The sequence below is a fragment of the Gopherus flavomarginatus genome, chromosome 4 (genome assembly GCF_025201925.1).
Source record: "Gopherus flavomarginatus isolate rGopFla2 chromosome 4, rGopFla2.mat.asm, whole genome shotgun sequence".
NCBI classification, from domain to species: domain Eukaryota; kingdom Metazoa; phylum Chordata; order Testudines; family Testudinidae; genus Gopherus; species Gopherus flavomarginatus.
The window spans coordinates 189,140,649-189,284,827 of NC_066620.1; the positions used below are offsets into that span (position 1 = coordinate 189,140,649).

A 144,179-nucleotide genomic window follows, 5' to 3' on the forward strand; every position below is an offset into this window, starting at 1 on the left:
AGCAGAAGTTCTCGAAACTTATTTTCAATTTAGCTAAAAGGTTATAATGGACATGATGCCAAGATAGGTGTCTTACACCACATGGAAGAAGCAGGAGGAGACATGTCTTACAGCAGAGAGACTCCAAAGGGAGTTCGTTGATGCACGAATGTGCCAACCCATCTTAATTGCTAAGTTTTATTTCTCACCATTTCTTTGTTTATTTGTTTTTAGGTTCCACTGATGAGGGATCCTGGCTGGATCCGAAACGTCTGGACTCGTAACCTGAATGTGAGTGTGATTTCAGTTCTTACCGCTATTTATTTTAATTGTAGTACCTACAAGTAGGGCTGACTCTGTAAGACGCAAAGGGCTACATTCAGCCCCTGCCCCAGGTTCCATTATCCCTACTCCCCATATCCCAACATACCTGTCTGCATGAAATACCAACATCTCCCTGCCCATTGGTGAGGCTGTGAAGAAACGGGTGACCCCCTAATGTGGTTGTCACTACCAGAGAAGGGGACAATGGCAGCAGCAGGGAAACTGCTTTGAAGAACTTGCCCTGAGAGAGGAGAATAGAATCAACATTGAACAGGGATGACGTGGGGAGAGTTCCACTTCCCAGGCGTGGTTAGGGCCGCCATTGCATTGCCATTAAAAGGAGCGATGCATTAAAAGAGGAAGATCAAGGCAACAACAGAAGAATTCTGTCAGTGTCTTTAGAATATTTCTTAAGAAAAATAAAATGCTGCTGGGAAATACTCACTGTGGTGGAGGGGAAGGAAGCTTAGAGGGAGGATGGTTTGAAATCTGATATGGGAAGTCCATGACACAGATCAACTAGGGAACAACACTCTCTCAGTTGTTGTGGCTGACTCATCTTTGTCTCATGATGCACCTTCTGTGCAGGCCAGATGGCTTGTACAGCCCAGCAGCCTTTTTGTTTAGACAGGAAAGATTGGGGTCAGGATTTCAATGGGGTGATGCCAATTTACAGCAGTTGACAATTTAGCTCTACAAGTTTAATCTGGGATTAACAATGGAATGAAGATGCTGTGGACAGGTGGATGACTGGAATAGACAGAGCTAAAAGTGGACCACAGCTGGAATGGGTTAGATTTGGACCTTCATCTCAGTGGATGAGCTAGGTAAACAATGCTATGACCTGGAAATCCAAAACTCCTGCGGAACAACAGTCAGGGAAAGAGCTCAGATGATACTGTAGCTTCTGGAAATCAGTTTACTTGTAACTAAAGAAAGTTTGAATCAATGCTCCAGATCTAACCTCTTCACCCTAAAAGTGAAGTTTCTGGAAAAATTTGGATCTGCATCCTGATGAGATTCTGAACTTTCCAACACAATCTCACCAGCACTTGTGATATGCACTCATATTTGTTTGTTCTAGAAGTGTGGAAAATGTATTCCTGCTATTATGTACACTGAAACACTGTACTCTAAGTGTAGTTATGGTTTGCTGTCAAACTGGGAGAGAATATCTAATGAGGTCCCACAGGGGTCAGTCCTAGGTCTAGTACTAGTCAATATTTTCATTATTGACTTGGATAATGGAGTGCGGAGAATAAATTTAATAAATGGAGATATACCTATCTCATAGAACTGGAAGGAACCCTGAAAGGTCATTGAGTCCAGCCCCCTGCCTTCACTAGCAGGACCAAGTACTGATTTTGCCCCAGATCTCTGGGTGGCCTCCTCAAGGATTAAACTCACAACCCTGGGTTTAGCAGGCCAATGCTCAAACCACTGAACTATCTCTCCCCCTAATTTGCCGATGACATGAAACTGGGAGGGGTTGCAAGCACTTTGCAGGACAGGATTAGAATTAAAAATGACCCTGATAAATTGGAGAATTGGTCTAAATTCAACAAGATGAAATTCAATGAAGAAAAATGCGAAGTTCTTTGCTTAGGAAGGAAAAATCGAATGCAAGTACAAAATGGGGAATAACTGGCTAGGTTGTAGAACCGCAGAAAAGGATCTGGGGGTTATAGTGGATCACAAATTGAAGATGAGTCAACAAGATGATGCTGTTGCAAAAAAGGCTAATATCATTCTGGAGTGTATTAACAGAGTGTTGTAGGTAAGACACAGGAGGGAATTGTCCGGCTCTACTAGTGTGGCCTCACCTGGACTACCATGTTCAGTTCTGGGCACCACACTTACAATCTGGACAAATTGGAGTGAGTCCAGAGGAGAGCAACAAAAATGATGCAAGGTTAAAAAAAAACTAAGCATGTTTAGTCTTGAGAAAAGAAGACTGTGGGCAGACATACCTGATAACAGTCTTCAAATATGCAAAGGGCTGTTATAAAAAGGACAGTGATTAATTGTTCTCCATGTCCGTTGTAGGTAAAACAGGAAGTAATGGGCTTAATCTGCAGCAAGGGAGATTTGGTTAGATGTTTGGAAAAACTTCCTAACTATAAATGTAGTTAAGCTCTGGAGTAGACTTCCAAGGGAGACAGACTGGAATCCTCATTGGAGGTTTTAAAGAACAGGCTGGACAAACATCTGTCAGGAATGGTCAAAGTTTACTTGGTCCTGCCTCAGCACAGGGGGCTTGACTTGATGACTTCTCGAGGTCCGTTCCAGCCCATTTCTATGATTCTGTAGTATTGGAATACATTTTGAATGTATGGTTTGTCTGGGTTAGATTTTGATTTCCTCTTCCTTTGGTATCATTGCTGTTCTGTATAGGTAGTAGATCCCCACCTTTTGCCTGTGTACTACTGGAATGCTCCATATAGAAAAATGGAGCATAAGGGGAGAAGTGGTCTTTTAAGAATAGCTGCCTTCTAAATGCTGTATTAAAATGAAATCATAGGAGGTTAGGAAACCCCACTCTGCTCTAGGAAACAAAGGATCTCAAAAGGTTTGACACAAAAATCACTTTGTACGCTAAAGTGTACCTGCTTCTGGAATGAGACCTGTCATCTGCTTAAGCACACCACAACCCTACCCAATGTCTTGGAACAGGAAGGGAAGAACACAATATACAATTGGATCCACAAGGGGAGTTAAGGTAAACAGAATTAAATTAGTCAAATTGTCATTTGGCCCAGGTCCCTGTGCGGACATTTGATTACATGATTCCATCTACACAGGAGAATATTTCAGTGAAAACTTAGGGAAGGAGCTGGGCTGTCATGTATGGTTGTAGGGGACTGGCATCTGCTATCGCCATGCTGTGTACCTTGGAAGCTTTGTTTTGTTATGTCTGTATTGCAGAATGTGCGTGTGATGGGGGGAAACCTGGGTGACCAAAAGTGTAGCTCAGAGGTGGTCATGTATGCTTACATGACTCTGAGCTACCTGTGGGTAGGGTTTTGTTTGTTTGTTCTATTAAATGTATTTTCTTTCTATGTTTTCTGAGAAGGCCTTTGTGGTGTTCTGCTCCACAGCTAGATACTTCTGCATCTGTTTCTTGTTTTTATTGTTTTCTCTGTGGTGTTAAATAGAGAAACACATGCATTTTTTAAGTAACCTGTACAAAATATTCAAAACAATGGGCCAGATCCTAAGCTGATGTAAATCAGCAGAACTCCACTGATGTCAATGGAACTGTGCTGATTTGAATGAACTAAGAATCTGGCTCAAACATTTTTAGATTGTTAGCTTTTCAGGATAGAGACTCTTAATTATATGTGATGTACAGTGCTGATCCCACTGGCAGTGCTAAGCAAGTAATATTAAAACAAGCTTATCTTGCACCTATCTCTAAAATCAAGGTGCTTAAGAGAAAAGAGTTGTTCCTGGCTGGTAGATTTACCTGTGAACCAAGGGAAGAGCAGGAGGAATGGAAACAAGTCTCTGATAAGCTTCAATTAGTTCATAGTGTAAATGAATCACATAAAATGTACTTGTGAGGATTAAACAGAAGGTTTTGTGGTATACAGAGAGCAGAAGTCTTCCCTGGCATAGTTCCACTGAAGTAAATGATTCCAGTGTACTTTCTGAGAAAAATGCTTGCACATCAGAATAAACACCCTCAAACTCATTGGCATCAGTGGTTGATTTTTTTTTCTGTTATTTCCTGCATGCAATCACTTCCTCACTAAGAATGTTGACATACATATTCTTTATTTTTGTGTCTACATGCAAGTGCTTGCAATTACTTTTTAATTATGCACTGAAATAAATAGATCCACAGCTAATTATGCCTGATCCTTGTGGGGAAGGTACAAAGAGCTTTTTCCTCATTGCACAGCATTTTTCCTTATTGTACAGCAAGCAGAATTGCAGTTCTTGGACGCTAGCAACTGCTCTGTCCCAAAATTCCTAGGGGTTCCTGGAGACTGAAATGGGGACAGCCCTCTGTAGTTCTCTCCCTGGAACAGAGTGACTGCACATTGCCCCTTTACTATGGACTATCTTCTCCAGAAGATGTTGGGTGATGAGAGAGTTTAAAGACCAATGAGCTGCCATCTATAGGTCTTCTAAATTAATACATTGTGGGATTGAAAGCCTGAGTCCTCTCCCACTCTCTTCTCCCATCATAACCAGGAGACTAGGTCTCTGAGCTGGGAACTCTTTTCTTTCTTCCTGTCTCCCTCAGGATGTGTCCCTAGCTCTGAAGGCCTCTCTTCTTCTCCTCTCACCTGAGGAGATGGTCCTCTAAAAGGTTTCTCTTCTCCCATGCTGACCTTGGAGACTCTAGATAGGGCTCTAAGAAATTGGGGAGCCTAACAGGTAGCTGGCTGGGTGGGAAATTATATGTTGTGAGACAGAAAAAAGATCAAGAGGCCCTGTTGGCAAGAAATGATATGTCCCTAAAAGTTTCTAGATGAAGGAGCAGTTTTGCTGTTTATGCCAATGAACTAGAGGGGAGAGGAGCTTGCTGAGGAGAGGAGGAGGATCTGTTGTGGAGCAGGATGGAGATAAAGGGGATTTTGTGTGGATGCAGGGCTTCAGGGCCTAGTGGGGTAACTGTCTGTCTAAAGCTTATCCATACCAAAGCAACTGAGCTTCTCCAGTCACTCTGCCTGTGTACATGTTTAGAATGCTGCTGCTGATTTACTGCTAGCTGTTGTTGAGTTGTTTGCACAGGGTCGGCGCTTCCATTTAGGTGACCTAGGAGGTTGCCTAGGGCACCAGGATTTGGGGGGACGGCACTTTGCCGCTCTTGGCGGCAATTCGGCGGCGAGGGGTCCTTCCGTGCTCTGGGTCTTCGGCAATTCTGGAGTGGGTCCTTCACTCACTCCGGGACCCACCGCTGAAGTGCCCCGAAGACCAGGAGCGCGGAAGGACCCCCCCGCCGTAGAATTGCTGCTGCCGACCGGGAGTGCGGAAGGACCCCCTGTCTAGCTTAGGGCACCAAAAACCCTGGCCCCGCTCCTGTGTTTGCAATATTGATCTTAGGGTTCTGGGAGCAGTTATGTCTTTGTCTGTGGTGAGTGTGGTTGGCTGTTTGTTCTCACAGGCATAGTCAGAGGGTGAATGATGGGGCTTACGTGTTTTTAATCTTATTTTTAATCATGTTTCTAAGAGTTGGGCAAGTATTATAATGAGGAGGTATTGTATCAATATTATCACAAATAGAACTGGTTGGGAATTTTCCATCAATTATTTTTGATGGAAAATGCAGTTTCTGCAAAATTGAAATTTTCCATGCAAAAAATTGTATGTTGCAGATTTTTTGTATTTCACCTGGGAAAACTGATATAGGATATTTTGTTTTGGGTCAGTTTGACCTAAATTGAAATATTTCAGTTTGGTGAACTGACCCAAACATTTCATTTAGAATCCATTCAACATTAAAATGCATTTCTCTATGGTGGCACATTGCCTCATAGGAGTTGTTTGAATATATGATGGCCCTTTCTTTCCTGTGGGCCAGGCTCCCTGGCCAGATTACATTTCCCATGGTGCAACACAGTCTCCCTAACTGACCAAGAGGCATAGTGCATCAAATATTTCCATGTTAAAATTTTTATGAAAGTTTTGTTCTGTGAAAAAAACTTTGTCCCAATTCAAATGCTGAAATACTGGAATTTCCAGTGTGGTGAAAATTCAGATTTTTTTTTGCTCAAGTCTAGTCACACATGAGCAAGAAAAACTAGAAAAGGGTAAAATTATCTATTCCTACAAGCCGTGGGTCTAGCATCAACAGCTGGATTTCCACAGTCAAAACATGACAATGGGGTTTTGGCAAGAACAAAGCCATGTTTGGCTTGCCCCACCTATGCTTTTTAGACTAGATAGAGTTGATAGACAGTGTCCCAGTATTACATTCTATCCAACCACCTTTTCTCCAGCTGCTGAACTGCATGGATAAATTCAGGGAACTTTGTGCTGCAGATATAACCTGAAGTCACCAGTGACTATTAGAAACTAAGCAAGTCTCCAAGCTAAACCAGGAGATGGAACATGTGGGGACGAGAATATATTAGAAAAAGGTCTTTAGTTGTGTTTTTATTTTAGTTGATTCCTCAGAATTGGTGAAGTGCTGTTGACTCCACCTATTGTTCTATGTCTGAGATTTGGATGACCTAATTCTGTGTCTGAACCATGTGTAGACTTGTTTCTAGGAGTTCAGCATAATTCTGATAATTATCTTAGCTGTTAGAAAAGCTTAGATTATTAAATGACCTAAGGAACAGTAAGATGAAGTAGGCTTTGATCTCAGGCAGGACCAAAAAGAGAAGACCAGATATTTAGGCCTAGGATCCTTTTTCATGCTAATACTTTGTCACACAATGGATAAATAGCCTGTAGAACAGGGGTTCTCAAAGCTGGTCCGCCACTTGTTCAGGAAAAGCCCCTGGCAGGCCGGGCCAGTTTACCAACCTGCCACGTCTGCAGGTTTGGCCAATTGCGGCTCCCACTGGCCGCGGTTCACTGCTCCAGGCCAATTGCTGCTGTGGGAAGCGCTGGCAAGCACGTCCCTTGGCCTGTACCGCTTCCCGCATCCCCCATTGGCCTGGAACGGCCAGTGGGAGCTGTGATCGGCCAAACCTGTGGACATGGCCAGTAAACAAACCAGCCTGGCCCACCAGCGGCTTTCCCTGAACGAGTGGAATCTTGATTTTTATGGACGCAAGTCTTACGAACGACCAGTTATATGAACAACTTTTCCCAATTGGGGGAGGGGGGAAGATCACAAAATGAAAGTGATATTGATAAAGAAGTCAACATACCTATACATTCTGAAACCTTCAATGCATTGGAAATCGCTTGGCAAAGATTTGAAGGACAAAGAAAGCAATGATGTTCACCATCCGGCAACTTATGCACCAGACCTGCTGTCCTTTTGAGATGTTCAGCATTACGAAATTTTTGATTTTTATGAACTCCTCAAACCCCAATTAGTTTGTAATATAGGGGTTCTACGGTATCCCTAATGCATGGTTTCTTGCAACAGCACCTGAAACATCTGGTTCTGACACTGTCAATGACAAGATATTGGACTAGATCAACTCCTAATCTATACCCAGCTGCAGAAGCCAGTTATGACAGCTCTGTACCACCTCCTTATCCCTGGGTTTAGGGGATGAGTATGGGAACGATGCCAGACTATAGGAGGGAGTGGGCAGATTTGGGCTAGGAGAGGCTGTGGCCAGAGCAGATCTGCAACCTGGATATTCTGTGCTTCTGCAAACCCCCATTGAAGCAAGAGTCAGAATTTCCCTAGTCTACACCAATGAGTGCATTGACCCCCACATCCACTGAAGAGGGAAGCTTCAAGCTACCTAATCTTTTCCCCTGTGCTGGGGCAGGAAATGAAGCAGACTTTTCTTTGGAGTTAAAATCTCTCATGTTTAGTCTCATGCCCTGAGAGATGTGCATGGATATTTACTTATTTATTTTCGATTGAGCAAAATTTCCTCAGATGTTTTTGAGTGAGGGAAATGTGAAACCACGCACAAATGACAGAGGGCCAGACTGCCACCCACTCTCACAATAAAGGTCATAAAAGAGGGCTGAGAATGAGGAAAACTGCATGAAAGTCACATCTCAGAATTCTTCCGTGGACAAGGGTTTGTCTTCCCTTCTCCATCAGGTCTCTTCACAAACCGTAGGAATCTTCAAGAGGCTCAATAATCCTGCTGCCCTTTCCTAGCCCCTTAGATGGCAGGATAATAAAAGCACCTGTGTCAAGCTAATTAGATGTCTGTTGTAGAAGAAAAGAGCCTGCTTTGCCCAGACATGGGCAAGCAATGGACAGAGCCAAGTCACTGTCTTAGGGTACGTCTACCCTACGGGATTATTCCGATTTTACATAAACCGGTTTTATAAAACAGATTGTATAAAGTTGAGTGCACGCTGCCACACTAAGCACATTAATTCGGCAGTGTGCGTCCATGGTCCGAGGCTAGCGTCGATTTCCGGACCCACTCACTGTGGGTAGCTATTCCGTAGCTATCCTATAGTTCCCACGGTCTCCCCCGCCCCTTGGAATTCTGGGTTGAGAGCCCAGTGGCTGATGGGGCAAAAATCATTGTCGCGGGTGGTTCTGGGTAAATGTCATCAGTCTTTCCTTCGGGAAAACAACGGCAGACAATCGTTTTGCGCCCTTTTTCCCTGGTTTGCCCTGGCAGACGCCATAGCACGGCAACCATGGAGCCCGTTCAGCTTTTTTTTTTTTTTACAATCACCGTATGTGTACTGGATGCTGCTGACAGAGGCGTTACTCCAGCGCTACACAGCAGCATTCATTTTCTTTTGCATGATAGCAGAGACGGTTATCAGTCGTTCTGTACTGTCTGCTGCTGGTGTAAATTGGCAATGAGATGACGGTTATCTGTCCTTCTGTGCTGTCTGCTGCTATCATGGGTGCCCCTGGCTGAGATTGGCCGGGGGCGCAAAGGCAAAACTGGGAATGACTCCTCGAGTCAATCCTTCATGGTTTCTAAAAATAGAGTCAGTCCTGCCTAGAATATGGGGGAAGTGTATTAGAGAACCAGTGTATCAGAGAGCACAGCTGCTCCGTGTCAGATCCCGCAGAAATGATGAGCTACATGCCATTCACGGGGGTGCCCCTGCAACAACCCTACCAGTTGCTTCCCTCCTCCCCCAACCTTCCTGGGCTACCGTGGCAGTGTCCCCCCCTTTTGTGTCATGAAGTTATAAAGAATGCAGGAATAAGAAACAATGACTTGTTAGTGAGATAAAATGAGGGGGAGGCAGCCTCCTGGTGCTATGACAGTCCAGGCAGGACATTAAGCGGTGCGGGGGAGAGGAGCCCAGCATGCTGCTGCTATGATAGTCCAGGCAGGACAGAATCTTTTCTTTACACAGGAAAGGGAGGGGTCTGATGGAGCTCAGCCCCCCGTTGCTATGATGAGGACGGTTACCAGCCGTTCTGTACCATCTACTGGGAATGACTGAGAATCATTCCTATTTTCACCCAGGCGCCCCCGGCCAGCCTCACCTGAAGCCAGCCAGGAGCACTCACGGGTTGATAATAAGGATGGTTACCAGTCCTACTGCACCGCCTGCCACCGGGCAGGGGAGAGGAGTGGATACTGCTCTTCACTGCTGCAGCATCGCGTCTACCGGCAGCATTCAGTAGATGTAGGGTGACATTGAAAGAAGTCAAGAAACGATTTCTTTCCCTTTTCTTTCACGTGTGTGTGGGGGGGTAAATTGATGATCTCTTCCCTGAACCACGCCGGACAATGTGTTTGAACCTACAGGCTTTGGGAGCTCAGCCAAGAATGCAAATACTTTTCGGAGACTGCTGGGGACTGTGGGATAGCTGGAGTCCTCAGTACCCCCTCCCTCCCTCCCTCCATGAGCATCCATTTGAGTTTCTGGCTTCCCTTTACGCTTGTCACACAGCACTGTGTAGCCTGTAGATTTTTTTTTCAAACGCTTTGGCATTTTGTCTTCTATAACGGAGCTTTGATAGAACAGATTTGTTTCCCCATACAGCGATCAGATCCAGTATCTCCCGTACGGTCCATGCTGGAGCTCTTTTTGGATTTGGGACTGCATTGCCACCCGTGCTGATCAGAGCTCCACGCTGGGCAAACAGGAAATGAAAATCAAAATTTCACAGGGCTTTTCCTGTTTACCTGGCCACTGCATCTGAGTTCATTGCTATCCAGAGCGGTCACAGTGGTGCACTGTGGGATACCGCCCGGAGGCCAATACCGTCGATTTGCTGCCACACTAACCCTAATCCGATATGGTAATACCGATTTTAGCGCTACTCCTCTCGCCGGGGAGTACAGAAATCGGTTTAAAGAGCCCTGTATATCGATATAAAGGGCCTCATAGTGTGGACGGTACAGCGTTAAATCGGTTTAACGCTGCTAAAATCGGTTTAAATGCGTAGTGTAGACGAAGCCTTAGATACCACTACACTTAGCATGCATGTCTGTATACTTGACTGCATTAAGAAGCTAAGGAATGCTAGTGTTAGAGCGAAAGGCACACAAGACTGGGAGTCTTAGATTGTAAAACTCAGGGAAGTCATTTGAAAGTCCCAATGGAGTTTTACCATTGACTTCAGTAGGAGCACTGCTAAATCCTTAACAATACACAGCCAATTACAATAGAAGAAAAGATTGAATATATAAAGCCCTACATATTATCTTAAATTGGCTACTGCTGTTAAACTCTTGCCTACTACTAAAAAGTGTTGAAAAGGGGTATTGTTTTACATAATGATGATTTAAAACAGTGAACAAACCATGCACAGGTGCCAGAAACTATTTGTCAGTCAGCTAAACAAAATATTAGAAGCTACTGGGTAGGTTAATTCAGTGTCAGCAGCAGAACTGCCCAGTGAAATTGAGGGCATGAGAGAGATAAAAGAAGCAATGTTCTCAGGGGAGTCCGTTCTCAAATATTACTTGCCCTCCAGGATTAAACCCATTATTCAAGAGTCGGGAGGAGACATGGGAAGAGTAAAGCAAATACTATGCTCCTCGGAGTATAGTGGCTCTTTGTCTAACCTTGAAGGCCCCCAAAGAAAGGTTTGTACCATTTCCTTGTAGCTGGTTTAATGAACAGTATTAATTTTGTTTTATTTTTGATTTGCTATGCTGTGCTTTCAAAATGTACTATACTCGGGCATATGCTTCACTTCTCATGTGTGGGGTTAACACCTGTGAGAGAATCTTCCTTTATTTTGTCTGGCCAGGACAGCATTTGTGGAAGATGCCACATTGTTTCCTAAAAGAGGACTGAGATGACATTGCTAGATATGTACCCAATGGATCTGATCTTGCATTCCTGAAAACCTCCGTAGCTGTCAATAGGTATTTTGTCTGAGCAGACATGCCACTGGACTTATGAGCTCAGGAATATTTGGGCTATGGTTGAAGAGAACAATGCAGAGCAATGCAATACATTGACTTTTATCAAGACTCAGAAAGCGTTTGTAAGCGTTCAGCTTCCACTTGTGTAACTTGGGCATTATTACTTACAGTGCTGAGACCCAGTTCATCCATGGTGCAGCTCCACTGATGCAAGTGGAATTACAACAGTGTTGATTTATAGCCTTTCATTTCTAATTTAAACATTCCCTTTGGTAATTTGTGGACCAAAGAAGTAAAAATTTAACTGTTTTCCTGTTCCAGCAATCAACTATGCTGGAGCACAGTGCTTTTAAAGAAATGTCTTGGGGTGAAACCTCTTTCAGGATGCTAGGGATAAATGATTCAATGAGGTTTGCACGACAGTCTAAGCTGAGTGGCAGAGCTGGGGACATGGGTGAAGAGATTCAGAATCTTTCCTCTGAGAACCTGTAGATTCAAGTCATGTAACTTTCTGAGCAGGTAACTTCTCAAGTGGCCCATTAGCTTCCTTGTATGTAATTTTTGTGGAACAATTTTGCAAGGGCAAGGAAAGGAGGGAAAATCCTTCATCATACAGTGCAAAATCAAATTTGGTTATCCTAAATTCTAATGCCAGAAGGGACCACAGTGATTGTCTAGCCTGACCTCCTGTGTAACACAAGCCACAGAATTTCCCTGAAATAATTCCTTTTTGAACTACAGCATATCTTTTAGAAATACATCTAGTCTTAATTAAAAAATTACTAATGATATAGAATCCACCACAACTCTGGCTAAACTATTCCAATGATTAATTACCTGCACTGTTAAAATTGATACCTTATTTCCAATCTGAATTTGTTTAGCTTCAACTTGCTGTCACTGGATCTTGTTACACTTTTATCTGCTAGATTGGAAAACCCATTATCAAATATTTTTCTATATAGGTAATTTTAAACTGTGATCAACTCATCCCTTAACATTCTCTGTTAAGTCACATAGATCAAACTCCTTGAGTCTATCACTATAAAGCATGTTTTCTAATTCTTTACCACTCTTTGACTCTTCTCCCAAGCATCTTCAATTTTTCAACATTTCTTGAATTGTGGACATCAGAACTGGACATAATATGCCAGTGGCACTAGTGCCAAATACAAATACTCTTTACTCGAGATTCCCCACTTTATGCATCCATGGTTTGCATTAGTCCTTTTGGTCACAGCATCACACTGGGAGTTCATGTTCAGCTGATTATCCATCATGACTCCCAAATCTTTTTCAGAGTCACTGCTTCCCAGGATAGTGTTCCCAATCCTCTATATATGGGCTACAATCTCTGTTCCTAGATGTAGGACTATACATTTGACTGTGCTAAAACACATATTGTTCTGAAATGTGAGCCACAAGGGAGTGAAATGAGATAAGTTTAGTATCATTGTAGTGGAGCATTCTGTTGTGTACTGTGGCAAGGCACCTTCTCAGTCTCCCGAGCCTCTGCTGCTTTTAGCCCTGGTGAGACAGGCTTGGGTAATGCGGTCCCCCTTGGGACACAGGGGAAGTCTGCTCCCCGTATCTCCACCAGTCCTGTTTAGCGTATTCTTACTCCCTTGTGGGAGAGAGTACTGCCTCCCCTCTCTCTCCACTCTTCCCCCCCCCCCTTCCTTCTTCCCAGGGAAGGGTTTAAAAAGGTCTCAGGCAGCCCCAAGTTGGAATCAGCTGATCCTAATTAACCTCAGGTAGCTCGCCCTCAGCTGATTCTAATTTGCTACCTTGGTAACCCTTTCACAGCTGAACGTGATTGACCTGTGGTTGCCTCTCAGTTGATAAGGAGGAGGGCCTTTTACCCCTCTGGGACTGATTCCTACCCCTCCCTTGCAGCTGTCTGTCTTGAGTTTATCACAGTACACATTATCTAGCTCTAGTCCTGTGGCTAACTCAAATTTTAACAGCTCCTGGGAGAGTAACTACAATTTTTAATTTGATCAACTGTTCTTCTCTTCCCTTTTTATCTTGACTCTTCTTCTCCCCACCTATCACCCTGACTTACAATATTTCTGATGATGATATGGTCCCCCTGAGGGTGATGTCACAATCACACCTCTCAACAGTGAGCTCTTCATAGGACATAGGGACAATATGGGGGACCAGAGAAGCGAGGATGACAGAAGAGCCTGGTCTAATGCATCTCCGATGAAGCAGGCTATGAGACTGTAATGCACAATGTAAGATTTGTTTCTATATGGAAAACAATGTCAGAAAGCTAAAATTCATGGAGTGCCTGGATCTCAAAGACAAACCAGATCTGAGTGTTGGTTTAGGCTGGTATCAGCTGCTTTAGTATTTGACAATTTAGACACAACACAGAAGACTAGATAGTTCCCTAGGGAATAAGGTAAAAAGATAATACTGTATTAAGATAAGGTAGGGCTAATTTTTTTTATTTATTTTTTCTTTAAGCAAGCTGTTTACTATTCAGGGCTCCAGCCAGCTGAAATTGGAATGAATGGTAATAGGACTGGGTCTACAAAGCAATAGTTTTGTAAGGATAGGGGACTAAAATTGATAACAAGGCACTAAAGAAAGGATGGAAAAACATTTTAGAAGCCTGCAAAATTAAATAGCTTATACTGAAACATGTTTCTACAGAGTCTTTGAATAAATAAGACATTTGAGAAGCAAATTAAATGACAAGATGCACATACTGCAGCGACAGGTGCTGCTGTGAACTAAGTCAAATGAGGGACAGAATCTGATATTAGATAATTGCTCTTGAACCTGTCTGAGTTAGACGAACTGTTCTCTCTTTCCCCCCAGCCCCAATTGACGGAGCATTTGTCTAGAAAATCTGCAGTCCATGGCCCCAATTCTTCTCGCATGCTTAGATCAATGTAAAACTAGAACAACCATATACATTGACATCAGCTTATCTACTTTGGATTTATATTCTGGTCTATGTGATAGAGGAGGTTAGTCCCAGATTCTAGTTCCATCTTTGGCTATGAATTCATTTTAAATTCACTGAAGGCCACGCGTCCCTGTGTAGTGAATGGAAATAATGCATGTACAGTATGCATATTAAAAGTAATGTGGAAATACATGCATAGCTAGAGACTCTTGTACTGAAATACAAGCTCTGGCTTGGGGGGGAGGAATGCTGGGAATTATTGATTTATAAATTAGAGTCTTTTAATTTGAGTTGGGATTTTGCTCTCCTTCCAGGAAAGTCTAGTGACCCAGGTTTGGATCCAAACTTTTGACATCTCCCTGTAAATGAATATGGTTATTGCCATGTAGGAATCTGTGACTGAGTGTTCCTAACCTTGCTTGTGCCCATAAAAATTGTAACAGCTTTACTGTCGGAACAAGAGATGGGCCAACATCAGTATCTTTAAAGTGAACCCTCTTTTAATGTTGTGGCGAGGGGAATTCAGATTAAAATCCTGGGACACAAACCAATGTCACTACCACTCTTATTCTCTTCAACCATAACTCTTGGGAAACAGCAGTATTACAGTTCCAACTATGTGCTGATTTACTGTCGAGCAATGGGTTGTCTGTGGTCCAAGGGCCAGATTCGTATACTCTCACTCAAACAGGTAGCAAATCTTATGCAATCTTACTGAAACAAGTGGGACTACTTGTACAATAAGGTATTATGCAACACGAGTAAGGGCATCAGAATCTGACCCTATGTTACTGGAGAATTTGTCTCATGGGGGTAGCCTGAAAAGTCCAGAACAACTAGGACAAGGGACTGTCAAAAAGAACAGAAAACTGTAGGATGAAGAACCAGGATGCTGTTGTGCTGTTAATGTAAATTTAGAGCTGCTTTGCAAGCACTTGGCTGTATCTACAGTATTATATTTGCATCAAGACTTTATTTTCTCTAAAGAGTAGGAAGTGCAAATATTACAGAGCACATCATCATGATGGTATAATGGTTGGCCCATGTTTAAAAAAGTGAAGTCACAGTCAGGTTATCCCAGGCCAAGCAGCATATAGCTAGACATGTTAAATATTTGAGCACATAACTCCATAATTCCCAAAGCTAGAATTCCGGAAATTAAAGAGAAATAGAGCAACAAGGAAGAGAGAGAGCACAGAGAGTAAGGAAGACATGGAGGATAAGAGGTCATACAGAGACAATGAAGAGAGTAAACAATGGTGTGTAGCAAAAAGGAGCAGTGAATTGAAATCATGGAAGGGCAGAAGTTTTGCTGCACTCCATCCCCGTGGAAGCTACAGGATTGGAAGACTAGCAGCAATCACAGACCCCGAGGCATAGAGGAGCTGCACGATGTCCATCCACTCAAAGGACAGGCCAATAATGGATTAGATCAAGGGTCTCACACTCCTGGCCCGTGAGCCATTTGCGGCCCGTGAGCCTCCCAACGTGGCACGTGGCACTCCAGCAGTTTTGGGGCTGGGTCTCTTCCCTTGGCCCCACCTGCCACTCCAGGTGCTCCCCCCTCAGGGATCCCGGCAGCACAGTGGAGCTGAGCGGCATCTGCCTGCTCGCTCCAGTGGCTGCTGGCCCCTCCCTGCGGCCCAGGAGCACGGCAGGGCTGTGCCTCCATGTGCTGCCCCCGCCCTGGGTGCCCCCTCGGCCCCTAATCCCCTCGCAGAGCCTGCATGCCCTCCCAACACACCACCTCTTGCCCCCAAACTCCCTCTCAGAGCCTGCACCCCCTCCCCACAGCCCCCAGTCCCCAAACTCCTTCCCAGAGCCTGCACCCTAGTCCCCTACACAAGACCTCCTCCCTCACCCAAACTCTGTCCCAGAGCCTTAGGCAAGTGGGGGATGGAGTTTTTTTTGGGGGGGGGGGGCAGGTTCTGGGAGGTGTGAGTGACATTGACCTGCTGGGAGGATTTGAGTACTGGCACTGGCCCTAAGGTAAATTGAGTTTGAGACTCCCGGATTAGATTCTAGATGCTGATACAGCAGAGTGCAGACCAAAATCTAATCACATCTATGGCAGTGCTGGAATTATGTACTGGTATATCTCAAGGCTTGGGATGACTACTGTCTATTGGTAAAGCATTGGATAAGAGTGGGAAACAAAACCAAAAGGACTAAGAGTTAACTTTAGAGAGCAGTAGGATACTGTTAGGGCTTTTCCCTTGAATGTTACATTGAATGAATAAGCTCATAGACTCATAGACTCTAGGACTGGAAGGGACCTCGAGAGGTCATCGAGTCTAGTCCCCTGCCCTCATGGCAGGACCAAATACTGTGTAGACCATCCCTGATAGACATTTATCTAACCTACTCTTAAATATCTCCAGAGATGGAGATTCCACAACTTCCCTAGGCAATCTATTCCAGTGTTTAACTACCCTGACAGTTAGGAACTTTTTCCTAATGTCCAACCTAAATCTCCCTTGCTGCAGTTTAAGCCCATTGCTTCTTGTTCTATCATTGGAGGCTAAGGTGAACAAGTTTTCTCCCTCCTCCTGATGACACCCTTTTAGATACCTGAAAACTGCTATCATGTCCCCTCTCAGTCTTCTCTTTTCCAAACTAAACAAACCCAATTCCTTCAGCCTTCCTTCATAGGTCATGTTCTCAAGACCTTTAATCATTCTTGTTGCTCTTCTCTGGACCCTCTCCAATTTCTCCACATCTTTCTTGAAATGAGGTGCCCAGAACTGGACACAATACTCCAGTTGAGGCCTAATCAGCGCAGAGTAAAGCGGAAGAATGACTTCTCGTGTCTTGTTTACAACACACCTGTTAACGCATCCCAGAATCATGTTTGCTTTTTTTGCAACAGTATCACACTGTTGACTCATATTAAGCTTGTGGTCCACTATGACCCCTAGTTCTCTTTCTGCCATACTCCTTCCTAGACAGTCTCTTCCCATTCTGTATGTGTGAAACTGATTGTTCCTTCCTAAGTGGAGCACTTTGCATTTATCTTTATTGAACTTCATCCTGTTTATCTCAGACCATTTCTCCAACTTGTCCAGATCATTTTGAATTTTGACCCTGTCCTCCAAAGCAGTTGCAATCCCTCCCAGTTTGGTATCGTCCGCAAACTTAATAAGCGTACTTTCTATGCCAACATCTAAATCGTTGATGAAGATATTGAACAGAACCGGTCCCAAAACAGAACCCTGTGGAACCCCACTTGTTATACCTTTCCAGCAGGATTGGGAGCCATTAACAACTACTCTCTGAGTACGGTTATCCAGCCAGTTATGCACCCACCTTATAGTAGCCCCATCTAAATTGTACTTTCCTAGCTTATCTATAAGAATATCATGAGAGACTGTATCAAATGACTTACTAAAGTCTAAGTATATCACATCCACCGCTTCTCCCTTATCCACAAGGCTCGTTATCCTATCAAAGAACGCTATGAGATTAGTTTGACAAGATTTGTTCTTTACAAATCCATGCTGGCTATTCCCTATCACCTTACCACCTTCCAAGTGTTTGCAGATGATTTCTTTGATTACCTGCTCCATTATCTTCCCTGGCACAGAAGTTAAACTAACTGGTCTGTAGTTTCCTGGGTTGTTTTTATTTCCCTTTTTATAGATGGGCACTATATTTGCCCCCTTCCAGTCTTCTGGAATCTCCCCCGTCTCCCATGATTTCCCAAAGATAATAGCTAGAGGCTCAGATACCTCTTCCATTAACTCCTTGAGTATTCTAGGATGCATTTCATCAGGCCCTGGTGACTTGCAGGCATCTAACATTTCTAAGTGATTTTTTACTTGCTCTTTCCTTATTTTCTCTTCTAAACCTACCCTCTTCCCGTAAGCATTCACTATACTAGACGTTCCTTCAGACTTCTCAGTGAAGACCGAAACAAAGAAGTCATTAAGCATCTCTGCCATTTCCAAGTCTCCCGTTACTGTTTCCCCCTCCTCATTGAGCAGTGGGCCTACCCTGTCCTTAGTCTTCCTCTTGCTTCTAATGTATTGATAAAAAGTCTTCTTGTTTCCCTTTATTCCCATAGCTAGTTTGAGTTCATTTTGTGCCTTTGCTTTTCTAATCTTGCCTCTGCATTCCTGTGTTATTTGCCTATATTCATCCTTCGTGATCTGACCTAGTTTCCATTTTTTATATGACGCCTTTTTATTTTGTAGGTCACGCAAGATCTCAAGGGTAAGCCAAGGTGGTCTTTTGCCACATTTTCTATCTTTCCTAACCATCGGAATAACTTGCTTTTGGGCCCTTAATAGCGTCCCTTTGAAAAACTGCCAACTTTCCTCAGTTGTTTTTCCTCTCACTCTTAATTCCCATGGGACCTTGCCTATCAGCTCTCTGAGCTTACCAAAATCCGCCTTCCTGAAATCCATTGTCTCTATTCTGCTGTACTCCCTTCTACCCTTCCTTAGAATTGCAAATTCTATGATTTCATGATCACTTTCACCCAAGCTTCCTTCTACTTTCAAATTCTCAACAAGTTCCTCCCTATTTGTTAAAATCAAGTCTAGAACAGCTTCCCCCCTAGTAGCTTTTTCAACTTTCTGCAATAAAAAGTTGTCTGCAATGCAGTCCAGGAACTTATTGGATCGTCTGTGCCCCGCAGTGTTATTTTCCCAACATATATCTGGATAGTTGAAGTCCCCCATCACCACCAAATCTTGGGCTTTGGATGATTTTGTTAGTTGTTTGAAAAAAGCCTCATCCACCTCTTCCGCCTGATTAGGTGGCCTGTAGTAGACTCCCAGCACGACATCACCTGTGTTTTTTACCCCTTTTAGTCTAACCCAGAGACTCTCCACCCTTCCGTCTCCTATGTCCATCTCCACCTCAGTCCAGCTTGTTAGCTGTTCCTTTGTGTGAACTGTGATTCATTTTGTTTTTTAACAAAGATATAACCAATGACATAGTTTTAATTTGGGAAGTGCAGGAGCAGGAAATAAACAAGAGTTTGAGGGGAGTCTGGAAGGCTGCACAGCGTCCAGTGACATCCAGCAATTTAACCTTTGGTAGTGAGCTGTATGAGCACTAGCATCATAACTCCCTCAGGGTTAACAAAGGGGGGGAAGGGATTAGTGGAAAGAGAAAGACATGCTGCCAGAGATGATGAGTCTGATGGAAGGATTAGAATTTGAAACCTTTTTTTGGAGGAGGGCCTAGGGAAGAGAGCAGGCAGGTATGTTCCCAAAATAACTGAAAAACTAAGAAAAAACTGAAACAATATTGAGTAGTTATTTGAAGGTGAATTTTGCACATGCCTGTATTTTGTGCTGGCAGAGGGAGCTGCACATCTTACATAGTAGCTTTGAAATCTGGCCCTAGAATACCAAAGGTATTGTGGCCCTCTTCATCCTCAAACCTAAAGTTGTCTCTCCTTTACAAAATGTCCATCCATGTATCATGTGCTATAATGCCTCTAACCCTTCTATTCAGTTTAATGTCTTCTCCAACACTGTTTTTCTCCTTCTTTTCTTTTTCTTCTCTGCTATCTTTTGCTATGTACCATTGTTTACTCTGGTCATTGTCTCTGTATGGACGGTTATAGTCTATCTTCTCCTTACTCTCTGGACACTCTCTCTTCCTCATTGCTCCATTTCCCCTTTAATTTCTCCTTTGCATACTATCACAGCCAGCTTACCATAACAGACCTTAAGTATCTGGGATTCTCCCTAAAACCTCCTTTAAATGTGTTTACCATGGTTAGCAACCCCCTACTTTGAATGTATAAGTAATTCAGTGTACAGTGCTCTTACACTTTCTCTCTGTTATATATTACAATAGTGGGTTAATGAGAGTGAATCACTATTAGGCTAAAACCTTCTACTTTATAATCTCTTACAAATAAAGATGATAAATCTGGTCTGGGTGGGGTGGAACTGAAAGGAGTGTTGCCTAGTGGATGGAACACTGGACTGTTACTCAAGACTGGGTTCTCTTCTAAGTTCTGCCAGTAGCCTGCTAAATGACTTTGGGCAAGTCACTTCACCTCTCTGAACCTCAGTTTTCTCTGTCTATAAAATGAGCATAAAAATACTGACATCCTTTGTAAAGTGCTTTGGAATCTATTGTTGAAAAGCCCTATATAAGAACTAGATATTATATTATTATTATTTATTACTATTCCCAGCTCTGAAAACTATGGCCTAAGCAAAAAGAACAACAGATCTTATATGGGGGGAAATGATGAAAAATAACCTGATTTGATACTTGGACTGTTTTTGTATATACTCCCACAACTGCTCAATGTGAATACTAATGATTACCTTCAAGGATGACTAGCTCAGCTGGTCTGTACTCTTGGAACCTATTCCCTCCTGGTGGTGTCACAGGAAGATTTATGCACATTAAGATTCCATACTTTTCCACCTAGAACATCAATGATGTAGTCCACTGGTGGTCTAAGGTCTTTGTGGTGACCCACATAGAGTTGGCAGGTCAGGAGGTGGTACTGATTCTCTTCCTCATTACCAGCTGATAAACTGCATTACAAAAAGCCTACAATACATTAATCTTTCCCCTGATATTACTTCTCCATGTAAGCAACTGTTGTCATTGCCACATAGCTGTTATTTGATCATGAATGGGAAAGAAAGTCTCTTGGATGATCATAAATAGGAGATCCATGAGGTCATCTACACTTTGTAGAAGTTTGAGATCCTCATTCCTAGAGGCCTTCGAAGACTTCTGAGTTCTTCCTGTTCAAAATTCTTTCCCGCTTCAGTCCCATTAGGGTAAGCTTGTAAATAACACCCTGAAGTGATCTTGCTTTCTCTCCAAGGATCTTTGAGCACTTTGTAAACACTAATGAATTAAGCCTCACCAGGCTTCTCTGCAGCAACTATTAGTAATATCCCCATTCAGGAGCGGCTCTAGGGATTTTGCTGCCCCAAGCACAGCAGGCAGGCTGCCTCCGGCGGTCTGCCTGGGGAGGGTGCACTGGTTCGCCAGCTTCGGGAGGTCCACCGAAGCCAGCGGACCCTCCGCTGGCAAACCATGGAAGGCGGCCTGCCTGCCGCCCTCGCGGCGCTGGCAGAGCGCCCCCTATGGCTTGCCGCCCCAAGCACGCGCTTGGCGTGCTGGGGTCTGGAGCCGCCACTGTCCCCATTCCACAGATGGGAAAATGGAGACACAGAGAAGTGTAAGTGCCTTGTTGAAAGTCACAGAGAAGTCTGTGGCAGTTGCAGGAATAGAATACAGGTTGCTGACGCTCTCTCCTGTGCTTTACCCACAAGCTTCTTCCCCTCAAAAGATCTCTTTGGAAGTTACATTCCTGCAGTCCCTAGTGATGCAAACAGTCTGTATTTGGTACACAGAGAAGAATGCTGCAAATTCTATCCTGTATTCCTCTGCTGACTGCTATTTCCTAGTTCCTTTCCCTCTCTGTCTCCATCTCCCTTTTCCTTTCCTCTGCTCTTATATATGCAATCTCCTTAGTGACCCTTCACTCCCTCTCTGCCCAATCCTGCCTGTTTGGCTCCCCCTGTTCCCTAGCAGCTTGTGTTTCTGCTGTGCCTCCCTCTGAGCAGTGGCCCACTCCTTCCACCTTCGTATCACAGAGCTATGGAGATGCACTTAGCAGAGGTGATAAGGAGCACACCGGTGGGTTGTGAGCAGCTCTCGCGCTGAAGGGAGGTGGAGACTCAGTGGCAAAAAGTGCCATAATAGCTAGGATAGAAGCACGTGTCTAGCTGAGATCATCCTGGGAAACGGGGAAAGGACCTGGCCATGGTTTTATTAGTGAGTGCTACTCGGGTGAGAGATCAGTGTATCACAGAGCATGAATCGCCAAAGGACACCCCCTCCCCCACACACTACCTCACTGAAGCAGTCGGAAATTGTGCAAAATACTTTTACTCTTTTACTCTAAATCACGCCACTTGCGGCAATTTCGGGTTTGAGCTCTGCCCCCAATGGTTATATACCCCGCCCCCCCGACGTTCTCATATCCGCTCGGGAACAGACCGTTTACATGACACATCCCCGCCACACAAAAAACTCCCGCAAACAACACTCCAGGCCAACCCCCTACTCCAGGCGCTGGCGAGTTCAGGCTGATTTCTCACCTCCCACCCAGCTGTGTTGGGCTGAGCCCAGGCAGCCTCCTGATTGGCCGGCGGGATCACCTCAGCTCTCCGCCTCCTGGCGCTGAGTCACAATACAAGAGGCGGAGGCAAGTCTGGGAGGTGAGGGCCCCGCCAGGGGGACTCCAGACGGCGGCCTCGGCGAGCCATGGGTGTGTGAGACAAGCGCGAGTGACGTGCCAGGTGACGGTGCTTCCCCCCAAAAGGAAGCTCCGTGGTAGTTCTTGGTGGAGGAAGCACCCAGCATCCCGCTCCATGCACAGAAGTGCCTGATTCGCAGGAGAGCGAGGTGTGACTCCAGATCGTGCCTCTTTCGGGAACAGAAGTTGATCCAGAGATGTTCTCTCCCACTCTCTCTCTTGTGATTCCCCGGGCTAGTCCTGTGGGTGTAAAACTAGCAGGATTGGGCCCTTAATCCTGTCACTTTGGCAGGGACGCCATATGATGAGCAACTGCAGTTGCAAAAGGCGAACGCCTCTCCTTTCAGAAACCCCTGTAAAGTGCCCCCAGGTTTCTGATACAGAGCTTGATCCACGCCCCGTTTAAGTAATGTCCTGGTCTGTTTGCTTGCTGGCTGTTTTCCCCCCAGGACTGTTAGTTGAGGGTGAATTGTAATTTGGGCTTTTTCTCTCCTGAGCTCTTTTATGTCTGGCCAATGTATAACATTAGGTCCCGCATTTGCTCCCCCCGCCCAGTGTTGGCATAGAATATAGCTTTTATTATAGAATACTTGGCCAAAGACATCCCTGATATTATCCCACGGATGGGATTTCAGAGTAATGCCTGTAGACACATCTGTTAAATTTCTAATGAACCCTATTGACTCCATCCATTCAATTTTGTAGTACTTTTCCAGCAGAGGAGGCAGCTTTGAAATGCACCCCACACACCAAGATCTGTCTGCGCTGAATTATGAGATTTACAAAAAATGAGTGAACATTAAAACCTCAAGGAGGCAGAGTTTCCTTACCTAGTGCCTGATCCAAAACCCATTAAGTCAATGAGAAGAGTCACTGACATCGGGGAGCTTTGAATCAGCCCTCAAATGCTTAATCCGCTGTGATGCTGCGTCCCTGCTATGAGAGGCTGGGCTGCTTTAATTCCTGCTGCTGTCAGTGGGTGTTTGGGAGACCAGGTGAGTGAGGGAATCTTTTGTTGGAGCAACTTCTGTCAGTCAGAGAGACAAGCTTTTGAGCCACACGCACTCGGTCTCTTGTCTCTTTAATAGCCTGGGACCCACAGGACTACATCTGCACTGCATACAGCAGTGGGTGTTGGGGACATTCAGAACCTCAGGGGACTGACACTTGATAGATCTGCTGCAGTGTAGGCTGCAGGCTGCTGTTCTGAGGCGCTCCCGATTCCCCTTTCGTCCCCCCACCTTCCCATGTCTGTATTCCGTGGGTCCCTCCTCTAGGGCGGGCACCAGACAGCTGGTGAGGTCAATTGACATCTCTGCAGCAAGCTGTTTGCACACAAAGGCCAGTCCCAGGACAAGGCAGTAAGTACCTGAGCTTCCTCTTAGAGAGGTAAGGTGAGGTGGATAATATCAGTTATTGGACTAACTTCTGTTGGTGAAAGAGACAAGCTTTGGTGCTTACACAGTGCTTCTGCTTGATATTCTTCCCTACCTCGTTCTTTGCCCTAGAGGAGAATGAGGTGTGTGTGTGTGTGTGTGTGTGTGTGTGGTGGTGTATGTGTGATGCGTTTTTGCCTTCCTGTGGTCCTGGGAACTGTTCATGCTTTCTGTTTTGGGGGGAAGAGGCAGAGAATTGATGATAAAAGGAGGAATTGGGGAGTTTATAAAATAAAAGGAGGATTTGGAGGGGGGCCAATGTGAAAGAAAGAGCTGGGTTTTTAACTGCTTTGGGGTATATGACAGGTACCCATTGCGATCCTGAGCTTCAAGCGGGCATCACCTTGCAGGCTTTTCATTCTCCTCTGGCATCGGTGCCATGACCTTGGGGGGGCCCCTTCTCTCACCTGCTTGGATTCAGATCCATGCTTTGGAAGGTCTGAACTGCTTGGAGCACCAGCTTTTTCTCTTAATTCCGAGTCTGGTTTTAGTAACAATTTAAGTGAAAATAATTTTGGTGAATAAATGATATAGCTTACTTTCCTCCAGCTAAATTCTATTTTCAGGTTCATCTAGGTATTTAATTTTAAATTGGCTTGCTGGAACCATCAGTGCTAGGCTTTAGAAAGTGCCCCACCAGATCCCCAAAAGGCTGGGATGAGAAATTGTCTTTCCCTGCCTGTCTCAGTAAAAAATGAGAGGAAAGGAGAGAGCTGGGTTTCTCTCTTTAGTTGTTTATTCTCAGCAAAGTGTACCCTACGCCCCTATAGGTAGCTGTGAACTGAGCAGGAAGCTAGGAGTTAGGAGATGTGGAGTCTGTTCCCAACTCTGCTGCTGACTAACTGTGTGACCTTGGGCAAGTCACTTCACCCTTCTGTGCTTCACTTTTCCCATATGTATTTGCCTGCCTTTGAGATCTTCTGAAGAAACATACTACATTAATATCACTAGACTACACCCCAGCTTTATCTGAGAGGGGAACAGGAAAGAGGGATAACCAGGCCAGGCAGAGATTTAAGGTTACAGTGAAAGCTGGGTAGAGAGTAATGGAATTTTATGTGTAAAACTGAACTTTAATTTTTGTTTTGTATTTTTTTTCTCTCTGTAACAACTAGCAGTTGTTTTGAGTGATAAACCCTCTTGTCTTTTAAGAAGAGGGATTTTAAACTTTCATTATGTACTTTAATATAAGGTTTTATACGAACATCATTATATTCATCCTCATCTTTAGACTGTGCTTCAGTGAGAAGAATTTGTGTTGAAGAAATGCTACATTTTGTGCAAATTATATTATAAGACAAGAGTATGCTTCACTACTATGTAGTAACCTGTCTAATAATACTTAGATAACCAAGATGATGATTTCACCACTGGTGTGTGATACATCTTAACTACTATGCTATGAAGTCGATTTTGTCTTTCCTATGTAAACTCATTGGCCTACCAACAAACCCCTTAACCTCCAGTTTGTTCGTTTTTTTGTTGTTGTGTGTTTGCTTGTTTTCACTACCATGGCAGAAAATATATATCAGCAACTTTTAAGTAGCTGTAGATAAGGATTTGTCATTGTCAGCATTTCAATTATAAAGTCAGATGGAAATTTCTGCTTGCTATAAAACTGGCATAAATTCCTGGAGTGAATTTAAAAATCAAGTAAAAAAAACTATTTGACAATCTCAAGGGTAAAGCTGTGAAAAATAAGAGCAATGGAACACTAATGGATTTCTGATGCTCCTAGTTCTCTAACAGCTTTGTTTTAAACTAAAATCTTCATGTTATTAGCCCAGGATGTGGACTACATGCCAGTATCTGCTTTCTTGACTCATGTGAGTACCCCATTCACTTCAGTGTGACATTGGGTTGTCAGGAAGATGAACAGGATTTGATCCTAGGCTCTTTTTCATACATCATATGTTTGTGCCATGTAGGTATGTGTGTGTATATGCACGCACACAAAATGATCAGAACAGCTCAAAATATAATAAGGGTTTGATCTGAAACTCTTGAAATCAAGAAAATATACAATCAAAGGCTAAGAGACAAATCTCGCTTTGTATTATTATAAACCATACAACTTAATTGAAAGAAAGGGACACTAGGTCACAGAGAGGTCCCATCTCAGAGTTGAATGCCACTATTCTTGAATCACCGGCAGGGCCAGCGCTCCCATTTAGTAGGGCGCCAGGATTTGGAGGGGTGGCATTTTGCTGCTCTTGGCGGCAATTCGGCGGCGGGGGGTTCTTCTGCACTCCGAGTCTTCGGCGGCAATTCTGCAGTGGGTCCTTCACTCACTCCAGGACCCGCCGCTGAAGTGCCCCGAAGACTGGGAGCGCGGAAGGACCCCCCCGCCGCAGAATTGCCACCGCTGACCGGGAGCGTGGCAGGACCTCCACCTCGGGTGCTAAAAACCCTAGCGCTGCTCCTGATCACTGGACCACATTCTGCCTTGCCTTACCTACCTAAAACTCCTTGACTTCAGTGAAATAGTCTGCTGCAGCACCAGAATATAGCCAGCTGTGTTTTCTCCAGTTATTTTAAACGTTTCTAAATCTCATGTGCCAATTTGTACTTCGGTGTCTATTGGTTGCATTTATTTTGACCCTATTGGTAAAGTATGTGAGCACAGAATCTTTACTGTATTTCTCCTCACAATAGCTCTGTGAGAAAGGGAAATATCCACACTGATCCTCATTTTACAGATAGTCTCTCTGTGCCTCAGTTTCCTAAGTGCCTAAGGCCACTGTGGTAAAGAAGGCTGTTGAACCTGGGTTGCTCTACTCCCAGGTTAACGTGCTAACCACTGACCATCCTTCCTGCCTTTGCACATGAGGATTCATCACTAGCAAACTACCGCTCTCCAATCTGATTGAGCTTGTTTTTTTGGGCTGAAGTACTTTTATAAACATCTAAACACAGTACTGCATTTTTTATATAACATCAACATTTTCAAACTGAAAGACTTCCTGTGCTTTTGGAATGACAGATGTTGAAATTCTTGGCAACTCCATACAAGCTAAAGGGCATTTTTACAGTGTCCTATTGCAGCGGTTCTCAAATTTCATTGCATCGTGACCCCTTTCTGACAACAAAAATTAATACATGACCCCAGGAGGAGGGACCGGAGACCGAGTTCACTGAGGCGGCAAGGCCAAAGCTGAAGCCCAAGGGCTTCTCCCCAGGGCAATGGGGCTTGTGCTTGGGCTTCAGACTTGCTGGGGCCCTTGGCCAACACCAGCTTTGGCAACCGCATTAAAATGGGGCTGCAGTCCACTTTTGGGTTGACCCACAGTTTATGTAAGATAAAGAAATACAAGTATTTGAACAAAAGCATTCTTGTTTGGTATATGCTTGTGTAACACCAACAGACCCTGGTTGTTGGCAGGCAGGCTTGAACCTGGGAAACTTAGTGTATGAGCCTCTACTGCATGAGCTAAAGGCCAGCTGGCTGTTAACAAAGGCTGTAGAGCAGACTCATTAATCTCTTCGTCTCTCGCAAAATGGTCTCAGTGCCACTAGATGGGACAGAACACCACACTCAGAAGGTGTGTGGGTTATGCTTGCATTTCAAACATGGAAATGCAGAAGTGAACAGGGACCTTTATTTACTAGGATTGAACTGCAGAATATTTCTGATATTTTAAAAATAATGGTAGGGCCTAATACATTAAGAGCAGGCAGGTTACTCGGCATCTAGTAGACAGACACAACAGAAGCACGTGGGTGTGGTATGGGCATGTTTCAGCAGCTAGGAAGCTGGTGGGCCTGATTTTTCTTCTAGGCTGCTGCCACTGGTCCATGCTGGGGAGACCTTTGGTACTGGCTTTGGCTAATAGGTATGTGATTAAAATATGATATAATTAAGCCATATTTTTAATATCACAGCCTTTTCTTGTTGCTTTTCTTGCTTAATCTTATTTACAGAATAGTCTAAAGCAAACTTCTTTTATCTGTCATGCTGGCAATGAGATATAAATTTTTAAATGCCAGGCATACCATACTTGGAGCTTATCAGGTCATATCATCATGGCCTACATAAGGCTATTTCTGAATAGGTGAGTGAGTGATCTATGACTTCAAACAGGTGGAGTTTCCTCCTTATTCTTTACTTGGGTGGGTGGTGGCAGGATTTTTTCTCTTCTTCTTTGTGGTGATACCAGGAAGTTTACTCCAGTCCTGCCCCCAAATGAGCATATCACTTATCATCTATGGAGGCCAAAGCTGTTTGCCTGGGGGAACCTGTGTATCTGCATTGATATTCAACTTACCCCAACTTTCCACAGTTTTTTTTGCCACTGGTTCCTCTGTCGTTTGCTGCCCTCCTCACCCTGGTATAGGCCTCTAAGAGTTTTTCACATCACAGAGGGTGAAAGCAGGTCAGTTAATACTGTCACTGTCAACATAATTGATCTGATGAAGACCCAGTTTATTGGGGGTGGGTATGTGGGAACAATGCTGTGGAGAGCAGATCTGTATCTTGCTGTGCACTGTGGACCCTGACTCCTGTGGAGCCACCACAGAGACCCTGTGTCAGAGAAAGGGGGAATGAGGGTGTGAAGGTGACCCAGCACATTGGACAGCCCTTATCCAGATCCACACTACCTTTCTATCCCCTCCACCACTATAGGCAGAGGGAACAATATGCCTCCTGATGATAAGGAGTTTAAAAATTAACACACTTGGGAGGAGCTTCAAATACATGTGACCATCCACTTCATTGTCGAGCTCTCATCCCTCTCTTTCCTTATGAAAGAACTTTGTGGCATTTCTAAGATTGTATGCTTAACAGTTATGGTCCTATCACCGTAATATGAACATTTTCACAATCTTCAGTGCACTGTATTTATTCTCATAAAACCCCCATGAAAGAGGAAGTGCTATCACCCAGATGGGAAACTGAGGCACAGAGAGACTAAATGACTTGACAACGGTCATGTAGAAAGCCTGTGGCAGAGCAGGGTCTTAAATCTATAACTCCCAAGTCTTAGGCTGGTGTCCTAACTATTGGACCATCCTTTCTTTCTTCAGGAAAGGTTGGATCTAGGCTTCTGGTTTGGTTTTATCTTAGAGCTAAACTAAGCTCTGAGGTCCCAGCTCAGAGCTGAATCTGCTCTACAGCTCAGCAGTACGTGTTCACCACTGGGTACTTGGGTTGGACCCATCTCTGGTGCTCAGCAAATATAAAGGACAAGATTTTCAAAATGACTTGTGATTTTGGGTGCCTTCCTTTTTGGATCCCCTACTTGATGCTTGAAAGACAGCCTGATAGTTAGAAAGTGTTGGCTTTTTCAAAGTGCCATGAGTTGAGCACCCAAAAATAGGTTTTAGGTTTTGTGTTTCAGTGACAAAGAGTGGTACATCCAATTTTTGAAAATGACAGCAATGACTTTTCATGAGATACTTCAATCTAATAAATCAGTTGTCGTTGTGGTTTGTGTTCAGACATGTAGCATTAATCTTAATTTTGCAAATAGCCATTCAAAGAATTTTCATCTGAAGTATATTCTTCCCTTCAGCATGCTTTTAGCATAAGGCTTTCCAAAATGTACAATCTTATAAGGCTTTTTTCTTGGCAAAGAATAAGCCTTAGAAGAATGCCATAAAGTACTGTAAAAGGAGTAGTGTTTAATAATGCAAACAGCATTGAACTCTTAGACCCCAGGAAAAAAAAATCAATAATAGTAGGATACTGGCAATTAGAACTCATTTTACAAGTTTTAAAATGATACATTGTGGGCAAAACTCTCCATCCAGTTACACTAGTATGAATAACGACTAACTCGTGGAGTCTCGAGGGACCAAAATGTGGTTTTAGGATGTAACAGTTACTCTTCCTGGTTTTACATCCTTGCAACTGAGACCAGTGGGCAGATCCTTAGCTGGAATTGTCACAGCTCCAGTGACTTTAATGGAACTAAGATGATTTAAATCAGCTGAGGATCTGTCCTCAGGTTTTGGCCACTTCCAGCATTGCACTGGTTTAGTGAAAAGTTCCTGCTTATTAAAGGGATAGTATACATTGTTATTAACTGTTATTTGTTGTTTGTATTGTTATAGTGTCTAGGGACCCCATTCATGGGTGAGGGTTCCACTGTTTTAGGTGCTGTACAGATATACCAAAAAGACATCTCTATAGATGTGTTTTTTTTATTGAGCTTTTGGTTTGCCTTGCATTTTACCGTGCTGCAGATCATCTTCTAGCAGCCTGCCAGACACCTCTAAGTGCAACATATTTCTGACCCAAGAACTTGTTAACGGCAGCTGGAAGTGCAGAGGGGTTACAGGAATCTCCTGATTCTGCTTTGTATGTTCTGGTGCATCAATATCATTGTGAAATATATGTACAACTACTATCTAAGGAGTTATGTGTATATATATACTGAATGTTATTGAAGTCTGTTTCAAGGTATTAGTCACCAGAAAACAGGTTTTCTGTCAGACAAGAGATGTTTAGCCATCTATCTGTTTACGTGTAAATTGACTGTTGTCTCATTCACAATCAGTCCCTTATCATCAGTCTGAACTGAATGCAAATGAAGAATTGTAAAAAGGAATCTCGGAAATAAACCAACAGGAAGAGGAACACAGCAGGGGAAGAGAACCTTATCTGGAGGTGCATATAAAAGGTTTGCTTGAGTATATTTGGGGGTACAAGGGAGATGCCTGGGCATCCCTTAACTAGGAAGTAAATGGACAGCAGACTTGCTTTGTGAAAAAGTGGTCTCAATTAGAGTTAGCTGAAAACAATGAAAAGACCTTTGAGTGACATAAGCTTCTTTAGAGAGGAGGTTAACCTGTTAGCGAAGTTGAGTCTCTAGAAAGAATATTATGATTTTATTTTTATATGTAACCCTTTGTTCCCAATATTCTTATTCACCATCACTTGAATCTCTGTTTTTCGATAATAAGCTTATCCTTGTGTTCACTATAAATATAGCTAAGTGCTGTGGTGTTAAGCAGATTACTGGTTCTGAGTTGACTTTTACAAGCAGGACTGGTAATTCTATGAGTGTTCCGTAGGTAAGGGGCTGTACACTACAGGGAATGCCCAAAGGTCTTGGTGTGTGCCTATCACTACCTGTACAGAGAGAGTGAGCTCTGTGGAGGCCTGGAAGGTAGTGCTTGTGCTGCTAGAGGTTATTGGTTTCAGGGAGCTGATCCACAGCCAGCATAGACAAAACTACTTTGCGCTAAGTGCAGGTGGTGGTAAGAGCCTCGGAACCCTGGGTACCCCTGGGGAGTGGCACAATGTTACCAAAGTTGTTATTGCATGGGATTTTCAGAAAGCACCAATTGACTTAAGAGTGCAAGTCCTATTGAAAGATAATGGGACTTATATTCCTAAGTGATTTATGTGCTTTTGAAAATCTCATCCATTATTTGATAGCACCCAAAGGTGTGCTGGGCCCCCTTACAAAAAGAACAGAAGTCCTGCTCAAAAGACTTTACAATCTAAATTTTGATGTGACCTAATGAGTGAGGGTGAAGAACAGTAAGGTAGGGAATTGAGATGACAGGAAGGGTAAAGGACCATGATTATAAGGTAACTCAGTTAAAAGTATGTGGACGTTATTGTGGTGCGTTTTAAAGGTTTTGATTTTGTAGGTATATTTATATATAAAATGGAGAATAAAGATGTAAGACAGTGAACTTAGTTATTGTGGGCACGTGGGAGAGTGAACTTTTAGAAGAGATTTAAATGAGGAGGTGGTGGTGGCTTACGTAGATCAGCCTGGTGTACATTAGTAAAATATTTAATATGACAGCTAACCATTTGTTTTTGACCTATTCATCTACCAGAAAAAGTGTCTTCATTGGGAGCCCAGTTTTGCAATGCAAAATGCTGAATGTGTCTTACAGTCAAAGTGAGATGAGGATGCTCAGCAGCTCTCAGAATTAGGCTCACGTGTCTTCAGGCTGAAAATGATATCAGGTAGTGGGCAAAGTTGGCTAAGTGCTTTTATTTTCATTGTAGCTACATGTTGTTGTCCCAAGGTATGGATCTGCCTGTATGTTCCAGTTCAGTACAAAGAACAAAACAATACCAACTGGGAAGTTCTAACAGGAGCAGTGCAGATAGTTGGCGTAATTTCTCTTTGATTTTTTTAATGAGCTAGGAGCGGAATGGCTTTACATTTTCCCAGTAGCAACAATATTTTCATATAGTATGGCCTCTGTTACCATACAAAGATTATGTCTTTCTACATTGTGTTCTCGTGGAGGTCAGAGGGCCACTATTTCATGTAGGGAACACTAAAGGTTATATCCCCTGAGCTGAAGTTGTTTATTCTTGGAACTGCTGCCTGGATAATGAGTAAAAGACTTCTTGGAGCAACTGGAGTAAAACACGTTGCCAGGCCCATGTGCAGCCTCCTTGGGAATTGAGGAATGTTTCCTGGAATGCTGACACTTTCTGGAACTGACCCTGGACCCAGAATATAACCTCTCAGACCTCTGTAGGTGCTGAACAATTTAAGTTTTGGTTGCGTTGCTCTTTAAAAATTAAACGTGGTTGGGAATCTCAGTCAGAATTCTGAATTACTTCATGCTGTAAATAGCCTTGTGCCCCTTTCATGCCCTGAAATTACAACCACTAAAGCATTTTTCAGAAGTTTGAAGCAATCCCAAAAGTTTTCATCAGCTCTGTCTGGTGGCCAGCAGTTTAAAAAGTACTTGATCCAGTTTGCCGGGACTTCATTTTGGAAATGAATGAGGATGTATGAAAATACACAAAGATGGAATAGGATTTCTTTATGGTCAGGCAATGTTGGACATTGAACAAATGAACAAAGCACTAGAGGCAAGGGCATTATTGAGGGGCTAAAGTCATCTGAGCTGGAGCAGAGTGGTGCAAAGTGCACCTTGACTTTCTGCACTCTCAGAGGGCTTCATTCTAGGGCGACTAGACAGCAAGTGTGAAAAATTGGGATGGGGGTTAGGGGGTAATAGGAGCCTATATAAGAAAAAGACCAAAAAATCAGGACTGGATCTATAAAATCAGGACATCTGGTCACTCTACTTCATTCTGAGGACAGGCAATATTGCTGTGCTTTCTGCTGGGTGAGGGTAACTTTAAAATCCTCTCATGGCTGCTTAGGAGCCCCACTGGAGTAAGTTGCTGTCAAGATCTTATTCCCACTTTGAACTTTAGCGTCCAGAAAGTGGGGACCTGCATGTACCCTTCTAAGATTAATTCCTAGCTTAGATCTGATAGCGCTGCCACCAACCAGAAATTCCAGTGTCTGGTACACTCCCTGTCTCCCCAAAATCTTTCCTGGGGGACCCAAGACCCAAACCCTTTGGGTCTTAAAACAAAGGGAAATAAACTATTTCCCCTCTTTTCCCCCCTCCCAGACTTTCCCTGAGAGATACACGGATCCAAGGAGTTTGGATCCTAAAACAAAGGAATTAACCTTCCCCCTCCCTTCTCTCCCCCGACCACTCCCTGGTGAGTTCAGACCTGATCCCCTTGAGTTTTACACAAGGAAAAAATCAATCAGGTTCTTAAAAAAAGAAAGCTTTTAATTAGAAAAAAAGCTAAAAAAAACTCTGTAAAACCAAGATGGAAAATGTTTACAGGGTCTTCAGCTTTACATAGACTGGAGGGAGTCCCTCCCCCCTAGCTTAAGATACAAGTTACAGCAAACAGAGGTAAAATATCCTTCCAGCAAATAAAGAAAACAAAGACTAATCCACCTTCTACCTAGTACTTACTATTTTTGAACATGAGAGACTGTTTCAGAAAGATTGGAGAAATCTGGTTGCACGTCTGGCCCCTTTTAACTCCAAGAGGGAACAAAGAACAACCCAAAAAGCACAAACAAAGACTTCCCTCCACCAAGATTTGAAAGTATCTTGTCCCCCAATTGGTCCTTTGGTCAGGTTTCAGCCAGGTTCACTGAGCTTGTTAACCCTTTACAGGTAAGAGACATTAACCCTTAACTATCTGTTTATGACAGTTGCTGAGGGGATGCACTGAATCAGCACATTTCCCGTCCTCTTCCCTGGCTGGCATCATTGGGACTATGCTGGCCTCCCAAGTTCCCTCTCACATGAGGAGAGTTTCTGGCTTCTTTGCAACCACTCACCTACTAGACATTCTGTTGTTGCAGGACTCTGCCAGGTCCTATGACAGTATCAGGCATAGACTGGGGTGAATCAGGGACATGATGGGCTGGGCCCAAGTGGAATCATATTTAAATTTGTTTGAGCTGAAAATAAAATCTGTTTCTTACTAGATCTTAGTTTAAAAGAAAAAAAGACCAAGTAGAAACCATGGTAATATTTCCAAAGCAGCAGTCTGTGCCCAGAGCGCTAGCTGCACTAGGATACTGCTGCTGCCTCTTAAATGTGCATTCACCCAGATGCATGTGTAATCAAAGAGCCCATAGAGGGAAAGTGGTTGGCTCCCTTTCTTGATAGTTGAAGGTTTTGCTCCTATGTGCCAGTTAGTGAATAACTAATTTTAACAAGAAATAATCAGGAACATTTTCTAAATACAATGTTACCTGAATTTAGTAGAATAAATAACAAACAGGAGACATTTCATATTCATAAAGATTAATGAGCTCCCTGCATATGACTGTATACCTCTTTCAGCTATCTCAAAGCTCCAGTGATCATTCCAGCATCCATTGGCACACCATGTGGGTTTGTGCTCCTCTCTGAAAACGTTCACACCATGGATCCATTACTTAATTACAAACATCCATATATCATTAATTATACTACTGTATTAATTACACTAATGTAATGCTCAAGTTCCCAAAACTTCCCATTATAAGAGCCTGTTTTGAGTTGCTTATAACTTTGCCAGACTTTAACCATTTGAGAGAAGCTTTTCTGTGCTGGAAATCAGCCTCAGGCTGAAATTTCATGGAAAATTTCAGATGAGTCACTTCAGCCATTTCCAAGAATGAAGTTAGTGAAAAATACACTGTTTTGGCCATGTTAAAAAATGCTGACAACTTCTCCTTTGAAAAGCTGTAGTACCTCCATTCTTTGGAATAGGGACTTGAAATTTGGCAGGGTGGTGTCCTTTTTGTTAGGGATTTGCCTTTTGCTGTCCCTATGAAAGCCACCCAAATTCGATCAAGTTATAATCCTTTGAAAAATCTCAACATGCTGCGTGAGGAGCTTTCTGATGACCTGAAAATCAAAAAGGAATCCTACAAAAAGTGGAGACACGGCCAGATTGCTAAGAATGAGTATTAAAAAATAGCACAAGTAGGAAGGGACACAATTAGAAAGGCAAAGGCACAAAATATGTCTCACCTAGCAAAAGGGACAATAAAAAGAGGTTCTATAAATATTAGATGTGAGAGGAAGGAAAGTGCAGGTCTATTATTTAATGGAGAAGGAGAGCAAGTAACAGATGATGCAGAGGAGGCTGAGATGTTAAATGCCTTTTTTGCTTCAATCTTCACTAGAAAGGTCAATTGTGACCAAATGCTTAAGACAATTAATATTAACAACAAGGGGGAAGATTCTTGGGCCAGAATAGGGAAAAACAGGTTAAATAATGTTTAGATAAGTTAGATGTATTTAAGTCAGGAGGGCCAGATGAAATTCACTCTACAGTACTCAAGGAACTTGCTGAAGCAATCCCTGAATCGTTAGCGATTATCTTCAAGAATGGTTGGAGAGCAAGTGAGGTCCCAGAGGACTAGGGAAGAGCATGAACAGTACTATCTTCAAAGAAGAGGAGGACCCAGAAATTGTAGACCAGTCCACCTAAATTCGATACCTGGAACATAAGGCTTTTGAAACAGTCCCACATGATGCTCTCATAAGCAAACTAGGGAAATACTGTTTAGATGAAAATACCTTAAAGTGAGTGCATAACAGGCTGGGGCCCCCTTTCATTATGATATGTAATTCAGATTTCAAAGTCAAGTCTGATCATCTAGTCTGACCTCCTGTATAATGCAGGGCAAAGAATGTCCCCTAAAATAATTGCTAGAGCAGATCTTTTAGAAAAACTTCCTGTCAAAAAAATACATGATCACTCACTAATTGGAAGAGTCTTATAAAGTTTCTCTCTTTCCTTTTGTACTGGAGTGGGAGATTTGCAATTGATTTAAATGGTGGTGGGAGAATTGGACCAGTGGAGGGGCAACCCACTTGCCCAGTCCAACTACACAGGCCAGGCATACTCAATATTGAAAACAAAAGAAAGCAATGTAGTGGAGGAGGGATATGAAACAAAAAAGCTTGTCAATTTAGATACAGTTGGAGCAATATTTGGGAGTTGCAGCATCTGAAAGTCTGACTGTGGTTTAGAATACAGCTGCTCTCTGGAGTTTTGGAAGTACACCTCTACCTCGATATAATGCTATCCTTGGGAGTCAAAAAATCTTACTGTGTTATAGGTGAAACCACGTTATATCGAACTTGCTTTGATCCACCAGAGTGCGCAGCCCCGCCCCCGAGCACTGCTTTGCTGCGTTATATCCGAATTCGTGTTATATCGAGTTACGTTATATTGAGGTAGAGGGGTAGTTGTCACTCTTTGAGTTATGAGCTGCACTTTATTTTGCCTTCTAGTGTCTGTTCAAAAGTACAGCCACTGTAAATAAATTAGATTGGGTATTCCCATTGTGTGTGAAATCATTTCTTTTCTAACATGAAAATAATCCATTGCTGGAATCTAAATGTTTCTGGATTGTTCAGAAGTCTTGACAGTATCAGATTTTTTTGACTACATGTATCTTCTGTATGCTTCTTTTCAGGCACAAACCATGAATTACGTTGGGCAGTTAGCAGGCCAAGTATTTTTTACTGTGAAGGAGCTCTACAAGGGATTAAATCCTGCCACGCTATCTGGATGTATTGATATAATTGTTGTACGTCAGCCAGATGGAAGTCTTCAGTGTTCCCCTTTCCATGTGCGCTTTGGGAAAATGGGGGTTTTGCGTTCTAGAGAGAAAGTGGTAAGAAAAAAAAAGTCTTATTACTTCTCTTTTTTTCTCAGTGTGTGAACTCGTTGCATGTAGATACTGAATATGTTAACAATGTAGCAGTCAAAGCTTTCATTAGAGGGTCTTTATAAAGAGCCTAAATTTTATTTTCAAGGTTCAGTTAAAATGGTTGATAATGCTATCATTTTAATGCACAATGTGTAGACAGTTGATAATAACTACAAACCAAACTACAGGTAGGCAAATGTATTGATTGAAGATACAGTTTCCATGTCTACAGTTAGACTTTTACTTGGAATTTCACAAGCTATAACTATGGCTCATGTTATTTAACCTGATAATTTATAGGATTGTGTTGGCATATTGACAAATATTTTAATTAAAGTACACCTCAAGATTCCTCATTATAGCTAAACTTAAACGTTTTGCTGTGGTTTCTGTTAAATCTATACATGCTCATGATGAAATACTTCCCATAATTGTTGCAAAATTCCTTTTCAATACGGCAAAAGGTTGCCAGTACAGACCTAGGTTAACATTAAATTCTCGTGGTTCTGCACTAGGACATTGTTGTTCATCATGTTTGCTAATGACCTGGAAAAAAGGTGTGAACGGTGAGGTGGTAAAATTTGCAGATGGCAAAATTATTTAGGTTATTCAAAGCTAGAGCAGGCTCTGAGGGACTTCAGAGGAACCTAACAAAGCTAGGAGAACTGGCAGCCTCATGTCAAATGAAAGCCACTGGTGACAAATGCATGATAATTTGTACTACTTACAGTTAATTTAGAACCTAAAGTGTGCGTAATCGCTCAGGAAACAGATCTGAGTATCATTGTGGGTAGCTGAGTGAAAACTGTTGCTCACTATTTCTAAGTCAAAAAGGAAAAGTGTGTATAAAGAATGGGTAGAAAATAATACTGGATAATGTCAATATATACACATCAGTTGGATGCCCTGGCCTGAAATACTGTGTTCAGTTGTGGTCACCCTAATCTCAAAAATGATTTAACAAATAGAATGGGTGATTGAAATGATTAGAGGCATAGAGATACTTCCGGCATGGAGGAGAGATTGAAAAGATTGGGGCTATGACAATGATTAAACAATAACAATGAATGGTGTGGAGATGGCAAATCAGGTTTTCCTAGGTCTCCTTTATCATAGTGCCAAGACAGGGCATTTAATGAACTTGAAAGGCAATACATTTACAACTGATAAAAGGAAATACAGACAAATTGTACATTGAGTGAAAATGTGATACTTTTTGATCAAAAAGTATCACTGAAGTCAAGAGCTTAGTAGGATTGAAAATAGATTAGAAATTTATGTGGCTAATGCAACTTTGTAGCAAAGCAAAGACTCACCGGTGCCGCCTGCTGGTCATCCTGGGAATTAGCTGTTGTCCATCCCAGAGCACCCTCTGCAGGCCGGTGTCTCACCTGCCTTAGGGCTCCTGTGTCCCTCCCAGTCCCTGGTACCTTTTACTTCAGGGTTCTGCCCTAGCAGTACCCCCATGCTCTGGGTCTCCCCTCCCAGGGGAACCCCCAAGCCTCTACACCCACCTTGCCTCAGTGACTACTGTGAGTCACCATCTAGCCCCCTCTCACTGGGGCAAACTGCAGTCTGTAAACACCACTCATCATTGGCAAGGGGTAGGACCTGCTGCCTTTGCCTATTCCTGGGCTGCCCGTGTGCAACCCCCAGTACCTGTTTTGGCCTTTCCCCAGGCTGCGAGCCTGCCTATTTGGCAGGCTGGAGCTTCCCCTTGCCTTTCCCCTGTACCTTGAGCTTCCAGGCAGCCAGGTCCTTCTCCCTCCAAAGCTGGAAAGAAACTGACTCAGTCCCTGGCTCACAGCCCTTTGATAGGGCCAGCTGTGCCCTAATTGGGGCATGGCCCCAGCTGTGGCTGCTTCCCCAATCAGCCCAGCCTTTCACAGGAGCAGGGTAATTGCCCTGCTACATCCCCCCCCCCCAAATCGGCTCCTTCATGGGGCCATGAGCACGGGCGTGTACTTGGCGTGGTTTACCCCTGTCCCGGACACCTGCCCCTTCTGCGGCGTGAGGGAGACCCTGGCGCACGTTTACTTAGAGTGCGCCAGGTTGCAGCCACTACACCGGCTCCTCATTACCATCCTATTACGTTTCTGGTTGCACTTTTCCCCTCACCTCCTTCTGTACGCACTCTCTATCCGTGGCCCCACGAAGTCCTGGGACCTCTTGGTCAACCTCCTCCTCGCCCTGGCAAAAAAGGCCATCCACGCGAACAGGGAGGGGAGGTTGGCCGATGGAGACTCCGGTGACTGTGGGGCTTGTTTCCGATCCATGGTCCGATCACGCATCCGGGCGGAGTTCCTCTGGGTGGCGTCCACTGGCTCCCTTGACGCCTTCGAGGAGCAGTGGGCGCTGTCCGGGGTTCTCTACTCGGTGTCCCCGTCAGGTTCCCTCCTTCTGACCCTTTGACCTCACTCCTGTCCCTGTTCTTTTATTAGTTGTCCCCCGAAATCAGTGGGTTCTGTGGCCCTGTGGTTTCTCCCCTTAGGCTGGGGGAGGATCCTTTAGCAGTGGGCGGGCTTCCGCCTGCCCACTTCCCAGAAACCCAATAGATACATCTATTGTTTGATTTGACTGCACCCCTGTCCCTATTCTTTTATTAGTTGTCCCCCGAAATCAGTGGGGTTCTGAGGTCCTGCGGATCCTCCCCTTAGGCCGGGGGAGGATCCTTTAGCAGTGGGCGGGCTTCTGCCTGCCCACTTCCCAGAAACCCAATAGATACATCTATTGTTTGATTTGACCGCACTCCTGTTCCTATTCTTTTATTAGTTGTCCCCCGAAATCAGTGGGGTTCTGAGGTCCTGCGGATCCTCCCCTTTGGCTGTGGGGGGATCCTTTAGCAGTGGGCGGGCTTCCGCCCGCCCAGTTCCCAGAAACCCAATAGGTACATCCCCCCCGCCCCCCAAATCGGCTCCTTCATGGGGCCATGAGCACGGTCGTGTACTTGGCGTGGTTTACCCCTGTCCTGGACACCTGCCCTTTCTGCGGTGTGAGGGAGACCCTGGCGCACGTTTACTTAGAGTGCGCCAGGTTCCAGCCCCTACACCGGCTCCTCATTACCATCCTATTACGTTTCTGGTTGCACTTTTCCCCTCACCTCCTTCTGTACGCACTCCCTATCCATGGCCCCACGAAGTCCCGGGACCTCCTGGTCAACCTCCTCCTCGCCCTGGCAAAAAAGGCCATCCATGCGACCAGGGAGGGGAGGTTGGCCGATGGAGACTCCGGTGACTGTGGGGCTTGTTTCCGATCCATGGTCCGATCACGCATCCGGGTGGAGTTCCTCTAGGTGGCGTCCACTGGCTCCCTTGACGCCTTCGAGGAGCAGTGGGCGCTGTCCGGGGTTCTCTGCTCGGTGTCCCCGTCAGGTTCCCTCCTTCTGACCCTTTAACCTCACTCCTGTCCCTGTTCTTTTATTAGTTGTCCCCCGAACTCAGTGGGTTCTGTGGCCCTGTGGCCCTGTGGTTCCTCCCCTTAGGCTGGGGGAGGATCCTTTAGCACTTCCCGGACACCCAATAGATACATCTCCCCCCCACTCGGCTCCTTCATGGGGCCATGAGCACGGGCGTGTATTTGGCGCGGTTTACCCCTGTCCCAGACACCTGCCCCTTTTGCGGCGTGAGGGAGACCCTGGCGCATGTCTACTTAGAGTGCGCCAGGTTGCAGGCCCTATACCGGCTCCTCACTAATCTTCTGTTGCGTTTCTGCCTGCACTTTTCCCCTCACCTCCTTCTCTACTCACTCCCTGTCCGTGGCCCCACAAAGTCACGGGATGTCCTGGTCAACCTCCTCCTCGCCCTGGCTAAAATGGCCATCTACACGACCAGGGAGAGGAGGTTGGCTGATGGAGACTCCGGTGACTGTGGGGCTTGTTTCTGATCTATGGTCCGTTCACGTATCCGGGTGGAGTTCCTTTGAGCGGCGTCCACTGGCTCCCTTGACGCCTTCGAGGAGCAGTGGGCACTGTCCGGGGTTCTCTGCTCGGTGTCCCCGTCAGGTTCCCTTCTTATGACCCTTTGACTGCACTCCTGTCCCTGTTCTTTTATTAGTTGTCCCCCCGAAATCAGTGGGGTTCTGAGGTCCTGTGGGTCCTCCCCTTAGGCTGGGAGGGGATCCTTTAGCATTGGGCGGGCTTCGCCTGCCCACTTCCCAGACACCCAATAAGTACAAACATCTACAGTTACATTAGATAAAACAAAGAATTTTTTTATGTGGGATAAAAACTTTCATGATTCAGGGTGCAAGCCAACATTAATTAACCAAAATAACGAGGAGTCCTTATGGCACCATGAGGACTCCTTGTTGTTTTTGCTGATACGGACTAACACGGCTACCACTCTGAAACTTGTCGATTAGCAGAGATTAGCAAGATACTGCCCCAATAGGCAGCTTTCTCCATAATTATCTACTATAGGTTTCTTTTACCTTCTTCTGAAGCATCTGACCAATGTCAGGGACAGGATAGAGCAATAGAAGGAATTGATATGGCAGTTCCTCTGTTCCTAAGATTGCTTTATTTTTATTGTTTGTTTTTTTCTTCCCCAAGGTTGACATAGAAATTAATGGTGAACCTGTAGATTTGCACATGAAACTAGGGGACAATGGAGAGGCATTTTTTGTACAGGAAATGGACAATGATCAGGTAATGTCTAAAGATAATTTTCATTTGTCAACATTCTGATGCATACATTGTGGCTGCGATTTTGAATTTAGGGCTTTTGTTTAAAAGTATACCTCGATCTAGAATATGTTTTACTGTGTCATTCTGACAGTTGCTGTGCATTTTTTCTCACAGAGGAGTTTGGTACTGGATTAAATTAGCATTTCAGGTTTGACAGTTTGGCAAAGCCCATTGTCAAAGTAATAAGTAAGGCCCGTGTGTGTGTGTGTGTGTGCGCGCGCATGCATGCGCACACAGGCACAAAAATATGAACACTTTAGCACATTCCAAATATCTGCAAGTACATTGCCTAATGCACACTTGTAATCAGTGATTTACACTGCCTAGGCCTATGCTTGCACAAATCTCTGATTTGTGTGTGTGTGTGCATTGAGCATTGTGCTTATGCAAAAGTGTGTGTGTCCTTTTAAACACTTGGTCTTAAAGTGTTCATGTTACTCATTAAAGATATGATTCTGCACCCATTACTCACACCAAAACCTACTTAAACTAGGACTCCTGTTGTGAGAATCTGTGATTAACTGCTATGCACTTTAAATGAGTGCCACACTGATGTTGATGACACTTCCCACAAGGTAGAGAAGGGTAAACCTTTTAGGGGTATTTGCTTTAGGAGTATGTGACAATTGTTTTGATTCTCCAGCATGAGACAACTTTTTAAACCCTGATGCACCAGTTTAGTCCCATTAACTTCAGTTATGAGTCGCATCCATGAACAATCTTTCTCCCCATGTCTTTACATCTAAATATGTTAGATGGTAGCAATCGTTTCCGGATAAACAAGATTGCTAGGAAACTTTCCACGTGTATTTTAGATGGGATATGTATATTAGTTAGTGTATATAATCACATAAACAGAATCTTTGGGAAAGTTCTGGTCTCCATGAAATCTTGACATTGTGTAGTACAAGTCATGCCTGTCACTGATGCAGAGGTTACCAGCTCCCTACTGTTTCCTGAGTCTGACCGCACTCCTGTCCATGTTCTTTTATTAGTTGTCCCCCAAAATTGGGTTTTGAGCTCCTGTAGATCCTCCCCTTAGACTGAGAGGGGGATTCTTTAGCAGTGGGCGGGCTTCTGCCTGCCCACTTCCTGGAACCCAGTTGGTACTGTTTCCTGAGAGTGGTGTGATTTGCACGTAGATCATGGGGGCATGACCAGGGCATAAGTTATGAATCTTCACTTAAGAAATAGTGGTTCCATCACTTAATCAGCATTGAATTCTGCCCTGGGATGTGCACAGTGCCTGCAAAGCTCCCATTCAACTGGAGCCTAAGCAATCATCTAATATATGTTCGAGTTGCCTTGTGTGAAAAGCGAAAGGAACAATTGTGTTACAAGGCAGAGCCCTAACTGAATGTGGAAGTGAATGTGCCTCCCAGGGTGCAGCATATGCTCCACTGTGTACCTGGGTAGTTCCATGAGCCTTTTGTTGGGTGAGGTGTGGCTCTGCCTCCTCCCTTCCTGTCCTCCTTTGGCCCCACAGGAAAACCGCAGCTTGTTGGGGCACACGGCAGAAGCAGTCTCTGTGTTCAGGGAGTGTAGGGACAGTGTGTGGAAGCTTCTCAGGCCTCTCCTTGCATCCATGCTGGGGCCTGGCACAGTCTAGCCCAGTGTCTCCATTCTGATGTGTTAACAATTGAGATGATCCTGAGCCACAAGCTTTAGGTGTGGATCCAGAGCAGAGTCTGTGGAGGTTTGGATCTAGGATTCTGGTTCAAGCCCATTAGAGAGACAGAGTGTTGAGCTATTAAGATGGATCAGACTTACCCCAAAATTCTATGTTTGGTTCTTCTGGTTCTGGCCTATATCTAGCATCAACTGGCTAGAGACACGGGCCAGTATTAGCTATATGGAAGAAGCCCGTAGTGCAAGTACCTCTAGGAGCTGCCACCCTGAAACCGTTCCCCCATGGCTTGGAGCCTAGGGAGCACACATGGGGAAGGGGCACTCTGGGCCCGAGTTGTTTTGATAGTCAGTTGGGTTAATGGGCAGAGACCATTCTGCTCAGATGCTAGACCTATATTTTTGACTGTGGGAGGGAATAATATAGCCCCCGGTTTTGGTTTTTATCTTCAGGAGGTAATTCCTTACCACCTTGTTACCTCCCCCATTCTATCAGAGGGAGCTGCTCTGATGGAATCACAGCTGAAGAGGAACTTAATGGACAGGGTGAGGAACCTGGACTCCACTGGATCCTCACAGGTATCAATCCCCGGTCTTGCTTCCCAGTCTGCTATAGAAAGCTCCTCGATTTCTGTCTCTGTGAAGAAAAGAAGGAAGAGGAGGAGGAAATCTACCCATAAACTTGACAGTTTAAAAAGAGAAGAGAATGGAGACACATCAGAAGATGAAGAAATGTTTTCTATACAGATTAGTTCAGAGGAAGAGAATGAGCCTGTGGACAATATGAGGTATCATCATTTATAATGTAGATCTAATGCCAGATTGAAAGGATTAAATGTTTCTTGCATGTATTGCACAGAGAGGGGACTCAGGTGTTTTTTCTGGATGTGTGTGTAAAAATGCCCTTCTGAATTAATAACCAAACCCTGAAAACTAGTTATGAAATCCGAGAGACTTCTGGTCTGAAACCAACATGGAGAAAACCCCCTTTTTAGTTTGGCTGTTACTCCCTGGTAATGTATAGGTACAGGAATCTAATAGACACCCATGATTAGAGCCTTAGCTAGTGTAAATTAGCATTCCTGCATTGATTTCAGTGGACCTACCCTGATACACACCAGCAGAGAATTTGTGTTAATACAGTGGATAAAACATTCTGATGATTAATCCAGAATATCCAGATCCAGTAATTGCTTGAGCTATAATTGTGCAAACCCCATACATCCTGAAGTTACAAGCATGGAGAGCCAACTGCTCTGTGGGTCCTCTCTTGGTCCCCTTTGTTCAGGTCTGCAGTTGCCTCTCCCTTGTTTTCCTCTCCCTATGTTTCAGAGCAACAATAGCTCATGGGTGCATTTCTGCTTTGAAATCTGGCAGAATAGGAGGGAAGCTTGTGACTTACAGTGATTACTGCTTCGGATTTATCACCTCCTACTATATGTACTCCCCACCCGCCATACATCTACTCTGAATCAGAAAACTCCATCTCCCCAATCTGTGTACAAAAGCGATGTTGAGGATTCAGAAGGTGAGAGTAGCATGTAGCAGAGTCAGTGCTTCTCCCTTCCGTTGCCCCTATCGACTTCTTCAGATTTCAGCTTCCCTCCAGCAGCACACATGGCTGAGGAGCATCTGGCCCTGAGAATGAGTTTTAATCTAGGAAATTGACAGCAAAGTGACCAGGAGAATGATATCTGTGGAACTATAGAGTGTGAGTCAGACTATGGCTTTCTCTCACAATTTGATTTATACCAACATCTGGGTGTCTTCTTACTACAACAGGGATCGGCAACCTTTGGCACGTGGCCTGCCAGGGTAAGCACCCTGGCGGGCTGGGCTGGTTTGTTTACCTGCTGTGTCTGCAGGTTCGGCCGATCATGGCTCTCACTGGCTGCGGTTCGCTGCTCCAGGCCAATGGGGGAGGGGGGAAGTGTCGGCCAGCACATCCCTCAGCTCGCGCTGCTTTCCCCAGCTCCCATTGGCCTGGAGCAGCGAACCGCGGCCAGTGGGAGCCACGATCGGCAAAACCTGCAGATGCGGAAGGTAAACAAACTGGCCTGGCCCTCCAGTGTGCTTACCCTGGCAGGCCGCTTGTCAAAAGTTGCCGATCCCTGTACTAGAACATGTCTGCATTATTTTGTCTATTAACTAAGATATGAGGAAATTTAATATTCAAGCATTATTTTAACTTCCTTTTTTTTTATTGCTCAGGATATCTGTTATGGATGAGTTTAGTGAAGAAGTGTCTGAAATAAATGCTTCTGGAATCAGTAAGCTTTCGCAGTCTGCGCCATACACCCATTCAGATGGAGAGTGGTCACCCCTTCAGAGGTACAGTATATAGAATTATAATATATAGGTTTCTTTAAACAATCTCTCCTTCCTCACTTAGTCCTACTTGGTGCCTTCTCAAGTCTTGCTGAGTCAAGCATTGTCACTATCAACTACTAGATGAATACCTTCTACAGTTCAATATGTAGTATTGTTGTAACCATGTCAGTCCCAGGATATTAGAGAGACAAGGTGAGTCAGATAATATCTTTTATTGAACCAACTTCTGTTAGTGAGAGAGACAAGTTTTTGAGCAACACACAGCTCTTTTCAGGTCTAGGAAAGTTACTCCCAATGTTACATTTGCATTTAGCTATGACGCTGGGAGAACCTTTCCCACACCTGAAGAAGAGCTCTGTGGGCCTTGAAAGCTTGTCTCTGTCACCAATAGAAGTTGGTCCAATAAAATATATTGCCTCACCCACCTTGTCTCTACATATGAATTCTGACAGTATGTAACAGCTTTAGTGCAACTCAGCTCTTACTTCAAATGTGGACTATGCTGTGTTTGAATCCTAGAATATTTGTTGCCTTAATCTGGTCACATGCCCAGTGCTGATCTTTGAAGTTTGGGAATCATGCTGCCCTAAACCAAAAATTCATTTGTCCAGAAACAATGATCTAATCCTGCAGCAATTACTCACATGTGTAGTAACACTGATGGAACTTGAATCCATGCTACACAGAAAGACTTTAATGAATTTAGTCATGAGTCTATTTTTTTGTACATGTTTTTTTTTTTTTTACCTTCCAAGAACTTGCAAGATTGCACCCTAAATATGCAGGGTTGTGAGTTCAATCCTTGAGGGGGCCACTTAGGGATCTGGGGCAAAAATCAGTACTTGGTCCTGCTAGTGAAGGCAGGGGGCTGGACTCGATGACCTTTCAAGGTCCCTTCCAGTTCTAAGAGAAAGGTATATCTTCAATTATTATAATATGTAAAAAACCAAGATTCTTAATGATTGAAGAAAATAAGCTTCCTTTGTCTATTTCAAAAAACTATTTCTTTAGTTACAAAGGTGACTATAACATGGAATGTTTATTATAGATAATAAACACATATACATACAGCATACTATATGCATTTCTTGTTTAATACTCTTTGTGTACACGCAGTGTGGGTGTGCATACATTAGAATCAAAGTGTGTCAATTTGGATTGTATTTCTTCCTCCTGAGGAACAGCCTCAAAGCTGTTCAGTTGACATCAGACAGGTCCTCTTTCTGCATGTCACAGTGAGGTTCCAATGAAGTCTATTTCTTGGTGACATGGTGGCTGGTTTGAATTGTATGCTACCTATGTGCTTCTTGATTACAGTGCTCAGATTTTGAAAACTTGAGATGTACAGGCCTGTTTTCAAATGGCCTTTGAGTGCCTGAAGAGCTTGTGTTAGTTAGCACCTATTCTGAATAATGACACCTAGTATTTCTCTCTTTCAATGTATCGTGCTATCCAGTAAGCCTATAGATTGCACAGGGCCATCCTCTCATCTCACTGTTTCAGCAGATGGAGGCCTATCTAGTTCTTGTCCTCATCAATCCTCTCACTTCCCTGCTACAGACAGGTAGAGGAATTATTCTCTCTCTCTCTTGGGATGTGGGATTAATCCTTTAATGCATTAACAGTATGCAAATTTTGCCTAACTTACAAAGCTGCTTATTACTAACCTAGACACTTGGGAGGAAAATGCAAGATAGCAGAATTTCCTTTACTTACCTCCAACCTGGGCTTTGAATGTAGATAAGTTGCACAGAGAAGCCCTGCATTGCACTATGATGGGTAATATAACATCAGTATAATGAGAAAAAGGATTAGAAAAAGGGAAAAAAGACCAAGAAAACATCCAAGGACAAATGATCCAGCTCCTTGGCTGGTGTTAATTGCTGTAGTTCTATTGAAGTTAATACAGACATTTCCTTTTGGGCTTTCTGCAGCTTAATTTTTAAAAAAAAGTCATTTCCATTTAACAAAAAACAGGGCCTTCCTGCAGAGTTTGCTTTCCTTCTATGGTAACACAGTATTTTAAAATGAAAAATCTAAACCCCCTCTCAAGATGATGCTTAATCAGACAAGAGAGGGGGCGGCATGAGTAAGGGAGCCTTTTTCTCTTCTCCTCCCATCTTCATTCTTTGGGTGGGGGATGGAAGCTTTTCTGTACTTTGGAATGGAGGGGAGAGCATCTATAGAGAGGAAGGATGGTCCAGTGTGTAAGCAATAGCATAGGACTTAGGAGATCTAGATTGAAGTCCCTTCTGTGCTACATCCTTCTTATGTAACTATGGGCAAGTCACTTAGCCTCTCTGCACCACCATTCCCCATCAGCATTTAAATAACAGCTGATGAAAATATGGTAATAGGCTGTCTTTTCCACACTTGAGGATTTCTGCTGAAATGCCATCTTTTCCAGGAGTCTTGCCACTTGATAGCAAATCAATGCCCTTGCTTAGTTCTTCTACAGTGGGCTCCACATCTAGCTCTGGCATGACCTGTAGAGTTGGTATTTGGTCCAGTGATTCATTGTTTCTTTCTTGTGTGTATACCTCTGACTTCACAAAAGTCATCTTACTGGGCCTACAACAGCTGGTGAATTGTGTCTACCCTGAATCATAGTGCAGATTCTGGGCTGGAAGATTAACTAGAAACATGGTATTTTCTCTGAGTCAACTCCAAGAAAAGCACAGAGAACAAAACTGACCATTGTATATTGTCTTTGTGGACCTAACCAAAGCATTCAACACAGTCAGCAGAGCAGGTCTGTTTGTAATACTAGAAAAGATGGGATGCCCACCAACCCTGCTATGTCTTATATGTTCATTCCACAACAACATGACAGCAACTGTCCAGTTTGATAGATCCACTTCGGACAGCTTTGAGATGAAAAGCAGAGTGAAGCAAGGATGTGTTCTTGCCCCTACACTCTTTGGAATCTTCTTCTTGGTACTTTTGAACTGTGCATTTAAGTACATGAAAGATGGAGTGTATCTCCACAGAAGATCGGATGGGAAACTCTTCAACCTATCATGACTTAACTCAAAGACCAAAGTCAAAAAGGTGCTAATTGGGGAACTTCCCTTCGCTGTTGCTGCTGCCCACATAGCTCATGGTGAAGATCTACTACAGGAACTCATGGACCGTCTTTCAAGTGCTTGTCAGGCATTTACTCTCACCATCAGCATTAAGAAAACTGTTGTATTAGGACAGGGAGCTCCACAAGATCTTTCAATTGCCTTAAATGCAAACCAGATAGAAGTAGTCCAAAAGTCCAGCTTTTTAAGTTCTATAGTGACCACCAACCTCTCACTGGATGAAGAACTAAATGTTCGCATTGGAAAGGCTGCCATCAGCTTTAGCAGACTAACTAAAAGAGCATGGACATTGAACAACTCAAAGCTTACCATCAAGACCAAAATGCTAGTGCCTCAAGCCTGCATTCTCAGCACTCTCGTGTATGTTGGGGAAACATGGACAACTTATGCTCATCAGGAGAAAAGGTTAAACAGTTTCCACCTATGCTGTTTATGCCACATACTCAACACCAAATGGCAGGATAAAGTCACCAACACAGAGGTTCTTCAAAGGACAAATGTACCAAGCGTGACAGCCTTGCACAAGCAAAGACGACTTCACTGGCTGGGTCATCTGAGTAGGCCGGAAGATGGACACATACCCAAGGGCATGTTATACCGGGAGTTATCAGAGGGAACAAGAACAACAGGATGTCCCAAGCTTCACTATAAAGACACATGCAAGCGAGATATAAAGGAATTTGGAATTGATCCTGACCAATGGGAAATCTTGGCAAGTGATCGTAACAAGTGGCACCATCATCTCCATCAGCGTATCAAAGTCCATGACAGAAGCTGGCTCCTACAGCTTGAAGAGAAAAGAGCCTGTAAGAAGCAAGCAGCTCCCAATACATTTGCAATAACTGCCAAAGATCATGCAGATCTTGGATTGGACGATTCAGTCACATGAGACATTGCAAACCATCTACATCATAGACAGCAATTCCCACTCTCTCTCGTTTACGAAAGGATGCTGACATGACAGTGACTAAAGTAAGGTTTCCATTCCTTATTGTGTAACATCAACAGAATGCTGGATATGGTTCAGTCATGGTTTAGCCTGTAATAACTAATTGAAGACAATGGAATTTCACAAATCTCACCAAGGGCTTAATCGAAAAACAGCGGGGTTGCACAGTGATAACAGGGCCTAATTCAGCCTATGGAACCTTTATTACAGATGTTGATTTGAGAGAAGAAAGAGCCTAGTCTGAATTTCAGATCTCGGGCAGTCTTTGCGGGTTGGTGGTTATAAAGATGGAAGCTCTCAATGCCATTTTACCATGTCATTTTTCCAAGCACAACACCACTTTAAATAATCAAAAACACCTCCCTCCTGTGCTCAAATGCATTTTTTCTATGTCAGCGAGAAACAGATAGATAAAGAAAACATCAGTTCCTTTTAGCATTTGATCAGGCAGCTAGTGTGCTGTGAATGCAACTTATTCCCCTGTACACAGCTGTCACACTGTTCCCTTGTGGTCTCTGTATCTGTTTGTCGTATCCCCCTGTCTCTTATCTAAAGCTTAGATTGTAAGAACTTCAGGCTGAGACTCTATTATGATACCTGTTAGCACAGCACCTATCATGATGGGGCCCTGCCTTCACGGCATTACTGCAGTGCACATAACAAATGTCAAAGTTAATAATCATTTCACTAGTGTTTGTTGTATGCCAGAGGAATTCCCCACTTTTGCTATTCTGCCTGACTTGTTGGTGCACATCACTGGGCTGTGATGGTAAGTGGACTATTTTGACAACTCTCAGTCTTATCCAAATATTTACTGCTTTAATGAAGTTCAGATCATGCTATATAGTTCCCTTTGTAAAAAATACTGTGCTCTTTCAGGGATAGATTCTGTAACAGTTTTTTTCTGGCTAAATTCAGTCTGTTTTGTGGGATTATAATTTATCCCCCCCATAGTCTTCAACATCATTCTCTAATCTCCCTATCTCTCCCACTGAGATCCCACCTTTCCATTTATTTATTTCCTTTCTGATGTATATCTCCTAGCCTTGATGTTCATGTCATAATCACCATTTTTTAAAACATGGCCAGGATTCCTTTGGGAGCCATTAATATTCTTGAGGTTACTTGACCAATGCAAGACATGCCTTCCTCAGGAGTTTAGTGCATTACCTGAAGAATATTCCCAACCCCTTCCAAGACAGAGAGCAAGAAATTAGAAGTGGAAATGAACCTAGAAGATCTCCTACGTGGCAGGGCACAATCACTAGATTACCAATCTTACAAGGTCGTTATCTTGAATATGTCTAGCTCATCCCTGATTGAAGCATGCAAAACTCTGCCGTTGCTCTGGCACTTAATTTGTCCCAATTCAGTAAAAAGCAAAACAAAAATCTTTGAAGACAATATGCAATGTGATCATGAACTTTGTTAGTCTTTTATCAAAATTGATTTTGACAGCAGCTATGTGCAGTGAACACTGTCTTAAGCAGACACAGCATGGCAAAAATATACAACATGAGGTGTGAAGGCAGAAGTATACACACATGAGCTCATAAACATAGTCAGTGCCTTCAGTAATAAACTAGGGGTCACGTCAGAGAGGTGCTGGTCAGTGGTAGGAGCAGTTTAACATTATTAAGGGAACATGGTGTGTAAAGAAAAAAGTCCTTGAGTTTGTCATTGTAAGCCCAGGGGAAGTGCTGAGGTAGGGGAATTCCCACATCACAGTTCAGGGTATTTAAACTCCTGGTGATTTTTCATATAATTCTGCCAGGCTCAATCCCTATCTATGGCGGGAGGAGTTATCTCTTCAGCTGAGTAACCTCATGGCCCAAAAAGACTATGCATGTCCATGGAAGAGGAAATCCTTTCCAAGCAGAGCAGTGGTAGTATGCTGCAAAGCGACAGTGCATTTGCATTATATGCTTACGTTCTTTCTCCATCTTGGAGTCTCCTAAAGTAATTTTTTTGTGATGGCTCTAAAGGCATGGGGTGTTGCAGAGCTGTGCTGTGTAGCTTTTTGCTTCCCAGTGCCCTTGTGCAATGGAATCATGGTAGTTTTGGGACTTCTGTGGGCAGGAAGAGGGTCCGAGACTTTCACTCTAAGGGAGTGACAGCTCACCTCAGAATGCTAAGACCACCAACCCCAGCTTGCGATTTGTAGATGGCATGGGAAACTAACCTTTGCATAATGTTCCAACTAATCTAAGTAGCAGGAATGTTTTAACATCTTTTTTTTTGTTGTTGTTGCAAATAATGCAGTATTTCTGGTGCATGTTTATATTTCTGATTTTGATATTACAGCACTTAATTTAAGAGGCCCAGAGATTCCAAACATTCTGATTATAATTCTTGTGCACTTCTTAAAGTTACATTAGTGTTTGTGTGTTAATCTACAAGGGGAGCGCTATGGAAAAGAATTTTGGAATGTGGACATCTTTTGCCTTCTAAAATTATAAGTTTTATTATATCTAAATTGCATTTAAGCAAAGCCAGACATTTACAAAATGAAATACTGAATATGTATGCACTTCATTGTGCTTGTGTGAAATGCCCAGTAGATGCATTCTTGTTTTTTGGGGGGGAGAAGGATGGATTAGTAGGATTGCTGAGTTCAAGTCCTAACCCACCTACTGATTTACTGTGTTCCCTTGGGTAAGTCACTTAAGGACAGATTTTCAAAGGTAGTTAGGTGCCTAAAGATGCAGATAGACACCTGGGTCTTGATCAATGGAAGCTAGGAGCCTAAATACCTTTGTGTATGTGGGCCCCAGTAGAATTTTCAAAAGTGCACAGATGTATAACTCCCATGAAAATCCCACTAGATGCCTGTTTGCATCTTTAGGCATGTTAAGATTTTTAAAGATATTTATCTCCTCATCTGTAAAATGATGAGATTGTGGTGAGCATTGATTAATGATTGTAAAGAGCTTGGAAATCAATAGGAAAATTTTTTTTACAGCAATGACCCTTGCAAATGTGCTGATTTTCTTAAATAACTAATTACTTGTCGCTGGAGGAACTTAGCATTTGCCATGTTTAAGGTATTTCCTATAGCAAGCACAGGAAACTACAAGGGCAAAATGCAGATAAGTAGGTAACCGTGTCTATTTATCAGAGGGAAAATTGTCAAATTTTAAGATCTGCCATTGTGCTAGTGCAAAGTAATTGTTATCTGAGAACTGTCAGACTAAAGAAGCTCAATCTGTTTAGTTGATCTAAGAAAAGGTTAAGAAATGTCATAGTCATGACAAATTCAGATTAGTATTAAAAAGCACATTTTTAATAGTGAGGGTAATTAACTGTGGGAACTGCTTTTCCAGGGATGTAGTAGATTCTTCAAATCAAGATTGGATTTGTATTTAAAATATATGCTCTAGTTCAGCCAGAAGTTGTAGGCTTGATGCAGGAATTTGGGATGAAATTTGAGGGGCTTGTGCTATGCAGGAAGTCAGATGAGCAGAGTCATCCCTTCTGGCTTTACAGTCTATGAACCATCACTGATTAGTGACCATTTGTACTATTGACTACTGATTTTATTGCATTAATCAAAGATGACTGGTGATGCCACAGACTAGTAATTTACTGATTATCACTCTTTCTTCCATGTGTTTTTATACACTGGATGCCCTCCCTGAACTAGTCTATACTCCTGCCACCTTCAAATTCCTCCTCAAGACCTCGATGCCTACCAAAACCTGACAGCTATTAATGGGTGTACAGAGAGCCAGTCTGAGAGAGTTATTTTGAAAATGGTTTATCATGCTTCCATATCTTTGATTTGCTGCTGAGCTCCTTAGATTTCTGAACTCTTTGGGTCATGATTGTTAGAAGGTGCCTAGTGTATTGTGGCGACACTAGTAATACAGATAATAGACAGCAAGAATGCTGCATAATGCAGCTTGGCCTATGCTTTGCTTTTACTTAGCTCTTTAATGAGTACCATTTTGTTTTGTTTTCCAGTCCCTCAGGTTCACGCCCTCCCACTCCTAAGAGCGATTCAGAATTAGTCAGTAAATCTTTGGACAGGGGGATGCAGAAGAATAACCCACAAATTCATTGGGCCTGGGGAGAACTACCTCAAGCTGCAAAGGTATCAAACATCACTCCTGTTTCATTCCTTCCAGTATGTACTGTGTATTGTTAACAGGGCATGTGTACATATGGGTGCAATATTTCACATAGCTGATATACGTGTTTGATTTTAGGCTTTTACTTCATGCAGGCAAATCGAAGTCAGGATTAAGAACTGAATTATGTGGAGTCTTGAAAGATGAGGACAAGAAATTAATATCTAATGAGATAGAGAAGGGGAAGCCAATGAAGGAAGTCAAAGGGGGAGGGTGATGTGGTTTGATGGATGGGCTAGGAAGATTGCTTTAGAGGCTGCAGTTGGGATGGGCTGGAAAAGGCATTGTGGATTTTTGGAATGACTGTCCAAGAGGATGAGGTTGCACTGATTGACATGGGAGATGGTGAAGACTTGGATAAGAGTTTAGCTGTTGGGACAGAGTAGAAGGGTTGGATCTTTAAAGTATTGCAGGGGAAGAAATGGCAAGTCAGGGACTTGGCCTAGATAGGAAATACTGATGTAGGCAAACATTTCTGCTAAACGAGGAAGGCTTTGCATGTGAACACTTTGCCTACAGAATTACAGGTACTTGGTGTTGTTCATATTTGTTACTGACTGAAACAGAGAACATTCCTGGCCAAGATTTCATGAAGTGACTAGTTGTTTTGGGTTCCCATCTTAAAGTATGCTAAAGGGAGCTGATTTTCAGAAAGTTCTGGGCACCCAACTTCGGACAGTCAGGCCCTTTCAAGGTGTCTGCAGATGGGCAGCAAAGTCCCCAGTTGATTTTTAAATTTTTAGCCCCACCTGTAACTTTGGTTATAGATAGTGAGAGACATCAGTGACTGAAATAACCAAGTACAGAAATACTATGTCCCACTGCCCTATGGACAGATGATGCAGTTAAATTTTCAAAAGTGCCTAAGTGACTTAGGAGTCTATGTTCCATTGAAAGTCAATGAGACTTGGGTTCCAAAGTCACTTAAGGTTTTTTTGAAAATTTTACCCATATATCCAAATAAGAGGCACCTTTACTATGGCTTTGTAAGCATATAGATCACAACTATTCATTTTATGTCAAGTATTAGAGCTGTATAACAGTGAGTGAGTGCTGAAGTAAATGCAGCATTTCGCACTCGGGGTATGTCAGCGTATGGTGCACGTCTAGCTGCTGCATAGTCTAACCAATAGGCTGACTCTATGACATGACAGCTTTGCGGTGTGTATGCCTTGAACGTTCTCATAATCAAGACTCAAACTAAGATCCTGGTGGTCTGTTGGCAGCTGCTCTGCTAAGGAGCAGCTCTACAGGGGGGCTTAGCTCCTGGGCAGGCTAATAGGAGTTGTTCTTAGCATGGCTTCTCAGAGACTCACTCTTTGAATATCTTTCACTGGGAGCCACCCCTTTTATTAGAAGTGTTTGTTCACTAAAGTCCCAGTGTTGTAGCCATTCACAGTGCAGTTCCCCTTTTGAAATCAACAAGAGTTCTGCAGACAGAGCATCTATTGAATTGGGCTGTTAAGAACCAGTGATTCAGCTAACTGAGGTTTCCAGCGGTAGCTGGTTTTCTTGAGAATCAGCTTTCAGTGAGCATGGCAACGGTAAGTGTTACGGGCCCTATTCTGCTTCCTAGGAGATGCGCAGTGCCTTTACCTCTCATTGAAATCCAAACCAAACAGGACAGTGCAAAGTAGAGCTTTGTGTGAATAGACCAGGCTAACTTCTGACTATTTTGTGTGTCTCTTTTTCTCAGGGGCTTTCATTATCCTGATCTGTTTATTTTTTCTCCTAGTCCACTTCTCTACTCAAGGCAAAGGAATCCAGCATGGTGAATGTAAATCCTTCAGAAAGCACTCATTTTCAGGTCATTCAAAGTGAGTCTGCAGAGGAGATAAGCAGCTTGACTGCTTTACCTGCCATTGGGCAGGCAGCTGTTGCGGCTTCTGATGTAAATGACCCCCAGCCAGTGCCAGCTGAGATAAATGAACCAGAGATAGAGGCTCTAGGAGCAGCTGCACCATCTCTGCCTGCAAATGAAGAAATCAAACAAGCTGCAGCTTGCTTAGTGCAGCAAGCAAGCAAAATAGATTCCCCTTCTAGAAAGAAAGGTAAAGCAGTGTCTCCTGCAATTCTACGCATGTGATTTTGCACCTAGATGCCACAGTGATTAGGCTTTTTGTAGCCAGATGAACTAATCTATAACTCCAGAGCATTTTTGGAGAGACTGAAAGGAGAGCAATATGCCTTTTAACATAAACAACAGCTGAGCATGTGCGTGTGGAGTGGGTTTTTTAAGAGAGCTGTAATGACAGGGAGAGAAATAATTTTCTCCCTTGGTTACTGTATTTAGCAGATCTGTGCAGATAAGCAAGGTTGCAAAACTTGTACTAAATTCTTCCCTGTTTCACAAACCCAGGGGTTGCAGAATTTTGTAATCTGAGCATGCTATAGAGTTCCCTTTCAGCTGTACCAATAAATACTCTGCTCTACAGCTGTGCCATGCCACTGCTAGCTTGTGGAATGCCTCAACCTCAAAGCAAAGTTGCAACGTGTCCTTTGCGTAAACATCATGCATGCCACAAAGCAGAATGGTCTAATCACACATAAGCAATTTCTGTTGTGTTCAGCACACGTATAATCTTCAATTGGAATATAACTCTGCCCATTTTATTCCTCTCTAATTTCTCAAGATGATGCTAGATTGTTTTCTGGTAAGGGATATAATCTCCACATGAAGTTTATGCATTCACAATATGTATTTTGGTAGACCCCAAATTCTCCAGGGTGCTTTACCCGAGCAGACATTATTACAGACACATTTCTCAGCCAGTTCCCCAGTGGTTCCACGTCTGAAGGTAGGAGTGATTGAGGTGTTCCATCTAGTATGCAATCATTTGTGCGCCTTCACTTGCCTTCCTTTGATTACTTGTCAGAAATTCAGGAGTGAGTTGTGTGTTTTGAGTAAAGGATGCAAACTGGAGGTCACAGCTCTGGGTAGGACTCTCAGGATTTCACCCTCCGTGCAGTCACTCTTCTAGAAGTGGCTACGAGAGCAAAGATGGGCCAGTGGTCATGGCACTGAGCTAGGACTTGGGAGACCCGTGTTCAAGTCCCTACCCTTTGTCACCAGGGACAAGTCACTGAACATCTCTGTGCCTCAGTTTCCTATCTGAAAAATGGGGACAATAGCACTTCTAAATGGACAGGGATGTTGTGAGGATAAATATATTAGAGAATGTGAAGTGCTCAGATAACATGGTGATGGCGGACATAAAAGTACCTAAGATAGGCTGATAGAATTTAAGACCAGAAGGGACCATCATGATCATCTAGTCCAGCCTCCTACACGTTGCCAACCACAGAACCCAACTCACCCCTGTAATAGACTCATAACCTCTGGCTGAGTTACTGAAGTTCTCAAATCATGATTTAAAGACTTCAAGTTATAGAGAATCTACCATTTACACTAGTTTAAACCAGCAAGTGACCTATGTCCCATGCTGCAGAGGAAGGTACAAGGAGTCCTCTAGGGTCTCTGCCAATCTGACCTGGGGGAAAATGCCTTCCCTCCCCAAAAATGGCGATCAGTTAGACCCTGAGCATGTCGGCTAAACCCACCATCCAGAAACCTGGGAAAAAATTCTCTGTAGTAACTCAGAACCCTCCTCATCTAGTGTCCCATCTCCAGCCATTGGTGATATTTGCTACTAGCAATCGCAGATGAGACACAGGCCATTGTAGGAAACCTCATCATTCCATCTCCTCTATAAACTTATTAAGCTCAGTCTTGAAGCCAGTTAGATTTTTTTTTTTTTTTTTTTTACTCCCACTTCCCCCCTTGGAAGTTGCTCCAGAAGTTCACTCCTCTGATGGTTAGAAACCTTCATCTAATTTCAAGCCTAAACTTGTTGCTGTCCAGTTTGTATCCATTTGTCCTTGTGTCAACATTGGCCTTAACTTAAATAACTCCTCTCCCAGCAAAACCAAACCATTATAAAGTTTTTTTTGGTCCCTCACTTGTTAGGTATCCAAATGAGACATCATGCATAGCCAGCATTGACTTCAGTTGGAATTGTGGGTGCTCTGCACCTCTGAAAATCAGCCTTTTGGTGTTTCACCAGGGCATCGAAAATCAGTGGCCAGTTGTGAAACTTTTGGCCTTCCAGTTTTGTGTCATTGTAGATAATTGTTTTTTCTTTTACCTAAGAATTGTGTGCACATGCTTTATAGCTCCTTAAGATATAAGTTATTTTTAATTCTTGTTGTGTATTTGGAAGACACCAATTCATTATTTATTTACTCTGTGTTTGACAGATAAACGAAGCCGGCATCTTGGTGCTGATGGTGTCTATTTAGATGACCTCACTGACATGGATCCAGAAGTTGCTGCTCTTTATTTCCCCAAAAAGTATAACTATTTATTTGCATTAGACTATATTAGTTAAATCTCTATCTTCTCCTGTCAAATTCTTAGCAGGTCTCATTGTGCCAAGATTATAGGAATATTGGCTGTAAGTAACATTCAGCTAAATGATAGTCTAGGTCAAAAAAGGATGTTGGGAAGGATACCTAAAATTATGCAGAGAAAAGATGGGATTCTTGAAACTTTGTAACAGATCTATACTTTTTCATAAGAAATGTGACAGTAAATGCTAAGCATTATATACTAGTCTCAGACTGCTGTGCAATTTCCATTAACGTTATTGGGAGTTATACTCATGGATCAAGGGCAGTATATGGCTCTTAGCATAAAAGATACCCTAAGGGATCGATCTATTGATCTAAGATATATAGAGATATATGCACAATATGCTTTTCACCTTGTTTGTTACCTGAAATCACTTAAAGTTTAGTATTATTAATATTATTATTTTACTCTAGCTGTACCATAGTGATTGACCTTTTAGAAATACAAATACAAATGATAGAAAATTATTTTTGGATGACACTTATGCCTTTATTTATGAAAATGTGTTTTCTTCCCATTGTGGTTTAATTTCCATTAGAGTTTCTTTTAATATTTGTATGATCCTCTTCCCAGATCATACTATAGTGGTTTTGATGACAGAAAGCCATTCAGCAACAACTAAAGTGAGAATAATTTGAATAGTATCATTTTCTGCTTTCTTAAACATTGTTGTTAAGGATGGAATATTAACATTGAAACAAAATAGTGGTAGATTGGTAAAAGAGAGATTGTACTGCAAATTCTTCTCTCAAATGCCCTGTTATAACTCTGGAAGTCATTGTAACAGAGACAGAATTTTGTCCCTGTATGTTCTAGTAAATAATAACCTATCTACACACAGATTTTGATCCAATACAAGTATTTAAGGGTGATTATGTTTTACCAAAACAGTTATATTAGTACAGCCTGTAGCGTGGATGCAGTTATATAGATACATTATACTGGAATAGCTTATTACCTTTCCCATAGCTATGTTGGTAGAAGCAATATTATAACAGTGTAACTGTGTCCATGGTAGTGGGGTTGTACCTCTCTATACTGATGTGGTTAAAGCAATACAACTTTTGTGTATAGATGAGGCCTGAGAGAGGCCACTAATTTGAATTCCTTGCCATAGATAATTGATTTCCTGTTATGCCAGAGAATCACACCTTTTAACAAGTTGTTTGCCTTAGGGTGTGCTAGGGTGACCAGATAGCAAGTGTGGAAAATCAGGACAGAAGTGGGGGGTAATTGGCACCTATATAAGAAAAAGCCCCAAATATTAGGACTATCCCTATAAAATCAGGACATCTGGTCACCCTAATGTGTGCACAAAGTGGGTTTGGGCTTGTGAAGGAAGAGAATTTGGGAATGATACAGATCAGAAAACAATGAGGACTGAAAGACTGTTTTTTCCCCCCCTACAGCGGTGATAATATTGCACATGGAAAGAATGCAAATGAAAGTGGACCACGGTCAGCCAATCAGTCTCCTCACTCTGGTGGAAGTTCAGGTGTTGATAGTGGCGTTGAAGGTGTCTCGGATGGAATAAGAGACTTGCCTTCAATTGCCATTTCACTCTGTGGAGGTCTTAGTGAGAACAAAGAGATAACAAAAGGTACAGAATGATCCTGTGCCTTATGATTACATGTTGTTAGTCAACTCCTGTTAAATGGGAAACGGTGCCCTCTTGTGGCTAGAGGTAGGAATTTAAGGCTGAGGGAGTATGTAGCTCTGGAGTTGGCAACCTTTCAGAAGTGGTGTGCCGAGTCTTCATTTATTCACTCTAATTTAAGGTTTTGCATGCCGGTAATACATTTTAACGTTTTTAGAAGGTCTCTTTCTATAAGTCTATAATGTATAACTAAACTATTAGAGGAGTAGCTGTGTTAGTCTGGATCTGTAAAAGCAGCAAAGAATCCTGTGGCACCTTATAGACTAACAGACGTTTTGGAGCATGAGCTTTCATGGGTGACATGCATCTGACGAAGTGGGTATTCACCCACGAAAGCTCATGCTCCAAAACGTCTGTTAGTCTATAAGGTGCCACAGGATTCTTTGCTGTTTTAACTAAACTATTGTTGTTTGTAAAGTAAATAAGGTTTTTAAAATGTTCAGGAAGCTTCATTTAAAATTAAATTAAAATGCAGAGCCCCCCGGACCGGTGGCCAGGACCTGGGCAATGCGAGTGCCACTGAAAACCAGCTCGTGTGCCGCTTTCGGCACCCGTGCCATAGGTTGCCTACCCCTGATGTAGCTCTTCTCATTTGGATAAAAATGTCAGAAGTTCTAGGGTTATTAATACTATATTACTCATTTTAACTTACTGTAATATAGTTTGGAAATTACTGTATTTATAGGTTCACCTCATGCAACAGTAGTAAAAGGGTGCATTTGCCGTTTATTATGCCTTTTACTGCAGCGTATAATTGGTAAATTCACAGCTGTCACTACCATGAACAGGTAGGATGGTCCAATGGTTAGGGTGCAAGTCTGGGACTCAGAAGGCGTAGGTTCCATTTTCAGCTTCGGCACAGACTTCCTGTGTGATCTTGGACAAGTCATTAGTCTTTCTTTGGTTCCCTGTCTGTAAAATGGAGATAACAGCTCTTCCCTACCTCGCAGGAGTGTTGTGAGGATAAATACATCAAAGACCTTGAGGTGCTCAGATATGAATCATGGGTGCCATTGAAATATCTAAGACTGACTCTGCTCTGAGCACTGTTTGGAAACTAGAAGTTAAAATATTCCATACAGAGGGTAATTTACGATAAAGTAGTTCTATTTATTATTTTGTTAATGATCCAAATAATTGTGATTCTTGAAGGCGAGGAAGGGAAGGGAGTGTTTGTCCAGGAGGATGCATTTTCATTTTCCTCCAGGCCCTACGAGTATTGATCAGGTTTCTGGCTGGGGCTGTAGCTCTTCATCGAGTCCATCAACACCTGTTCCCTAATTAGCCAGAGAAGGTCAGTCACTGAAGAGGCACATCCTTACCCAGGAGTGAAAGGCCTGATCCTGCAATGTGCTGATCACTGTAGCTTTCATTGAGCACCTCCTGTGAGGAGTTCAGGGCAGTCAGCAGCTCAGAGGAAATACCCAGCACCTTGCAAGATTGGGGCTCTAAGCCCTGTCTCCATAGTACTGCTAGTCTCTGCTACCCCCTGTCATGAAGGACTGATCCTGAGCCTGAAACTTAACTCTTCAGAACGTTTTAATGCTAGTTATGGGGGGGATGTAGGGGGGTAGGTTGTCCCATTGCAGGTACTGTACTTATGTGAGTATGTTTTAAATATTTCCAACAGATCAGTTCTTAGAACAAGCAGTAACGTATCTGCAGTTTGTGGACAATCCTGCTATCATTGACGACCCCAACCTTGTGGTTAAGATTGGAAATAAGTAAGTACATTTCAGCAGGCAAAAGTCTGGACAATGTGGGAAAAGCACTTGCATGTTTTTAGTGCTACCCTAGTGCTTACACCAGCTGCACTATTGCTGAACAAACGGGTACTCATTTTTCTACTGTAGATTCACCCTGAGAGATTCAAAGCCAGTTACCGCTAATTAAGTAATTAATTTGGATTTCAAAGAGCTAGTATTGAATGCAGACAGTGTTCACACTCAATACCTAGAGTAAAAATAAAATAGACTATAAACCTTGCTAAGACATTCATTCAGTACAATTGAATGATGAATACTTATGGGGAAATCATGATTGGCCTGTGGCCATTCTATATGCAAAGAAAGAACCTGCATCTACTGAATATATTATTACCTCGCCTCTCTGCTGACTCGTGTGATTTTGGACAAGTTGCTTAATTTCTTGCCCTGCTTTCCTGATTTGTAAAACGGGGATAATACCACTTACCTACCTCACAAGGGTGTAGAGAGGAGAGGACTAGTTCGGGAAGGTCTGATTAGGTAAGGTGCTGGAGGCCTCGAGTGTGGTCCTGTACGGACCTCACTCTCATGGGAAGTTGGGTGGCATCGCTGAGGATTTAGCTTCCTAACTGCCATGGGAGTTGCAGGCCCTCAGCACACCACAGAAGAAAGTCAGCACCACACAGAACCCAAACCTGAACGTTTGTACAGCGCCTTGAAGGGGCAAAGAGCAATATAGGTGGCTCGTAGAAAATGTAGGTCCCTGAGCTATGGTACAGATATGAGGAATGGATGAGAAATACAATTTCTGTTTGGGGCTTAGCTTTTCTTTTGTGATCTCCTATGTGACTTCTCCTCCTGTGGAATTGTGGTATAGTAAATATGGACTGTCCTTGTACTGGAAAAGCTTTTACACCAGGTACCTACACAAGGGAAGTGCCAAGACGAGGATAGGTATTTGGGAATTTGGTCACCCTTTATAGCAATTCAGAGGAGAAAGGTTCCCCAGCTAGCAAGCCAGAGTCTTTAACCAGATTCTTTGAATATTAACCTCATCCTGAATAACTAAAGTGTCTGTTAACGTTTTACTGGAACTTTGCATTAATAAATAGACACAACCAAAGTAGTCTAAGGAGGACATGGATTTGCAGATCCAAATCTGAACTTCATGGCTTTATTCTTTAGTTTAAGTAAACTGCACTGCTTTAACTGACAGTGCAATTACTGTTAGGCTGTGAATTGGGATCGATGGTATTACAAAATGTAACAACACAAAACTATTTTGATTTCTCAGGTACTACAACTGGACAACAGCTGCTCCACTTCTACTGGCAATGCAAGCATTCCAGAAACCTTTGCCAAAGGTGAGATTGAACATGAAGTCAGTTGGGAAAGCATGACCTGTGGCATTTTTCATTTCATGGACTGAAATTCAGGAAGGCAGAGAAAGTGACTGTATTTTAGAGAGTCTACACGTCAGTAGGAATCATTCACACAACCAGTCACATAGCTTGTGCTGACAACACAGGGCTAAATTAAACCCAAAATTAAGATGGATTAAGGGCTTATCTACATGGGAAGTTAGTGTGCAGCAAACTAGGCTGTGAATGTACAGCACCCTAGCTACTTCGCACTAAGTCCCATGGGGAATTAGTGTATTAAGCTAAAGTGTATAAAGGCACTTCTAATGTGCAGTAAGAGTGTCCACACAGGGAGTTAGTGCGGACTGGCTAGTGAGCTATAAATTCACACTCTGCCTTGCTACTCTCTAACTTCCTTGTGTAGATAAGCCCTACATTTGGTCTACACTGTATTTATTTGCTAGTTTATAAAAATTCAGAAAATATCTAGAGGATTATCAAGTCCAAAAGAGGATGACCCTTTTTGATGATTTATCCTCCCCTTTCTCCTTTGATTAATATTCACTGGCTTGTAACCAGAGGTTATATTTACAGATAACAGTGTGCTGTAATTGAATATTTGGTGTCTGTACCTTCTATTATGTCTTCAGGAAGTATACAGTTTCAGTAGAAATAGTGACTAGAGGTTTGCGGTTAATGGACAACTATTGTGGAAGTAGTAGCCCTTGCTTTAAAGTGTCAGAAAAGTAGCATGCATTCAAGCAGGGAGATTTGTAACTTTTAGCAGTGCTTGCCACAGTTTAGGGCTCATTGAGAGGACACTGTTGGGAAAAAGATCTATACTTAGATTTGAAATTTTGCTTTGCACACAAGTGATGTCTTTGGTTTTGACCCATGTGAGTTCAAATCCCCTTAATGTCACTTTGAGTTTGGAATATAAACTCATGCAAAGCCTCAAACTGACACTTACTGGGTACTGCTACGTTACTCTCGCCTTTCTGTGAGAATCACCTGAATCTGCAAATATGCCTGGTTTTAATGTAATACCGTACATCTGCCCACACTCCATGTAAACTGTATGAGTTTGTAATGAAACACAAAACCAGGTGTGTTTTTTCACTGAAAACGTTTTGCTAAGATATATGTCTTTGGAGATACATTAGAAGATTCAGAATGAAATGCTGACCCCATTGAAGTTAATTTCACCCTTATTCTCCTGGGTTATCAATAAAATTATAATTAATGAGCACTAAATGCACTACATTTGTTTTTTTAAAACCAGTATTTACATTCCAAATGTTGGAAACTTTCTAGAATCAACCAGGCTAATCAAATGAGGCAACAGGTACAGAGCAAAACATTAGGTTGGAAAGATTTACTTGGGTGAACAAAAACTCTGAAAAGATTACCATCCTGCTTTCTATTCCTGATCTTCCAACTGATCTTCTTACTTATTTTCATGCATATTGATAGAGCTTTGACTTGTTCCAACAACAGAACTAAGTCATTGAAATGTTAAAGGATTTTATATTTTGTCAGAAGAGATTGTATGAAGTGAATGTGAACTTGGAGTTTTTGCAAAGGAATCGTTGATATTGGCCCCTATTCAGCAAGGTACTTAAGCACATGCTTAACTTTAAGCTTCTGAGTAGTGCTGTTGAAGTCAATGGAACCAGACACGTGCTCCAAGTTAGGTGCGTGTGTAAGTATCTTGCTGAATTGGAGCCATTACTCTCAACAATTCAGATTTTGATTCAAGCTGTTCCTCTGGTTTTTTCATTTCTTTAAAAGAAGCCCCAAAACTTATTTGCTCAGTTTTACTTTTCTGCCATTTATCTCACTATCTTTCTCTGGGTGACCACATCTTGAATACTGCATGCAGATGTGGTCGCCCTATCTCCAAAAAAGATGTATTAGAATTGGAAAAGGTTCAGAAAAGGGCAACAAAAATTATTAGGGATATGGAATGGCTTCCATATGAGGAGTGATTAAGAAGACTGGGACATTTCAGTTTGGAAAAGAGACAACTAAGGGGGATATGATTGAGGTCTATAAAATCATGACTGGTGTGGAGAAAGTAAATAAGGAAGTCTTATTTACTTCTCATAACACAAGAACTAGGGGTCATCAAATGAAATTAATAGGCAGCAGATTTAAAACAAACAAAAGGAAGGTTTTTTTCATATAATACACAGTCAACCTGTGGAACTCCTTGCCAGAGGATATTGTGAAGGCCAAGACTAAACAGGGTTAAAAAAAGAATGATAAATTCATGGAGGTTAGGTCCATCAATGGCTATTAGCCAGGATGGGCAGGAATGGTGTCCCTACCCTCTGTTTGCCAGAAGCTGGGAATGAGCAACAGGGGGATGGATCACTTGATGATTACCTGTTCTGTTCATTCTCTTTGGGGCACCTGGCATTGGCCACTGTCGGAAGACAGGATGCTGGGCTAGATGGAACTTTGGTCTGACCCAGTATGGCCATTCTTATGTTCTTATGCATTTTAGATGCAACAATAAAGGGGAGCCTTTGAAAAACCTAATCTAGTTAGAGAGAGAGAGATGGACACTGTAGCTGAACTTCACTTCTCGTCTTTGTAACAACTATAGAACTTAGATTTGATGTGGTTTGTCTTAGAAGATCCCTTATCACCTCCACAATTTTACACCGATCTTTGGAGAGGAGAGGCAAAATCAGGCTTACAGTGGAAAGCTGGTTGCAATCTTACATGAAGAGAGGCCATCATATATTTCCATTAAAATGTCCTTCTCCCTGAATAGTCCTATAAGCAGGTTGCAAAACACCGCTAACACCCTTGTAGTTTTAGTTGAGAGGCCAAGGGCTCATGGGTGTGAAAACTAAATCCTTTCACCCTTGGAAATGATCACTCCATGTTGTGGATCAGACATGTTGGGTGTTGAGTTATTGAAAGGAAGTAAGCGCTGTTGCCCTCTACCCTGTATCTCTGGGTCTAGTCCTTGTCAATACAGCACATGTCATCACTAAATTCATATAAACAATAGTAACACCGCTTCTCCCCACAAATTAATGATCAATACAAATGTTAGTTTTCTTTTAGAGAGCGTAACCCACCATCTTGCCCTTTAGTTTGTAGCCTTTGTACCTGAAACCTCTTCCAAAAAGCTGGTCACCTGTTTTTTTTATATTTTTTGTAACTTACAATTTTCACTAAACAACCTCAAACCAGACTATTATTTACCCATGCTAGACATTATACTAATGCCATTTTATGCTTTCTTTTCCTTTTTTGGTTTGATCTCCTTTTCTTTTTCCTTTAAAAATTCCTCAAGTATTCATGCTTCAGTTACTTCAGTGCAGTTCTGGATGCCATTAGGTTTTGCTTTTATAAAATTTATGGCCCACAGACAGTATGTTTCCTTTTCTTCTGTTTATCCTTGGTTGAAGTTGTGTTCCTCATTTTCCTTTGTTTGCATGTGTCAGGTTGTCCCTTTCTTTTGTTCCATTATTTATGTTACCATCCATTTATCACAGGCCACTGTGGAATCTATTATGAGGGATAAGATGCCCAAGAAAGGTGGAAGATGGTGGTTTTCATGGCGAGGGAGGAATAGCACTATCAAAGAGGTAAGTTTAAAAAGCTGATGGAGTTAGTTTTTGGCTGAGGTTTGAATTTCATGTGTCTTACATCCGCCAGAGGTTGTGCTTCTACAGACAGTACAATACCCAGTTTGATTTAGGACACACACAAGGAAGGCATTTAGGGCCTGATCCAAAGCCTATAAGTCAATGGAAAGACTCCTATTGACTTCAGTGGATAAGGCCCTTAGCTAAACATTTTATCTGTTTCACTTCCACATTTGTATTCATTACATCTACCTTTGGCAGCATAATCTAATAGATTAGTCAGGGACATGGGAACCAAGAACTGCTGAGTTCTTATCCTGGCTGTGTGACTAACTTAATATGTGTCATTGGGCAAGTTGCTCACCCTTTCTACAGTTCTGCTTCCACATTTGAAGGATAATGATATTTATTACTAGAGCTGGTTGGAAAATTATAACACATATTAAATTTGGATGAAGAAAATGAAGGAAATGTGGTTCTTCACTTTTTGTTAACCCTCCTGCCAGCCCATTTTCCAATAATCTCTGGATTGGGTGCTTTAATTACATCTTCAGAGCTGTTTATGAATATTGAAGCTCTGTGTAAGTGTTATAATAACCACTGTTCTCTTGCCCTTTAGATTTTTATTAGCAGTTTTAGAGATTAAATATGTCTCTCTTCATTCGATTTTTAAAAAGTTGAAATATCTGATACTTGAGTTTTCTAAGTTTACATAAAATAGTCATTCTTGTGAACTTTAGTTATGGGCTTCATATGATTCATTTTTCTGGCCATATTTTTCCACAACTTATTGAATTCTAAGAATGACTGTCTTCTTGGAGGTGTTCCCTTGTAAAGTGAGCTGTGACAGCTACAATTAGGTAGAAGAAGCTTTAGTTAATGCTGTCCATTTGTTTCATGATAGCCTCGTGTAACTTTCATTATTTGAGATAAAATTGTCAGAGCTAAGTCTGCCCAAAGTACGTTTGGTTAGTAGGTTTTATTAATGGTTAATGGAGTTTCTGTACAGTGAGTGTCTACAAGATTGGTCCCACAATTCCCACCAATTCTTGTCATTTGAAATCGGCTCTCTCTGTATCTGCCAAAGAAAAACAAATTTCAGTTTCTACTGTGGTTTATACTTGAGAGTATTCTCGTGTTCTATGCAAAAATTTTCCTACAGTAAACCCTTGATTTTTTTTTATCATATACATGCACAGAACAAAGTCCTGCTTGCCTTTCTCACATTTATAGTCTTGGTGAAAGCAATAGGAATACCTGCTTGAGTGAAGCAAGCAGGATTGGGCCAACAAGATTATTTCCTTTAAATATTTCCCCTCTCTGTCTACTATGGAATTCACAACTTCTCGTATCTGTGTTTTAGGAAACCAAGCCAATGCAAGATTTGAGTGGGAATGTACTTACTACAGAAGAGGAGTCATCACAAATGAGCATTGCAGACAGGTGCGCAAAAAGAGGGCTGTAGCCAATGTAACTGGACCATTTAAAGATGAAAGCAGGACACTTCAAGTCTTTGAATGGCAGAGCAGGGAAAGTAATGAAATCTGGTTGAGATTTGTAATCTGTTATGCTATCCTATCTTTATATTTGGTCTCTTAATATTGGTGAAATTCACCCATGGTAAAATCCACTTCACCTCCATAAAGCCTAAGGAGATGAAGTGTGGGAGGATTCTCTCCAGGGCAAGGTTGTGGTGCTGCAGTACTTTAATGAGCCTTTTCAAAGCTTACTAAGTCTGTAGAACTGGAATTTCTTGTTTTGGCATCTCCATGACATTCTCTCTCTCCTTATATGTTAGCCCTTCGGTTTTCAATCCTAGCCAGATGTAGGAAGTTTAGAAGCTTTTTGCACCTCACTGAAGTCAAAATGTTCCAGATCCTTGTAATATCCCCTGATTTATGAAAACTTGCACAGTCTGACATCTCCCTGTTTGCTTCTATATACCTGAGGAGGCTCAGGAGAATAAGATGTTTCTTTCAGAGGGATTCTTATACCACCTCTCCCATGAAGAGGACAGGAGACTCTGCAGCTTTCTATTACTTCTTCCAAGGAGAAGCAGAAGAAGGGGTTTCAAAGTCAGCGGATCCTCCTAATTTAAGCAGCTCTTGTAGTATCCCTTGTTGGCCCCAGAATCTCCACTTAGGGAGGATTCTGCAGGGCCAGCATTAAGTTACCTGCTGAAGTCCCATGGGGATGAAGTAGCAGAGAGTAGCTGTCTCCTGCCTGGTCTCCTTTTTGAACAGCCCAAATCCCAATGGAGGTGCAACCAAGTGGCTTACTATGAAACCAGCAGTGTCTACTTCTGTGCTGTCCTCACTCAGATCTGCCAGAGCTGGAGAGAGGATAGTAAGACCCGGATTCAGACCGTAGCTTACACATGCTAAATTAACTTGAGGCTTTTTGGAGGCTGACATTGCAATCCAGGAGACCTACCTGGAATGAGGAGCCACCAGTGCTTAATTTGTGCCAGGGCTTGCCAGGGCAGAGCCCCAGCACCTCTATGATTGTAGGCTTGGCAGTTCACAGTCCCGGCACCTTTCCTGCATCAAATACGAATGTAAAAAAAATTGCTTGAGCCCCAGCACCTCTTTCATTACAAATTAAGCACTGGGAGCCACCTTTTGTTTTGGAGAGCAGATACTGGCAGGTTAAATATGCGGCACATAAACTGCTGCCTCAGTAATATACATTATCCCAAATCAGCAAGATCCACGAGTGGATCTGAGAGGACACATTTCTCATCAGTGATGTTTGGTTCTGTTGTACCTTACATGTTTGTTTAAAGACCCAGCCTTAAAACAGTATTGGAATTTCAATCAGACTTCACTCCTTAATTACTGTTTCGTGTTTGAGTTTTAACTGACTTCAGAAACCGATCAGGAAGGATTTGTTGCTGAAAATCATTCTGTGGTAAATAGAATATTGAGTTGCAAGCAGTTTTTAGCCCAGATATAGCAACCGCAGAGTCAGGCAGGCTATAGTTTTAAATGCTGCGAATCACAACATGCAGTATTTATGACACCAGGGTCAGGACTTCCCAACAACATGCAGAACCCAGCAGTGATGAAAAAGAATGTTAAGAGTGATATATTAAAGATCACATTGGCAGTATGTTAAGAATATTTGAAGCTACCACCTAATATGACAGTTTTCTGTTTACCATTAAAATTCTTATCTTCTGTGAAAAATTTTCCTTGACAGATTTTTAAAAACAATTGTGGTAGGAAAAATAGTTTTATAATGATGTATACTTAAACTAATATCCTGCACAGGAACAAAAAGCTGGTGGCATTTCATTTTAACATTTTGAGTATGGCAATTCTGCCAGAGTTGTCAGTAAAAATATAATTCCATTGACAAAAATTGCTGCTTTCACAAAGAATGTGTGGTGCAGGTTATCTTCCATTAGAAAATTGCATTAGTCATGCTCTGGGTTTATTCTCTAATTGCTGAACTCTTTATAGATTAAATAAATTATTTTCTTTCCTCATTTATCTCCTTAGATTGAAACTTCTTTGTAGTTGCTCACATTAGCTAGCAGATTTTATACATTGTTAGAGTTTTTAATGAGTCAACATGGACTGTAATTTAAGTCTGTTAACTTAAACTGACAATACTAGCATATAGACAAGTGAATGACTTGAAGAACCCAAATATGAATAATGGAAGACATGCGTGAATGAGAATTCAGCACTTCATTGATATATTTCTAAAGTCATGTTGTAAATAACCTCCCAAGAGACAGTACTTAGAAGCAGAGAATCAGTTGACTTATTCAGTGAGTCAGTGCTAATGTATTTTTAATGGATACCCAAATGCATTTACTGAGAGATGATAGCATCTTTTCTCTGTGTGATTTTCCAGACTAAAGGATGAATCTTCTTCAAGTGATGAAGACCTGAGAGCTGCAAAACCAAACCTTGGGTCATTACAAACAAACTCAAGTCATCTCTCTTTATTGTCAGGAGTCAGTTACAAAAAGACCCTTCGACTCACTTCTGACCAGCTTGTGAGTTATTTTTACGTCCTCCTTCTGAAATGTCATTTCTAGCACAATGCAGTTATTCTGGCTAGCACAGGGTTAATGAACTCCGTATTTGTGCTGACTACTAGGCCTTATCTGGGCTGCCTTTGGGACTGGAGAGGCCCTGGGAATAATTTAGACAGTGCTGGAGGACTGTCTAAATTACGGCAGCCTCCCTGAACTGCTTGAAGGCCTGCAGTGCTGCCTGGAATCACCACAGTGATGGGTGCTATGATCCTTTCCCTGATACGTCCATCTGACTCCACTCCTGTCCCCAGCATACCCCCTATGCCAAGTTTTTAAGGGAGTCCTCAGTGGACAGCTTTATGGCTGTCATGCACAAGAAGAGTCCTACACCAGCTGGAAAGAAGGTGTTTAAGGCTCCTTTATGCTGCTCCAGCTCTTTTACCTGGCTTAAAGGGGCCAGGCGCTCTGTGTGTGTGTGTATTTCTCATCTCTCTCTCTCCCCCTCACACATGCGCACATACACACAAGATAGCAGCTTCTAAAAGAGCTGTTTATGAATTTAGTGTGACCAGAACCATATTAATTTTAGTTCCTCTGCACAGAGGTGTTGTGACTAATGCTGATAAACAAAGCTGTTACTGTCCAAGCCCAGGGCATTAATATTTGATTTTGGAGAATTTGGCTATTTAGGAAAATGCATTTTCTCACATCCACACATGCAGCTAATTAATTGTCAGAAGTAAACATACTTGTTGAATACAATATTAGGCAGCTCACCACTCGCAGGTGGCTAAATGAGAGAATGTTCTCTGTAGTTGGCAAGAGGTCTAGAATTTGCCTTAAGACACAAATATGGTTTATTGGTCGTATTGTGTAACAAATTGAGAGCACGGGTATACAAACCCAGCGGGACTTATTTTTCAGATGCAGTAGTTTTGCAGGGGCTTGAAGCCAAATCTGTTTTTTGCTGCCATGAACACTTCAGGCCATACCATGCCACTGATTGCAAAGCAGAACTCCATATTGCTTTTAATTCAGCTTATGAATCAAGGGTACAGCATGGCCCTTGCAGCCAAACTCTGCTTCCATTATTCAGTAGATAGTCCCATGACAGGAAGGGGATTAACACATGCTTAAAGCAATTATCATCCTCCCATTTGCATTTATACTATTCTACCCATTTCACCTGCACAGTTTAATCTTGCGAATAATGTTTCACAGAAAAGTCTAAAGCTCAAGAATGGCCCTAATGATGTGATCTTTAGTGTTACGACACAATATCAAGGCACGTGCCGCTGCGAAGGCACCATCTACTTGTGGAATTGGGATGACAAGGTTATTATTTCTGACATCGATGGAACTATCACAAGGTAAGCTGATAAACGGGGCAAGATTTTACCTACCAGGTAAGGTCTCCAGGCTCAAATAATCGTTATTGACATAGGATTGGGGCAAGGGACCATCGTGTTCAGACTTTGAATTTTCAAGTTTAACCTGCTTTTCCAATGAAGCAAAAAATGTAGGGGGCTGCTGTTACACTGACTGAATTGTTAAAGGCTGGTATGTGCCATGCTGTTGATCTAATTGTTACTTAACAGGCTTTCCTGTGGTGCTTATCATAGTAGTATCTGTGCACCTCTCACACATTAATGAGTTCATTGTCACATCTCCACTCATGAAATCAGTGGGCGCTAGATGCCTTTGATGGTCTGGGCCAGAGGGATTAAGTTATTAGCCAAGGTCACACAGAAGATCTGTGCCATAACTTGGACTAAACTCCTGATCTCTTGAATCTCAGGCCAGTGCGTTAGCTAAAAGACTATCAGCCCACTCTGCAAGCCAAATGAATGCTTAGGAGGGCATGTATCAATACCACTCTTTCCTTAAAAAAACATTTAAAATGGCTTCTGCCTCTTCTTTGGAAGTTATTTCTTGCAGTGCATTTGCTCCATTTTTCCCCGTCTTTATTCAGGTCGGATACTTTAGGCCATATTTTGCCCACTCTTGGCAAGGATTGGACGCACCAAGGGATTGCAAAGTTGTACCATAAAGTGAGCCAGTAAGTATTCAGCAAATCTCTTTGTGTTAATTTCTCTGAATTTAAATGCAAAACCAGATGCCTGTTCACAGCTCCAGGTGTCCTAGCAACTATTTACAAGAATGGTGAATATAAGAAATGGGTATATGAAACTCACAACAGGAAATTGGACAGGATAAGTAGGATCAGGATAAATGGTGAAGGACCTTAACAGTGAGGACAAGAAGCTTGTGCTTGATGCAATGATGAAAGGAGAACCTGTAGAGGGATGCAAAGAGCTGGTGGGGGAGGGAATGTTGATGGCATCAGTGTCAGAGAGAAGATTATGGTAGTCAAAATGCAAGATAAGGGCCTTGACAAGAGCTTGGCAGCCTGCATAGACAGAAGGCTGGAGCTTTGAGATGTTCTCCTGTAAGAAGTGACAAGATTTAGACAGCCTGGAATTGTGCATCAAGGGAGAATCAAAGATGACACCAAGCCTTAGGGACTGAGAGGGTAGTGGGCTTTGTTCATGGTGATGAAGAAAACAGGGAATGGGATAAGGACTTGGTGGGGAAAGATTAGGAATTCAGTTTTAGGAATGTCACATGGAGCTTAAATTTGTGCTGGACAGCAAGAAAGATGCTTTGATGTGGGATTGGATGGAAGGAGATATTTTATCATATACTAACATTCACACACATGTTGACTTAAACTTATTTTTTATTTTTGTTCCCCATTTACTAGTGGTGGCATTTTTGTTATGTTCATTGCTGTGTTTCTTCATTCTTCATTATTATTATATACATGTTCAGATTACCCTTAAATGTGTGAATATCCTCAGATTCAAGGCACAATTGTCCATTTGATTGATTTGATTTGTTCCGTGGCCAGGGGTTGTGTTCAACTTTGTCACTTTTGTTTTCCATGGGTGATGCATTCTAAATTATGGATAATGTAATCTAAAATATGACAGAGACACTGGGCCTGACTCATTCCTTAAATAGGTATAAATGACTATACAAGGTCACTTAGAGAGAGAGTGTGGGTGAGGCAATACCTTTCATTGGACAATCTTCTTGAGAGAGAGAAGCTTTTGAGCCACAGAGAGCAAGATCAATAAAATCTGAAAGCTGACATGGCAAAAGGTGTTTTGTTCCATGAATAAACTCTTACTTGTATTTGAAAATAATTTGTTTTGAAGAGAATTTTTTTTTAATTTTAGAAATTAGCATTGTTAAGTCTACCACTGGAGGCAGCTATTAGAACTTTAACGGCCATAAATTTGGGTTTTCCTGTTAAATTACTAAATTAATTATAGAGCATCTAGATATCATAGACTGGCCCTATATAAATGTCTAAGGGTGAAATTTAATGCCCCTTACTCATATTTAATAGTACTTTACTTCATGGACAGTCCTATTACTGGGCTTGTGCAGTATCGTGCTATTAAACCAGACTAAGGGTATCAGAATCTGGTCTTATGATTACTAGAACCTGTTAAGATGATATCTGGAAAATAGTAGTCTGTGAATATCCTGTGACTTCTGATAAAACCTCTATTTCAGTACCAAGCCAGAAATTATCTCCTGTTAGGTCTTGAGCTCCAAACTTACACATGTTTGAAGAAGTTCAGGCATACAAAACCAACCCTTTGCTATCACAAAGCCCCACAGGTGGGTTACATTTAAAGTAAGGTTGATGCAACATTGTTGCTGGATGCATAATATCTCTTCTTAAGAGGACTCATTTCAGTAAATGATGAGGGATGTGATGCAAATACACACAGCCAGATTTTACATGGGGCCCATACAAATCTCTGATATAGATTCTCCTTTACTGGTATAAATCAGTGAATTCATTGGAGCTGTGCAGATTTTTGGTGTCTGGCTTGTAATGTTTTCACTCCTTAGTAATAATTTGTGAGTTCTTACGGGGTAAAGAGGTTAAAGATCTGAATTTCTAATAGTGATGGCTTATGTCCCAGGCAAATAAAATATCACAATTGTGAAAATGTTCACTTTATTATAAAAGTAATTTCTTCCTGGTTTGTTTGTTTATGTAATAGAAATGGGTACAAATTTCTGTATTGCTCGGCACGTGCTATAGGAATGGCAGACATGACCAGAGGATATTTGCACTGGGTCAACGAACGAGGAACAGTCCTACCTCAAGGACCTGTGTTGTTAAGTCCAAGCAGCTTGTTCTCAGCCTTTCACAGGTATCATTAGGTAGTAGCTTGTACCTAATACAAAATTCACCTCTTATGTGACCACTTTACATTATTCTCAGAGTTTCTAATAGGAGATGGTGCAGCCTTTCATTGAAGACTAACCTCTAGTAGGTAACCAAAGTTTGCTAGTATCTTAGATGGTTACTTAAGACAGGTCTCATTCTACAGTGGTAGCCATTAAAAATTCAGCATTTGCCAACAGATGCCACCTCACCTGTTCACTACAGTTACCATGGATATTTCCTGTTATCAATACCTTCATGAATGCTGACTTTTTAATGTTTGTCAGACAGTGTTTTATATGACTAGATATATGGACTAGATGACCTCCTGAGGTCCCTTCCAACTCTGATATCCTATGATTCTAACTCCTGATACAGGTTAGAGCTAGCTGAAGGTTGGCCTAGCTTGTACTTGCCTGCCTGTGGCTCCGCCCATACAGCTGCAAATAGCCAGAGTCCAAGAGCACTCCAGCCTTGCCTCTGTTTCCCTGGCAGCATTCCCTATATATGCTCCTGGGCTGGAGTCTGCTATGGGGAACGGTGCAGGGCCAGCTACACCAACTGTGCACCGTGCAGGATTCTCTCTATGTCATGGAAATTCCCTCGGGGACAACTCTGTCATCGGTTTGATCCCATTTTGGCAAGAGAGGTATTTGTGAAAGGGCTGCAGCCCAGAGATGAACTGGCTTCTCTATTCATTATTCTGTAATGAAGCACTAAAGAGAATTAGAAGATGCCTTTGTCTTTTCTTACCTCTAATTGTCATTGATGGATGATCTCACCAGTAGAAGCAGCTTACTTGAAGGTAGTCCTTTGGATCTGGTACATGGTGAAATTTAAATCCCAGAGAGAGCATAGAGAAGCTATACAAAGGGAAGGCCATTATAATCTATTGACCCATTCTGCAGTTTTCAGTAAGGCAGTTTATATCATTACATTACATTTACCATACATCTTTATTTAGAAACTGCTGTCTATAATTCATTACCCTTGTTTAGTAGCTAAATCTTTACCACACAGTTTTTAATAAAAGCTCCCTTTAGGAGGCTTGTTTTTAGTTTGAACTTTATCTGTGCAAACATTTACATTTAATAGGAGCCCTGGCTTCTAAATGAAGTTGCATGGAGGTTTTCGGTGCTAGAATCTGACAATCGGTGCTAGATGAAATGTATTATATAAAATAAAAATAAAACAGCGGATGTACTTATGAAATACTTCCTTTTTATTTTAGGGAAGTGATAGAAAAGAAGCCAGAAAAATTTAAAGTTCAGTGTCTGACAGACATCAAACATTTGTTTCATCCGAACACAGAACCCTTTTATGCTGCCTTTGGAAACAGACCTGCTGTAAGTAATAGCTGTGATTATTTTTCACTATGAAGTGCAAAAGTGCTGTTGTTGTTCAGTGTTTCTTTTGTGGTAATGCCTCAGGACCTCAAATAGGAATTAAGGCCACATTTTGTTAGGCCCTGTAAAAACAAATAATGTAAAGTCAGTCTCTCCCTCATCGATTTCACAGTTTAGGATGTAGGTGATATTCATTAGGTGAATAAAGAGACAAACGTGGAGGGCAAGGTAGCAGTGAAGACATGTGTTTGCATAAGTTAGCAGTCCCAGCATTCCCAGGTGGTTGACCACTTAACTGTATTTAAAATCTGTAAAGTTGTTTGAAAACACTGAAAACCGTGCCTTTCTTTGGCGTTGTTAGAAATGTGTGTCCAAATTCCTCTTTCATTCGCACAGCACAACCACAGTGAGCAACACGTAGTTGCTGTAGTATAAACAGAGGTAAAATTTGGCAGGTGAAAATCAGTGGGATTTAGACTCCAAAGTTACTTAGCCACTTTTGAAAATTGTGCCCCTGTGTCTAATCTCCTCTAATAGTATGATAACTTGGGGCTTGTCTGCACAGTACATGAGTGCGCACCAGTGGGGAGTAAATTCTAGTGTGTGGCATGCTAACTGGCCCATCTGGATCTTGCTGCCATACACTAAAAGTTCCCTAGTGAACATTAACGGAACACATGTTACAAACAACACTATGTTAATATGCGCTAGGGAACTTCTAGTACATGCCAGCAGAGTCCACATGGGTCACTAAATGTGTGACATGCTGGTGATGACAAGAATGTTACACTTCTCTGGTGCACACTAATGCACCATGTAGACAAGCTTTTAGTTTCTGTGGATTTTGTTAGGCTTAGTTAATGTTAGTAACATGCCATGAGAGCTTCAGATGCAGGATAACACATGTATATTCAGTGCCAGTACTTTGCACTTCGGTATTCTTTATATATTTGTCTGTGCTATATATTCTATATCTATATTCTATACATTTTCTAAAGAATAAAATGTATTGTGCAAAGGCAGAAGTACGGTTTATTTTTTTTAAGTTACATTTTTTTTCATTCTTTACCAGGATGTTTATTCCTACAAGCAAGTGGGGGTCTCTTTAAACAGAATATTCACAGTTAATCCCAAAGGAGAACTTATACAAGAGCATGCAAAAACCAACATCTCATCGTAAGTAGTAATTTGTCCTGAATACTCTATGAGCCAAATTCATTACCCGGTTGATGATGAGAGTTACACCAAGGATTTATTTGGCTCTGTTTTAGCAAAGGTTTCCTCTGTTTCAAATGAAATATATAGATTAATATAACATTTGATTACTTTGATACCAAGTCTCCACTTGCCATTATTTGAACTAACAAGAAAGATACTCACTGAGCCAGCAATTAAAAAAAAAGGTTTATTTTATTCACTTGCAGGGATGCTGTTCAATCCTAATGCAGTCAGTTTCAAAAACAAGTTAAATGTAGTTTCCCAGGTCCTTCTGCCATTTTTTGTGATCTTTAAATAATTCTTTCTTTAAAGTTTCAGGGTTTCTATGTGAAAGATTTGGGCAAACAAAAGCTGAAACTAACTATATAGTAGGCACTGCTAAAAGTGGCTATACACATCCTTGTCCAATTGCAGTTAATGGGAATTTTCCAGAGTTTAAACAAACTGAAAGCTTGATTTTGGAAGCACTTGCATGCGCTAGACGTCCCATTACAGTCAACAGAACTACTCACATGAACAGGGTTCTACAATCAGGCCCTGAAAAAATATAAATCACTATATTTTTCTCTTTCAGTTATAGGACCCTAAGGGTAAACTGGTAACAATAGTAGATAGAAAAAAATCAGACAAATGTAGATTTAAATTTGTGTGTCCCTTTAATTCTCATAGTATATATGAGCCAGAATGTGAACTTTGTATTTGTACTGGTGCACAGTTATTCACAAGAGCATTCCCATTGACTCAGTAACACTATTTGTGTGAGTAACTGCTCACTAGTGTGAGTGAGGGTTAGTACTCTTAAATATCTAAGAGGTACACAGAATGGTTTGCAGCAGGTAACAAAGACCTTTTAAAAAATCATTTTATAGAGTCACAGGTAGAAGGGGAAATAAAAGAAACAGTGTGTATAGGTATCATGCTACAGTCACTGCACATGAGCAGCCCTGGAACAGTAAAGGGATTGTTACAACGTGATGGAACGATAAATGTCAGGATGCTGCAGTGAGTCAGCCAGGTGGAAAGAATATGGTTTGAGATACTGAAACCTCATAAACATTTTAGTCCAAATTTTCAACAGTGACTAATGATTTTTGAGTGCCTGGAGTCTTGGGTTCTTCACTTAAGACACCTGAAAGGAGCCAGACTGTCAGAGAGTGAGTACTCAGCTCTTTTCAAAAAATGAAGCCTCTTTAGGATGTCTCAAGCTGGGGACTCAAAAAAGAAGAAATCCCAAATTACTAGTAACTTTTGAAAATCTGGGCCTTAATGGTTGTTTTTTTTAACAATTTTTTATGTGGGCTTCCCCGCCTAACCATTTCCAAAAGGAACAGTGGTAAACTCTGCTTTCCAACACATAACCCTTTGAACATCACTGCTCAAAAGGAATACCGATGAAGGGGTGGAAGCCAGCTGGTTGGACTGATCATTTCATGCAGATGAGCTTTAAATTGTGCTGGTAATGTGCAGTAGGGTGCCTAGAGCCTTGGCTGGGCAACTTTATTTTTAAATCAAAATAAAAAATCTGAGATGATTTAAACAGTAATTTTTTCCCCCCAGTTACGTCAGACTCTGTGAGGTGGTTGATCACCTGTTTCCTTTGCTGAAAAGAAGCCATTCTTCAGACTTCCCTTGTTCTGATACCTACAGTCAGTTCACGTACTGGAGGGAACCACTACCACCTTTTGAAAACCAGGATATTTATCCATCCTCATCTTAAATGCATCTACAGCCTCTTGTTCAAAGGACTGGTTATCGTATATTTAAAAGACACAGCTTGGTTTTTGCCTTGGATAGATCAGCTGGAATCTGTGCTATTGTGAGCATTGTATTCATTTGTTAAAAACAAATTTGGAACTGTGTTTCCATGCTTAAAGTCACCTTTCCAGTGACTAGGCATGAGAGCGGTGCTTCCAACTTCTCAGCCAACATGCTCAAAATGTGCAACAGTCTTATTAAAAAAGATCAATTACAAGTGCAATGATACTGCTTTTAACTTAAAAATACTATAAAGTTTAGTTAAAAAAACCCACCAGTGGTTCTCAACCTTTTCCTCACCATATCTGCCATGAACCATCTAGCCAGAACCCCCTTCCATTTAGCAGGATGGGAAGGGCAGGGTTTCAACACCCTGACGCGACCTCTGTTAAATTAAAAATCTCTTCTTTAAAAGAACAGACAGTAATCCCCTCCCAGACAAGCATAGGATTGTATAAGAGTTATTGGGCCAAAACTTTAGCTGGTTTAAATTGGCTTTTTTTTCCTGGGAAATAAATAATGTACATTGTAAACTGAAAGTAAGAGAAATAAAAATATTGTATCTGATTCTGTCATCCCTACTCACCTTGAGCAGTACCTTACTACAAAGGCAGTCCATTTGGATTAAGGTACAGTATAAGTATACAAGTGGAAGAATTCAACTCCTTGGGTGAAATCCTGGCCCTGTTGAAGTAAATGGCAAAACTCCTGTTGTCACCAGTAAGGTCAAGATTTTATCCATTGATTGCACAGAGTTGCACTTTGCTGGAGCTGACAACTTCAAGGGATTTGTCAGAACTGAAAAGTATTTTGTGAAGCATTTTCTATGGCTAACATGTGAACTTGCTGCTGGGTTAAGGGTGCATCTCATGATTTCAACTTGCAGCATTTTTTCAGTTGTGTGTGCTTTGCAGTACATCTGGCCATCTTTGGCATCAATGAAATCTTTCTTTCCACTTTCAGTTCTATACCTGAAAATGTCTTTTCTCATTTGCACAGACACTGGTTGTATGTACTGCTCTGTTATATTACTTACTTTTCAGTGCCTTAAATTTTAACTGTGTGCATTGGGGTCAATATTGCAGATCATTTGAGAACATTTTTCAAATAATGTACTGCAGTACTTCGCTTTGAATTGTAACTTCAACTGGCCAATACCAAATGATCAAAACGTTTGTGCTTGGAGATAAATAGTAAACTGATTACCTTTTTTATTTTTAAAGATATGTCCAAAGCATAATTGTTTTCTGAAAATGGCATCATGGGATTCTATGTTTAGTGTATTTCAGTTTCTCCCATATCAAATTTGCTCAGTTTAAAAGGAAAGGCTGGACCCTGCTCCTGATTTAACTCAATGGAAGTTTTGCCACTGGCAGTGGGAAATAAATTGGTGCCCCAGAATATGGATTTTCTAACTGCTGGCCCTGCATACGCACTTATTTTGGATGTTAAAGTCAAGGGGCCAATTCACATTGCCCTGCATCTTGAGTAATCATTTACACAAGTGCCCAAAGTTTTTCCTTCTTTTGCAGCATCACTGGATCTCTGACCAGGAGAAGAATATTTCAGGTGCATGTATGCTGTAGTTAATTCAGAAAGAGAGTACAAGGAGGAAAAACACATTTTGACTTCCAGTTCTTAGGTCAAGTGTGCAGGGCTGGCAGTTTTAAACAAAAACAAATATATATATTTTTTATTGTAAACTAAAACAATTTTAGTATTGTTTACTAAACAATATATAGTATAGTAGAACAAATTTGGTATTGAGTCCCGGAGACACTGTCAGTGTGGGCCTCAGGGTGCCAATTTAAGAGAGTCACGTCTGTACAACCAGGCTTTAATTTATATTATGTGACTCTTGGCTGTATAAGGCAGGGATTAGGAGTAGTGATGTGATTTTATCTCTGTATAAAGCCTCAGTGAGACCAATGCTACAAAATCTCATACAGGTTTAAAATGACCACATTTTAAGAAGATGTTGAAAAATTGGAGAGGGTTCAGAAAAGAGTTACAAAAATGATTCAGGGTCTGGAGAAAATGCCTGAGAGTGAGAGACTTAAAGAGCTTAGTCTGTTTAGTTTAGCAAAAAGAAGATTGAGAGGTGATTTAATTGAAGCATATGAGTACCATCAGGAGGAGAAAATGCTGGATATTAAAGGGGTCTTTAATCTAGCAGAGAAAGGAAAACAGGAACTAACAGCAGGAAACTGAAGCCAGACAAATTCAAATGGGAAATAAGGCACAATTTTTTAACAGTGGGGTGTGGATTCTCCATCTCTTGATATCTTGAAATCAAGGCTGGATGCCTTCCTGAAAGATATGTTTTAGCCAAATACAAGTTATTAGGCTCAATACAGGGGTGTAAAATTTAATGGCCTGTGATATACAGGAAGTCAGGTTGGATGACCTAATGACCCCTGCTGGCCTTAAGCTGTATGAAACTATGAAATATTATTTGTAGATATTATTTATTACTTCCTGTCATTAACTGTTGAATTACTGGATGAACATATTAGTCATAGCTTGGCCGTATTTATTTTGCTAATGGCCTCTTGTAGTGCATTTATGATATAAAAAATTCCCAGCCACTTGATAAGATGCACTCAGTTCAGTTACCCTCCTGCAGTACTTTGGGCCTGACTTTCAGAGCCAAGCAACTGGAGCTCCCGTTGATCTGACCCAGAGCGAAACACATCTGAAAGGCAGGTCCATAGTGTTTAGTTGCGGATGTGCCAATAAGCAGTGAATCCAGTTTTAATCACCTTTTAGTATTGGAAACAAAATGGCAGTGTAGATGAGTAGCTGATTTAAACCATTTCAGTTTGAAGACCCTATTACACTATGGGACACTGTGTGCTCTGTCGAAGTTTGATTGTAGCTGTATAAACACACACAGTTGTATTTCACTCTTAGCTAATATTTATTAAATTGGCTCATGGGGAGAACAGTTTGGAAAATCAAAAGCTTGTTCTGTTAGCAACAAAAGATTTTGCTTCATTTTAAAATATTTTTTTAAGTACACTATATTTGGCTTAGACGGTCAGGCAGTTGTATGCATACATCTTTAAATTGGATTATTCATTCATAAAGAACAAAGTGGAATGGTTAAAGGAATTCTTACTCTTTCTGTGAAAGAAAAATGTTGCCTGCTTTCAGTTTAATGATCTCAAGTATCAGAGGGGTAGCCGTGTTAGTCTGGATCTGTAAAAGCAGCAAAGAATCCTGTGGCACCTTATAGACTAACAGACGTTTTGGAGCATGAGCTTTCGTGGGTGAATACCCACTTCTTCAGATGCATGCATCTGAAGAAGTGGGTATTCACCCTACGAAAGCTCATGCTCCAAAACGTCTGTTAGTCTATAAGGTGCCACAGGATTCTTTGCTGCAGTTTAATGATGGTTTCTGTTACAGAGAGAGAATTTTTTGCTAACATAGTGCAAATACAGACACCCAAACCACAATGTGCTCTATTGCTACAATAGACATGTTATAAACTAGACTATGCAGTGGTGACTATTGTTTATTTTCATGAATCTGATGATTATCCCACTCAACATGGGTGGTTGTAGGAGGGGGAGGATAATATATGCATCTCATCAGTTATACTGAAGCTAAAATTTATTGCAACTTTTGGGATTGGGGGAATTTTTTTTTATTTTTTGGTTTGGCTCATCATTTCTATTTCTATTTATATACAGGATTTGCTCTGTCTAGTGCACTGATGGAAATCATTGTAACACCTCATTTTGATGCGCTGAATGCAAAGACGTTAAAGATATATTGTAATAAATGCAAAGAGCTGAAAAATAATTTTCTGCCATTTCAATTCTGCGACATCTTAAAAATAGTCAGCTTTGGCCTTGTGTCTTTTGGCCAACTTGAAAGAATATTGTGTTGTGTGATAATTGTGTCCATTAGTAATGGCTTGTCTATTATCAGGGCTACCCGGTGTTATGTCCAGCATTTATAGTATTCACCCTGTGGCATCACAGAGAGCCTGTGAGCCAAAGCTTATGGAAGATGCCATTGAAGGTGGCCTGGCCGAGTGCCTCTGTTCTCCCACTATTCCTGGCTGTCAAAAAGCAGTTTAGTGCCGGGAGCAGCCAGGTAGAGCAACCCTGATGCTAACTTTACTGCAGGGACCAAAAAGGCCTACACAGCTTGACCCAAAATTTGAGAGCTGCAAAGGCCTAATGCCAGCTTTTTGCTCCTCTGGCCCCATCCATCCTCCCTCTCCTCAAGTCTGGGCCTGAGCATAGCTCAGCCTGACCTCAAAATCTGGATCTGGGTTTTCAACTCACATTCTTCATGTTTGAATGAGACTCTGGATACATAAGAGTCTGGTCATGTCGCAGTGAAGGCAATAGGAGTGCTGTCATTGGCTGTGATGGGACCAGAACTGCACAGTAAGGTTTGTTTTGTTTTCCATTCCATTGCTGAGAAATAGAATAGAAAAATAATTGCTGCTATTTATGAGAACACAAAATATGCATTGTGCTCCCTCTGCTGGATATGCTGAGCAAATAATGACAATCAGTTCTCAATGCTGCCAGGCTGGCATTAGTTGATGATTAAACAATAAAAATGTTTGGAGTTAAGAAAATTCTACAGCAGCTGAAGTTCAGTTCAAAATTCTGAGAAGAGCCATGTTTGGGCAGGCCACACTCACGGCAGCACCAGGCCTCTCTATTGTCTGTGGGTATGGCTACACTTACAGTTTTGCAGCGCTGGTAGTTACAGCTGTGTTCGTACAGCTGTGTAGGGCCAGCGCTGCAGTGTGGCCACACTGACAGCTACCAGCGCTGCAGTGTGGCCACATTTACAGCACTTGCAGCGCTGTTGGGAGTGGTGCATTGTGGGCAGCTATCCCACAGAGCACTTCATCCCATTTTGGCGCTGTGGCTTGTGGGAAGGGGAAGGAAGTGTGCGGGTCTTTCTGCTTCCTGTTCCAACGCCCCGTGGTGCTTTGCTACACATTCCGAGCAGTTTGGCGGCATTGTGAGTCTGCAGCGCGGTTTCTGAGATTTCTGTTACAAATGGAGCCTGAGCTGCTGAGGACCTTGCTGATGAATGTTGCCAGCACATCACGCATGGCAGTGGAGCTATTCCTTCAGCTGCAAAGTGACAGTGAGGAGTCAGACAATGATATTGAAACGCCTGACGCTCAAGACACTCAATTGCTTGTGGCAGTAACAGACGTGCTCAGCACCGTGGAACAGCGCCTTTGGGCTCGGGAAACCAGCACTGAGTGGTGGGATCACATCGTCCTGCAAGTCTGGGATGACGAGCAGTGGCTGCAGAACTTTCGGATGAGAAAAGCCACTTTCATGGCACTGTGTGCTGAGCTCGCCCCTACCCTGCGGTGCAGGGACACGAGATTGAGAGCTGCCCTGCCAGTGGAGAAGCGGGTGGCTATTGCAATCTGGAAGCTGGCAACTCCAGACAACTACCGATCGGTGGTGAACCAGTTTGGAGTGGGAAAGTCCACCGTTGGAATGGTGCTGATGCAAGTTTGCACAGCCATTAATCGCACCCTGCTAAGAAGAACTGTGACTCTGGGGAACGTGCAGGACATTGTGGATGGCTTTGCAGAAATGGGTTTCCCTAACTGTGGAGGGGCAATAGATGGGACGCATATTCCTATTCTGTCACCACCCCACCTGGCATCAGAGTACGTTAATCGCAAGGGGTATTTCTCCGTGGTTCTGCAAGCGCTTGTGGATCACCGTGGGCGTTTCACTGACATTTACTCAGGATGGCCTGGAAAGGTGCACGATGCACGCATCTTTCGGAATAGTGCCCTGTTCAGGAGGCTGAGGGCCGGGACTTCTTTCCCAGACCGCAAGATCAGAGTAGGTGACGTCGAAATGCCCACTGTGATCCTTGGAGACCCCGCTTACCCCTTAATGCCATGGCTCATGAAACTGTATACAGGGAAGCTTGACAGGAGCAAGGACCGGTTCAACTACAGGCTGAGCCGGTGCAGAATGACTGTGGAGTGTGCTTTTGGCCGTTTGAAAGCCCGCTGGAGGTGTCTTTATGGGAAGCTAGATTTGGGGGAAAGCAGCATCTCTGCTGTTATATCCGCATGCTGTACCCTCCATAATATTTGTGAAGGGAAGGGTGAAAGATTCAGTAGGGAATGGACCTCCGAGGTTCAACGCCTAGAGGATGAATTTGCACAGCCAGAGAGCAGGGCTACTAGGGAGGCCCAGGAAAGGGCTTCAAGGATTAGGGATTCTTTAAGGGAGCAATTTTGATGCTGAGAGCCAACAGTAATGTTTGGTGCCTTTGCTGTGCTTTGTTCTACCTTGGGGTACAATATTTACCACTTCCTGCAATAATAAAACGTATTGTAAAAGCCATAAAATCCTTTATTCAAAGTACAGTACATAAAAGGCCAGGGGAGTTAGGGTGGTGGACTGTACATTCAGAGGTTTGAATATGTCCTGTTTTGATTACTATTCAATGTCTGCTGCACTTCAGGATTACTATGCTGCAGGGTAATGGGGGTGGAGTGCACAGGGTAAGAATTATAGTTATCAGGGCTGGTAGGTGATCGTACAGGTGTTGGGGGCAGCTGGGGGTAATAAGAAACTGGCTGCTGGAGAAAGGTGTTTTGTGCAAATACTGGGGAACGAGAGAGAGCTTTGGGAGGGGTGTGGGTTACCACGGTACAGATCTGCCTGCATGGCTACGAGAGACTCAAAAGACTCAGTTTGGCGAGCCAGGAGGCTTATCATCTGCTTTGAGGTTTTTTTGATAGCCAATTCCTTTCTCCTGCTTTCTGTTTGCCTCCACTCATACATTTTCTCTCTCCATTCATACATTTTCTCTCTCCATTCCTGCGTCTTCCTACTTTCTCTGTTGTAGTGAATCATGACTGCTTTGATCAATTCTTCTTTTGATTTTCGGGGATTTTTTCTCAAGTTCTGCAACCGATGTGAGGCCGGTGATCCGGCTGCATTAGTCAAGGTCACTAAAAAAAACGTAGATAGAAACATGTAATACACAGAGGCTACATTGTTTATTATCACACAGTGAGTTTTTAGACTTTTTGTAGCATCCTTCCCACATACCTCACATAACACAGAGAGGCCAGGGAAGCGAAGGCATGGCGAGCAATGGGGTGAGTGTTTCTGCCCCAAGTGCACCTGGGAGGGGGAATTGACCGATGGGTCACTGGGGTTTATCTGCACTGGGTACAGGAGGTAGCTGGTGTCCTGCACAGGGGACAGTAGTGAACAGGAAGGTTGTGAGCTGCTGGCAGGGTGGGGGCGGTCCGCGTAACTGCCGGCCTGCTGGTGAGGGGGGGAGAAACGCACAGCTGTGCTGGCTGCCTGCTGGGAAGGGTGGGGAAAAACCAGAGGGCACCGCGGGGCTGGCTGGCTGCCTGCTGGGAAGGGTGGGGGAAGACTGGAGCGCACCGTGGGGCTGTTTAGGTGCTGGGAACGGGGGGGGGGGGAAAGACCGGAGGGCTCCGCGGGGCTGGCTGCCTGCTGGGAAGGGGGTGGGGAGACCGGAGCGCACCACGGGGCTGGATGCCTGCTGGGAAGCGGGGGGAAGACCGGAGCGCACCGTGGGGCTGGCTGCCTGCTGGGAAGGGGGTGGGGAGACTGGAGCGCACCGCGGGGCTGGCTGCCTGCTGGGAAGGGGGTGGGGAGACTGGAGCGCACCGCGGGGCTGGCTGCCTGCTGGGGGGCGGGGAAGACTGGAGGGCACCGCGGGGCTGGCTACGTGCTGGGAAGGGCGGGGGGGAAGACCGGAGCGCACCGCGGGGCTGGCTGCCTGCTGGGAAGGGGGTGTGGAGGCCGGAACGCACCGCGGGGCTGGGGGGGGAACGCGAACCTGGCTCCCTGCACTCAAGTATCCCTAAATTCTCAACAGGGTTTCCTACTGCCAGATATATCACTGCTGCGTGTTACCTGGGAAGAGAGGGAGGGTCTTCTACAGCAATGTGGATTCCGCCCTGGCCCCTATGCAGCTTGCCTGTGTGCAGCCATGGTCCCCCCAGCCCTCGCTGCACAGTGGATCGGACGAGTTAGCCTGACCGGGACAAGGACCACGGTGGCTCTCCTGATAAACTTGAGAAAGCACATTGCGCACGCTCTGGCTGCAACTTTTCAAGAGATTACCGAGGCAGATTACAGAGACGTGATAGAGTAAATCAATGGGCTATTCCACGTTTAGGCATGCATGCAGGCAGCCATAACCCATACCCTCCTCTCCCAAAACATAAAAATCTGCTTACCCCGAGCACGCTCCTCAGTTTCTTCCTCACCAGCAACTTCCAGCTGCTGCGACTGGCTAGCCTCCTCCTGGCTTGAGAAGAGCTCCTGGCTGCATGCCTCCTGGGACTCCGGGGTGTCTCCCTCCACGCCAGTAGCCTCACTGTCGGCTTCCTCTACACCCTCCCCCACTTCTCCCTGCTCTGAACTCTCCATCGTGGTCCTCGGATTGGCAGTGGGGTCACACCCAAGAATGGCATCCAGCTCCTTGTGAAAACGGCAGGTTGTGGGGGCAGCTCCTGAGCGGCGATTTCCCTCACGGGCTTTGCAGTAAGCACTCCTCAGCTCTTTTATTTTGACCCTGCACTGCAACGCGTCCCGTTCATGGCCCCTTCTCAGCAAGGACTGCGATATCTGCCCATAGGTATCATAATTTCTCCTTCTAGAGTGCAGCTGTGCTTGCACAGCTTCCTCACCCCAAACACTGATGAGGTCCTGCAGCTCGGAATTGTTCCATGCTGGGGCTCATTTGGGGCGTGGAGGCATGGTCGCTGATTGATTGAATGATTGATTGCACTCCACACCTGGCTGAGCAAACAGGAAGGGGATTTTTAAAATTCCCGGGGCATTTAAAGGAGGGGTCAGCTGAGCCCAGGGCAGTGGAGTGTGCATGATTACCAGAGAGGCTTCTAAGGTATGCTGGGATACCTCCTTATACCCCGGAGGTCAATAAAAGCGCTGGTGGGCCTCCACACTTGCTGACAGTGCTGGAATCCCTACACCCGAGGCTCGACCGGGTGTACAGCCAGCGCTGCAACCAGGGAGTTGCAGCACTGGCCGTGCTTTGCAAGTGTGGCCACATCCTAAGTTGCAGCGCTGTAACCCCCTCACCAGCGCTGCAACTCTCTAGTGTAGCCAAGCCCTGTGAAGCTCTGACCTGTGTAAAAGTTTACCCTATAGTTCTGGAGATGGATTTGAAACAAGGGCGCTTTTAAAATAAATAATCACAGAAATGACACCTTCTCCTTTGTAAGGATCTATTTATTGCTCCTGGGATAGCCTGAGAACAAAGGATGCATAAAAAGTTTGAGGTAACAAGCTTTCAGAGGAGCTATGAACTTAAAACAGCCTCCTGGTGCTGAAATGGAAGAAGGACCATTTCCCTTTAAATATATAGGTCTAGACACTTGGAGTGCTTAATGTGCTTTGCAAATGGCACCAAATACCTTGGGAGAGATTTTTGCAAGATGTAAAACCAAATACAAGAAACTACTTTGTTCAATATTCAGGACCAAATATAAGCACTGGGTACCATTTTAAAAGGCCTTCTCTGTGTGTAGCCACAGTAAAGATATGGCTTTGAAAATGCACATGAGTAATGCTGACAACTAGTACAGCAGACTACAGCCCTTAGGGTTTTGGAGGAAAAGCCAGGCTTTCCTTGACCATAATGCATTTCAGCTATACAAGGGAAGGGCTGAGTGTAGGTGATCACCCAGATATTGCCCCTTTCCTTCCCCTGATCTTCCCAGCTTTGTTGTGGCTCCCGCTGTGGCATCACATAGGGAATGATGCTACAAGATCCTATTGTCCTGCTTGAAAGGGGGCTGCAGAAGGGCCTGCAAAGGCTACTTTAGCCATTCAATCTAGCATGAGAACAGTGGGTGCAGGAGCTGGGAGAGGCACATTGTGTTACAATTTAAGTGCCTGTATAACTGCTCTGGGGCCTGAGAGGTAGAATGTTCCTTTCTCATCACTAAACATTGGTTCAGTCCTGAGCCCGGCTACTCGAGGCAGGCACTGGGCTCAGGCTTTGGCTTAAAGCATTTTGCCTGAAATCGTGCCAGGCTTTGCTTTGAGACCGTTGCATGAGAGAGGTGAACAAGCCCTTTACGTCTAGTTTGCCAAGTAGGAGAGGATAAAACTGGTCAAGGACAAATCTGTTTTTCGAGTGTCTAAGAGGGTATTGCAACCAGCTGAGGAAAGTTACAGGTGCTGTTACGTTTAAATCTTAATAAAGTACAATACCCTCCTAATTTGTCCATAGAATTAGAAAACCATGTAGCAGCTCACCACTCTGAAGTAGGGTATACAGCTCCATAATACCACATGAATCTGTTTTCAAAAAAGGCTTGGATGAGCATTGTGTCTCTAATTCAGCAGAGAATTTAACAATATACTTAAGTCCCATGGACTTCATCAGAACCGAAGAACATGCCTAAATGCTTTGCTGAACTGGGGCTTGGAGAGTTGCTAACAGTTCTCAGTTTTCTAATGGCTACACTTCCATATGGTTTCCGAGCCTTTAGCTATGTCAGGTGTTCAGTGTACCGCCAGCACTCTGTTTATTGATACAGGAAATCCATTTTGCCTTGCCTTGCTTTTAATGAGTTTTGCAAGCAAGTGGCCCCTTCCTGTGACTCATTTTTGTGTTTTCTGAGTGGGTTTTGCGGGTTAAAGTTTCACAATTGTAAAGTAACCGCGATGTCTGCTTTTCCTTGTCGCCTGGAATCTTAACAAGGAGAATACATTTTGGAACAAAGAAATGTAAATGGAATAGAACAGTTCACATTTCTTTACACAATTATATAAACAGCCTTTTTCCAGACAGTTAAAAGAAACATGCAAACTGAAACTAGGTCATGTTTTCAAACTGATTTGTTTAACAAATAGGTTTGTTTTAGAACATCACTTTTAACACAATAAAAACCCGTTTCACTGATTTTTGTCTCTATATCTATTTGCTTTTGATTTATAACTAATAAGTATTCCAAAAATAAACACCAACCACCTCACTCTGATGTCAGTTACAGCAGAGCAGCTAAGTCAAGGTTACCACTCAGCTTCACACAACTGTAACTGACAATTATATTTTCATCCTAACTATTGAACTATCCTAAGGGAGCCTTTAATTCAGCGACTGATCCTGTAATTGCATGATTTTTAATCTTTTTAGATAGTTTTTGAATTTTAATGCACCAGGTGAGGAACTGGGAGGATTACTTCTGCTTTTTTCTCTCTCTCTTTTGGAAGAGGTATGGCAGAGGAGGGAGAGAATCCTATTAAAATTGGTACCATTAACATGGGATTCATAGATTCCTAGCCCAGAAGGCACCACTGTGATCATCCAGTCTGATCTTCTGCATAACACAGGCCATAGAACTTCCCCAAAATAATTTCTAGAGCAGATCTGTTAGAAAAGTATCCAATCTTGACTTAAAAATTGTCAGTGATGGAAAATCCACCAGGACCCTGGGTCAATTGTTCCAATGGCTATTTACTCTCACCATTAAGAAGTTGTACCTTATTTCCGGTCTAAATTTATATAGCTTCAACTTCCAGGCATTGAATTGTGCTATACCTTTTTCTTCCAGATTGAAGAGTCTATTATTAAATATTTGTTCCCCATGTAGGTACTTGTAGACTGTAATCAAGTCACCCTTAAACCTTCTTTTTGTTAAACTAAATAGATTGAGCTCCTTGAGACTATCACTATAAGGCATGTTTTCTAGTTCTTTAATCGTTCTCATGGCTCTTCTCTGAACACTCTCCAATTTATCAACATCCTTCTTGAACTGTAGGCACCAGAATCTCACACAGTATTCCAACAGCACCAATGCCAAATGCAGAGGTAAAATAACTTCTCTACTTCTACTCAATTCCCCTGTTTATGCATCCAAGGATTGGATCCCGCTTTGGCCACTGCATCACGATGCAAGCTCATGTTCAGCTGATTATCAACCATGAACGTCAAAATCTTTTTGAGTCACTACTTCCCACCCTACAGTCCCCAATCCTGTAAATATGTCCTACATTCTTTATTCCTAAAAGTATGTATGCATTTAGCAGTATTAAAACACATATTGTTTGCCTAGGCCCAGTTTATCAAGTGATCCAAATTGCTCTGAATCAGTGACCTGTCCTCTTCTTTATTTACCCCTCCCCCAATTTTTGTGTCACTGCAAACTTTGTGCTGATTTTATATTTTCTTCCAGATCATTAATAAAAATATTAAATAGCGGAGAGCCAAGAACCAATCCTGCAGGACCCCAGTGGAAACAAACCTCATTGACAATAAATTCCCCATGTGTAAGTTACATTTTGAGCCCTATCAGTTAGCCACTTTTTAACCTGTTTAATGTGTACCATCTTAATTTTGGATCATTCTTGTTTTTCAGTCGCAATAGCATGGTCAAATGCTTTACAGAAGTCTAAATATATTACATAAACATTATAACCTTTGTCAACCAAATGCATTATCTCATAAAAAAGAGAGACAGTTTGACAGGACCTATTTTCTCTAAATGTTGAGTTCCATTAATTACATTATCCTCCTTGAGTTTTGTATCAGCTGCTCCATTAGCTAGGCCAGGGTCAATGTCAGGTTGACAGGCCTATAATTACTTGGTACATCCTTGTTTACCCTTTTTAAAAATTGGTACATTAGCTTTCTTCCAATTTCCTGGAACTTCCCCAGTGCTCCAAGACTCCATATTAATGGTCCAGCAAATACAATTCTTCTTTTTTGTTACTCAGTCTCTTAACGTTGGTGTAGAGGTAGTTCAAGAATGTCTTCCCTTCATGTCCTTTGGTTCCTTGATTAATGTTGTTCTTAACATTTTGCTTTTGTGCTGAGTGTTCTTATCTTCCTTCTTTTTACGCTTCCCTTTTGCTATTAGTTTAACCCTTCCTGACTACTACTCAGCCTGTCCTGGAGGAAACTGGCCATTCTTTTACTGAGATAGAGGCCATCCAAACCATACAATCCCCTGTCACCACAGAAGATAGACCAATATTCTACAAAACCAAAACCCTACACCAATTACCTATCCGTGATTCACTTCCAGAATCTTCTGCTTTCTATCTTCATCTGCTCGTGGGACAGGAAGAATCTCGGAGAAGATCACTTTAGACATTCTTCTTCTGCACACTTCTGAGTTCGCTGAAGTCATCTACTATCTGTGAGATCCTGCAATGTAATGTCATTAGTGCCAATATGAACCACCACCAGTGGATCCTTGCCCATAGACTTCAGAAGCCTATCCAATCTTAGAGTAACATCTCATGTCTTGGCTGTGGGAAGGCAGCACAGCATCCTGTCATCCACCTGTCCCTTGCAGAATGTTCTTTCAATTCTTCTGAGTACTGAATCTCCAATAACGATCATCTCTCTTCCTTGAATGGTTGGAGACCTCTTTGCAGGCAAGCTTGATTTTCTAATAAGTTGGGCCAAGTTGCCTTCCATGTGTATCCCATATATCTCTCCATTCCCTTGGATTTGCTGCATCTTCAGAGGCATCTTCTATAGTTCCCACACTGAGGACCTGGTATCAATTTGAAACTCTAGCTATGTGGAATTCCGCTTACTCATATTCTCTCTGGTGGCCACAGCCTTCCCATCCTTATCTGTCTCCAGCCGTATAGCATGCACTGTTACCTCTTGCCTCTGGTGGTTACAAGCCGCCAGGCCTCTGCTCTAACTTCCTCACTCTCTGATTCTTTGCTGGCCAGTTCCATTTTTCCTTGAATCTGGAGTACTTGAGTTTTTCCAAACCTGGCTGTCTAGGACCTCATCATTTCCCTTGATTCTCTGTAGCATATCAACTTGCCCCTCCAATCCGAGAATCTTTTCCTCCAGCACAGCCACCAACTTGCACTTCTTACGTATAAAGTTCCTTCTGGGTTCAAGTAGGAAAGAGAACATGGCACATCCATTACAGGTCACCTTCACAGTTCCATTGCTGGCCACACATAGGGCTGAACCTGGAAGGAAAGCATCTCACACTGAATTTCCAAACTCTCTCTGAAACTCCAGTGTTATCTGCCTCTGTTAACAGCTTTCGTGTTCACCTAGCAAGTGACTTTTTATACAAAGTTTTCCTGCTTAGCTCAGCTCAGCTCTGCTCTTCACTAACATGAGGCAATTAACTACTCAGAGACTTCAAACGGCTGGACTGATAAAAGCTCCAATGGCTAAAGCCTCCCAGCCTTTAACAGGGCATCCCGCTTACTCGGGGAGATATGCTGTATTTCCCAGTAACTGGCAGTATTTAGATACTGTGTGGAAGTAAGGATCATTTTAACAGTTCCATAAAAGGTCAGCTAGGTCTAACAGGTCTTAAGCGTGGTTACAGACAACGTGGTTACAGATGAAGAAATGAGAATGGAGAGCACGACGACATTTAAAAAGCAGCACTTAAGAGCAAATAAAGCCAATAGGGTTGCAGAGGTATAACTGAGGGCAGAATCTGACCCACAGAATCATTATCACTGCACTCGCCAGCTTGGCGTTCAAATTCCAGGATGAGATTGCAGGGCCATGTCATAAACAGATGGTTAAGGGTTAATGTCTCTCTTTCCTGTAAAGAGTTAACTAGCAGTAAACCTGGAACACCTGACCAGAGGACCAATCAGGAAACAAGATACTTTCAAATCTCGGTGTAGGGAAGCCTTTGTTTGTGCTTTCTGGGTTTTTTCTTTGTTCTCTCTGGGTTCTGAGAGGGACCAGACATGTAAGCAGATATCTCCAAGTTTCTGAAACAGCCTCTTCTGTTCAATTTAGTAAGTACCCGTTAGAAAGGCGGTTTAGTCTTTTAATTGTTTTCTTATTTTGCAAATGTGTATTTTGCTGGAAGGATTGTATCTCTGTTGCTGCAACTTGTATTTGTGCTGGGGGGAGGATTCTCTCTAGTGTCTATAAGCTGAAAGACTCTGTAACATTTTCCATCTTGATTTTACAGAGACAATTTTTTACTTTTTTCTTTCTTTTATTAAAAGTTTTCCTTTTTAAGAACCTAATTTTTTTTTATTCTTGTCAGAGACCCAAGGGGAGGGAATCTGCACTCACCAGGGAACTGGTGGGAGAAAGGAGAGAAGGGGGGGAGGAAAAACCTGATTTCTCTCTGTATTAGTATAATTGTCTCTTTCTCAGGGAGAGTCTGGGAGGGGGAGTGAAGAAGGGGGGGGGAGGTGGATTTCCTCTTTGTTTTAAGATTCAAGGAGTTGAATCACAGAGATCTCCTAGTGTAACCCAGGGAAGGGAGGATCTGGGAGGAAGAGAAGAGGGGAATGGTTTATTTCCCTTTGTTTTGAGACCCAAGGGGCTTTGGGTCTTGGGGTCCCCACGGAAGGGTTTGAGGGCCAGAAAGTGCCCCAAAACACTATATTTTTGGGTGGTGGCAGCTCTACCATTTCTAAACTAGTAATTAAGCTTAGGAGGATTCATGAAGGTACCCCATCTTTTGGACGCTAAGGTTCAGAGTGGGGGTTCATACCTTGACAGGCCATCAGTTAGAAAAAAAATCTTTGTAATCAGAAACTGAGTCAGCTGAATCTGGAAATTGTTGAGAAGAAACAAACAGAGGATGCTATTTTACATTCACTCTTCTGAGAGGATCCACACTTTCAGTAAATGTGTTTCTGTTTCATGCACCACAAGATTGGGTCAGCAACAGACTGAGAGGAAACAAATCCCAGATCAGGAAACATCTGTAAAAGGAGAATAATGTTCCAGCGGTCAGGGCACTAGCCTAAAAGAGGGGAGGCCTGGATCCAAGTCCCTGCTCTGCCAGACACTTCCTGTAAGAGTCTGGGCAAGTCACTCAATCTACCTTGTGTCTCAGTTCCCCATCTGCAAAACGGAGTGCTAGTAGTGTTTATCATTACCTCAGGAGAATAACACCTTCTGGGGTGTTGTGAGGATAATATCCTCAGTGTTGGTGAGGTGTTCAGACACTACAGTGAGAAGAGCAATATAGGTACCTATCTATTTATCTCCGGTATTTATAGTGCTCCCACAATAAGGATAAGGAACTGAGGCACAAGGTAGACTAAGTGACTTGCCACGTTCATGCAGGAAACCTGGGCACAACTGTAAATTAAACCAGGTCTTCTGAGACCCAGCTCAGTGCCCTTGCGCATAGACAGCCCTTCCTAACCCCAGAACAAAGGTACATCAGAATGAGGAGCACAGGGACAAAGGGAATGTCTATACTTACAGTTAAATCTTCTGAGATCAATGCAACGGTGTCGATTTAGCGGGTTGGGTGAAGACCCACTAAGTCGATGGCAGAGTGCTCTCCTGTTGACTTCTGTACTTCAGCTCCCAGAGAAGCATAAGGTAAGTCAGTGGTTGAGCAACTCCTACCGACAGAGCATGGTGTAACACAACTGTAAGTCAACCTAAGTGGACATCAGTTACATAACTTACATAACTGAAGTAGTGTAACTTAGGTCAACTTACAGCTTTAGAGTAGCCCAGCCCAAAGTCCTAATATATGAAACAAAAAGTCAGCTTCACTGGACTTAAAGCTTAAAAGGTAGAACATAAAGATAATCTATTATTTTTGATTTGTATTACGGCAGCGCCTGGGAACCCTAGCTGCAGACCAGGTCCCCATTGTGCTAGGAGCTGTACAGCGAGACTAAAAGATGGTTCCTGTTGCAAAGAGCTTACACTGAGAGTATAGACAAGAGATACAGGTGGTTAGACAGGCAGACAGCTGGGGGAGCACAAGGAAACAATCTTGGTCAGCAAGATAGCCTATAGAAATAAGCCAAGTTTCTGCATTGCTGAATAAGTTTAAGTGGTTTGGGAGATTTGAACTTGAGCCATTGTGTAATATTTAATACACGGTCAGCCAGCCATTAAGCACAAAAGCTGTTTGCTAACTGGTTACATCCCTCGCTATTCTTGTGACCTGGTTCCAAGTACTACAATGGAGCAAGCAGTATGTCATTTAAGCATGTGTAGATTTAACTCTTGTTGCTTATAGCCTCTGTCTACCAGTTTACATAGGCTGTCTCTGGCCTCTATAAGGATCACTCGATTGATATGCAAAACAGGCAGATAGGATGTTTCTATGTGGAATGGTATTTACAGAGAGACAGCCTCGAAAGAGAGAGAGGTAGTCACAGGGTTGCACAAGCAGGTCATCAATTATAGGAGACTGAGGTTAAGGCCAGCTGGCTGTTTGAAACAACACCAGGTGTTAGCAAAGGCAAATTTCCTGTGTTGCAACACAGGAGCAGAGCAGCAAGCAAGACACAGACCTCCAGTGTGATGCAGAGAGCAGAGCCTGTCATTTCCATTTTTAGTGATGTCTTGTGGGGAGAAAAAGAAATATGTGTAAAGCCCGGCACACCTGTGCTCACTGTTCAATACCTACTGGCCCTGCCAACCTAGTGTTCAGTTATAGGTCTGAGATGTCGGGGGCTGTGGGTGGAAGCATGTATCCCGCTGGGTGCACTTACTTTGCAATAGGAAGCCTTTTAAAAAGAAAAACAACTAACAGATTGAACTAGAGAACCACCATGAACCTTCAACTATTTAACATGCAGGGGCAAAGATTAGGGGGCCCTAATATTTATTTTCTATGGTCAGTGCAACGGGGAGATATTTAAAGATTCTAACTCTTTGAGTATAGTTAAAATGGTCTAACCTCTTAGTGCTTATATACTGATATAGCTTATTCCTCTATGAGAAGGGAATAAGCTACACTGGTATAACTGTGTCCACATTTTGTGTTGTACTGGTATAAGTATCTCAGTAAAACATCACGTCCCTAGCTGAAATAGTTATACTGGTATAAAATGAGTGTGTAGATCAGGCCTTAATTTAATTCCACGAACAGCCTAGGCCATAGATGCCTATTCTGGATGCACTGTGGATAGAACGCTGGGCACACAATGCACTTACCAGGCCACACAAATAAGGAGGAAAAAAAATTGGCAAACATAACCTCAAGGAACCAGAAGAAAACCTTAACTGAATTTCTTTCAAACTCTGTTCTGTCTGTTAGAAATAGCCCAAATGGCTGGGGGTTTGGTTTAGTTTAAACCATAATTGTTTGTATTTTATCTTTCTAAGAGTTTGGCTTGGTTTGGGATTTGCAGTTTATATGAATTCCTAAAACAAAAATCTTTATTTACCAAAAGCCAGCAAAGATCGTTAAGTGGCATTGGTGTACTCACCAATCCTTAGCATTTAGAAGCATGGAAATAAATATATAATGACATTGTCATTTTTTAAAAATGCCCAAATATTAAACAAACAATCTGATGATCATTTTCATTCTTGGATTGTTAAGGTTGGGTACTTACATCCATTTTTGGCACCTAAATAAAAAGATGCTGATTTTCAGAGGTGCTGAGCAGCTACCAGCTCCCACGGACTAGTGAGAGATTTGAGTACTCAGTGCTGGTGATGATCAGGCATTTTTTATTTAAGTATCTGAATATGACATAAAATGCCCAACTTTAGGCACCTGAGTTGGAAAATTTTGGCCCTTATTCTTCTCAAGTATGAAGAATATAACATACTTCACCATAAAGCACAGCCTTAATTTGGACCCCTGGATACTATTTTTAATATATTCCCAAATATTTCCTTTTGAGGGATACGGTTCGGTGGGAAATATCATTAGTTAATAGCCTTATCAAGTAAAGGACTTACTGTTCCTGGTTCTTGAGAATCATGTCATAAATGCAATTTAATAGGAACATTTAAAAATCGTTGATGATTCTGTGGTGAAATTATCTTGTATGTGGACTTGTATTTGCAGTTGGTTGAAATACATCATTACATACATAGACATTTGATCGTGCAAACAATTACATTTATGAATAACTCTGCACTAGTGAAGAATTTTTTTTTTTAACTCCAGTGGGATTAAGTATAGTGCAAAATAAAGTGCATATGTGTTTGCAGCATTAGGGCAATTATTTTTCTGTTTCTTTTTCAGAAATATTTTTTGTTTATATTTTATATCTTGACTTACTGATGAAAAGCATAGTATTCATTTTAAGTGATGGGAGAGAGAAGTAAATTGTTGTCACTCAGCCCCAGGTCCTCAAAGATATGTAGGTGGCTACCTCCCACTGAAATCAAGGCACCTAAATACGTTTGAGGAACTGTGCCATAGGATTTGTCTACACTGGCAAATGAAAGACAAAACTTTTGTCCTTCAGGGGTGTTAACCCCCCGCCACCCCCCGAAAGACAAAAGTTTTGTCCATGACAAGAGGTGGTGTGAACAGCACTTTGTCAGCAGGAGCGCTCTCCTGCCAACGATGCTAATGCCGCTGGTTGTGGGTGGAAGGTTTTGTTGACAGGAGCGCTCTCTCCTGCCGACAAACAGTGGCTACACTGCATTCCTTTTAGTGGCACAGCTGTCACATCACAGCTGCGTTGCTAAAAGCTGCATAGTGTAGACATAGCCTTAGGAATCCTTAAATAATATTTTTAATGAATTTTTATTTTACTGGGAAATTTGCTAAGTGTAGGTTTTAGGCACTTTATTTTATTTTTTAAGATGTTCCACTATGCAAATATATTTTTACAAACTGAATATAAATGGGATGGAGGGGCAGCCAGTTTATTGAATGAAATTAATAGAGCTAGCCAAACTAAAAATGGCTGTAAGCAAACATCCATGCTTTCTTAATAGGTTGGAAATGGAGGTGGAAAGAACCTGTCTACAGACAATACACTCCCTGGTATCTTTGCTTTGAGGTGTTGGAAGGATTTGTTGGTGGTGTGGTGGCCGTCCAACATCCTGACAGATGAAAGGAGATGCGACAAAGTCGGTCCATCAGTGGTGCTTAGCATGGTATGGCAAAAGAACCTGATGTGCGGGCAGTAAACCTCCCAATAGCGGCTACAAGCAGGAGCAGCTCTAGGCACCAGCAAAGTAAGCACCTGCTTGGGGCAGCCCATTTTCAGGGGTGGCAGGGATCCAGCATGGGAGCTGAGAACCAACAGGAGGCTCTGGGAGCTGTAGTTCCTTGATTAGCTCCCTGCCTATAGAGCCAGCTCTGGAGCAGGGAAAGAACTACATTTCCCAACATTCCCTTGGCCACTACCAATTGGAAAGGAAGAAAGGGGAGCTCATGTGGCAGCATGCTGTGAGTGCTATGAACGGTAGGGAGACATATTTTAACATTCAAAAAACAGGACACTCCACGGGGAGGGAAGCCCCACCCTGCCACCATCCACTCCCTCTGACTGCCCTCAACAGAAACCCCAACGCATCCAACCCCTCCCCCTGCTCCCTGTCCCCAGATCACTGCTGCCCCTGACTGCCCCCCAGGACCCCACTCCCTATCTAAGCGCTGCTGCTCCTTGTCCTGATTGTCCCTTCCCGGGACCCCTGCCCCTAACTGCCCCTTGGGACCCCAGCCCCTATCTAAGCCTCCCTTTTCCTTGTCCCCAACTTCCCCCCCCAACTTCCCCCCTAGAACCCCACCCCCTACCTGTCCCCTGACAACCCCCTGGGACTCCCATGCCTATCCAACCGCTGCCTGTCCCCTGATTGCCCCCCCCGAACCCCTGACCCATCTAACTCCTCCTTCTCCCTGCCCTTGACTGCCCCCCCTTGAACCCCTCACCCCTTCTCCAACCCCCCAACCCCCTTACGGTGCCACTCAGACCAGCATGTGTGGCTCCACGCAGCGCCAGATACGCTGCTGCATACATGCTGCCGTGCTCCCCTGCGGAGCCCACAGTCCCCCCGCCCCACACCCAGCACCTGCCTTCCAGATTTGAACACCTCAAAATTCAGGAGTGCTCAAGCTCAGTCTTGGCAACTGTTACTTCATTTCTCCCAAATCAAATATACTGATCCACTGTAACTTGCTGTAGAAAAAGTAGGATAAAATTGAGCAAGAAATGCTTCCCAGTGGTTATTAGGACTGGAATTGCTATTTTCAACAGCCATTGCCTTTTTGTTTGTTTGTTTGTTTAAAAGGAAGACAGTGAAATTGCATTGGCAAATTCCCCATAGAAAGAAAGAGTGGAACAAAAGAATAATAAAGGCACCTCAACTTTTCCTCCATAAATGTTCACAGTCTTATCATATGCATCCAGATATCCTCCAATCACACTAGCTGAAAATTGTTCCACTTTACTGCAGCTCTGTAACCATATGGGAACCAATCCTGTCTGTGTTTTGTGCACATCCAAAATTCCTGCTGAATGATCCACCCTGGGAGCGAGTTACCAGTGAACCAGGGCTGCGGCGGAAGGAGGGAGCGGGTGTGGGGGGGAATTGGTGGGGGGAAAAGGGGGAGCCCAGTGCTGGGGTGGTAGGGAGTGTGGGTGGGGGTGGGAGAACCCAGGGCTGGGGCAGCAGGGGGGAGCCCAGGGCTGGGATGGGGGACAGCCAAAATTTTTTTTTGCTTGGGGCGGCGTAAAACCTAGAGCCGACCCTGGCTACAGGTTCACTCGCCAGATGGAAGCTGAAGCATACTCTGCTTCCTGGCTCACCTTGAGCCTTGGTCTGAGCTTTCTGAAGGCTCTCCATGGTGGCTGCCCCAATCTTAACCCGGTTTTCCAAACCGAACAATTGTGGGCAGGGTTCTCCCAGTTGTCAGTGGAAACGCTGAATTTCCTGAGGCCTTGCTTGACCTTGTTTCTGTATTGGAGCTTTGGCCTTCCTCTGTGTCGCAGGCTGTTCTTCAATTGTTAGTGGCTGTGTATATTTTCTGCCTGCTTTTTCTCTTCTTTTCTTTGGTCAACTTCAATGATGGAGAATTGTGTCTGGTTTTCAAATCATGGCAATTTTTCTAACATTTTATTACTGCAGTCCTTGAAAACTGCTTCTTGCGAGCGCCAATGTCTGAATCCACCTATCTTTCAAATTTGAAGTGTGATATGATTTTATTGGGCAGGCACAAAACACAAAGAAATGTTAGACCCTCTGTCTTGATCCTGCAAATGCTTAACTATCTGCATTCCATTATTCATGCCTTTAATTCTATTATAGTCAATGGGGCTGTGCATGAGAATAAAGTTATGCATGCTTATAGAATTAAGGCCCTTCATAAGGATTTCACAAATGAGCTATTTTTAAAATCTTTTATGAACATATGACTTGACTGATTGGTTCAGGCCTGAGGTCTATCTCGTCCAATATCCTGTTTCCCACAATGGCCACTACCAGATACTCAAGAGGAAGCTGTAAGGAACCCTACCATAGGCAAATTTCAGGTAATCTGGGATGTCTCCTCCCCTAACCCATAACAGTTAGAGATTGGTTTAAGCCCAGCATGGGAGTTTATATACAAAAAGTACTAGCTTAGTTGTTTCAAAATGTTCAGCACGTATGCTGTTTGTCAATAAGATTTAATCCTATACAGCTGAAAGCATAAAGAGTTTGATTTTCTTTTCTTTTTGAATATCAATATAAGCCATCACCATCACAATAAACTGCACACCCATAGACCTAGGTGTAAACAGCTAGTCCTACAGTTCCAAAAACACATGCCTCTACCACTAGAGTTAATGGAAGGTCTTTGTTACTGGTCAGTTTTCAAAGCATCCTCATCTTCTTTTTAAGATGCAGCCAGCCAGTAGAGGGCAATATGTTCTCACAATATGTCCTCACAAGAACCCAAACCTTGCCCCACTGAACTGCAAAACACTCCACTGACATGGCTGAGATCAGGATTGCAATAAAGAGCAGGTTCAAGCCCCAAACTATCAACAGAATAATTAATAATATTATTTAATCACAACCTGTTATCTCCACACATAGACAGTAAAATAGTTGGAATAGATAGTCGGAAGGGATAGTAATAAGCCATTTTTGAGAAAGACCGAGATGGAGAACTTCAGACAAAAGATGAAATTGTTTCATTACTTGCAATTCAAAGTTTGACCAATTTTCTCAGAACTTTCCAGAAACTGTCTCCTTTGCCTTCAGGGTAAATCTACCCATTTTTAGGACCCAACTTTTTTCAATTCAAAGTTATAAAGGTGGTAAAAAATAAGGGTTTGAAATGAAAGTTGGTTACAACCTTTAAATTTGATTAACTGGCCTAGCTGCTTTTTCGGCTTCTGTGTTATGGAGGAAGAAGGCCTGAAAGGTTGTTTGTACTCATGGCTTGTTTTTTTACCTTAGGGCTTGTCTACACACAAAAGTTGTCCCAGGATAGTTAAAGGTGTATGCTCCCCGATAGTGTGCACACAGGTATGCCAGCATAAGTGTGCTTATTCCAGAGTAGCATATTTGTATATAGGAAAGGGAATGAGTTACACTGATATAACAACATCCATACTAGGAGTTGTACCAGTAACAGTTGTATCAGTTAAAAAAAATCACACCCCTGCATGAGGTAGTTATACTTGTACAACAAAAAGGGTATGTACCAGGCCTTAGAAATATCAGGAATGTGAAATCTGCCCCTCCCTGTTTCATTGCAGGACCTTCGGAGGTCTCAAAGATGTTTATTGTGCACTTTTAACTCCTTCATTCAAAGCGTGAGGATGTTAAACCTTGAGCAAAAGCTTCCATCAAAATATTACTCATTGGTGTTAAATAAGTGTTAACAACAAGAAACAAAACCAAAGCATTTTTAGCACTATCTGGCCTGGCCTACACAACAGAGTTAGGTTGACATGAGGCAGCTTACATTGACAGAACTGTGTAAGTTTCCCATTACAATGACAATAACTCACCTCTGAGAGAAGTGTAGTGCTTAGGTCGATGTAAGGAAGGTGAGACAGTGTCTGTGTAGACACTGCATTACTTACGTAGCCTGTTAGCTGTCAACCCTGTGTGGGGCTCAGAGCTGGAGCCCTCCCGGAATGGACAGCCTGAGCTATCAACTCCACATGGAGCTCACAGCTGAAGCCCCATACGGGCAAGGTGTCAGCCCAGGAGAGGGGTGGGGGGCTACAGCTTTCAATGCCCCACAGCTAAGTTGGTAGAAGTGCTCCTGGTGGGGACAGGCACTGTCAACAGAAGGAACTTATTGTGGACATGAAACACCACTTTAATTACTGTAGTGGCTGTACGTCAAATTAATGTAAGTTGACTTAATTTTGTAGTGTAAACATGCCCTCTGTCGAAATATCCCTTCCCCTCTTAATAGCTGAGCTTCACACACTTGGTTGTTGTGATGTCACTATTGCACTAGTGCTCCAACCATCATAGGTTACGTTTCCACTGGCCGAATGGTGGGCTTTTTTGTGTTTATTTATAGGTAGATTACTAATGCCTATTAGCTATCCAACTGTGAACTCTTAGTGGAGAGAAGGCTCTGTCTTTTTACTGAGAGGTAGGTAGGTCAGGTCAGCACTGTACTCCTGCCTATGGTTGATCTTTTGGTAAAATTATGGTGCCTTGTCTTCATTAGGATTTTATAGTGATCTAGCCAGCATTCCAGTTATCCTGAGGTAAAAAAAACACTTAAAAAAAAAAAGTAGTGAAGACAGTCTTAGAATCTTTTATACTAGACAGGTCTTGAATTTCTAATATAAAAAGCAAGCAGGAAAACAAAAACAATCTTTCAAGTCTTTTTTGATTTAAAAAAGAAGAAGCTACTGCCTGGAATATTAATTAACTCTTTTCATGGTTACTCACTTGACTGATATCAGAGCGGTAGCCGTGTTAGTCTGGATCTGTAAAAGCAGCAAAGAGTCCTGCGGTCCCTTATAGGCTAACAGACGTATTGGAGCATGAGCGTTTGTGGGTGAATACCCACTTCGTTGGATGCATCTGACGAAGTGGGTATTCACCCACGAAAGCTCATGCTCCAGTACGTCTGTTAGTCTATAAGGTGCCACAGGACTCTTTGCTGCTTTCACTTGACTGACTCAACCTAAAATAATCTCCTTTCCCCTTTGAAATGTCCATGCTCTACTCCTAGAACTGTAAGGGAATGAAATGGGAATATACACGCTTCATGCTGAATATATATATATTATGGCGAGCAAATCAGCTTGTAACATTACCAAAATACATGTAGGATCATGTAATAGCCAGTCCAATGGACTCTTGTTGTGATGATCTATCTACACTTACTGAACTGTTTAATGAGTGTCTCAATAGTGCTGCATTTAAGGTTATAACACATTGTTTACCTCCTTTGAGATCTGCTGATGAAAAGTGCTATATGAGAGCAAGGTATTCTTATTTATTATTTATCCAACATGAATGCAACTCATTACAATCACCTTGTAATTTGACACACTTATGGGCTTTATAACATTTTGTTGTGCTTTTACAAGATTATATACAAAGGTGGTCAGCTCATTGGATGTTTTCTGTATTAATATATACCAAGATTTTCAAAAGTGACCCAAGATTTTCAAAAGTGACTCATGATTTTGGGTGCCCAACTTAAGATATCTTGGAAGAGTAGAAGAACTAAAAAAAGAACTAAAAAAGAGCCACCATGACTTATCAACCATGTAAAAGAAGCATTGAGAGATAAAAAGGCATCTTTAAAAAGTGGAAGTCAAATCCTAGTGAGGTAAATAGAAAGGAGCATAAACACTGCCAAATTAAGTGTAAAAATGTAATAAGAAATGCCAAAAAGGAGTTTGAAGACCAGCTAGCCAAAAACTCCAAAGGCAATAACAAAATGTTTTTTAAGTACATCAGAAGCAAGAAGCCTGCTAAACAACCGGTGGGGCCCCTGGATGATTGAGATACAAAAGGAGCACTTAAAGACGATAGTCATTGTGGAGAAACTAAATGAATTCTTTGCTTCAGTCTTCATGGCTGAGGATGTTAGGGAGATTCCCAAACCTGAGCCGGCTTTTGTAGGTGACAAATTGGAGGAATGGTCACAGATTGAGGTGTCACTAGAAGAGACTTTGGAATTAATTGATAAAGTTAACAGTAACAAGTCACTGGGACCAGATGGCATTCACTCAAGAGTTCTGAAAGAACTCTAATGTGAAATTGTGGAAATATTAACTGTGGTTTGTAACCTATCTGTAAGCAGTGTCAGGATAAGCTCTACACTGACATCTGGTGGAAAGAATTTCAGAGAGTGTATTTGCATAGGCACGCCTACCCTATCCCAGACTGCTGAGCTGTGGGACTGCTTGGTGACAAATGACTCACCCTCAGTTGGGTGGTACTTGCTAGACAAGGGACATGGGTTCCAAAACCCAGAGAATTGAGAGAGGCTGGGGACAGGTATTTGTGCCTGGTGGTGCAGTCTCCTTGTGGAGCCAGAAGCACCAGTTCCACCCCCTCCTCTCTCCACTGTGGAATGTCAGAGTTGATTTTTTTTATTCCCTTAAGAATCTAGATACAGGTTACTGAGCTGAACTCACTTTGGGCTAATGGTGCACTAACACTGGGGCTCCCCTACTATGAGCTGGAATCACTAAGAGCTGAAAATCACTAAAGAGCTGAAATTACTGAGCTGAGAGCACTGAGTACTGTGCTAACTAGTGGGGAGCCCAAAGCTATACTGTGGAACAGAGCCACTGGCGGAGTGGAGCAGTTTGTGGGAACGCTGGAGTGGATCACGGGACAGCTGGTGGAGCAGAGTGGCTGGCAGAGCGGAGTAGTTGTGAGACGGGTGGAGTGGCCCACAGAGCGAGCAGAGCCGAGCAGTTTGCAGGGACAACTGGAGCAGCCCACAGTACAGCTGGTGGAGCAGAGCAGCTGGTGGAGCGAAGCAGTTTGTAAGTACGGCTGGAGGAGCAGAGTGGAGCAGCTGGTAAAGCGGAGCAGTTCGTGGAGAAGGTGGGAGCAGAACCCACGGAGAGGCAGGGCAGTTGGCCCCGGACCACGTAAGGTGCCCCTTTCTACCCAGGCTGGGGGGGGGACCTCTGCAGATAGACTCTCGAACTTTGGGGCTGCACTGACCCAGGACAGAGACTTTTGGGATTGTGGGACTTTTGGGACTGTGGGTGATTTGGGGGTTGCTGGACTCAAGAGCCCAGGAAAGAGGACACAGCCCAATTTCCTGGGGTGGGTCTTTGCTCACGGTTTGGTCTATGAACTCTAGTTGAGGTGTTTTTCCCAATTTAGTGTTTGTTGTTTATCTCATGTATTAAACCTTTGCTGCTACACCAAGACTCTGTGCTTGCGAGAGGGGAAGCATTGCCTCTTTGAGGCGCCTAGGGGTGTGTGTAAGATTTTCCCAGGTCACTGGGTGGGGGCTCGAGCTGGTTTGGTATTGGGTTATTGAAACGGAACCCCTGGATACTGAACCCGGCCCTTGTTGCTGCCAACTCAGAGGGGCAGAGAAGGGTTACATATCTTTTAAATCGGCTTCTGTACCCAATGACTGGAAGATAGCTAATGTAACTCCAATATTTAAAAAGGGCTCTAGAGGTGATCCCAGTAATTACAGACCGGTAAATCTAATGTCAGTACCGAGCAAATTAGTTGAAACAATAGTAAAGGAAAAAAATTGTCAGACACATGGAAGAGCATAATTTGTTGGGCAAAAGTCAACATGGTTTCTGTAAAGGGAAATCGTGTCTTACTAATCTATTAGAGTTCTTTGAAGGCATCAAGAAACGTGGACAAGGGGGATCCAGTGGATGTAGTGTACTTAGATTTCCAGAAAGCCTTTGACAAGGTCCATCACCAAAGGCTGCTACGTAAATTAAGTTATCATGGGATAAGAGGGAAGGTCCTTTCATGGATTGAGAACTGGTTAAAAGAGAAGTATCAGAGGGGTAGCCGTGTTAGTCTGGCTCTGTAAAAAACAAATAGTCCTGTGGCTCCTTAAAAATTAACAGATGTATTGGCGCATAAGCTTTTGTGGGTGAATACCCACTTCGTCAGATGCGTGTAATGGAAATTTCCAGAGGCAGGTATGAATATGCAGGCAAGAATCAGTCTGGAGATAACGAGGTTAGTTCAGTCAGGGAGGTGCCACAGGACTCTTTGTTGCTGGTTAAAAGACAGGGAACAAAGGGTAGGAATAAATGGTAAATTTTCAGAATGGAGAGGGGTAACTAGTGGCGTTCCCCAAGGGCCAGTCTTAGGACCAATCCTATTCAACTTATTCATAAATGATCTGGAGAAAGGGGTAAACAGTGAGGTGACAAAGCTTGCAGATGATACTAAACTGCTCAAGATAGTTAAGACAAAAGCAGACTGTGAAGAACTTCAAAAAGATCTTACAAAACTAAGGGTATGTCTTCACTACTGGCTGGATCAGCGGGCAGCGATCGATCCCTGAGCGCTCTCCCATCGACTCCTGTACTCCAGCTCGGCAAGGGGCACAGGCAGAGTCAACACGGGAGAAGCTGCAGTTGACTCACCGCAGTGAAGACACCACGGTAAGTCGATCTAAGTACGTTGACTTCAGCTACCTTATTCATGTAGCTGAAATTGCGTAACTTAGATTGACACCCCGCTACTCCCCTCCTCCCAGTGTAGACCAGGCCCAAGTGATTGGGCAACAAAATGGCAAGTAAAATTTAATGTGGATAAATGTAAAGTAATGCACATTGGAAAAAATAATCCCAACTATACATACACTATGATGGGGGCTAATTTAGCTACAAGTAATCAGGAAAGAGTTCTTGAAGTCGTTGTGGATAGTTCTCTGAAGATGTCCACGTAGTGTGCAGCGGCAGTCAAAAAAGCAAACAGGATGTTAGAAATCATTAAAAAAGGGATAGATAATAAGACGGAGAATATCTTATTGCCCTTATAAAAATCCATGGTACGCCCACATCTTGAATACTGCGTACAGATGTGGTCTCCTCATCTCAAAATAAGATATACTGGCATTACAAAAAGTTCAGAAAAGGGCAACTAAAATAATTAGGGGTTTGAAACGGGTCCCATATGAGGAGAGATTAAAGAGGATAGGACTTTTCAGCTTGGAAAAGAGGAAACTAAGGCGAGGATATGATAGACGTATATAAAATCATAAGTCGTGTGGAGAAAGTGGATAAGGAAAAGTTATTTACTTGTCCCATTATATAAGAACTGGGGGCCACCAAATGAAATTAATGGGCAGCAGGTTTAAAACAAATAAAAAGAAGTTCTTCACACAGCGCACAGTCAACCTGTGGAACTCCTTACCTGAGGAGGTTGTGAAGCCTAGGACTATAACAGAGTTTAAAAAAGAACTAGATAAATTCATGGAGGTTAAGTCCATTAATGGCTATTAGCCAGGATGGGTAAGGAATGGTGTTCCTAGCCTCTGTTTGTCAGAGAGTGGAGATGAATGGCAGGAGAGAGATCACTTGATCATTACCTGTTAGGTTCACTCCCTCTGGGGTACCTGGCATTGGCCACTGACGGTGGACAGGATCCTGGGCTGGATGGACCTTTAGTCTGACCCAGTATGGCCGTTTTTATGTTCTTATAAGGCCTGATGTGCAGAAATGCTGAGTGCCTACTCTCATGAAATCAGGCCTCAAATTTGGCTCCCCAAAACTTTTGAACATTTGTTAGTTATCAAGATACATTAACATATTTAAGATACTATTTCTTTCTTAAAAGCTATTCTACATCCTCTTTTCCATGTCCCTTCAATAACAGAACAAAAAAAAATTGCCAATTATATTGGAAACAAATAGCTTTGATTTGATTTTATTTCTAAGGCAGCAATAGTGTTTGTATTTAATTACTATGGTGTGATACTCCTGCTTTCCTGATAAATCTTGTTAATATCCATAACCTGGACCTTGAGGTGTGTATTGCAGGTTTCTGGGCCAGATCCTCAGCCTAAGTCACTATAGCTCTACTGAATTGAAATTATTCTAATTTACACCAGCTGAAGATGTAGCCCCATAACTAATTAGCTGTATTTCAGTGGTGGGTAAAACAACTCTGGCTGTAGTTGTAGTAGGTGCAAAGCACTTTGGGCTACATCAGAACAAAAGAGACTATAGAAATGCCAGATAGTTTTTATTTCATACACATCTAGGGCACTGAACTACTGCTGCAGCTAATAATTACTCTAATAGACGGGCATTCAATTGCATTAACCTTAACACAACACATACTGAGTGAGATCCTCAGTTGACATGAATTGGCACAAATTGCCATCAATGGAGTTAAGCTGTTTTACACCAGCTGAAGATCTGGCCCAATATTTCATTAAATATGTACCAGGAGGTTAATTCTTATCTTTGATAACTGGAGTACTAGTTCTGATTGTCTCAGAAAAATTAGCTACTGCAGAGCCATCAGGAAAGAAGGATTTTATTCTCTAGCTTAAATGACTGTAACTGCAAATTTTCCTCTATCTAGCAAGGCTTTTCTCCATATCTTAGCCTAGAAATGGCCTTTCAGTGCTTACCCACTGGTTTGCTTGGATTATCTTGCCATTTTCCAATAAACATGACTTGCTCTCTTTAGGCTACTTTTGGATATGGGTGATTATTGGGTCAGTTCCTGTGGCCCATTCCCAGACACTCTGGTGAGTGACAGAGTTGGGGTCACATTCTCTAAGATTTGGGGCTCCAGGGTGAATATTCCCAGAAGGTACTGCCAATAAGCAGGCTGCTGTCAGTAAGGGGCATGGGAAAAATCCAGTGACCACAATGAGTGGCAGGGACAGGAGACCTAAGGTTACAGCTGTACTGTGAGAAATGAAGCAGACTTTGGTTTTATAAAAGTCAGAGTGAAAAACCCAAACGCTTTTCCACAGAAATATTTTCCATTGGACTGAGCTTTAGCCTGGTTCAGTGAACACAAAGCTACAAATATTGCCGCCGTGCTGTTCACTGCTCTATCGTTAAAGCTGTAGCCACACACTTTTTCTGAACTGCCCATTATGAAATGGCTTTGGTAAAATAGCCCTGAAAAATCTGTTCCAGGTGTCAAGAACTATCATTATGGAGTGAGGGCATAAGGATGAGTTGTTCATTAAGTTAACCTCTTGCTGTTTCTGTCTTTCTTTTATGAAGAGGGTGACAAATCTGTTATTTCCTCCTAGTGAATTATTCATGGATCTCGCAGTCTTGAAACCTAGGTTCTAATCCTGTGATGACTTGTTGTGTAACTCTGGATAAATCTCATAACCCCTGTTTTCCAGTTAGCAGAAGAACAATGCATATCCCACAACCTCACAAGGGTGATATGTAAAAAGCTATATGAGGATTATTATTTTTAGGGACACCCCAGATTTTGGAAGAGCAGCGCCGCAGAGGGGAGAATAAACCCAACTCTACTGTATGTTACAGAAGTCAGCCTTGTGTTGACCTAAGGTATGTCTACCTGCAATTAGACCCCCACAGTTGGCCTGTGCCAGTTGACTGAAGCTCATGGGGTTGGGGCTGAAGCCCAAGTTTTGGAATCTTCCCACTGCACAGGGTCCTAGAGTTGGGCCCACAGCCTGAGCCTGACTGTCTGCCCTGCAATTAAACAGCCCCTTAGCCTGAGCCCCACTAGCACTGAGTCAGCTGGCAAGGGCCAGCCATGGGTTTTTAATTGCAGCATAGACACACCCTTAGTTACATGACTGACCTTTACAAGGCAGAGTGCACATCATCTTTATCTTTATCTACTGTTAATGGGCCAGACTGTGCCTACAAAACCTAGGCCTGTGTCAGGGACAGTACAGAGCCAGGCCACTGAAGGGTCTCTCTGGAGACATGTACCTCAGGGATACTCTGGACGTGGTTCTCTGCTGCTTTGCACCTTGTGCAGTGGAAAGTGCTATCAGTGACTTGGCAAATCACTGCACAAGGTCAGGGAGAATCAGACCCAAATTCTCCTGGAGCTCCAAGGCAAACAGTAGAAAAGAACACATTGCACCAGCCCTTAGGCAGTGCAGCAGGCTGTGCCCTCCACAGGTCTGGTGGCTATTGCAGCAGGGGGAGAGTCCTAGGGCCCTGCCCATTTTTAGGAGGCTTGTATCATGGGGAGCACTATCCATGCTCTGGAGTGTGTAGGGTTTGCAGCTGTGCACAGAGCATGCTGTGGGGTTGAGGTGGAGAAGTGGCAGATTTTATTTAATTGCCATTGAACAGAGACTAAAGCTGAGATTATTTTCAAAGGAGTCTAAGGAAGTTGGGATTCCAGCTCCCTTAGGCTCCTTTGAAAAACCAGCTTAAATCACCCAGAGAAGTTTGCTGCACACTAGATCTGAGCTTCACACCCCTTCAAGTAGTAAACTACAAATGATGCCAGAATGTACCTCGCTCATTTTATAATGTGTTTCCTCTTGCCTCCATCTGCCCATGACATTATATTATGCTTATCACCATGGTATCTCTCTCTGCATTACCCTCTCTAGGATAGCTTCTCTTCCAGCTCCATTGCAGCCACCCTCCATTTTAACATCCCTTTCTGACACTCAAAATACATGGCATTTGTGTTGAATTGAAACAGTGACTGCTTTTACTTTGAGCCTTGAAAACCTCTCTTGAAAGCATTTTCAAAGGGATGGCCCATCATCCTCAAAAACACCATCAGACTGTCCAAAACCATGCAAGAAACTGCTGAGCCATTCTATGCACTCTCCAGAAGATGGTGTCCTGCTGCTGGAAAACAATACTGCAGACAGCAGTCATTCCAGTTCACTGGCAGAATGTCATACAAAACGCTTTGTGTCTGTCAGCACATTCCAGGAAGGTCACAGTGAATGATGAATGCTCCTGTGTAGGAGCTGCAGATTTTTTTTTTTCCATGAATTGCATCACTTGGCAGACTCTTGGCCTCATTCATTTGACTCCTGTGGTTACAAACCTTTCCCAATTGTTGTGAGCCTGCTTCCTCCACAGGCCCTCTGTGGCCAAGGCAGGATATTCATGACTGACTGGCCTGAGGAAGCTGGATCGTTTCCAGCTACTTTCCACAGCAGCATTGCTCACTTTCCTCCCCCAGAGGTCTGAAATATCCTGTGGTTCTGGTTAGCTTTCTCTCCGGATGCATATCCACTAAAGCATATGCATCACCATGTGACACCCAAGGTTGTTTCAGCATAGCTAATTATGAGAGAGGCTTTATTTAGACCCTGTCTCTATAAAGACAAGTGAAACAGTCCTATGTTAAGTCAAGTGGTTATTTGATTTTATACTAACTGAAAAGCTGATTTTCACTGGCACTTAGTATTGAAAATTCTCCATTGAGTTTGGATATATGTCTAAGGTGTTTAAAGAATTCTAATAAACTATGATGTCATCTTTGCAGCTTAGTTGCTATTTCCTATTAATTGGTTTATAATCACCCCCCTTGCAGCTTACTAAATGTTCATGAAGTTTATGCAAATGAATGGAACTGTTCTCATTTTTTGTCCTAATACACAGAATGAAGAACGATTACTTTTCATTGGGAAGAAACAGGCACAGTCAAATCCTGCAGTATTTTGTCACTGAGAATTTTGCTGGTGTAAGGGCTACAGTATTGGGCTGCTCAATTCCTATGCATTAATGTCACCTGTCAGATGCTGAACATTTTTGCTCAGACATATAGAACATCAGTTTCCTCTTGTCTGAAGGCAGTATATATGGGGGAGGGGTATGAATGTGTACTGTTGGATTTTAGGCCCAATCCTGCAATGAGCTCTGAATGGGCAGGCACACACATGTGCATACAGGCAGTGCACACAACTCTGAAGACCCAGGGGTCAACATGCTGGCCCTAGCTTAGAGAGAGAGAGAGCGCATGTTGGGGAGAGCAATTCAAAAAGAAAAGGGAGGAAAAAGCTAGTCACTTCCATTCATGAGTGGCAGGTTTGTAGAAATTTTTGGTGGTGCCCAGAACCTGCCCCCCTGAACTGTGCCCCCCAAAACTCTGCCCCCCACCTACCCAAGGCTCTGGGAGGGATTTTGGGTGGGGGAGGAGGTCTGGGGTGCAGGAGGGTTGCAGAATGCAGGGGCTGGGAGGGAGTTTGGAGATGGGAGGGGGCGTGGAGGGAAGGGATGCAGGCTCTGGGAGGGAGTTTGGGGAAGAGAGGGGCTGCAAGGGTGGGGCTGGGTTTAAGGTGTGGGAGGGGGCTCAGGGCTATGGCAGAGGTGTGGGGTGAGGGCTGTGGGGTGGGGCTGAGGGGTTCATGATGCAGGATGAGGGGTTCATGATGTAGGGCTCAGGGCTGGGGCAGAGGGTTGGGGTGTGGGGGGGATGAGGGTTCTGGCTGAGGCTGGAGATGAAGGGTTTGGGGTGCTGGATGGGCTCAGGGCTAGGGTTGAGGGTGTGGGAGAGAGTGTGAAAGCTCTGGCTAGGGGTGTGGGCTCTGGGGTGGGGCAGGGCTGGGGATGAGTTTGGGGTGTAGGCAGGCTGCTCCAGGACAGGGGCCAGAGAGGAGGACTCACCCCAGCCCTTTCCCTGCTGGCAGCAGTGAGCTCTGGGGAAGGAGCCCCCCTTTTCCGCTCCCCCCAGCAGCACACTCACCCCCACCACTGTCACTGTATGTGCTCCTAGGGTCCCTCTCAGGTCCAGGAATCTCCCTTGCCTCGCCCGTGGTGGGTGCCAGGGGGTGCTGCGTGTGCCTCCTCCCCTGCTGTTGCCCCTGACTGTAGCCTCACTGGGGGTGGTGGATGGGGCTGCCTCCTTGCCCAGCCTGGGGCAGGAGTGGTGACTGTGAGCTGGGGTGGGGGGGGCTGTGCTGGTGGAGGTCCCACTGGAAAAGGGAAGGGTCTAAGGTAGAAGGGCAGGCTCAGAGTAAGTCTGCCCTGGCAGTCGAATGGGGGGGGCACTAGGACCCTGCGGCAGCAGTTGCTGCAAGGAGGCAGCATGGAGCTGCACAGAAGAAGCAGGGATGCTCTGCTCCTTCTGGGGCCCAGGGACTTGCACGGGGCCAGCAAGGGTGGCCGGGGGACACTCAGGAGGCATGGGAGGGCAGGTGGGGCCGGGGGGGAGACCCAGCCCCAAACATTGGTGGAGCTGGGTCCTTGGGCTCTGAATATTGCTGGTGCCCGAGCACCATGTGGGTATATAACTTGCCGCCCATGCTTCCATTATGTTCTTTTGTAGCATAGAAGTAGGTCAAATACAATACACCTGGATTGCTCTTGAACAAAGCCATAATGAAGCACTTAGCATTGCTCCTGAGTCCAAATTTGGGGGAGGAAGGGAGAATAATCACCTTTCAGTGCTGAAATTTCAAGGTGTTTGGAAATGGAAATATTTTGAAAGTTACTGCAATGACTAAAATGCAAACTGCCATCAAATAATGGCTACATTTTGCAAAATGTGGGGTGAGGAGGAAAATCTGTGAAATTTGAAGAAATTTCACATTTACAAACACACAATTTCAAGAAGTCTTTCGTGTTCTACAAGAAATGTCAGAAAGTGGAAAGCCACTGGTTACATAAAGTCTGTTGTTACTTTTTAAAAAATACTCGATTCGAAGAAAGAAATTTTGATTTTTCTTAAATTACATTTAATTAGTTGCTGCTATAAATGCACCAAGAACCAAGTATGCACCTATTTGAAAACCAAATCAAATACATTCATCTTTCCTGTCTGCTCCAGTACACTCCAGGTGGCTATGTCAAGGAGCACAACTAATGGCAAATGCACTTCTGACCCCAAACTGCTGAGATCAACAAGCACTAACATCAAAGCTTCATGTCACGTGAAAACTCTGTGAGCATCACTATATGCTGCTCTGTCTTGGTGGCCTGATCCAAAGACACCCACTGACTACAGCAGGCTTTAGATCAGGGTCTAGGTGCAGTGTGGAGTTGTGTTACCCCAATCGCAGAGCTGAAGACATTGTGTTTGAGACACAAAAATTCCTAGAAGGCTCCTTATCACTAGGCATCATCCTCACTACGTCACTACTTTGGAGGGTGCAGCGTGTGCTCTGCTTTCCAGCTGATCAGCTCTGCTGGCTGCTGCAGAGTGCGCAAGGCAATGACTCTGCCTCCTCCTCATCCCTTTTGGGTGACTCATATCCCAAAAGAGACAAGGTAGGTCAGATAGTATCTTTTATTGTCCCAACTTCTGTTGGCAGAAGAGACAAGCTTTCAAACTTCACAGAGCTCTTCTTCATGTCTGGCTGAGCTAAACACAAGTTTGGACAGATTGTTAAGCATAAGGGGTTCACGCGTCCTGTAAAATGAAGTGGGCAAGTGAGGGTTAATTGTTAAGCATAAAAGGGTACTGGGTCAGATGAACGGTCCGTCTAGCCCAGTATCTTGTCTCTCATAGTGGCCAATACCAAGGCGGTTAAGCGTTAAGGGGTTCACGTATGATGCTGTAGGGCACTTACGTGGTCTAACCCTCAACTGCCCAATTCATTTTAAATGGTCTCCTACAGCATATGTGAACCTCTTGGTTTATGTTTAACAGTTTGTCCCAACTTGTGCTTAGCTCAGACATTCAGGTTACCTTGCTCAGACCCGAAGAAGAACTTTGTGAATCTCAAAAGCTCATCCCTTCTGCCAACAGAAATTGGACCAATAAAAAATATCACCTCACCTACCTTGTCTCTCATATCCTGAGGCCAAAACAGCTAGAACAAAACTGCAAACAACTATGGTTCATAGATCCCTGCACTTAGGTGAGGGTAAGGAATGCAACTTTGATGCTTCCTGCCTGAGGGTGATGCTGCTTCACCTGTCCTCCTGCAGCTGCATAAGAACTAGCCCCAATTTGGCCTTGTGCAGACAGAATAAACAAGAAGGCTGAATCTACATTTTGAGCTGGAAATTACATCTCCACTCTCTCGCAGGACCCTAGGTACTTATTTGGAGTGGCTCACCCATCCTGCTTGATTAATGCTAATGCTTGTGTTACACAGGCTGGAAATTACACCTTCAGCTTGAAGATGCACTAAAAGCAGGCTACAGTCATTTATACCATGGCATTTTTTTGTTTCTTTGCACAATGATCATTTTGGCATTGTGCACAAGGCACAGCATATCACCCCCAATATCGGTACCACATGCAGCTACAGAATGATAATAAGGGGCAAATCATGAAGTCTTGACTGTTTTCACTCAGTCCTTATTCAGACAAATCGCCCAGTTACTTCTATGACAGGTAATAGGGCATGGTAAACGTGAGTAAGAACTGCAGGTGTTATCTCAGAGCAATTTTACATGTAAGTAATACCTATCAAACCTAAAGGAAAATAAAAAACTTTTAACCAGAGTTTGCATAGCACCACTGAAATGCAACCAGGGCAACAACCAACCTACATAGAGCACAACAATGGTGAATTTGGGACAATAACAACCTCTTCTTGTAGGAAATTCCATACTTTTAATGTCCTTACACAGCAGATGAGCTGTTGGTTTTTAAGGTCTCGTGCAAATAAAATCTCCTCTTACATAAAGTATCAGTCACATTTTCTTTTCAGAAAAAGGCATTTGAATACCATAGTGTTAAGCACCTTAGAGATACCAGAGAGATAGATCAGAGGAAGCCAATATGCTTGGAGTTTACCTGAGTTCTGCAATGAGGAAAGGCTGAGCCCTTGAAATTCATTTTCCTCCTTAAGTTCTGGGGAGAAGAAAAAGTGAGTCCCTTCTGAGGAAAGTAAATTGTCTTCTGGGTCTACATTTGCAGTGCTGTACTTGCTTTTAGTACACATTTAGTGTGAGATTGTACCTTTAAGGCACACCCATATGCTGGGTGGGGAGAGAGAGAGAGAGAGAGTATATATGTATAGAGGTATTAGGCTGACACCGCAAATTCCCCTTGGTGGTCTGTTGGAGTGTAGGCTGCAGTGGCAACACAGCGAACCTTATGGCTGCAGTACGTCCCCCGTCATAATGTCCAATAAGCTCTGCTGACTGGGGAGGAGGAAGGGGCGGGGTCTTGGCCCTGCCCATAACCTAACCCAATTCCCTCTTCACCCCATTTTGGGGATGGGGACAATGGCTAGCCTGGAATTACTCTGCTCCCCAGACACACTGTGACTGGCTCCTATGTAGAGATGCAAAGACTCCTTAGGCTGTCTTCATCCATTTACACACCCATACATGGTCAGCCAAAATCTGATCCATATCTTGGGCAATTCTCAAAGTCCCACCCCATGCTCTTTTTGAAACCCATGAGAGGAAGAAACTATGGCAGCACTGGATTTTTTGCCAACATTTTCAAATGCTGGTGCCCTAAAACTTGGTACTTAAATCTGGGTTTATGGCCGGATCCAATGCCCATTGAAGTTAATGGGAAGCCTTTAAATGACATCAGGGGTTTTGGTTTCGGGATCTATCACCTTAATTTTATTTAAATGGCTAAATATGACTTTATGTGCCTTAAATTTAGGGACCTACATTTGTTGTGTAATTTCTTGTGCGTCCTTTAAGATTAGGGTGTAAAAACACACACATTACTTGGGCTGATTTGGTGGGGAGAAGGAGAGCGATGAAAAGCAATTAGGAAGAGTAAAAATAAAACAAAATTTTATTTTTCTGCTTTATTAGAAATATTTCTAGGATGTTATAAATTTATTACTTGAGATAAAAGACTTAATCATTACTAAACTCTTTGGCGATTGTTTTAACAACATTAATCACAATGAGCTCATTTGGTGTTAATGGAGATGTTTTAAGTACTTTTATAGGATTTTCACTGAATTCAGAATTAAATAATTGGGCCATTATTCTAAAGTGTTTCCATCATCCCTCAGGGAAGTCCCAATCTATTGGTGTGCATCCGCTCACAGTTTTATTTCTTCTCAAGCATTATTCCTGATCGCCCTCAGTAATTTTAGTGCATCTTATTCTCTTTATTATTTTGACCCTTCTATGGGTGGACTCTAGTTGGTTGCCCTTGGTAATCCATACTGTCAATGGAGACATGGATGGGAAAGATTTAAAATGTCACCAAATGAATAGGGTGATGGGCAATGAGATAGGAATGATGATGGCAATGACTATATACTATGAGGAGGCCAAGGAATATAGTGACTTCTCACGACAGCCAGACTGGATAAGCTGTTGGCTGGTTAGGCAAATAGCATGCTAAAGTCAGTACAGAATGTTTGCTTAAAGGCTTTAGCAGCCATCTATGTCTAAAGAATAATATAATCCCATCAATAAACTAACCTTGCTACTTTAAAAAAGTGGAAGTCAAATCCTAGTGAGGTAAATAGACAGGAACATAAACACTGCTTAATTAAGTGTAAAAATGTAATAAGAAAAGCCAAAGAGGAGTTTGAAGAATAGGTAGCCAAAAACTCAACAGGTAATAACAAAATATTTTTTAAGTACGTCAGAAGGAGGAAGCCTGCTAAACAATCAGTGGGGTCCCTGGATGATCAAGATACAAAAGGAGGGCTTAAAGATGATAAAATCATTGCGGAGGAACTAAATGGATTCTTTGCTTCAGTCTTCACAGCTGAGGATGTTAGGTAGATTCCCAAACCTGAGCTGGCTTTTGTAGGTGACAAATTGGAGGAATGGTCACAGACTGAGGTTTCACTAGAAGAGATTTTGGAATTGATTGATAAACTTAATAGTAACAAGTCACTGGGACCAGATGGCATTCACCCAAGAGTTCTGACAGAACTCAAATGTGAAGTTGCGGAACTATTAACTATGGTTTGTACCTGTCCTTTAAATTGGCTTCTGTATCCAATAACTGGAAGATAACTAATGTAATGCCAATATTTAAAAAAGGCTCTAGAGGTGATCCTAGCAATTACAGACTGGTAAGTCCATGTCAGTGCTGGGCAAAGGGTAGGAATAAATGGTAAATTCTCAGAATGGAGAGGGGTAACAAGTGGTGTCCCCCAAGGGTCAGTCCTAGGACCAATCCTATTCAACTTATTCATAAATGATCTAGAGAAAGGGGTAAACAGTGAGGTGGCAAAGTTTGCAGATGTTACTAAACTGCTCAAGACAGTTAAGACCAAAGCAGATTGTGAAGAACTTCAAAAAGATCTCACAAAACTAAGTGATTGGGCAACAAAATGGCAAATGAAATTTAATGTAGGTAAATGTAAAGTAATGCACATTGGAAGAAATAACCCCAACTATACATACAATATGATGGGGGCTAATTTAGCTACAATGAATCAGGAAAAAGATCTTGGAGTTATCCCGGATAATTCCCTGAGGACTTCCATGCAGTATGCGGCAGCGGTCAAAAAAGCAAACAAGATGTTATGTATCATTAAAAAGGGGATAGAGAATAAGACTGAGAGTATCTTATTTCCCTTTTATAAATCCATGGTATGCCCACATCTTGAATACTGCAGATAGGTGTGGTCTCCTCATCTCAGAAAGATATACCGGCATTAGAAAAGGTTCAGAGAAGGGCAACTAAAATGATTAGGGGTTTGGAACGGGTCCCATATGAGGAGAGATTAAAGAGGCTAGGACTTTTCAGCTTGGATAAGAGGAGACTAAGGGGGGATATGATAGAGGTACATAAAATCATGAGTGATATAGAGAAAGTAAATAAGGAAAAGTTATTTACTTGTTCCCATAATACAAGAACTAGGGGCCACCAAATGAAATTCATGGGCAGCAGGTTTAAAACAAATAAAAGGAAGTTCTTCTTCACACAGCGCACAGTCAACCTGTGGAACTCCTTGCCTGAGGAGGTAGTCAAGGTTAGGACTATAACAGCGTTTAAAAAAGAACTGGATAAATTCATGGAGGTTAAGTCCGTTAATGACTATTAGCCAGAATGGGTAAGGAATGGTATTCCTAGCCTCTGTTTGTCAGAGGGTGGAGATGGATGGCAGGAGAGAGATCACTTGATCATTGCCTGTTGGGTTCACTCCCTCTGGGGCACCTGGCACTGGCCACTGTCGGTAGATAGGATACTGGGCTAGATGGACCTTTGGTCTGACCCAGTACTGCCATTCTTATGTATTTCATGAAAATATGCACAATTTTTTTGTAATAGTCAACCAGCTTTGTTAGCCAGTATTCAGGTTTCTCTCAGAACAGCTTCTAGTTTGGGACTTCATCATGATTACTTTAAAAGGTATGTGCTGGTACATTTCTGACTATGAACTAACTCTGCGGGGGAGGGGAAGAGAAATGTGTTCCCTCTTAACACCTCATCTGGAAGATCGGATCTGAGTTGTCTTTGTTTAAACAGATTAATCTTTTTCAGTGCAAAGATCTTTATCCAAATCATTGTATCAAGTACAGTAAACAATCTATACTACACATGACTAAACATTAGCATTATTGATTCCATTCTTCAAGGCACTGTGCAGTAATGAAAAGCATATTGGGGAACCAAAGAATGTGTAAATTTCAAAATTGCCACTTTGTATTTTTAACTACTTGTAAATTACTCAATACCTCAAATAGATTTAACAATTGTTGTTATTCATTCAAGAAAAAAGTTCAACCACTACATCATCTATAACTGTTAATATAGATGTTTTTAGGATGGCTTTACCATGATGTTTGACTTTGCAATAACTGGGATTGTTAGCATGTGTTATCTTTTTACCATACGTTCTAAATGTCTATTTTGAAGGCTTCAGCTTCAATACATGCATCTCAGTGCCTAAAACACACATCACACATGGTTCACAGCTACACTCCACCGAATATACTGTGCCCAAGACCTAAATAAAAACATATGACATGTATCCTGTTTACATTTGCACAATTATAATAATTTCACACTCTACAAAAGAATTACACAATTTTTTCCATTAAGACTTTCAAATCTATCCACGCAGATACTGTATGTCAGCCGTTATTATTCACTCTGTTGCTATTGCAGGCTGTAAGTGACAAGCATACCATATGTTTCTCCACTATAGATATAACTTGACTTTCTGGTTACATACTGTGATGACCCAGGGTTTCCCACAACCCTGAGTTTCCTTCCTTGGATATCTGTGGCCACGACCAAACTTCTCATTTGGAATTTTTACCTCAGCTTACCCTCTGCTTCCTTGTTCCAAGAACCCTCTCCAGGAGCAGGGGGTCCCCTGATAGGTATGGTAGGTGTTCTTTGAAGGCTGCTGCAGAAATCCCCATTCACCACAGCTACACTCTGGATTGAATTAACCAATATGTAGCTTGTTATTTACAATTTAAACCTATGAATGAACTCCAGTATGGGTCATCTGGCAATGTCAACTGTCCTCTTCAATCCCTGGAAATCTTATTTCATACCCCGATTCCGGTTTCCTTTTCATGAGCCCCAGAGTCTGATGTTCTCCCAGTCTGATCTCACAGGAGCCAGGAACGCTCATCCCTGATGGACCAGTCTCTGGAGTCTGGAGTGAGCTATCTTGGCAATTTCAACCAGTCCAGACCAAAACACTTCCAGCTGGCAAGTCTCTACACTCCCTCCTCTGAGGGCCTCTTCCTGCAGCTGACTTTTGAACCAACACTCTGGGTGGCTCTTGGCAACCCAATAGCCCTCACAGAGTCCTTAGGTTTCACACCACTATACCACTTCCACCCACATATTTTAGTTCCCACATACCTCATACCTAAACAGACCACATACCCTAATGATCACCACACCTATACTGGGTCAAGTCCTGAAGTCTTTATTTGCTTCATTTGGAGTTTTACCTGAGTTAGGTCTGATAAAAATGTCAGTAAGGATTTCAAGATTTGGCAGACGTATAACAATCAATACTAAATTAAACTGAGTGACTGATGCTGCTGTGTCATTATTCCAGAGCACAGTCACGCTGAACTACAATAATAAAAAACATAAAGAAACATGTCTTGCAAGTCCAGTTTTTCAAAACTAATGCTTTGGGTTACAGTAGAGTAAAAGTAGTTGATTAATTGTAACATTGGTCTTCACTTAATAGATGCATAGATTTTAGAGCTATAAGGGACGGCTATGATCATCTAGTCTGATCTCCTGCATGACCCAAGTCATAGGATTGCCTCCAGTAATTCCTGCAGTAGGTTGAGTTATTTTCCACCTTTATGTTAGAACACTATGAGGCCTAGTAGGTATTATGAATACTATTTTGTGCATTATATTGGGCTACATCCTCATCTCATTTACACACATGTAAATCCCAGATAGCTTCATTGCCAGCACTAGAATTACTTTCTATGTACATTGATGAAAGTGAAATCAGAATCTTCCACATTGTTTTTGATGTTGTGGTAGCTGTTGAAACCTATGTCTTATTCCATGGAATAAATAAATATAATGAACACTTCCTCATTGTAAATTACTTTATCCTGAGGTATGAAATTTAGATTGACTCTTTGAAGTTCAGGTAATTGGCTTCTTTTGGCCTAATCATGCATGCAGAACTTGGTCAGTTGACAAGAATGAATCTTAATATAAATATTTTTATAGAGATTCATAACTTTTAAGGCCAGAAGGGACCATTATGGTCATATTGCCTGACCCTCTGCATAAGACAGGTCATAGAATTTAACTCAGTAATTCCTGCCTCAAGCTCACAATGGCTGGTTATGCTAGAGCATATATTTTACAAAGATATCCAGTATTGATTTATAAAAGCAGCAAAGAATCCTGTGGCACCTTATAGACTAACAGACGTCTTTGCTGCTTTTACAGATCCAGACTAACACAGCTACCCCTCTGAGTATTGATTTAAACGCTTTAACCAATGGAAAATCCACCTCCTTCCTAGCTAAGTTGTTACAAGGAATTTAGAAAGTTACATACCTAACAGTGAAGAATAAAAAGCTGAAAAAGAGTAACATTATAGGATGAAAATCTCTGACTATGACCAGCTTACATATTGACAGTCACTTCTGTTAAAATGCAAAATCATCGTATTTTAAACAAAGCTCTATCTAATATCGTCAGGAATGAAGCAGTTTAAGTAGCAGTGGCGATTCTGCTTTTCGGAAACATTCTACATCTGTGCAGCTAACTGTGCGTAAATAGCAAGCAGAGATCCAGGATGACATTGCAGGCATATTAGTCATGTCACATCAGCCCTGCCATACCTTCCGACTCACGATAGCCAAAGCGTATGGCACTCAATTTGCATCAATATCAAATTCATTGCAGGCATCTTGACAATCATGCAAGGTTTTTATTGTCCGTTTTGGAGACAGTATTGGTGTTTCCTTTGCATTATTATTCTTTCTCCATGCATGATGTCATTATTCTTGTCAGAGGAGAGAAATATATAGTCATTTTTAAGCACCGGGACTAAAGTGATATAGCCATTGTGCTATTATAGTAACCCACACTTCCGAAATGATATGTTCCAACATCAGAACAATTTGTTGGCATGGCAACTGGCCTGGCATGAAACAGTTCTGCTGAAATGCTTCTCCCTCCTCCCCACCTCCTCTGAGATGGATTCAGTAGGAAATCCCCTGTTCCAGCTGAGTAACTTCAAACTCCCTTTATTCATTCAGGCCCTATTATTGATGCCACTTTGAGTGATGTTTCATGATACCGCATTAGCATTTTCAGTTAGAAGCAAAAGGTAGTGTAAAGAAACTAGCCCTAAGAATGAGCAGTAAATATATATTTTCATTGAAAATTCCCTTGTGGGAATTAGACATATGCAATCAAACCAGTGGTCCATCTAGTACCGTAGCCTGTGTCTGATAGTGACCAGTTCAAGATTCTCCAGAGGAAAGTTAAAAAAATTCTGTAGTGGGTAATTATGGAATAAGCCAGTCAAAGGGTAAGTTTCTTCCTAAGGCCTCCTAAATTGGAGGCTGAGTTATGCCCTGAAACTGTAGGGTTTCTATCCCCACCAACCTTTTCTTTAATTCATAATCATGTAACTGGAAATTCTCATTATCCACATAAATTCTCATTAGCCATTAAAGCAATGAAAATGTTCTCATCTTAAAGTGATGGAAATTTTGCATTGAGAACTTTCTGCTTTCATCAAAGTTTCAATGAAAAGGAGAAACAATACTACCAGCTGTGCTCCATTTAAAATACTGTGGTTCTCGACAGTCAGTGCTGTCTAATGGATAGAATAAATAAAAAGCAGGCTGGACCCATGGTTCTAATACCCGTTCTGCCTCTAGCTTGGTCTGTGATCTCAGGTAAGTCACTTGACCTATCTGAGTTCTAGTTTCCTCATCTGTAAAGGAGGGAATTCATTAGGGCTGGTGAAAAAATTTCAGTCAATACTTTTTTACAATGGAAAATTGGGTTTTCAACTAAACAAATATTTTAATGGACAGCGCCTTGCTTTTCTCAAATTGTTTCAGTATTTTGTGATAGGAAAACAAAGTTAAAATTGTTTATTTTTTGGCAGTTTTCAATACAATTTTCTTTTAATTTTCCTCAGTAAAAAAAAAAACTATTTTCTGACTATCTCTAGAAATAATACACCTCTACCCTGATATAACGCAACCTGATATAACACGAATTTGGATATAACGCAGTAAAGCAGCGCTCCGGGGGTGGGGGCAGGGCTGTGCACTCCAGCAGATCAAAGCAAGTTCGATATAATGCGATTTCACCTATAACACAGGAAGATTTTTTGGCTCTCAAGAACAACGTTATATCGGGGTAGAGGTGTATTTACTCATATACACAAAGCACTTTAATATCTTTGGAGAAAAGATGCTACATAAGTGCTAAGTATTGTTTTATTATTATTATTATTAAGAACTTACTCAGGTAAAACGCCCATTGACTTAACAGTTTTGCTGGTGTAAGGGGCAAGGAGGGAATGTAGCAATAAATATTAGAGAGTTATGATTGTGAAATAATTTAGGAACCAACAGTAAAAGCATTTCATTGTTAATGTATCAAATGTTTACAATGGGTATGCAAGAGATAGCCAAGGAGGCAACTCTGATTCGTTGTTAGTGGTTCTGAAGACACTGATAAATATAACCAAACAATGCTCTGTGTTTGTGTGCTATGAGGAAAAGTCCCCTGCTTTTATGGATGCACCAGACCAGTTACATGCATAACTGCTGATAAGAAAGAGCTAGTGTTTGCTTAAAGGGAACAACCACCAAAATTAGACCAAAATATTACAGCTTACAGGAGACTCAAGTATGACGTGCCACAGGCACAGATTAAGAGACAACAAGATGCACCAGTGCCCAAGACCCCTGAATGGCAGGGAATTGATTGAGACATATCCAGATAATCCCAGCAAGTGACCTACACTCCATGCTACAGAGAAAGGCAAAACCCCCGAAGACCACTGACAATCTGACCTGGGGGGGAATTTCTACCCAACCCCACCTGTGTCCATTGGCTAGAAGGTGAACATGTGAGCAAGCCAGCCAAGCATCTGAGAGAATGAATGCTAGTTATGAGCAAAGTAGTGTGTCTCCCTTTACGCTTTATGTTGATTTGTAGTGGCTAATTTGTATTTTTGTATATACATTTCCAAGCAACGTTCACAGTACACAGGTCTACATCTACCAGGTATAGCAGTCTCTGAAAAGGTTTCAAAGAAACATGGGATTCCTCTCACTTCAACAAGCTAATTGACTTTGACAGCTAAATTTCCTCTTAAATGTTTAGAACTTCCATTATATAGAAGTGAGAGTCACTCTGACAGGCTTAATTTGTCCTGCAACATGAATGTGCTAAACTTATTAGCCATTCAAGTTAGAAAGACTGTAAACAGTAGAGTGATATTTCCATGGTATGTACTACATAGTTTGTGCCTACAAAAGTAAGACATATTTAGCCAGTAAAATGCATGCTGAAGTTTGACAGAAAGTTGGTCCTAAGTCACTTCTGCTCTGGATTGGATGTTTCCTTGGTATATTATTGGTTGTAATGGGGAACAGAATATCTAAAAAAGAAAGATCCTTTTTAATTGCATCACATTTATATCATATTTATTCATATTTTTTTCACTAGAAACTACAAAATGTACAACAAATAAAGCAATCTAGGGGATTTATTCCAATACTGTATTATGGGTCAAAATTTAGTAAAACTGAGCAAACTTCGAGAAACAGCAAAACACACAAACTCTGGGGAAGCTGGAGTTTGTATCTGGATCTGAACTCTTTGGTTTTACCCTTTTGAATTAAATACATGTTGCATTTGTCTCATTCTTAATCACAAGAGATGTGGCCTGTCATTCATGTTTAGCAGGCACATTTATTTATTGCATTATGTCCTTGATTCTCTATAAAAATTCTCAGGAACATTCAGGTAAATCTATGGACTGAAGTCTGGTGAGATTATGGGCCAAAATCAGTCCTGGCACTAGCAGGTGCAGTTCCCGATATAGTTGGCTAATTCCAGGGTCAAATAAATCCTTAATATTCCTTTGTTCAAGTTCATTATCAAATAAAACTACCAGATACTGCTGCTGCTTCATGAAATTCAACAGCATCACACTGGACACATTATTTGAATAGCTTTTATGTTTCTGCCAAAGAAAGTCTTCTACAGCCAAATACATGGAGGTTAAATGCTGGGCAAGGGAACAGTCTTTCTAATTTTAAGACTGCCTGGAGCAGAGGCATAGCGAGCGCCCTCCGTGCCCTCTGACCAGAAGGTGCCCCGCAAGGAAGGGGGCCCCTAAAAGTGGCAAAAAAATGTAAGGTATAACTAGGTAAGTGACATTTATTGACGCTATTGCACAATCCATGTCGGTTTTACTGACAAAACCGTGAAGCCATTATGATACATCATAATGCTATTGGCTACATCACTTGTCTGTCGGTCAGTTTCGAATTTTAGTTGGACCCATTCAAAGAATGTGTATTTGCGTTCATAATGGCAGTCGGCGGATAAATGTTATTAATTTAGTTGTTTAGTTTTTTATCGTTTCCAATGCAGAAGCGTGCTTTGTGATGTCTAAGAGAATGTATAAGAGCGGAGCTAGTAAACGAAAGGCAGCAAAAGATGCCGAGAAGGAACTTGAGAAAATTCCAAAATTGTCAACGTATTTTGTGCTGCAATCCAACGTACAGGTACAGGCACATGAAACGGACAGCGCTAGCAGTGACGAATCGTATCCAGAAGTGCTTCAAGTGAGGTTGAAGGTGAAGCCAGTTGTTCTACCAAACAAACTGTGACAGATATTCCAGCTGCTGCCGGGAAAGAAGTATCTGAATCTGAACCACTGACTGATGATCCAGGAGATTGGCCGTCTATAATATCGGACAGGCAAGTGTGTGACATTGTTGCACGTGGCCCACCGCAGCAGAATGAAAGTTACGAATTTCCATTTAACGAGGAAAGACGGAGGTTCACAAGTACTCATTTCTATCGAACCATGGCAAATGGCGAGAAAATAAGACGTTTCATGGTTAATGTACTCAGTTCAGAAAGATGCCATTTTTTGTTTTTGTTGTAAATTATTTGGCACTGGCGACATACCGCTACGTTGTGGAACATCTGCTTGGAAAGCACTGTCAAAAAGACTTCAGCAGCATGAAAGAGGCAAAGGTCATCAAGACTGTATGGTGAAATGGTTTGACCTTCGGTCAGGCATAGTAAACCGTACATCTATTGACCAACTCGAATTGCAGGCTTTTCTGAAAGAAAGAGATTTCTGGAGAAATGTTGTCAAATGCATGGTTGATGTCATTATTTTCTTGTCCGAAAGAAAAACTTGGCATTTCGAGGAAGTAATGAAAAGCTCGGCGATCCTTTGAATGGCAACTTTTTGGGACTGTTTGAATTGCTTGCAAAGTATGATATTGTCCTCAGCGAACTTTTACAGAGGATTAAGAAGGCAGAGACACATGTTCAGTACCTCAGTCTACAGATCCAAAACGAGCTGATTCAACTTGTTGCCAGTAACATTCAAGAGGCCAACATAGCGCAGCTTAAAAAAGCAAAATATTATTCAGTTATTTTGGACTGTACTCCCGATGTGTCACATGAAGAACAGATGTCTGTGGTGTTACGCTTTGTTGAATGCAGCGGTGAAGATAGTGTCAATATTCGTGAAGCGTTTGTTGGTTTTCTTAATGTTCATGATACAACTGGCGAGGGCTTATTGGAAGCGTTTCTCGAAAAGGCAAACAACTTAGGAATAGATATTGCTGACATGAGAGGCCAAGCTTCTGATAATGGCGCAAATATGAGAGGAAAGAATAAAGGAGTTCAAGCCCGCATGCTAGAAATAAATGACCGTGCCTTGTATGTACCATGTGGAGCTCACACTTGGAATCTTGTGATCTCAGACGCGGCAAAGTCATCGAAATATGCCATTGACTATTTCGGTCTGATTAACAGAATACGTTATCTTTTCTTCTTCACCTTCACGTTGGGATATACTTCAAGAACATATGCCAATATCTGTTAAAGGGTTATCGGACACTCGTTGGGAGTCGAGAATTGATGCTCTGAAGCCATTGCGTTATCACCTTGAAGAATTGTGCAACGCTTTGTCATCTTTGCGAGAATATGTGCTCGAAAAGAAAGATGGCAATACAGCAACAGAAGCCGGTGCGCTTTTAGACCATGTTACTACGTGGCCTTTTGTTCTGACTGTGTACACGTGGTACGATATACTATTTCACGTCAATAAAACCAGCAAATTAATTCAGTCACCAGATGTGTCAATTGACGTACTGCAGGCAGAAGTCGGTGCTACAATGAAGTTTTTGGAAGACTATCGAAATACAGGATATAACTCTGTGGTCACAAATGCACGTGAAATAGCAGAGCATATGGGTATTGAGCAGGTGTTTCCAGAAACCAGGGTGCGACGTAAGAAGAGAATGTTTGATTACGAATGTGCTGATGATTCGAGTCGTCTTTCTGCCCAAGAAAAATTCAAATCACAGTTCTTTCTTGTTCTCACTGATCAGGCCATATCTTCTGTTTCGTCGCGATTTGACCAACTCATGGAGTAGTATAAGTTGTCTGGATTTCTGTACAACACTAACAGCCTGAAGCAGTGTCACAGAGAAAATGAACTGGAGAATCACAGCAAAAATTTTGAAAGAAAAATGGGAGACATTGATGCCAACAAACTCATAATGGAATTGTATCGTTTTATTTATGTCATCGAGAAAGAGAGAGGACTTGTCATGGCAAACAATTTTTTAACGTACATATACAAGAACAGCCTTCAGGAGATATATCCGAATCTTTGCATTTGCATCAGAATTCTTCTGACCACACCAGTTACTGTCGCTGGTGCTGAAAGGAGCTTCAGCAGAATGAAACTGATCAAGAATATCCTGCGCTCAACCATGACAGATGACAGGCTTTCTGCGCTTGCAGTTATCTCAATCGAAAACAAGATTGCCAGATCTCTGGACTATGACGCATTGATTAACCAATTTGCGGAGAACAAGGCTCGAAAGAAGCGCTTTGCGTAAATATGGAATACATGTACACTGTAGGCCTATGTATACATAATATGAACCCTGTATGTTGTATAAAATAAATACTGCATTCCAGTTTCTGCATTGTAAGGGGCCCCGGACATATGTTCGGAGGGGGCCATGTTCTTTGTTGCTACGGCCCTGGCCTGGAGAATTTAGCTAAGAATGATAACATTACAGCTGATACTTGGGAAATCTTGGTAGCTCACTGAACAAAGTCTGTGACTGTAGTCAGAAAGGGAATGTCTATTGAGGGAATTCTCTATTGATATCTAGCTCCATTGTACTTCTCAGGAGTGTATTATTAGTGTGGAAGAGAGTGAATAATGAGACCACAGTACAGAATCCCAGGACAGGTAATAATAGTGGAGGTATGAAAATAAATGCTCACCTGACTTGAATGTGAAAGTGCTCTTACATACAGGATAAGTTCTATGGCACTCATGCACACCTGACCGCTCTGCAGTGGTGTTGTTCGCATTGAGACAAATGCTGTTGGAAATGCATTGTATTATGACACCCACTGACAAAAGTCTACTGCAGAGTAAAATGAATACATATTCTACCCATATCAGACATCTGACTCATTTAGGGGCACTTCTATCAAGCACACAGTGCTCCATATTCAATGTATACACCTATACAACAAACATACCCTGATACAAACAGGTTCCATTACATGCATAGCGTCAGCATGACATTCATACAAGCCATAGATTACATTTGTCACCAGTTCTTCCTGCAGGTACTCAGAGTCCCTGAGGACCAAGACCTCCACAGAAGCACCAGTACGTGATGCAGTCCCATACACAGAATGGAGAAGGTCCAAGCAAAGCTACTTGAGACATTTGATGGTGCTCTTGAAAGGGCTCATCATAAATAAGGGATTTTTGTCTCCCCACAGTTCCTTTTTGAAAAGCTCTGCCCACATTTTTATAGAGAATATGAAAAGGGAGCAAGTCAATTCTGCTCTCTCTTGTTGCCCTGCAATCATAAAAGTAGTGTTTATTTTAGTGCAACATATACCAGTGAAGACAGTGTCCCAGAGGAAACACATATGGGCCTACTGCGTCTACATCTTTACTTTCTCTACTCAGAGATTTCCCAAGATAGGGCTAGATTGTCTCGAGCCCTGATACTCAAACACCATGGCAAAGACGCTCAGATGCTACGGTGAATAGAGCCACGTAAATACTTAGACAAGAGTGCATTTAGTCTTCCCCATCCTTTAGTCTCTTGCTGAAGGCTCAGACTTTCAGAGGAGCATATTCTGCACTATTGGAGAGGTAGCACAGCCAACATGATCCAGAAGACACTAAGCTGACCCAAGGTACAATGTCTCATCTCCTAGCTTTCCTGCTGTGGAGAGATGACCCTATGTTATTCCCAATACACAGCTGTGTGCAAAAGCCACAAACACAGCCATTAATATCTTTACTGGTGTGAAGCTTGCTAGAGGGACAGAGAGAAGGCGATCTCACAGCTCTGCTACTAAGTCATTTGTTATGGAAACTTAATTTTAATTTGTTCCACATGAATCCTGGAAAAATTAAACATTTGAAAAAAGTGTATCATAATTCTAGTCTACATAAACAGCGCTATAAAGAATGGAAAATATGTATTTTGTCAGGAGGCACCACTCAAAAAATGTTCACATCTGGCAATAATTTCCTCAATATTCCTTCAATATGCTACAGAAGACTGGCTCAGCATTCTTACTCTGTTGATATGGATCAGATTTATCACTGTGGTAATGTCACCTGACTTGTACAATGTTTAAGGGGTGAGTCAGCAGAGCAGTGAGCTGTAGTTATGCAGAACATACAGTATTTGTCCAGTTCTCTTTCACGCCCTCCAACCTGGACTGAGGCACCTAACTCCTTCTGAGGTCTGGGGTTTAAGCCACACACCTCATCTTGACATTTCCCATTGACTACTGTAGTAGGCTCCCACTCAGCTTGCTGGCTTCTATGAAATCCACTCTTAGGCCTGGTCTACACTACACGTTTAAACCGATTTTAGCAGCATTAAACTGATTTAACGCTGCATCCGTCCACACAACAAGGCCCTTTATATCGATATGAAGGGTTCTTTAAACCGGTTTCTGTACTCCTCCCCGACGAGAGGAGCAGCGCTGAAATCGGTATTACCATATCAGATTAGGGTTAATGTGGCCGCAAATCGACGGTATTGGCCTCCGGGCGGTATCCCACAGTGCACCATTGTGACTGCTCTGGACAGCAATCCAAACTCGGATGCACTGGCCAGGTAAACAGGAAAAGCCCCGCGAACTTTTGAATTTCATTTCCTGTTTGCCTAGCGTGGAGCTCTGATCAGCATGGGTGGTGATGCAGTCTCAAATCCAAAAAAAGCTCCAGCATGGACCGTACAGGAGATACTGGATCTGATCACTGTATGGGGAGACAAATCTGTTCTATCAGCGCACCGTTACAGAAGATGAAATGAAAAAGCATTTGAAAAAAAATCTCCAGGCTATGATAGACAGAGGCCACAGCACAGTGCTGTGTGACAAGTGTAACGGAAAGCCAAAGCATCAAATGGATGCTCATGGACGGAAGGAGGGGGTACTGAGGACTCCAGCTATCCCACAGTCCCTGCAGTCTCCGAAAAGCATTTGCATTCTTGGCTGAGCGCCCAATGCCTGTAGGGTCAAACACATTGTCCGGGGTGTTTCAGGGTATATGTCATCAATTTACCCCCCCTTGCCCGCCCCGTGAAAGAAAAGGTAAAAACATCATTTCATGACTTTTTTATATGTCACCCTATGTCTACTGCATGCTGCTGGTAGACGCGGTGCTGCGGCAATGAATAGCAGCATCCTCTCCCCTCCCCTCCCTGGTGGCAGACGGTACAATATGACTGCTAGCCATCATCATCATCATCCCTTGAGTGTTCCTGGCTGGCCTCAGGTGAGGTCGGCCGGGGGTGCCTGGGTAAAAATAGGAATGACTCCCGGTCATTCCCAGTAGATGGTACAGAATGGCTGGTAACCATCCTCATCATGGCAACTGGGGCTGAGTTCCATCAGCCCCCCCACTTTCAGGTCTAAACAAAAGATTCTGTACTGCCTGGACTATCATAGCAGCGGGATGCTGGGCTCCTCTCCCCCCTACCGTTTAATGTCCTGCCTGGACTATCATAGCAGCTGGAGGCTGCTTCCCCCTCATTTTATCTCACTAAAAAGTCAGTGTTTCTTATTCCTGCATTCTTTATTACTTCATCACACAAATGGGGGACCCTGCCACGGTAGCCCAGAAAGGTTAGGGGAGAAGGGAATCAACAGGTGGGGTTGTTGCAGGGGCACCCCCCGTGAATGGCATGCAGCTCATCATTTCTGCGAGATCTGACACAGACTGGCTGTGCTCTCTGGTTCTCTAGTACACTTGCCCCATATTCTAGGCAGGACTGACTCTGTTTTTAGATAAACCATAAAGGAGGGATTGACTCGGGGAGCCATTTCCATTTTTATCTTTGCGCCCCTGGCCGACCTCAGCGAAAGCCAGCCAGGTGCACCCATGACAGCAGCAGATGGTACAGAATAACTGATAACCGTCATCTCATCGCCAATTTACAATGGCATGGCGGACGATACAATAGGGATGGTAACTGCCTCTGCTACCTTGCAAAGGCAAATGAATGCTGCTGTGTAGCACTGCAGTACCGCGTCTGTCAGCAGCATCCAGTACACATACGGTGACAGTGACAAACGGCAAAACAGGCTCCATGGTTGCCATGCTATGGCGTCTGCCAGGGCAATCCAGGGAAAAAGGGCGGGAAATGATTGTCTGCCATTGCTTTCACAGAGGAAGGAATGAGTGACGACATTTACCCAGAATCACCCGTGACACTGTTTTTGCACCATCATGCATTGGGGTCTCAACCCAGAGTTCCAATGGGCGGGGGAGACTGCAGGAACTATGGGATAGCTACGGGATAGCTACCCACAGTGCAACTCTCCGGAAATCGACGCTAGCCTCGGTACATGGACGCACACTGCCGAATTAATGTGCTTAGTGTGGCTACGTGCACTCGACTATACAATCTGTTTTACAAAACCGGTTTATGTAAAATCAGAATAATCCCGTAGTATAGACATACCCTGTGACACCTAAACCTCCCTATGCTTTAGATACAGAGCTTGGCAGCCCAACTCACGGCTGTGAATTCACTGGGCAGCAGGGCACCCAAAAGTTAGGCATTGCAATGCTGAGTCCAAGTCCTCTTAGCGGATCTAGCCCCCAACGCACAATATCTAAGTTATTAATTTTGTAGGTCACCCTTGATAAGTTGCTCCAACAAGCTTAGTATAAGATATCAAAGGACTGCTGTGAATGTAAACTTTCATTTGTAAAAAATCTCTAGCCCTTTTCTTTGCATAGACAGAATTAAAATAACTTAATAAAACTTTCTAGATGTTCTCCTCTCCTGTAGAAGGTCTCAGAAACACAGGAAATGTCCTCCCTGATCTCTGCCCCACCAGCCACAGCCCCCTCAGGCCCATAGGAAGGGATCTTTCAGAGTTCTGTAGAGGCAGGGCCCAGAAAGAGAAACAGGAATGAAGGGAGATAAAGGGGCTTCCTTTCTTTTGACCTACTAAACTCTGTGGGAAAGGAGAACTTGCAATAAGGCTTAGGAATACCATATACAACATTTGTGAGCCTTTCAAGGAGCTGTTACCAACCCCTAAGCCTTAAGACACTCATCAGAGGGGCTCCCTTAGCTCTCCCCAAGCCTCATTGGGGCCCCACCACTTTTCCTCCAAGACTCAGGAGGTTCATCAAGGCCACCTCTAGATCCCCTTGAGCCCCTTGTTAGCCCATAACCCCATTTTAGCTTCTTCAGGGAGCAAGAGCCAACTAAAGAGCTGAGAAGCCTACGATGTTCGGGGATGGAGGGTGGAATGGGGGCTCTGATAAGCACTTGAAGGCTCTCAGAGGTAGTATAAGTGGCATGATAAGTTTCACAAGTACAGATGGTGGAAAAATGGGAATTGTTTTAGCAGTTTTTTGTGAAAAATTCCTTATGGCTTAATCCATCAAAAATGTCAATAGTTTGGCAATATTTTATCAGAATTTTGACCAGTTCTATAGCTGGTCAGAAGACAGAATGATTATTTTGCAAAAATTTTGTGGGGAAAAAAAGTGTTTCCCCTCAGCTCACCCTGTTTTTAGGTCTAAATTTGAAATTTCAGTTAAAAATTGTCAGTAAATTGAATGTAAGAAAATGTTAACCATCTTTAGTCAAGGATTGTGGGATTTGGAAGATTCCAAGACAACCTCACAGGATTCACAGGGGTGGAGAATGGAGGACCACTGGGGAAAGCGCCTCTGCAGAACCTAGACAGGAGAAAGTAAGTAGGAATTGAACTGAGACCACTAATTCCTCTCACACAGACCCAGTTAGCAAATGGTGACCAGTTTTGACATAGGTAAGTACAAAAACAGTGACCTGGAGGTGAACAATCTTCTGAACCATCCAGGCCCTTAAAAACGTATTTTTCAAACAAAGCTGTGTTCTTTTTAAGATAGGACTTGGCATAGGAAATCAGAAACCACTTTGTTTTTTCATACCTCGTAACTAAAACAGACGCCCTGGAATCATTAAAATAATATAGGTGTGCTGCTTTTATGGTAAGGCTAATGCTGTAACAAGTTGAGAAAATGTCCCTAGTTCCACCTGCTTTTTGCACTGCTACCAAAGCTGCCATTTTGTTAGCACTGGTAGATGTTCCTCACATTAACATAAATGAATGGTCCAAGGGAATGATTATGGCTTTTATTCTCCCATTGTGCAGAACATTAAACTATGGCACAGCTTGCCATTATAACATGGAACTGAACTTTTTTTGGGGAAAAAAAACCACCCCACAATACTGTGGCACATGTTTAGCTCTGAAACATTCTGTCCTGTTTATTCTTAGCAAACATTACCGATGATGGTGGACTATGGGAGACAGAATAGGCCAAACTCGCACCAACACTGGCGTAAATCCAGAATAAATCCAATGATGTCAATTCTGCCCCTTCCATTCCCCATTTTCCCTAGTTTTCTATTACACCTTCAGTATTGCTAACCCCGAATCATCAACCAAGCCCTCTCTACCCCCAAACTCATGAGATTGGCTATAATGAGATTTTAAATTAAATAAATAAATGAGATTTTTTGTATGCCTTCTCCATGTTGAGCCATTAGAAGTACACTCTGGTGATATTCTCTGCAAACATGAGGGCTAGAAACTTTAAAAAAAATGAAAGCTGAGATTCTTAACTAATCACTTAACTGGGGCTTAGAAAGAACACAAAGTATTGCAATTCAGTTGGTAGAGCTGGCTTCACTGTACATTTCAACCGTTTTGGTTGGATTGGAAGAAAAGGTCTAGTGGAGAGTTGTGGGATGGAAAGGAGAGGTTTAGAACATCTAGGTGGGCTACAGAAAAGGAAGGGTTGCTGTTTAAGTGGTAGGGAGCTTCAGAAGGTTTGTCTAATCATCATGTCAGCATCTAAATTTGTGTGAACCAAAGTGAACCGAATTATTAGCTTTTAGGTTCACAGTGAGGTGTGGGAGATGTCAGTAGTTAAAATTCATAATAAGTGTGTGTCCTTAAGGAAGAGTTTGTGCGTGTGCATATACACACACACACACACACAGAGATTTCTGCAGCTCTAAGACTTCTAACAAAAGTCTTGGCTCTTTGTAGATTAGACATTAAAATCTAACTGAAGCTAAAAGAAATTGTTTGGTGGATCTCAAGCGAATTAAAATATTTACTTAATATGCAGAGAGACGGAAATGTATTTCCCCAAAAACATCAGCTGGTCTAATGACTCCTTGAATATAAAGAAATGCCTGCTGCTTGACTGAAGTGTGTCCAAAAGGCATCACAGCTGACAAAAACTTGAACTGGTCTCTGTGTTCATTTATGATGATAAAGCAATATAATCTGGCAATAGATTATAGACTGGCAACATTGTTCTTCAGCTCCTAAAAGCCATAGATAAAGAGCTGTAATCTAATTTAAACAAAAACACACCAATAAAATAAAGTTACCCAGTTAATAAGTCAAATCACCTATTCTCTTCCAATGGAGAGACCACTTAAATAACAGCAATATCAATTAATATGTCTTGATTCTTTCTAGACGCGGAGTAATACACAAAGTTGGTGTTCAATTTGTCCCATAGTCACCACTTAATAACTGTAGTGTCTTTATTCTAATGCTCTAAATTACAGTTCACATGTATTTCATTAATTCGATGTAACCCCAATCATGGTTTTGCCTTTTAAATAGAAAATACGTGGCACTTATGAGTCTCTCTAAATGTTCTTTGAGTTTGCAAAATTAGTTCAAGTCTGCAAATCCTTCACTTCCTGTCATTTAAACCCAGACCCTTTTTTTTTAAATAAAACTAATTCACTCTAGAACAATATCTATGTTTTTTAGATTAAGGGAAGCCTCTTACATAAAATCATGACAACCAGTGCTAGCTAATTGTAATACTGAGCCAATAACAACTAGCTCTTACATAGCACTTTTCATCTATAGACCTCATTATTTTTTGCAAAGGGGGTATTGTACAAAGAAGGAAACTGAGGTGCAGAGCGGCAAAGCAACCTGCCCAATAACAAGGGGCAAGAACTCCCAGCTTTATAGGCCTTGCTGATTAATGGGGAAAGAATCTCCTAAATCCATGGAATCTTCTAAATCCAACATCCTGAATGGAGGCTTGCTTGCTATGCTGCTCCTCTGGCTGTCAGTCTGCCCTGGTAGCACAGCTCCTGCAGAGGAGAGGGCAATGGGGCCTGCATTAAGATCCACAGGAGCAAAATAGTGCTGCTTCCGCTGCCATTAGTAGACTTCTAATCCACTAGACAAAGTGTTCACATGAAACACTAATGCTGAGTTAAATCCTCTGGCTTTGTTGACAGAGAGAGGAAGAAATTTCTTGTGACATCTTTTGAATTCCAAGCAAGACACAGTAGGCATTCAAATAAAAGCAAGAGAAGAGAATTCTACAAGGAAAGTAAGTACCTTTCATCAGTGTGTGCAGAGAAGCCAAGTACTAATTATGATGAGTTTCAGCAAATGTGGGACATGAGTCATGATGAGTTTGCAAATGAAAAACTCACTGTATTCGAAACACAGAGATCAAAACCAGGCATGGCATCCGTATCACTGTAGTGAAGTTGCCTTAGCTTATAGTAGACTAAAAAGCTTATTTTGGTTAGTATTTTATTTTTGGAAAAACATATATGGAGCCCTGGGTACCTTTGATCTTCTAGAGAAGATTGTTTGATTGTGCTGTAGAGAAGTCATTAGTAATCGGTTAATTAGTTAGGGCCAAACTCTGCACCAGGGTTCAGGGAGCTTTTCCACATGCTTTACACATCTACACAGGGGACCAGCACAGTCTCTGCCATTGTGCTCCATACGCATAAGGACTGGTGTGTGTGTGTGTGTGTGTGTGTGTGTGTGTGTGTGTGTGTATTAATTTTCTGCTGCTTTGCACTCTGTCTAGTCATAGCAATACAAAGTGGGTACAGAATGCTACCTACTCAGAATGGTAGCATTCTCACATTCTCTTTGTACTGGGCTAAATGATTACACAAGGTGCAGGACAACAGCCAATCAGGCCCAGGGCCCATAATGTCACTGGCATTTCTGGAAACCCCCAGGCCCTTCGTCTGTGCACTGGATGGCAGAGCTGAACTAGTGCAGAATGCGTAGGGGAACTATATGCTGCACCTTATGGAATACTGCATTTAATTCTTATGTGGTTCCATCCTCAACGTTGCCTCCCTCGGGCACAGTGTCTTTGTGAAATCCTACAGGAGCAGTGCACCATTGCACCTGCTCTTCGCACAGCCTGTGCCTTAAAGTCGTAATTTAGGGCCTGATCAAAAGCTCAGTGAAATCAATGGGAGTCTTTCCATTGACTCCAGTGGAGTTTGGATGAGGCCCACATTCCTTAATGTTTCTATGCCACTTTGAAGATGGAAATAAATGACATAAGTGTTAAGTACTATTATTACTGTAGAGTACACAGCCACATAAATGAACTCAAAAAATGCCATGTGCATTTCATAATGATACAGCGCACATTTGTAATTTTCTCTAGCCTAAAATCATTGTCTATTTATAAATTAGTATGCCCATGATTATCAATTAGCCATTCAGAGAGCTATTCATTTAAAAGCCTTGCTCCATGACAGGCTTTCAAGTAACTTTTTTAGTAAAGACTTCACCCAAATCAGTGAAGTCTATTTAGAGTCTATAGGTCAAAGTACATACTGTTTGCAGTTTCTGCATGGCATGTGCTGCTCCACTTAGCTCTACGTTGTTTTGCAACCAGCTTCTGAGCAACATATTCAGGACTTTAACACTTTCTTTACCACACCAGAGGAGTTTAGCTATCCAAGCATTTGATTTTTCAGAAAAAAAGAATCAATCTTCTTTAAAACAGAAAATTGTTCAAGGTTTTTTTTAATTTTTATTTATTATTTTTAAATAAAGGAAAGGGATAAAGCTGCAAAATTTAGACCTGGTTTGGGAATCAGAAGGTTTTGGATCACAATTGCCTGGTCCCCAAAATTTGAGAGTGTTTGGCTTCAGGATACCAATGCACTTTATTACAAGGATAGATTGTAATCATGCAATACTGATTAGGATTCAGGTGTGACAAAGTGGTGTTTTTCTCCTGTTTCATGTTCCTTTTTTGCTGGTGGATATTCCATACTTGCCACTGATGTAGTCCCCCATCAGGGCCAATGCATTTACCACATTTGAACCATTTTTGTGTAGAAACAAAGTTATCCATGTTTTAGAACAGCACTCTGTGCATGTGCAATAAATAACCTCATATCTATAGCTATCTTTTTGTTTAGCATTACAGTGTGAGTTGACAGTCCTTGTTCTCCTGGCCCTTCATCACAACCCTGGCCAGCATTCCCTCCACTGCAAGGACCTGAGCCCCTTTGTGACTTATTTCAATGTACAACAATTGAACCACACTGCGCATTCAAATAATTATTTGCACATTCAAAAAACCTCCAATGCACATTTATGTAAATGTGTGATCCTCTCTTTGTTACTAGTCAAGCGAGGAGATTGGTGAAGGTTTTTGCAATGAATAATTTCCTCCCCTTTGACCATCAGTGTGGGATATTCCTAGGATATTAAGGGATAATCCTAGATCATTTGTCTCAAGAAGGAATATTTTTTATACTTTCTAAACTGTGAAGTATACAAATCTCCTTCTGTATTTTATAAACTTAAGGTAGGATAAATATAGAAATCTTAGGGGTGAGTATGTGAGATGTATCATAAATGAGAAAACAGGTCAAAGTCTCTGTATAAAAAAAAAACACATTAAATCTGCAGTACCACTGATTCAGATGAAGACTGGTTTAGAGTTTATTGGACCACTGGAAGGATCAAAAGCAGAATATGTGCAATAATAAGAACTGGATTTGTGGAAAAAATAATGGTGATTAAGGCTCTGATTCAGCAATGTACTTAAGCTTTTTTAAGTACATCAGAAGCAGGAAGCCTGCTAAACAACCAGTGGGGCCCCTTGACGATCGAAATACAAAAGGCACACTTAAAGACAATAAAATCATTACGGAGAAACTAAGTGGATTATTTGCTTCAGTCTTCACGGCTGAGGATGTTAGGGAGATTCCCAAACCTGAGCCGGCTTTTGTAGGTGACAAATTTGAGGAACTGTCAGAGATTGAAGTGTCACTAGAGGAGGTTTTGGAATTAATTGATGAACTCAATATTAACAAGTCACCGGGACCAGATGGCATTTACCCAAGAGTTCTGAAAGAACTCAAATGTGAAGTTGCGGAACTATTAACTAAGATTTGCAACCTATCCTTTAAATCGGCTTCGGTACCCAATGACTGGAAATTAGCTAATGTAATGTCACTATTTAAAAAGAGTTCTAGAGGTCATCCCGACAATTACAGACCAGTAAGTCTACCATTAGTACCGGGCAAATTAGTCGAAACAATAGTTAAGAATAAAATTGTCAGACACATAGAAAAACATAAACTGTTGAGCAATAGTCAACGTGGTTTCTGTAAAGGGAAATGGTGTCTTACTAATCTATTAGAGTTCTTTGAAGGGGTCAACAAATGTGGACAAGGGGGATCCAGTGGACATAGTGTACTTATATTTCCAGAAAGCCTTTGACAAGGTCCCTCACCAAAGGCTCTTGCGTGAATTAAGCTGTCATGGGATAAAAGGGAAGGTCCTTTCATGGATTGAGAACTGTTTAAAAGACAGGGAACAAAGAGTAGGAATTAATAGTAAATTCTCAGAATGGAGAGGGATAACTAGTGGTGTTCCCCAAGGGTCAGTCCTAGGACCAATTCTATTCAATTTATTCATAAATGATCTGGAGAAAGGGGTAAACAGTGAGGTGGCAAAGTTTGCAGATGATACTAAATTACTCAAGATAATTAAGACCAAAGCAGATTGTGAAGAACTTCAAGGAGATCTCACAAAACTAAGTGACTGGGTAACAAAATGGCAAATGAAATTTAATGTGGATAAATGTGAAGTAATGCACATTGGAAAAAATAACCCCAACTGTACATACAATATGATGGGGGCTAATTTAGCTACAACGAGTCAGGAAAAAGATCTTGGTGTCATCGTGGATAGTTCTCTGAAGATGTCCACACAGTGCACAGAGGCGGTCAAAAAAGCAAACAGGATGTTAGAAATCATTAAAAAGGGGATAGAGAATAAGACTGAGAATATCTTATTGCCCTTATATAAATTCATGGTACGCCCACATCTCGAATACTGTGTACAGATGTGGTCTCCTCACCTCAGAAAAGACATTCTAGCACTAGAAAAGGTTCAGAAAAGGGAAACTAAAATGATTAGGGGGTTTGGAGAGGGTCCCATACGAGGAAAGATTAAAGAGGCTAGGCCTCTTCAGCTTGGAAAAGAGGAGACTAAAGGGCGATATGATAGAGGTATAAAAAATCATGAGTGATGTGGAGAAAGTGGATAAGGAAAAGTTATTTCCTTATTCCCATAATACAAGAACTAGGGGTCACCAAATGAAATTAAAAGGTAGCAGGTTAAAAACAAATAAAAGGAAGTTCTTCTTCACACAGCGCACAGTCAACTTGTGGAACTCCTTACCTGAGGAGGTTGTGAAGGCTGGGACTATAACAATGTTTAAAAGGGAACTGGATAAATTCATGGTGGCTAAGTCCATAAATGGCTATTAGCCAGGATGGGTAAAGAATGGTGTCCCTAGCCTCTGTTCATCAGAGGATGGAGCTGGATGGCAGGAGAGAGATCACTTGATCATTGCCTGTTAGCTTCACTCCCTCTGGGGCACTTGGCATTGGCCACTGTCAGTAGACAGATACTGAGCTAGATGGACCTTTGGTCTGATCTGGTACTGCCGTTCTTATGTTCTTAAGCTTATGTGTAACTTTATGTCAATGGGACTAATCATTTGCTTAAAATTATACACATGCTTAAGTACCTCATTGATTTAGGGCCTTAATGCTTAGTTATAGAATTGAACTCTGTCTTTTTGTTTCCGGGAGGACATAAACAGGCATTCAAACCAATGTGATGCTCACCAGAAGCCAAAATTCGCCTTCTTGGAGAGTTACAGAAATTTATGGATATTAACAAGACACACAGAGTCCATTTCTGTGAACAAATCACTTGCACATACAGTTTGAGCATTAATGCATGTTGCACATAAAATTAGAGGATTTATACGTGCAAATACTGTCTGAAGTCAGTTTGCACAACTGGGATTTAGGTCCACAAGACATTGGTCCCACTGAAGTCAATAGCAAAACTTGCATTGATGTCAATGGGGATAGGACTTCTCCCAGTACATATATACTCACGACACTTGAAAGAGATAACAGTCCATCCATCAAATCAAGCAAAAAGGCCATGCTAGCCCATTGGCGGACAAACACAGGAATATTTTGGGGCCCCTGAGCCCTCTCCCACCTCATGAAAATACTAGTTTCATTTTTTCCAAACCAAATAAAATATACCAACAATATATACTAGTGAACTTGTTAAAAAGTCCACTTTAAATAAGATGAACAATATTTTTGAGGTAATGTTAAATCAGGGCCCCCTGGAGCTGCTTGTGGCCCTAAAGCTTAGTCTGCTTATGCTTACTACCACCACTGACAATAATCAGTGCCCATATTGGCACACTAGCACAGGGGCCCAGCATCGAATGGATATGGAAACGAAATACACATCACTGATTCTGAATACTCAAGGAGCTAAGGCTGCGAGAAACAACCTCTCCTGCCTACTGCTTGCCAGAAGTCAGGTTTAGACTTGGCGATGGTGAGCTATTTGTCTTTGTCCTCCAACCTGGACTAATGTAATGCACTGCCCATAGGAATGAAACCACTGGCCTTGAAAAAATGCTCAATGGTTCAGAATACAGTAGTCTGCTTACTCAGCAGCACATGGCTCTGAGCACACAGTGTCCCAGGGCTCTGTTCTTTTCACTGGCTCTCTGTTGAACATAGGTCAATTTTAAGGTTTCAGGCTCAGATCCCGAAATGTATTTAGGTGTCTAATTTCCATTGATATCAATGGGAATTAGATGCCTAAATGTCTTTAAGGATCTGGGCCTCAATCCTCATTTTCAAAGTCCTTCATAGGATTGACCCAAATTACCTGGAAGTCTCACTTGATATGCTTATTGTAACCTCTCATGACAGCTATGTTCCACTGGAACAATAGAATTGTCAACCTTAAAAGTGAAACTCATGCGCATCAGCAACAAAACTTTCACCGCCCCGGCTCTCCACTGTGGAACTCAATTCCAGAAGAGACCAGAGTGACCACAAACTTCAGTGCCTTCAGAGTGAAATGCAAAACCCTCTCATTTGACCTAACCCCACCTAAATCACATATTTAAAAATAAAAACTACCCCCCCCATAAATCTCTCTCTAGAATGGGAGAAGAAAAGACATCTTTCTGTATTTACTTTAAGAATTTTGTAAAGTGCTGATAAACCATGGTGATCAGTAGAAGAAGGAACAAGAGACAGAGATAGACGGACAAGCAGGTTAACAGATGGACCAAGAGGAAGTCAGGGTTAAGGTATACTGGTGGGACAATATGGGGAAGCTTGGTGATTCTATTGTCTCTTTTCTGTGGATAAACAGTGGTGCTTGGATACTACAGTGATGAGGGCAGTATAAAGGAATGGCTGAATGAATGAAGGAAGACAGCCTGTATCAAGCCAGCATATTTCACTAACACCAAGTTGATATATAATTATTATTTGAATCTGTTCTATATTTCTGTAGCAGCAACTAGGGAAAGATTTTCCTGGAAAGAATTAAATATACCTTTTACTTCTATTTTTTACCCAGGAGAAACAAAACTCATCTGTTATTCTCACCTTTTCCCAGTGATTGAACTGCTCAGCATTCCCATTCATTCAGGGAGAGGAGGAATGGGAGAGGGGAAAGTTATGGGAGAGAAACAAGCAAGTAAATAAGAGGAAAAAGAAACCCGCTAAGCTCAGAAGATAGAGGAAAGTGTCTCTCACTAGATACTCAAAGAGGAGGTAAAGCACAAAAGACAGGAAATAAACTGGCATTGGACTTTTGCTGGGATTATTTTTTTTTCAAAGCACTCAGATGTCAGGATGATAAGCACAGTATAAATGCCTACATACCCCGTGATGAGCTGTATTAAAACAAAGAGAGTAATTAAAAGAATGCATAGATAGATCTCAGTTCCTATGCAAGCGAGCATGGTTAAAGGATCATTTCCCTTTTTGAAAATGAATATTGAAAGTTTGATGAGAAGCTCAGGAAAGAAACATTCTGGAAGTCAAAGGAAATGTAATCACTATATGCAAATGAGATCAATTAAGTTTAGCAGCCATGTATGAGTGCAAATGAGAAAACCAATGATTTTCAAAATCTAGTAATTTGATAGCCATTAGTCTCATTAGACTTTCTCTTTAAAGCTTAATTATTCAAAAATACAGCCCAACTGAAGTGTAGTTTATAGAAGACTCATTCTTAAATTACAGTAAAGATTTCCCCCTATAATTGGAAGTTACAGCTGCGATTATAATCCTGTGCAGTAGATAGGAACATAGCATCAATTTAATCATGGCACACTCTCATTTTGGGTTCCACCCTGAAAGGTGCTGAGCACCTGACCCAACCAAGCAACACAGCTAAGCATATGCA

The 144,179-nt window shown here is 42.5% G+C and overlaps 1 protein-coding gene across 14 annotated transcripts; it reads left to right on the plus strand.

Annotated features, from left to right (window-relative positions):
- The first annotated feature begins 252 nt into the window (after window positions 1-252).
- LPIN1 (lipin 1) lies at window positions 253-82,706 on the plus strand. Of its 14 annotated transcripts, none has more exons than XM_050950711.1 (25): window positions 23,293-23,379; window positions 30,321-30,430; window positions 31,618-31,750; window positions 36,549-36,749; window positions 41,335-41,430; window positions 43,549-43,883; window positions 45,307-45,426; window positions 46,883-46,990; window positions 53,425-53,554; window positions 55,327-55,642; window positions 57,849-57,942; window positions 59,412-59,602; window positions 61,290-61,383; window positions 62,660-62,729; window positions 66,242-66,334; window positions 67,698-67,777; window positions 70,199-70,343; window positions 71,547-71,695; window positions 72,298-72,384; window positions 74,411-74,563; window positions 75,809-75,923; window positions 76,996-77,099; window positions 78,699-80,594; window positions 80,639-82,037; window positions 82,270-82,706. In XM_050950711.1, exons 4-23 carry the CDS (start codon window positions 36,558-36,560, stop codon window positions 78,856-78,858), a joined length of 2,832 nt encoding a protein of 943 aa, XP_050806668.1. In that variant the 5' UTR covers window positions 23,293-23,379; window positions 30,321-30,430; window positions 31,618-31,750; window positions 36,549-36,557; the 3' UTR covers window positions 78,859-80,594; window positions 80,639-82,037; window positions 82,270-82,706. The 14 variants fall into 14 exon arrangements, with proteins under 14 accessions (XP_050806676.1, XP_050806663.1, XP_050806674.1 ...); XM_050950710.1 differs by lacking the exon at window positions 23,293-23,379 and adding an exon at window positions 23,656-23,745; XM_050950714.1 differs by lacking the exon at window positions 23,293-23,379 and adding an exon at window positions 23,684-23,778 and having other exon boundaries at window positions 30,321-30,443.
- The last annotated feature ends 61,473 nt before the right edge of the window (window positions 82,707-144,179 follow it).

Excerpts from the sequence above, each read along its gene's own strand:
- LPIN1 (XM_050950706.1), top strand. The coding sequence starts at position 10,845 with ATGGGAAGAGTAAAGCAAATACTATGCTCCTCGGAGTATAGTGGCTCT. Across the intron at positions 62,730-66,241 it reads TCCAGAAACCTTTGCCAAAG|GCCACTGTGGAATCTATTAT; the intron begins GTGAGATTGAAC and ends CATTTATCACAG. Across the intron at positions 72,385-74,410 it reads TTGTACCATAAAGTGAGCCA|AAATGGGTACAAATTTCTGT; the intron begins GTAAGTATTCAG and ends TTTATGTAATAG.